Raw genomic sequence first — 144,179 nt, 5'->3', positions numbered from 1 at the left:
TCATTGGTTTCAGTGCAGCTAAGACATAAGAGTCTTGTAACAGTCAATTTCAGATTGGTGTAAGAAAAATGACTTGAAGAGTTATTTTTGTAATTGTTCAGAGCTACAGTATTGCTGAAGATCATTTCTTATATTTGTCATTATCTCTTCAATTAAAACAAGTAGATGACTTCATGAAAAGCATAACATTGGTAGAGATTGCTGCCTTTTTTGAAAGAGAAAAATTGCAGAATTAATGACAAAACTCAGACTTAGGAGTGAGCGTTTCCTAGTTGGTTAGCTAAGTCTCACACATCTCAGTTCTTCGGCATTTATATCAGTGAATGATATTTTTGCAGGTGACTTTGGGATGGATGATCGTGAGATGATGAGAGAAGGCAGTGCATTTGAGGATGACATGCTGGTGAGCACCAGTGCTTCCAATCTCCTGCTGGAACCTGAACAGAGCACGAGTCACCTTAATGAAAAAGCTAATCACCTGGAATATGAAGACCAATATAAAGATGATAATTTTGGAGAAGGAAATGATGGAGGAATATTAGGTATGTTTGAGAACTTAACATGTTTTTTCTCTGTTCTGCCTTCTGCCTCAGGTATTAGGAGTTGAGAGAAGAGAAATTGTTTCCTTTGCTGCTGAGGTCCCTCTCCAAGTTATGCCTTCTACCCTGAGATTCTAGTTTGAGAGGGCTACTGTAATGCCAATAATACTGATACTAACTGCTGCATATTTTAACATCCAGTATGAACTAAACTTTTTGGAGCTTTTCCATTCTATTTGTAATATTCTTTAAAGAGAAGTCAATGTACACCTCTTCCAGTTCTTAGTCTGCTTCCAAGTGTTTAATGAATACTTTGAGAATTGTATTGAGTGCTTCTCTCTGAAGTAATAAGGAACCTAGTAAGATGTGAATGTGACAAAGTATTCTAATAACGGTTATTTTTAAACTAAAGTTTGAACTATTTTGCACTTTGAAAAAAACACTCAACTGCTTTCATGTCAGCATTCATACAGCTGTATGTAATCTTTACACCGTCTTTATGGTTTTCATAAATTTTGTCTATACTTTCTATGAGACTTTCTGTATGCAGATCTGATTCTTTCTTATGATTGTTTCAGATGACAAACTTCTCAGCAATAATGATGGTGGTATTTTTGATGACCCACCAGCACTGTCAGAAGGTGGAGTAATGATGCCAGAGCAACCTCCTCATGATGATATGGACGATGATGATAACGTATCAAGTGAGCATGATCTAGCATTAAATCTGGAATTATTTGCTTTTATAGAATTAGTTTTCTAATTAGTTAAAAAGCATGTTTAGCTGAGAGCATGAAATGGTAGACTACTTTAAGGTGTGGGGGAGGGGAGAGGTAGCAGAATTTCTTTAGGTTTTGACATACAGTGCAAGATACTTGTTCTAATTGGCAGTGGGTGGACCAGACAGCCCAGACTCAGTAGATCCAGTAGAACCATTACCAACCATGACTGATCAAACAACGCTCGTTCCCAATGAAGAAGAAGCTTTTGCTCTGGAGCCTATTGACATAACTGGTGAGTAAGATATTTGGGAATATTTTACTTGGATCATCAGAGACTTTCTTAGCTCAGTGAATTGGAAACAGAAGTCTAGCCTTGTTTGTCTTTCACTTTGGAAGTAAATCAGCAGCAAACAGCTGAGTATCAAATTGCTTTTATTCTAGTTCTAGGCTTCCAGTGCTTTCCAGACAGGTACAGTGACAGTCTTGGAGAATACTACTTCTTAGCTTTTCCAGCAAGGATGGGTAGCAGCATGATCTGTAGCTTTTGATGAAAGTGTTAAAATGCAGGGTATTGTAATAGACCTTGTTACATCTTTAAGACAGTATCTGCAGTGCATCAGAATTCGCAGTATCCTGTGTTTGACAGCCAGGAGTGACTGTTTAGGCCAAGAACATTACCTCTAGAGTGAATGCTCATCTTCTAGTGATTCGTAGCTTTAATGAATTGCTGAACCCTGGAGATGTATCTTTGCATTTAAAATTCTACTTTTTATTTCATTCAATATTTTCTTTTATTTTAAATGATACTGTATGTGGCTCAACATAAACAGATCCCTGCTTTATTTAAGTTAAGATCTGGAAAAAAATATAGTTTGTTCTGTGTTTTCAGACTAAACTCCAGGCCCTGATTTACTGCTTGGCCAGTTAAAAAGCCTTAGCGCTGCCCTCTGGTGGCAAGCTAGCAACAGAGGTCCCAGCTGATCAGCTGGGACCAGCAAAGACAGCGTTTGCCAGAGCTTCAGGGTCTGCTGCAGGAAGGCCAGGCTGTAAGCTGTTTACACTAAATTCATTCTAGAGCAGGATGAGAGGTACAGGTAAGATAACCATCCACATTAACGCTACCAAAGTTCAGATAGAATTTAGGGGAAAGATTTGATGCAATATTTGGCTATTTGGTCACAGGGATCTTGCGTCTTGAGGGTTTGCTCATGAAGAACATCATCCTGACCAGCAAGCTAAGAGGGAGGGAGGCATGTGCACCTGAGGCCAGTGGTGAGGTTAAGGGACATTCAGTAGAGCTTTCAGTGTGCGTAGAAGATGTAGTTGACTGGGACGGTGTACGTAATGTTTAACTTTTTTTATAGTGCTTTTAGATTTTCATTCCTTCTCTTAAAGTTAATATTGCTTTAAATTCTTGAGGTTGCTTTATACACGGACAAATATGGCATATAGAGAGACTGCAAGATTTTTACTACAATGTGTGATACCTGGTTGAGCTAACCCTTGTTACTTTTTAAAAATTTCAATAGTCAAGGAAACCAAAGCAAAGAGGAAGAGAAAGCTGATTGTGGACAGTGTGAAAGAGCTGGATAGCAAGACTATTCGAGCCCAATTAAGTGACTACTCTGATATTGTTACTACTTTGGACTTAGCACCTCCCACCAAGAAACTGATGATGTGGAAAGAAACTGGTGGAGTTGAAAAGCTTTTCTCTCTGCCTGCCCAGCCTTTGTGGAATAATAGACTATTGAAGGTAATTATTTTAGAAAGATCATTTCTAAAGGAACTTTATTCAGAATTGTTTCATGTATATTAAATATTAGTACTTGAATAGCAACATACCAGTATTTATGAAGTTAAAAAAAAAATAAAAAACAAACAACTGAGATCAGCAACACTTAGTGTTTATCACTTACAGGAATGCATGAAAATTGGATTTTTTTAACATGTTACAGTGGAATAGGAGCTTAGAAATTGGAAAGGGAAGATGACTAACAATTGATCTGAAATGAAATAGGACGCTGAAAAACACAGTAGTGAATAATCGAACTCTTCTTCTGTAGCTCTTTACTCGTTGTCTTACACCGCTTGTACCAGAAGACCTAAGAAAGAGGAGGAAAGGTGGAGAAGCTGACAACCTCGATGAGTTCCTTAAAGACTTTGAAAACCCAGAGGTTCCTAGAGAGGAACAGCAACAACAGCAGCAACAGCAACAACGAGATGTCATTGGTTTGTGACTTGTTAAAGATTCTCTGCTTTCCTTCAGAGCTTATTTTTACCTTTATGCTTTATGTTAAGATAACAAAGATTATGAAGTGCCAGGGCTTTGTAATTGGTTACATAGCTTGATATACAGTCTCTGACTTAAAACAGCTTTTCTTTCTAGATGCAGAAGAGACTTCAGATATTCAGTTTGATCCAGTGAATTAACTGGGTATTGTAATGGGTTATGTGCACGCCTGCACTGATTATGTTTAGGTTGCTGCAGAAGCTTATGCAAGCTATTTAGCTGCTGAATTGCAAATTAATAACAAATTTGTCTTAGCAGTGTAGTTTTAAACTTTACTGAAGTATCTAAAACTGGTTTCATTATGAATAGATGAACCTATTTTAGAAGAACCAAGTCGTTTGCAAGAATCAATGATGGAAGGCAGCAGAACCAACTTGGAAGAATCTGTTATGCCACCACCACCACCTCAAACAGGTGTAAAACGCAAACTGCAGCAAGTAGAGCCGGAACCAGTGTTACCTGTGAGTAAGATTATGCTGGAGAATTTAGCTGATCTCTCTGAGCAGGAATTGACACAGAATTGAGCACCAGCTTTCTGCAATGTTCTGAGATATGTTGGAGTTGTATCATAATCTTTGTCCCTTGGTAGCTTTTATGGTATTCCTTAAATGTTTTAGTAAGATTTCCCCCTAAAACACATGTAAGATAGAGAAACAGCACTGGTTCACTCAGGAAAAAGTCTTGAAGGAGTAAAGTCTTGCTGAGAAAGCTATTAATTCATTCTGTTGTGGCAAGTGTGTACAAACTGGTTTCACTGACAAAATAATACTGCTAACTGCACAAATTATTTCTTTTTAAAGATAGTTAACGTGTTCTAAGGTTAAGGGTTCAAACAACAGTTCTGATCTTCATGAAATGTTTCCTGAGTGGGTCATGCATAGAGCTGGAAACTTGTTCCTTTCTACCTCTCCTGTTAAAGCTGTGGTGCTGTGAGAGAGGCAACCAACAGTTAGGGGGATGAGGAGAGGGGGAGGTCGTAGAGGAGTGCAAGATGAAAGGCATGCTTTATTTCTGGGTACTCACCTGATGAGAACAGTCCTGAATTATGCTGTCTTATCTCATATTGTGCAGTTGTCTTGTTCCACTTTTTTCATGTTTCCTAGCTAACAAGTTACTCACTGTTGAATGAGAGTGCAAAAATCTTATAAGAGGAATGGTTTCTGCTACTGCTTCTTTTGGCCATGTCCCTAAATGAAATTGGCGTTGACTGTACTTTGTGCTGAAGTCAGTGCTATTAATATGCGCTGGGAAATCTGGAAGCAAGTTAACTAGATCAGGTCTCCAGGAACACAGATGTAGAGATAGATAATGTATGACTTTCAAATGGAAGTTACTCTGAACTAGTTTGGGGTGGGTATTGAAATGCTGTCAGGTTCCAGAGTAACTTTACTGGCAAAAACTTAACCTTTTATAGACTTGGGAAGAATGCCAGATGTGAACTTTATCCTTAGAGTTGATAACATAAATCCTGATAAATTGCTTATCTGGGTTTTCCTGTTAAAAATCTCTTCTGAGAATGGTACTTGAGCACCAATCAGTCATGTGAGATTTTGGAAACTTTGTGGAGTATCTACATTTTAATTGCTTTCTACTTCTTTGTCAAAGAACAAAATTCTGATATTCTGAAGGTGCTTTGTTTTGTTCCAGTGAGCTAAAATAAGTTCATATGGCATTGCATCTGGTTATGTGGAGTTTTGAAGTTGTATGTGCTGATCTGAAATATGTAATCCTGTGAAATGAGATCAGTAATTTGGATGATAGACTAAATGAGGGTGTTGGAATATCGTTTTTTCTTGTACTGATATCTTAATTTCTGTTTTGAGTTGAATCTAGAGAATTAGAAATACATTTATGAAGACCAAAACAGAAAAAAACACTTTTAGTTTTCAAAACACTTGGAATGTGTAACAAATAGGCCTGGATTACATACAACAATTACTTTGTGAAACTGGTTTGTAGCATCAACTTTCAATTGTAAATAGCATCAGTTTCAGTACTTTAAACTGTTCTCTGTATTCTTAAAGCACCCACCATCTCAGCAGCTGGAAATACCACCTGTAGAAATGCCTCCAGAAGAGCCCCAAAACATCTGCCAGCTAATACCAGAGCTTGAACTTTTGCCAGAAAAAGAGAAGGAGAAGGAAAAGGAGAAAGAAGAGGAAGAAGAAGAAGAGGTAAGAACTGAGCTCCTGAAAAACAAGATATGTATAAAGGATTTCTGTGTTCCCTTCAGCACTGTTTGGCTTTGGATTCATTAAATAGCACAATAACAAACAAATCTTCACTCATTACTTGGGAAGTGAGAAGCTGTTAAAAGGTAGATTTTAAAATCTGAAATTTTCCCTTGACTATTTAAAAATTGCCTATGTATTCTACTTTGACTTAGAAGGTGCTTGTATTTTCATGCATGGTTTGATTAAGCCACTCTATGTATATTTATGATGTCTTATGCAAAAAGTTTTTTGAGTTACTTTTAAAATTTCATTGTAAATGTTTCATGCCACTTAATAAAAGAATTTTTTTGTAAGGAAATATTCCATATCCTAAAGTGCTGTAAGTGAAATTGTGTCTTAGCTGGAGTATTTAATAATTTGTGGATCTCGAACTTCATTGATTTTTTTTATAGAAAAAGGCAAAAAATTTATTTTTTTTAAATTACTGTTACAAAAACAATGTCCCTGGACCCATGCAGTTCTTTTGTGTGGTGAGTCGCACATAAAAAACATGAATTGCCTAAGTCAAGATTATTTGATCACATTGCTAGGAAGCAATGTAAAAAGTTGTTACTATGTGCAGAGAAATATTACCTTGTAGTAGTACAGTGAAAAGAAAGAAACGCATGCTAACTTAATACTGGGAAATAGAAACTTTGGACAAGCAGATTGGTTCTTGAGTTCGCTCGCCTTTATTTCTTTTCACTTAAGTGTGCATTGTTAAGATTTGAAACAAAGTAGATCTTGCTTGCAAAAGCTGAACGCTATCTTCCATAAACAAGCACTGTTAAAATAAAAGCACTGTTGATATCATGTTCAGTACTAACAATGCTCGATTAGATTGTGTCTTCTCATTCAGCAGTTGTAACTGAACTTTTGTTTTACTAAGTGTCAGCATGACATTTTGAGTCCAAACATTATGGTGAACAACTGTACTAAGCTACATGAACCTAAATGTTTGTCTTCCTCTGTACCATTTCCTCTCACTTCTGTCTGTATCCTGGGAATGAAATTGTCTTTCTTTTCTGGCTAAATCGTCTCTGACTTGATGAAGAACGAAAAGCTACAGTATCTAGAAATACTCTTTTCGTCTCATAACAATAGATCTTTTCATCCACTTAGGTGTTTTGTGAATGTGTAAATTTTTGCTGTTTGCAGGAAGAAGATGGCACAGGGGGTGATCAAGATCAAGAAGAGAGGAGATGGAATAAGAGGACTCAACAAATGCTTCATGGGCTTCAGGTACACATGATAATTTACTTGCTCTTAAAGTATGTTTTGAATGTGCCTATAGAGGCTTTTGCTGTGAGTTAAAGGGTTAAGTAAGAGCTTTATTTTCGGTAGATATTACAGACCTAAAATATCAATTCCGTGTTAGAATAAATATTTAAAGTATAGCTTGTAATTGATTAAATCATAACATAATTTTCATTTTTCCAGAGAATATTTGAAGCATTTTTTTTGCACTTTTTAGGTCATGTTAATGAATATTTTCCAACCTTAGCCACGTTTTGTATGCAAGTAGAACTTATAGAAATTCAAATTCTAAAATAATTGGTTTAGATTGTGCGTTTGTAATGAGACCTTAGCACTTCTGCCTTTATGCTCTGTAACTGGAGGCAAACCTCCTCATGGATCTAGGGATAAAACTATTACAGAATATTTACTCCTGGCTGAGTTAATCTGAGAACTTCTGTGCTGTGACGGCTGAATTCCCCCCAAATGTGGGACTCTGACCTTTCTTGAGGTGCGCATTTCAGCATTCAGCATCAGACTGCAACTGTCAATCTGCACTGACAGTTAGTCTTTGTAACATATTTTCTTGCTGGAACTAAGGGGTTTTATTCCTAGTAAGATATTTGAACAACCCTAGCACACACCTGAACTTCAGTGTAGACTGGTTGCCATTGGTGTATTGGTCTCTGGATGTACACTTCATATATATACGTGGACTACCTTTGCTTGTTAGTCTCGTTTTGGGTTTTCACCCCTTCCCCTTAATCATTCTGACAGCTCTTGAAATTCTGATGTCACTGAAGTGTTTGAGTCCCATTTCTCTAATCTAGTTTTGATTTCTAAAGTTTTGTTCATTATCTGTCAAATCGATATGGCTCTAGCTCTGTTGACAGAAACTCGATGTCACTAATGTAGCTCTGAATTTCAATTATAGTGGATTTTTTTTAAATTCCTTTTATTTAAGGATGCTGCTGAGTTTTCAGTAAACTAGTTTTGTGGTAATGTTTTTGGACTGAGTTCCTCAGAAATACGATACCAAGCTTTAGGTTTCTGGAAACGGTTGCTGGAGTTCCATTACAAGAGTTACACGCTTACCTCTCTAAACAATGAAATCTTAACTTAAAACTTCTTTAAGAGCATTATAGCACTTAAATATTCTTAAATTTAGTCTATATTACACTGAAAACTTAGCTGAATTAAGTCACGTGTCAGTTCTTCTGCATATCTGTAAGAGTTCTACCAGTTTAAGTAAAATTGTTTTTAAAATTATCACTTTAAATAATTGTTTGCAAGTATTTAGTTTGCAACTCTGCGTAATGTTTTCCTGTGAAGCATTTCATCAGATTTCTGAAAGGAAAATCAGTTTTTTTGGACCATGTCTAGCTTTTTGTTTGATACTGATTTCTGTATATTCAAAAAAGCATCATATTAAACTGAAGTCTTAAAGTCTCTAACGGGATTAGAAGTTAAGATTAGTTTAATATAAAGTAATTTGGTTTGGCCAACTTAGTATCTTTTCATCTAGCCAACAAAATATGCGTTTTCTTGACTTATTTTTTCTGGTCAATGCTTGTGGGGGGGGGGAACATAAGTGACTTTTGAATGCTCAGTGTTAGACAAAGGCTTTTACCTTCAGAAAATTATGCTCCTTTTAAAGAACCTTAGCACTTTTTTTAAAATGCTAGATTATGATTTTTATTGGAGTTATTTTTATTTTGAGAATTAAAACAGATTTTTTTTGATGTTATTATTAAGAAATATTTGCCCTGTAGTGAAAAGAGACTGGCTGGCTATTGGTACCCAAACAGACAACTTTCTGCTATATTACAGCATTTCTGGAATATGTGACTATAAGTACACAAACTCGAGATTGATTTTTCCCGCATCTCTAGAAAGTCTGCTTGCCTCTGTTTAAATGAGATCATGTAGAAATTTTTATGTACATACTGTGTAATGCCCCTATCCTGAGTCTAATCCTTCCAGATTCCTCAGAGTGTGTTGGGAGTGCCAATGAACAGAATCTTGGTGTTGGACATTCTTGTATGTAGATTTTAATTTATTTGTGGTATCAATGTCTGCTTTTTCAGAGAGCTCTTGCGAAGACTGGAGCAGAATCTATCAGTTTGCTTGAGCTGTGCAGAAATACAAATAGAAAACAAGCTGCTGCGAAATTCTACAGTTTCCTGGTACTTAAAAAACAGCAAGCTATAGAGCTGACACAGGAGGAGCCTTACAGTGATATCATTGCAACACCTGGTCCCAGATTTCATATTATTTGAATGGTTAGATAGGACAGAGCTAGTGTTTGTTTCACTAGTGCATACATGTATTGCCCCATCTGTAGGGCCCCCAAGACCATTGCAGAAAATTTAGATTTTATTGTCTGTACAAAGTCCTTGGTTCTTTTTTTTTTTTTTTTGTTGTTGTTGTTGTTTTTTGCATTTTAAATTTGCCACCGAAATTTTTAGTGAAACTGCTGTTGGGGGGTGGGGGTGGGGTGGCTTGAGTTCCAACTGCAGAATCCAGATAGCTCAAGGACCCAGATGAAGATTGTTTTAACAACTTGGAGCAGATGTGTGCAATATTGGTGCATGTAATGTTGAGTATCAATGAAAATGTCTTACTATAATTTGACTAGCTTGATTCAATAGTGATATTTTTAACCTATACAAGTAAAACTGAATGGCCAACCTATTGTCTGATTAAAAACTTTGCCAAACTTGTCTAAAATGTTCAGTCTGCTTCTCATAGTAGTGATTTTTTCCCTCTTCCCTAGATCTTTATGTGCATACCATGGGTGTCTCATACAGCTGCCAATATGAAAGGTAGTGCCTGATATGTCAGCTTGCTTTGTCACTGCATTTTTGCAGTCAGATTTTTGTAGCCCTTGATGCTAAGGGGAAACGGGTGTCTGTGGAAAGCACTTCCTCCAAGTGATACTATTACATACGTGAAAGGACAGAATATATGTTAAGCATTTTAGACAAAACATTCCTTTTCACTTAACACCTCATTATGGTCCACTACTGATAATGGCGAATTACTGTTAATAAGCATCAAATAAGAACTTTAGTCATTTCATTTAAATCTTTAAGGTATCAAAATGCTTTAGGTTTGTTAGAGCTGTATATAAACTACAGACTTTTTAAAAACAAAACTTCTAGTTTGTAAATTATCTGATTTTTATTAAGCAGGTGTATGAAAGTAAGATTAGGAGAAGTTGAGTAGATTGCCTTTGTAAAGATGCTAAATTCAGTTACCACCTGTACTGAAAGGGCAGCAAACTTGAATACGTAGTTGAAAACGGGCACACTTCCACTTAAATGCGTAGTGTATTAATGGCTTTTTGGATATATTTATGGTTTTATTATCAGTTTTCCAATAATGCACACTCCTGTGTTCAAAATATTTTATCGGTTTTGCAAAAAAGTCCCATTTGGTTTTACTATAAAGAATGAAGCTTTACTGTTAGACCAGATAGCACCAGAAATTATGTGAATATGTTGATTATGGAAACCTGTCTTAACTTTTTTTAGGGCAAAATTATTCACATTCAAAGTTCTGGTTTTAATGTTGGCACTTTTGTGAAATAATTTTGGGACTCTGAAATTTCAGTGTATACTCGAGTGTAAAATTATGTGAATGTTTAACAAATCTGAGACTACACGATGACCATGTTTTAATAATCTTGAAAAACTTAATTGTATAAAGTTACTGCAGCTTTATTTTCAACATGATGTGCCTGTAAAACCATGATTTTCCCCTTTGTAAAAAGAGACATTGTAGATAACTTGAATGTTTAATTATAGAAAGGTCATTAGTTTCTTGTTACACATTTTTAGTCTGTTTTTGTTGCTTTTCAAGGTTAATATTCTTGAAAATAGTTGATGCTGTTATGTATAACTTTTCTAATAAAAGTTGTGTTATAAGCTGTTATGTATTAGCTCTGTATATTGTTTGAACACCTTTTGTTTATGTAGTAGAGAACTTGTATTTACAGGTTGCTTATTTCGGTATTAGGAGTGGAAGTATAACAACTTAGCTCTTTGAGAGATTTTAGGCTTAAATAAGTAAATAGATTTCTTGCCATTAGGAAGGAATACTTTTTATTTTACTGGCTATACTGTGGTTTTGTTCAAGCATTCTATGCTAAGAATGTCTATGTGGAATATTAGGGGAGACTCTCTATAAAATGTGATCCATCTCCACAGCCAGTCCATTCTGAATGCCAAAACATATTCAGCTTGAATTCTTTTAGCTCTTCTGTTCACTTGCTTCTAGAGTTGCCTCTGCATGAGGATATATGTCTGTGCTTTTGATGATACAAGTACTACTTGCAGGTTTAGACATTTGGATCCGAGCCTGTAGAAGCAGTGGAGCTCCCATGGAGTCACTCAGGTTACCTGCCGAGCTTGTACAGAGCCCAAGGTAATTAATTCTGTTGGATGTCTGCTGTCTCTGGAAGTTAAAGAGCCAGCCTGGATGCAGTAAGATAACTTTATCTGGGCTCCACACAGAAGTGACTGCTTTCGTGTTCAAACTACCTGTGGAAGCAGTTTGGCCAATCTAGTTTGTGTTCAAGTCTTGTGGGATACAGACTGGCCTGCACTGAGCTAGCTTGAGTGTGCGTGTATGTGTGTGGCTTACCTCCAAACAGGAAAATGAGGAGTTGATTTTTCATTTCTTTGGTTAAAGCTCTGTAAGAGAGAGATGTAGCACTAAAGTATGGGAACTCAGGTACTGAGTCTAGAACGAAGGATAGCTTTTCGGCATTCTTTTATATAGATAGCTCTAGGACGTTGCTCATTGGTACAGCACTGTGATTAGCAGTTTTAACAACCTGATTTTACAAAAACATATTCCTGATGGCACTGAGTACGATCTGAGATAATGAATGCAAGCTCTGCTCTGTAACATAGAGATTTGTTACTAGTTTTTGAATGTGACCTACAAAGTGGTACCAACGAATTTATTTTGCTTAGAAAGTAGATTTCACAGGTATATAGCGATCAGTAGTTGAATAAAACAAAATAATGTTGGTAGACAAAGCTTTTGCACTCGCTTACAGTTACAAGGAATATATTTTCTTACTGCTTCTTACTGTGCAAAGGTGATCAGATGCAGAAAGGCTATCTGTTGAACAGCATTTATTCTGCTTTCCTTTTGTAAGATAACTGCTTTTTACAAAAATATTGAGGTGCTTTGAAAAAAAAACCCACAAGCAACTGCATTTTATTATAGCTATTCTTCAAATAAATATCTAAACAGTTCCCTCAAAATTAGCCATAAGCATTCAACTAGGTTTTTAGTAGATAAGAGGTCATATCCCTAACAATTTAGTAAGAAATGCTGTCTTCTCTTTTCAGAAACCAGTCTTCTTATAAGCCATTTAAATGGATTTCATTGATACCATTACTTTAAGAAGTATTCCTTGGTACTTCAGGCTGGAATGTCTATAGTTTGTTTGGTTGTGGCATTTTACTTTGCTGCTGTAAGTCTCCCTTGTGGCTCTGTCTTCACTGGCAGCAGGTTTTCTGTCAACAAATCTGAAATATTTTTATTGGTGACTACTATCAATGCCCTGCTTTCCAAATTACTCCTTTTTGATGGGTGAAAGGGGAAACAGTTCATAAATCTAAGGAAAGTTTTGCTGTGAGGGAAGTTGTGGTTGTGAAATGAATTCCCTCTCAGAGACCTGATCACCTTGAAGATGTTATGCTCAGCTTCTGCGAGAGGGCTCAGTTCCCATCCCAACTGGGGCGGAAGGCGGGATGTCGGGCAGGGGAGTGTCATTTGCATCTGTCCAGTTAAGCAACTTTTTACTTCTGGGAAGGATGTATGCAGAGGGCTCTCTAATTCACAGGACATTTTACAATACGAGTTCTGACTTATTTAAAAGTAGTTGGCCAAAAGTATTGCTGCATCTCATTCTTAGGTTGCTGACCGAGCCAGTTTTAAAATCCTATTCTGGCTGGCAGCAATGACATATGCAACCTCAGGAGAGGAGCTTTGCTGAACAGTTGAGCCTATGGATTTAAGGCCATTGAGCTGTGCTTGTCTTTTGGAGGCACTTACTAGAATGCTTTCCCTTCTTTGGTCCTTTCAACTTTGGTCCTTTTATTTTTGTGGATAAAGGAAGTCAAAACTTAGAGTTATTTTTACTCTTTACTGTCATCCCATTGCCCAGATTTGTCTATGTTGTGATATATGAAGTGAAAAAGTGGGGTTTTCTTGCTTTGCTTTTTGCTTCTTTGGACAGTTTTTCTGTTTCCAAAACTCAAGTGTCCACTGCTGGTAGAACGTATTTCTTCTTTATCACATTCTTGCTTGTGTTTTTTCACTTTCTTTTGTTACACATACAAGAATTGGCTAGGTTGTACTGTGAACTTCTGCAAAATGAGCAAGTGGAAAAGTTGAAGGATCAGGAAATAGATTGTCCCAACATGCATACAAAGAAGAAAGGGGAATTTTCTGCATTTCTTGCTAACCTCTGAATGCCTGATAAAGCCACTGGAGAGACAAGAACAATGGGAAGTAGAAAAAGGGAAGGTTTTCCCTTGCTATTCTCACAGGAGCTGTTTTACATTTGGTTTAGTTCAGAAGTTTTTGCATAGAGTTGCATCCAAAAACTCTGCTAGCAGAAAATATTCGTATTAGCCGAAGACTAACATTTATGTTGTGTTATAAGCAGAATAAAGTGCCAGAAACATCTTTCTAGGCGAACACACCCTCCAATATCATTTGGCCCCAGCTGTTTCTCTCCCAGCAGCCAGGAAGGATACAAGATGTAGTTTAGCCATCTTGAGCTAGGTCTCTACATGTTTCTTCCCCCTTTTTTTTTGTTTGCCCAACTTATGTTTTAAATAAAAATATTAAATATTGCAACACAGCCTGAAACTAACACTAAATAATTGAAGATTGTGTGGTTGACCTTTAATCGTGGATGTTTATAAATGTTATTTGACATTGATCAGGAGTGCATGCAATGAAAAACAATGAGATTTCTTCATGACATTTAACATCCATCCTGAGCAGATGGGGGGTTAAAACCACTAGCATTCTTAATTTGAAAGAGTGAGCCGTAAATTAAACAATTCTACTACCTTACTGGAACATTTTCTCCTGTTGTCGCTCATTCCCCTTGCTGCCTTGAAATGCCTGGGTAGGGTGGACAATTATTTGCACGGTTTGATTTCCTAGGTTTGAGGGATGGTGGGAACTGATTCAGGGTAAAATTCACCAAAAAATTATTCCCCCCCCCCCCAGCTAGATCAATTCCTCCATCCTTTTCACAGGGCAGCCATGTAAAAACTTGTGCCAGCATAACGCAAGGAGCACCAGGCAGAAGAATAGAGAGGGCGGGGTGGTGAGGACTGGTTTTTTGAATGGCTGTGCCAAATTTATGTCTGTGTTAAATTACAGTCTAAGAAAATTGTTCATGATAATGTTGTGTGAATTTAGTAGGAGTCCCAGCACTGGCTGAAACTGCTTCATTGCTAATAAAAGTGCCAATCTGGAGACCAGTATTAATATTCTACTTTTCTGAGGCAAAAGATGAATGCTTTCTCACAAATCAGATTTTTCTATGACAGAGATTAGATCCCTTTCCTATTTAGCTTTGCCATTCGTATCGCATGCTGGCAAAAGCAGCCAGATAGTTCATTTGTCGCAGTTCTGTCAAAGTGAAGAGTTAAAGGCTTCCCCCCTTCATGCTGAAGTTACAGTAGGATCTCTTTGCAGAAGGGGTGAGTACCTCCCGTCTGTCCTCACTTGTTCCGTGAGCGTTGTCTCGTGGTGGCTTTGTGGTGTGAGAGAATCATGCTGCTGCTTGTGTGCTGGTGGGAGGCAGGAGGAAGCCCGAGGGCCCTGCCTGGCCTTCGGATTCATCGGGATCCCTGAATCGTTAGAGCTGCTGAGAGGTGTGTGTAGTCACGCTGCCCAGTGCCTCTGGCCCGTGGAGTTGTTGGTGCAGAGGCACTCGGAGCACTTACCTGCGTTTCCCAGAACACTGGGTGTAACCTCAGGGTGGGGAGGAGATGCTGGGCCAGAGAGGGAGCAGGGTTTTGAGCTGTGCTAATAAGGGCAGGAATAAAGGTGAGGAAATGACTGGACAGCACAGAGGATAAAGGTGCCACTGACCGTTAAGAAACTTCAGTCCTGCAGCTATGCAAACGCTCAGGAGGACTGTGCTGAGAACTGCTGTTTCCAAAGCAGTGCCTGACCCTGACCTCAGAAAGGGTCATCACGCGGTTTTGAGTCCAAGTCACTAAAGCTGTTTGGGGGCTCACTTAGAAGGGTGGAGAGCAGGATCCTACAGAGATTAAACAATTTCATGGAGATTGAATCCAACCGGCGCAAGGGAATTTGCCTGCACTATCTTCATACTCATTTTGTAAAGTAAATACAGCCAGTCGTCACATTAATTCAAGGTAAGCCAAAATGACAGTCAAGCTGCACTTGCAGGTGTTGTGTAATACATACCACTATGGATCGCTAGCTCCAAAGCGGAGAGGCAGCGATACCCTAAACCATGCCACCACTGCTCATTTTTACAGAAAGCTCAGCTAACTTTGCTAGTGTATACATCAAAGTGCTTCTCATACCCCCGGACTACAAGACTAATCTCCAGAACAGAGGAAACATGTTCAAGGAATAAGAAACTATAGTCAATGTTCTAAGGAGAGAAATACAGGAAGACACAGCTTAGCATTTGGATTCAAAAGTCAAAGTTAATGCTTAATTTAGAAATGCTCCTGTGAGTGGTCAAAGAAAGATCCTGAAAAAGAACTAAGCGCAAGACTTAAGTTTTGTAATTATGTAAATGCAGACTTGTAACTAGTCTTGATGGAGCTGAAGGAGGCAGCAATGAGCCAGAAAAGGGATGAAAAGATTTGTTATGGTGGCAGCTACTTAGCAACATAAACTGCAGGTTTTCTTGACCATTTCTCAAGACAGAAATAAGTGTGGAAGACACTGGGTGCTTCCAGTGTTAAGTTTCATCTTCACATCTGTCAGAAGTGGTTCCAGTTTGTTAATTGTGGCAGTCTGCTCCCTGCGGCGTGAATTGGAGCTGAGATCTAGGTTGTCTTCACCACTGAGTCTTTGCTTCTGAAATTACACAGAGCCTGTCTGGAACTGAGGAGATAGCCATGATATTAAAAAGGGTTTAAAATCAAACCCAAGGACAGTGTACCCACATATAAGCAGGACATATAAGAAATTCTTAACCTATTCATTTCAGCATCAAAGCCATTAGAAATAGCCTATGCTGAGGCTACCGTTGTTCCACTATCTCATCGGTACTCTTTTAGTGGCAATGGTGACATGGTCGTCGCAGCGATGCTGATGTTGCGCAGTTTTTACTCATTACCAGTGAATTACTTTTGATGAGGCGCAACTGAGCGAGCAGCCCAATCTCTGGTGTGCAACTGCCGAGGCATTTTTTTAGATGCAGTTTAGACTCTGAGCCAGAATCACAGTACTGATTGCCAAGAGACGACGTTCCCTTGAGGGAGGATGTAAGTTGTTCCCGAACATGCAGTGCCCAGGGCAGAAGGAGGGTCAGCCTACCTCAGGTGAGAAGTTAGGTCTGGCTGGATAGGTATGCATATAACCTTATCTAAAATCACTTTGCATTTATGGCAGACTTTGTTCTTATGACTCATGAAAAGGCCCTTCAGGTTCAGTGTAATTTACAGCTCATTAACCCCTGCCAAGGGAAATATGGCAGGTGCCAAGTCTAGCCAGATGCGCTGGGAAGACGTCTAGTTGGGCCACAGGCCTCTGAAGCCCTGAGGCTGGACTTAAAGTGCGAGGACTGTGGGATTTTGTTGCAAAAGCGGTGGAGGCACAAGGTCTACCAGCTGCGGAGGGGAGTTCGACAGGGTCGGAGCCAGGGCCTGCGTCTGTAGCCGTGGCACCTGCTTGAGCGGCGCTTTCAGGAGCTGGGACAAGGGCATCACAAAGCTGCCTGCCTGTTTGAAAGATTCAGGGGCGCAAACAGGAACGTGCTGTTTCCTCAAAATCTTCTTCCATTGCCGTGGTTTCTGTGGCCCGGTTTTTCAGTCAGTGGTAACAGAGTTTCCTGCTTAATTTTAGGGCTGAGGCTTTCCCTCTTAAAGGACCAGATTTCGGGAACAGGCTATTTAACATATGTGCTCACTGCCAAGAAAATCATTTTGTATTGAAAAGCAAACCTTTCCTGTGCGCGCGAATCAGACGTCATCAGTGGAAAAACAAACCCAAAACATGCTGACCGTACCAGAAGGAGAGAACAGCCAACTCTTCGGGTTTTGGTAGTTACATGAGTCTATTCCCTAAGTGTTACACTTGTATTTTTTGCGTTAATAGGTTTGTTTTCAGTTATCATTTTTTAACCTCGTATTTTTTACTTCATGTTAAGAGGAGCTAGGTTGCAATATGGCCGGACACACAGCCATACAACATGTGTTATTTGCAACTTGTTATCAGTGAAGAAAAAGGGCACGTGGTACCGGTGCTTCTCGGAGGCCGAAGGAGAGGACGCTGCCCGAGAAGCGTATCGTCGCCCTTCGCCGGCGGCAACGTGGTGACCCGCTCGCGCATCCCGCCTCGGCGCGTAGGGCGAAAGCTCGGCGCGAGCGTTCGTTCTCCTCTCGGAAGACGAGAGGGGCGTCCCGGCGCTGCGGCTGACTTAACCGCCGGCGCCGGGGCGGCGAGGGCCTCGGCCGAGGGTGCCCAGGGGCGCTTGTACCTGCCGTGCTGCCCGCGCGGGGTCAGCCGCGAAGTACAGCCCGGCAGGGCAGGGCGACAGGAGGCGCCGGGGTCGGAGGCTCGCAGGGTGACGCCAAGTAATGCACCGGGTCTTAAAACCAAAGAGGTGAACACCAAGTGTTACAGTAAAGCTACGGCTGACACTTAGAGCAAAAATAGTATTTTGTGTTCATTGGACCAGCCTGCTGTAAAAAATTCTATGGTATTTGAAAACTTCAGCTTTTAAATAATGCTGTTCAAAATCATTCTGTTCTGAATAGGCAGTACAGACTTCCAGCCCCAGAGGTACAAGTAGCAATGAGGCTCTGTGTTTCTGAAGTCTGATCACACAGTTAACTGGCTCATAATCTGATATATCATTACTATAGTACATAGTCTGCACCAGTTTAAAACATCCTCCTGTAAGCAGCTTTCACATCCCAGCTAAATGTAATAAAAGTAGGTAACATTCAAAATAATCTCTTGCAAACTGTAATTTCTATATCTATTCCCCTCCAATCAGATAAATTGGATTATCTGCTCTAGGCTTACAGTTTAGAAACACAGCAAAGTCTGGTAGATATGTGTTCCTGATGAAAGCCATGTAATGATGGGCAAAAGGCCAAGAAATGAAGATTTAATTTCCTACGGATTGAAGGATGTGTGTGGGGTCACGTGCATTTATCTTCCATCGTGATTCCCTATTTCCTTTTGGAAGGGCATGGATACTTGTCTTTATGGCACTTCTGAGTGAGTATTTTAATTTTAGAAGACCTCAGAGTAAATGAAAGACCAAGTATCTAAGTGATCCAGGGGAGGACCTTAAACCTTTGAAATACTTAAAGTAGTATGAGCTGAAGACAGTGCACTGAAAAACGTCACCAGCTCTCTGCTACCAACCTAATAGTCTATATAACCAATGAAGACGCATCTAACCAGCACCTTCCATGCCTGGATCGATCTTACAGAACCAGAAAGCTTCCTTAAAAGTATTATTGCTCAGGAATCACATCTCTAAATATCCTTCTCATGATTCTGCAACTGTAGTTGCTTGACTCTCAGTTATTGTTTTCCCCAGCACTGGAAATTTGTTGTTTTTCTCAAATGCTCATCTGGCTCTGGTTTGCTTAATTGTGGTGTCTCCCAAAGGTCTGCACTAATGAGTTTCTGCATTTATACCATATGCTTTCTTTGCCATGGAGAAGTTTGCTGCATAGAAAACAGATTTTGAGTTTCTTTCTATTCTCTTCTTCTTTCCTCACATCTGAAAAGACTTCTGGGCAGCAATAGTTGTTTCTTGGGTCCAATGACCTTGCTAGTTAGACCTTGGCCTCAGGTCTAAGACCACATATTATACTAATACCATTTCTGAATATTTAGATATGTGACAAAGCTTTGAAAGGAGTTGTTTACTTCCTGCTCGGTTTGGATTTAGATTTAGACTGGATTTTGATTTAACTAGCATTTTTGGAAGATTCATTAGAAATCCCCAGGGCCAAGCTCATCCACACGTTCAAAAAGTGGTGGCAACTACTGATGATAGGAGCAACCAGCTTCCTATTGAAGGAGCTATATGTCTCAGGGTGGAGTTTACAGCCAGGTGGGATGGGGAAACTCCTGAGCAAGGGGAGTTTTCAGAAGGTCTTAGGAGGCTCTGGCTTGCTAGGAGATAAGCACTGGAGCATAAAACTCCTAGGAAAGGCCAAGCCTTGGAGATGATCACAGCTAGAAGAACGATCACACAAGCTGCTGAACAGATACAAAACAACCCTTTGAAGCTAGATATCCTGGACAGATAATATAAAAACTCATTAAACATTCTCCACTCAGGAAACAGCCCTGTGGGGAATGTCCTTTAGAAGAAAGTCCTCAGAGGACTATTTTCCCCAGCTTTTCTGGTAATTGCTCTCTCTCCACTACCTTGAATTCCCCTCCCAGGGCACTTCCGGCATACGTCTGCTATCAACAGCAATTCTTAAATAAGTGAAGCATCACAAATCCAGCTTCCTCCTGCATTTTCTTCATATAAATCACTTTGTTTCTCATTTTCTCTTGTTGATGCAATGGATGCAGAGTTCAAATGATCTTCCAATTTCTTTCAGCTCTCTTAGGTTGTCCATCAAGTTGAAAATGTACATTAATACTGTTTGTTAATCTAAGTAGGTGCAATACCTGTTTCCTACTGCAAAATGCTACCTATTGATTGGAGTGCAGGGACATAGGGAAGAACTTGATGCTTTTGGTCCTGAGAGAAACAGCAGGCAGGAGGACAGCTCACTCCAAGACAGCGGTGGTGGAAAATCTCTGGAGTAGGGAGCCATTCATGAAGCAGAAGAGTTGCACTGTAGATGCATGAAGTACAGGAAGATGTTGACTGTCTTGAAAGATGAAGACAGTGACAGTTGATGAAGGGGCTGGGGAATTGCGTGAAGGAGTTTTTATTGGTAGAGGCTGGCAGAACACAGCAGAACAGATTTGTTCAGAAGAATTCTGGTGAAGAAAAATTGGCCTCTTACATTCAGGAAGCTTTTTAGATTTTTTTTTCTTTTTTTTTTTTTTTTTTTTTTTTGAGGGAGGGGCCCATCAAACTTATAATAGCATCACTCCCTGATATCTTCCAGAAAAAAGATTGTTTTTTCTTTCTGGAAATTGTCATTTCTCAAACTGTTTGTTCCTGGAGGCTCAGGCAGGTTTGATGCACCTTTTCAGCGACTTTCGGTGTAATAATTAGAACCCTTTCTCTGAAGAGCCAGCCACACTCCTGTCTTTGTGACCCTTATATCCGATTGCCCTGCTGTGTTCTGCCAGAGGCCGGGCCAGAGCAGCACCTGCCGCTTCCTTGGCAGTAATGCCAGTTACAGCCCGTCGTGGGTCGTGCTGGACTCGTGCTCTGTGCGTTGCGTCCCTCTGCGGCGCTGAGAGGGACCTTTCAGACCTTCTTGGTAATCAGAGTTTTGTGTAAGCAAGAGACTCGCCGCAGCTGAAGTTCACTGGAGATGTCTTGCACTCTCTGCTTTGCAAGGCTACTGGCAAACAAGAAGAGTGTTAACACTGGTGTATGGTATTTTATTCTGAGACGTTAACTAACTAATTAACTAACATTCAGGCAGTGATACCAAGTCTTAGCCGCTTATCCACACTTTACCAGAAGAGCAGAAAATGAAACTGTGTTTATATATCCAAGACATCAGTCCCACTCCCTCTGCTGAAGTTACTGTTGCTCCATCTTCTTACAGCATTCCAGACTTTTGCCCAGGTGTTCGTCATATGTATTTTTTTCCAGTTACTCTGGATTTTCTAACCGGCTAGTTTTGGTTTCTTTTGTCTAGCTTTGTAGACGCATTCTAGTGTGCAGGATACTTTAGCACTATGCTTATCTGTAGGATGTTCCCCAATAATCTTGACTGTCAGTTACAAAAGCTCAGATTTTTCACAAGCTGACCAGACTTCCTAAAGTAGACCAAAGAATGCTTCATTAATGTATGGGAAGAGACTTAGTTTATATTTATATCCATTTCCAATAAAGCACAATCTTCTCCAAAAGATCTGCTTAAAACCTTTGTCTCCCAGCTTGAAATATATTTCTGAAAGTAATAAATTTTTCCATTACACCACCAAAGTAGATATTAAATTTTATTTCTGAAAGTATCAAAACTTCCTATCCCTTGAGGGGTATCTTCTGTGTATCTTTGCAAACTCGATAAGTGAAGTACAATGAATCCAACTGAAGTCCCACCTTCATAGCAGGGTTATTATAAAATGGTGAAAAAGGAATGTTAATATGGCAAAGAGAATCAGAAAAATATTCCATTGTGCTCTTAGGAAACTCCAAAAGTTCCAGCAAAAAACAGGAGGAGGCCTTTTACTCCTCCTGTGTGAATGTATAGCAAAGGCAGTTTGCCATGTATTTCACTCATTTAGAGACAACACCCTTGTGATGGATAATACAACTATGTGAAAAATAACAGGGCCTTTTGACAAATTCATTGTGCAGCTTTGGCCTATTATCTTTCTAACCCTCAGTCTCCTTGACCTTTATCATTTCAAATCTCCCTGCCTCCTCAGCTGTTGCTCTGCCTTTCTCTATTCCTTTTATTTTTTTTTTCTTTTCCTTTATTAAAATCCAACTATGGGACAAATATTTCTTTGTTTTCCTCCAGATATTAAAATCCCACCTGTTCTAGGTCAAAGGCAGGTGAAGCCTATCCATAGGTAGTGGAAGCTTGGCTACACAGAAAAATATCACCCTGGAAATGTAGGGTATCTTTTCACATGTAAACAAAAATTAGCTGAAATTCCAGCCCTATAGAATTGAGTGGAAATCTCACCATTGATTTTAAAGAAGTCATATTTCAGTCCTGGAATTTCAGACCATGGAGCTGGGCTATCTAAAGGGATGCACAAGGGCATCAGCCAGAAGCACCAGAGATCATATCCCAGAGGAGCCAGATGGGATCGGGAACCGGTTCTGTGTCACCGTGCTCTCTCGTGCGTCTCCTGTGCCGTAACAAATAGAAACTATTTTGCAGCAAGAGGGAGTTGTTCATCACCCAGCAGGAACAGACCCCGGCAGATCTGCCACGTGCTGATGAGTGCTGGGGCTGTCCCAGGACATGGCACTGGGCAAACACGCACTGCTCCCTCACTGTGGGTCTCAGCTCTCTTCTTACTTCTCTTTGTGCCAGAGAAGATTTAATAACTTAACCCCGTTACCTGCTACCAAGCAGGATCCAGCGCTCCCCTTCAAAGGATATTTATAAGCCTGACAGCTTAAAACAAGACTAATAGATAACACTACCAGAAACTGAAAAGCTGATTTATCGGGATTAAGGGAACCAGTGGATATTTCTTATGCTGATTACCATTCGAACACTGCGATCGTGAGGCCATTTTCCGATCTGCGCCGGTCACTTACGTGCTCCTCTTCGCTTACGGATGGCAAGATTGAGAGAGTCGGAACAGGGCCTCGTCTGTCTGAAACACAACCCGCAGCACGACTGCTACTGGAAACAGGAACCTGGAGAAGTATCGCCTTCCTCTGAAATACAAATCCACCAAACGCTACAAATGACTAGTGCAATTAAAAAGGCGATGCTGAGAAGGAAGCCCACTCCTTCTTCTTCTACAGACTGATGAAAGTAGATCAAAGTGATGGGATCTTTCAGGGGCAAACTGGCTGCCCATCTCAGGTATGGTACTAGCTCGCTCTCTGGATGACCAAAGGGAGCTGGACAGAGTTGGTTGCTGGATGAATATCACAGTTCATTACCTATTCCTGTGTATTATTTTGTTTCTCTCAGGGATTCTCTCCTGTTTTATTATACTGTTTTAGCTGCGGTCTGCTAGTTATTTCCATGTCCAGCTCCAGCTTTCCAGGTCATTCTCCTCTCAAGACATTTGATTTGGTGAATGAAGGCAAGAAGGGCATGTAATTGTCTTGTCTTGAATCCTTCAATCCAAATTTCTTTGAATCAATTTGTCCTGCTAAGCAGGTAGCTTGAAAAAACTCCTAGATGTAGCTGCCATGGTTTTTGTCTAAAAGCAGAAATTCAGATGGGATGTTTGATCCTTCCTTAAAATAACCTCAGCCCAAATTGCATCTGCCTTGGGCAATCGACCTCTACTCTCCTATCCAGACACACCAGCTAGCTAGCTATGGTGGGGCTGATTCTCCCTGAATGTACCTAATTTCCCTGCTCTGTCAGAAAAAAAAAAAAGAGACCACACTTTGCGATGGAATAATCCAACTTTATTTTCGTAGGGTGACCTGATCAAGACACTTGGTCTTTGTAGGTGGTCACTCTGGCAACTGGACACATTCCCGGCAGAAGAATCCAGAAATATGTATTAGAAACAAAGCCACCAGCCCCCTCAGGGAAGCGCTCCTGGTTGCTGCGTTTGGGATTGCATAGGGGGAAGAATCAGCACAGGCTTGTTCTACCTGAACCGGCGGGCACCCAGTGCCGGCTGTTGTTGGAAGCAGGGTACTGGGCCAGATGGTCCCTGTGGGTGGTCTCATGGCCTTCACAACCTCCTATCTTTTTGAAACCTGTTCTGCCCATGTCCTTCTGTCCCAGCTCCAAACCTGTACAAAAGCTCCTGCTCCCTAGTGCAAAGCCAGGGCTGGCACAGCATTCACATCCGATGGAAATGACGGTTGTTTCATTATTCCTCAAATGATTTGCTGATCTCAAAATAGTAGTGCCTGGCACAGAAAGATGCATAGCAAATACCACAGATCAATCCAAGAAATTTGGGATACCTCATACCTACCAAGGGGTATATCTTGACCAAAAAAGCCCCACCTCTCTCTAAAATGCCCTTCTTTGTGAGGGTATCAGGCATATTCAGACTGTATCGTGGTAGTAATTGAGAATGCTTTAAAATGCATTTGCAGGTCACATGCAGCAGGAAGGCAGGTTGTCATCAGCTCTGATTTTACCATTTCATTTCCACTCTCCCTCATTCATGTGGAAAGATCCTGGAGCGCCCTGGGCTGTGATCTGTTTAGTTCTATTTTTGACTGTCTCCTCGCTGACAGAAAGCGTTTTCTCACATGTTGTTGTTTTCCAATTATCACTTGTTGAGACATAACCCCTTGGCCATATTACAAAGAGAATCAGGTGACAAGAACATATTTACAAGCCTTTATTCTGTGGCACAGGAATGCCTTATTGATCTGAGCTTTGAACTGAAAACATATGGACTCTCCGGAATCACATTTTTTATGGCTGAGTTGATTCAGCCTCTTACTCTTCTATGGAAGATATAGAAAATTAAGTATCACTCAAGTTACTTGAATGTGCGAATAGATAGAAGAAGGTCCTTTACATGAGATTTAAAAAAATCCAAGTGTCTCCTGCAGTGTGCTATAAAGTTCGCATTGTACTTGATATTAAGCAGTTTTTTTTCCAGTTGCTGTCCACCTACCACGCACCAAGCTGTGACCCAGCTGCTTCCTTCATTGCAAAAAACAAGCTTTTTCCTTTCTTTTTGCTTTATAATATTAGTTTGTAAAGTGCTTTATCAGGAAAGCACAGTTTTATGCAGGGATGAGCTCATCTGGCAGTGCTGTGGCCTTTCTATTTGCTCTATTCCAGTTGCAAGATATATGGGATTATCTCTGAGCCCTCTTAGCAGTGTAAGTAAGTTTGAAAACTGGAAAAAGCGTGACGATAAATGAAATATTCCCATAAGCAGAGAGCAGATGGACTTGTTCTGCATGAAAAATTAGCTCAAATATTGACAATATTACAATAACACACCGAATACAGAAAAACAGAAGCCTTGGAGCCAGTGGCACTAGCTTCAGCAAACGACACTGAGGGCCAAGCAGAACTGCGCTCCTACCCATTGCCCGCTCTCAGCAGGCCCCAGCCCAGGTCCCACCAGCCTCCAGGTGTCCCCGCGGCCGCAGGACGGCCCTCAGGGTTGTGCTTTGCGCAGCCGTGTCAGCAGCAGTGGCTCCTTCTGCGTCAACCTGTAGCACCAGCACTGTCGAACCTTTGTCCACTGGTTTTCATCCCTTCTGCGAGCTCCCAGAAAGGGCAGAAGTCCCAGTGGGAGCCACAGAGAAGAGAGGATCTGTGCTATCTGCACTGTAGATGTTTCATGGCTCATAGCCTCTGATTTTTTTTGGCAGCTGCCCTTTCCTTTGCATCAGTGCGGTCAGCAGCTGTCTTTTCTCCTTGAACTTGAAAAAAAATTGACATTTTTCTGCAGTTTCAGTTACCTCAGTAAGCAATTTGTTGTTCAGGGTATGAGATCTCCAGTATTTGTACCAGCTGTTTTCCTTTTCTAGCTGTTTGCACACATCTGATGAGATGATTGTATTAGAGAAACTCAGGCTCGTTGTATTCGATGCCCCAGTTTCTCTTTCAATTCATTTAGATGCGGTTCATTTTCTTGCTTCTGGTTTCAGAGACTGAAATTGAGCTGCATCAACATTCTCGTAATTTCTGGTTGTTTCTTACACATCTTTTCATTTATAGACATTCTACTTTTTTGAGGCAAACAAAACAACCATTTTTCCCCTTCTTTCTACACATTGATTCAGAAAATCCAATTTGAGACCCAGCTCATAGAGCTTTTCATCTACAAACGCATGTATTCAGTGAGTTCTTTAGGCTCTGATTCCTATAAAAAAGACGTAAATAGATAAAACTTGCAAGGCCGGGGAACCTAAAAGAGAAAAACAGCATCTTTGATAGTGCCAAAAAGACAGAAACAAGGAAGTTTAGGAGCTCTCTGCTTAAGATGCAGGGACAGTAAGGAAAGATGTCCATGAACCTGGACTGCACAAGGCTTCCTTTATACCTGTGTTTTCAGTGTTGGAGCCTTTTATGAAAAACAGCTAACAGAATGCACACTGGGAAAGATATAAAAGGTATGGTCATGTTGCAAAAGGCATGGGCAATTTGTTGAAAAGTTCAGTAATAACACCAGATGGCTGGAATGGAAAATGCCCTAAAAATGTATGATTACTCCCTAAGCCAAACAGTTGAAATCTCAATACACTAAGAGGACCATTTCCTTATCAAACATGATAGTAGGCAAAGCTGGCTGCAAGGGAATGTGTAAATATGAACGAAGACCAGTTTTTAAAGCCATCCTACTGAACCACCTCAAAACCCATCTACCATTAAGAATAGTTATCTTGTCTATGTCTAAATCATGTATGTGAACCTTTTTTGTCTGTCAGTAGTTATTAGACATATTTGCAGTATGCAACGGTGCTTTTTTCCAGAAAAAATCAGAAGTATGAGAAAACAGGTCTTTTTTCCCTATTCAGCTTTGTGTTTTCCATGGCTCCCTTCTGAGCTGCTCTCACTCTCCAAGTTTATGAGGTATTTGTACTAATTTGAAAGAAGAATTAAGTGGCCTGGAAACATCTTATTTTAAATTACATGCACACTTGGGCTTCTGACCCGTGCTGCAATCTGATGGAATAATCTGTTATGGTACACTTACAGATTTTATTGATAAGGATAAGCAAGAGAGTTTACTCTCAGGGCAGCAAGAGTTAATCTACTACAATTTTGCTGGGTTAATTAAAAATGGAACAATGCAGTGATCACATCAGGGTTCCAATTAAGACTAAATTGATAAAACAAGGAGTTGAAACCACAGAATCATCAGATTAATGCAGCAGGTAATCAAACTGGAGTATGAGGCTGGAAATGTAGAGAGTTGCTTTGTGTTAGCCCAGTGCCAAGCTCTCCTGAGAGCAAGAGACAAAATTGAAGGAAAGGCCAGTTTCCGTTCTGCCCAAGGCTGTAGTGTAACCAGAACATGAAATTATTTAGCCAGTGAACAACCATTCTGGTCTCAGGCCCACAAGGATATCATAATCCTGTCCTCTTTCATTTTAAGGAGAAGCAATTTAGAGAGTTCTAGGTGATTCTGCTTTAGTGCCTTTAGTGCCTTCGCTGCTGTTACTTGTTACTTGGCTGCTGTTACTGGTTATGGGTTAACTGTTCTCTCTGAATACTACAAAAGCCAGAAACTCCTCAGAAATGAAAAAGGACTCCTTCCATGAAGTTCAAAAGAAGGGATATAAAAAGGAGCCCACTGCTCCCAGACCAGCTGTTCCTTCCCCTCCCCGGGTGCTTGGTTTCATCAGCAATGTGCGGGGCTGTCCTCTTCCACCTTGCCTCCTTCTGAGAATAGCCTGTTCCAGCACAAAAGCAAATACATGCTATAGTACTCCAATCTGGTAGCTTTGGAAGAAGAAAACTTACTCAAGAATGAAGTCAGTTTTCTTTTAAAAATATCCATAGTTCAGCAGAGTTGAACTACTCTGAATGTGTTATTCCAGCATAAAATGTCCACCAAATTGTTTATGGAGGTCAACTTGCTTCATACCAGAAAGCCCCTTGTGTGGACTTCATGGAGCATCCTCTCTCCAGATTTTGGGGACTACAAATTCTCCTGCAAGACTGCCATCTCTACCCACTGCTGCTAAGCAGCCAGCCAAAGGAAAAGTCCTCAGACTTTAGAACAGTTTTTGAAATAATAGTTTGGGGAGGATTTTTTGTTTTATTTAAATTTCCTTACAATTCAAGATGCTGTATGTCTCAGAAGAAGCCTCAGCTTCCTTGGTGCAGCTGTGACTTGGGTACTGCATGCCTTTATCCTGGCAGCTTCAGGGCTTTACCTTTTACCCTGTAAAACTAAATGTGATGCCATTTTCCATGCATTTTCTTTTCAAGACAGACTAGTGAAAAGGAAAAAAAGTGAGCTTTTATCTGTGAAGCTTCAGTTCAGGCTTCACTGGTAAAGTTTTAAGATGAAGATTTTTAAAGATACTTAAGTAATTGAAGATTCTGACAAATGACTTGTAGGATTTTCAGTACTGCCTTCAGGGCTATTTGTAATTTTTTTAGTTTCTAGCGCTCACTAAAATCAGTGTCTTTAGAAAGCTGGTATATTGCCCAATGAGTGGTGCTTAGACAGGCTGATCAGGTGAAGAACTACTCTATCTGTTTCCCAGTGTTTTAAAAAGTCCACTGTTAATTCCACTGTGCAAAGTGTTCAGCTAGGTATCAGACAGGTTATGATGTGTTGTTTCAGGTGAGGGTGACCATTAAAAAAACATGCTCAATTAGTCTATTGTGATAAACACAAGAAGAGGAAGCCAAAATGCTGCATTTCTTTTTTCTCTTATGTATAAGTTGGGAAAGTTATTTCTGCCTCTGTTGCTTTAAACATTATATATGTTTATATGATATATGGTATAGGTAGGGAATTGTGGTCCCTCCTTCACCATGGTCTGTCATCACAGGCACATGGTATAATGTTGGGGCGAGAGTCAAAGCTCTCTCTCAGTCAAGGTGGCTCCACATCTGATTTAGTACAGTCATCCCCAGCAATGGATGATGGTGAAAACTTGGGAACAGCATTCCTGCAGTGGCCATTCATTAAAATAGCTGCAAATTCAGGGGAAAAAATTGGCTGCGGTGGACAAATAGAGGTGCAGTAAGCCTGCCTTGGCTTCATGAGTGGTCAGTGATAATCAATGTGTTCCCTGTCTTAATGCTAGGAAGCTCTGTGAGGTCCCCTTACCACAGAGAACCAAAAGAACGGCCAAATGATTTATTGCAACTGAAATCACTTTTTTATTGTTTAATTGCTGGGACATAAGCCTGCTGAGGAAAAATACATCATATCTGGCAGTGCAGTGCCACAACTGGCTAACTCTAGAGAGCTGGATAGACAACATACCTCCTGCCATGAAGTTCTGTGGGATAAGTGAAATATATTCAGACAGACTATCATGCCATATTGGGTTTGACTAATAGTCAAAAAAAAATCATGGTAAATTCATTAAGACATTTCCATGGGGGCACTAACCTGAGCTATAGCTGTGATTTAAAGGTCCTGAGACAAGATGTAGAAGTTTTCTCTTTGGATGAGGCCCAGAGAATGCACTGGCAAGACAAATGCACCTTCTCCCATCCTCGTCTTCTTTAGGACTCTGCAAAACATTTAGCTTTAGCTCTCCCATGGAGATACATTGGCACAGTTTCACTCATCATGGCTGAGCTACAGTAATTTAGAAAGGCTCTATGCATTGTAAATCATGTCAGTTATGACCAAGACAGAGAGAGTACTCCAGACCACTGCCCCCTCTGAATTATCACATCTCCTCCATCTCCCAGTCCCTGCATAATTGTACTCCTCAGCCTTGATTTAAAACCAGACTTGTCATACACCTTTTCATCCACCAGCACACCAGTTCCGTCTTCGACCTGCTATAAAATCCATGGAAATATGAAACTGTTCTTCTGATGAAGCCTTCCAGGAGTTAAAAACATGATGGCACTTGGTGCCCCAGCACTGAGGTCCTAGACACCCTCACATCCAAACCTTCAAATGTGTCCCAACCACTGAATTAAAGAATCAGTCTCCTTCGGTCAGAAAATTGTTAGTGAACCCCAGACAAGCAGCTCATGGAGCCCATGCGAAGGGACTTTTTAGCTCAATGATGAGAATTCACCTGGGATGGGATGAATAAGTTCTGTTGCTGCAAACTAAATTTTAAGGCTTTTGACACCGTCTCCCATAACATCCTCCCAGGGAAGCTCAGGAAGTGGGGGGTAGATGAGCAGACAATAAGGTGGACTGGGAACTGGCTGAAAGGCAGAGCTCAGAGGGTTGTCATCAGTGGCACAGAGCCTAGTTGGAGGCCTGTAGCTAGCAGTGTCCCCCAGGGCTCAGTACTGGGTCCCATCCTGTTCAACTTCTTCATCAATGACCTGGATGAGGGGACAGAGTGCCTCCTCAGCAAGTTTGCTGGGAGGAGTGGCTGACACACCTGGGGGCTGTACTGCCATTCAGAGAGACCTGGACAGGCTGGAGAACTGGGCAGAGAGGAACCTCCTGAGGTTCAACAAGGGCAAGTGCGGAGTCCTGCACCTAGGGAGGAATAACCCCAGGCACCAGGACAGGCTGGAGGCTGAGCTGCTGGAGAGCAGCTCTGCAGAGAAGTGCTGGCTGCATTAGGAAGAACAGAGGAGATGGGAGGAGAGGAGAGAGGCGAGGAGAGGAGAGGGTTTTATTAAAGTTTCTATTTTAACAGTGCTCTGAAGTAATTAATACAGAGCACTGTATCTGGTTCTGTAGGGCCCATTAATCACTTTTGCTGAGACAGAGCAACTGTTTGTACAGAGTTTTCAGAGACTATCGCCTTGGCTCCATGATTTGTCACATTGCATTACAAATGGTATTTTAGTGAGCTCCTCTGTTCCCAGTGGGCCACAACCTGTCTAAGGCAAAGTCAAATATTGTTGTGCAGGAGAGGTTTCCCAAGAAAGGGCTTATCTGTTCCAGATTGCTTCATTATATAAATACGACTTAGATATGGAATAAAAATGCAATTAATTCTTTAAGGGTTACATATGATAATGGCATAGAAATTAATCTTTAGTGGCGCAAATAATACTGTGACCATTTCATAGAGGGTTTTTTTTAAGTAAAGACCTGTGGAGATACCCACTATCCCACTAAAAGTATTCGCTTATTTTCTCTTTTAAAAGATTGTATTTTATTATATTATTATTCTTTTAACTCACTAAGATTGGAAACTGGTATTTCTTATTTGGAAATGTTTTAACAGGGATTATTTCATTAGTAACTCAAAGAAAGGGCACAGTAGTCACAAACTAGCCTAGCTACAAGCATTTTACTGTACTGAGCAGGAAACTGAGCCAGAATTTCTGGCTGAAGCTTTTACTTAGATAAAATAAACTTAGTAACTTAGATGACAAACTTATTTAAACTTACTTAAACTTAGTAATCTACATAGTTATCAGTTCATTTTATTTTAGGCCAAACTTTTTTTTCTGGTCTCCTTCTACCTGTATATGTAGATACATTCCGTGCCCTCCCCCAGTGCTGATTCTCCATGGATCCCAGTTCTCCTCAGTTCATGGTCCATACACCTCGTCTGCCCTGCAGAAGCCCTGTGCACCTCCAGCTCAAACTGAACATCGCAAGCTTTCCTGTGGCTTTCCAAGAGGAAAGACCACGTCAGGGAAGGAGGAGTGAGCGGAAAGGAAAGGACAGGCAAAGGCCAGTCGGACCTGGCTTTGGTGCAGAGCTTCCTCAGGGGTGCTGAGACACATTGTATTCGTCCAACTAACTGTGAAAATGCTGAGAAATCCTTCAACAAAAAGCAACATGAAAGTAGAACACTGCTGGTAGCAGCTTTGTTTGTGATGGAGGCAAGTTTGTGCCTAACCAGAGAGTAGCTGAGAAAGCTTTAATTAAGTGATGAATGGAGTTTAGAAAGGCATACATGAAAGAAAATTTTTTATTATTAAAAAGTTTAGTGATTATGTATTTTGAGCAATCTTACCACCTGCAGCTTGAGTCAGCTAGCTATTTCAGAGGTTTGTGGAAGGTACAAGTGAACAGATGGTGTATTTTGACACCATCAGATAGTGGGCAGTGAATATTAGTAAACTGGCAAGTATCCACTAAAAATGATTCCAAAGCAGATAATTAAATAAGTTATAAATAAAACACAAAAAAAATCTGAATAGTTGAAAAGGAAGGATTGGTGAGGGGAAGATATTTTTCAGATGAATTATACATTCTCATTTCTTACTTTTTCCTAGCCTGTTAAATGCAGAGACCAATTAGAAGTCTAATAAATTAAACATCCTTCAAATATTCCCTATAACTGAAGCTAATAATCTGCCATTTCAGTGTGGTCAAGTGTATGTAATAACACTATTTTAGCTCACATTATCATTAAGATATAAATACAGAAAGACACTTTAAATCAAGTTCCCCAGCTGTCACAAAGAGTCGGGTAGAAAGAAATCCACTGATTGACACAAAGCAGTGAATTGTACGAACAGCATATCCCCCTTTTAATTATACTACCTTAAGCTCAGAAGCCTGGCCAGACTTGTCTGGTTTCCCAGAGCCTCTTGGCCACTGATTACAGTTTGGATTTTTTGTGCAAATTTCTCTCTAGTTCAAGCTCGACACCGGTGCTATTGTTCCTGTTTAGGAAAATTTATCTGGCTTCTTTTCTATGCAAAAGAAAACACTGCAATTCTGTGAGCATTCTAGTGATGGTACACAAGGCTTATATCATCACCTGGGTTAATTAAAAAAAAAGACACTCTTAAACAAGCAACTCCTGTTCTGAAAACTCATTGTGGAAAAAGATACTGAGAGGTGAGGGCTAAAAGTATGATGGAAATATCTTCACAAGATTTGAGGGAAGATTTTATTCAAATTATCATTTCTATCTTAATTCGGGGGTACAGGGCAAGTCTTGTGTGCTGCCATGTTTTAGTTAAGATTTATTGTTTACTGGGCCAAGTCTGGGCTCTTGTAATGGAATGAGTGCCCTAGTAGATTGACTCATGTGTGATCATAATCTCTCTGAGCTTGGGAGTGTCAGGAAATTTTTACGTCATTATCCCACAGATGAGAAACCAAGATGTGTCCAAATGCAATGACACACCACATAGATACCTGGGAAGGCAGTGGTAAACCAAGCACCGAATGCAGAGGTCTTGTCCTTGAGCCTCTTCTCACAAGACTCTTCTTGTCCACGCTCCGCCTTGGTGAACGTTCAGCCGAAAGCAGACACCCTGGCCCTCTGAGGTGCGCCTGAGTAAGCTGAAATCTGCTATTTTGCGAGGTGTTACTGTTTAGGATGCAGAAAACACTTCAACCTGAAAATATCATAGAAATCTTTTTACAGTCCTGAGTAACATGCGAAGGACTTTTCATTGTTTCTTCCATTACAAGGACCAGCTGGCAGGTAGCACATTCAAAACAAACAAGAGGAGGTGTTTTTCACAGAACATATTCAAGCTGTGCAACTCTTTACCCCAGAAAATTATAGCTGCTAAAAGTTTACATGGTCTCAAGGAGAGGCTGGACAAATTAGTTAATCACTGAGTATTATTAAATATAAAACATTGTTTCTGGGTCAGGAATTCCCAAGCAAATTGTCAGAAGCTTAGCAAGTAATCTAGGGAAACACCAAAAATATTTTATTTTCATCCCATTCCTAAGAAACAGCTTTTGGTCACTGTTGGAAGTACGATGCTTGACTGCGCAGATTTTTGGACTGGCCCAGCACAATCATTCTTGTATTCTTAGGAGCTGGCAGAGAGGTTAGAGGTAGAAAGAAGGAGCTATGAATTTGGTGAAACTTCATTTTCTTCTGACAACTTGGCCATCTAAAGAGGTGCCAGTTCATAGGTGAAAGATTTCCTGGGTGTTTCTCCAAGATAGTCTGAAAGAGAAACCACCCTGAGGAGTCAAATCAGTAATATCTTTGGTCCTAATGGAATGAACATAGCAAAAAGATAGTTCTGCATCAACTAGAAGTCAAAACTGCAACAAAAAGCTTTCAAGTCCACTACTGAGTTCCTAGGAGGAGATCAGGCTTAGAAAACATACCATGCATTGGGTCATGATTTCCACAGCCAGAAGAGCCTAAGTCTATCTCAGGCTATTGCTGCAAGGATCCTCAGGAGCAACTAAGTACATGGATTCACCCTATCAATAATGGCATGAATAAAATTGCTCCTGGATGTTGTTCATATCTGCACACCAGGCAGCGAGCCACATGCAGCGTCAGGCTAGTTCGATGGAAGGATTTGGCTGCAAAGCTGCCAGTGGTGCGAAGTGCGCAGTAATGAAAAACCATAAAAATGAGGAATGTTTTGGCATAATAAAACTTACACTCTGTGAGAACTCTGAGACTATAAACATATTATCGGTGACGGGGTTTTGCTGTGCATTAGTCAACCCAGGTCCCTGTTTTAAAGGTGTAGACCTTGAGTCAGGAAGCGCAACAAAATGTTCTTAAGGGCATGAGAAAGATTTTTCTATTTGTTTATGGTTTATTACTCCATTCCCTACTCTCCTTGATAGCTAAGTCATTTCTGCTTCACCTTTCACTGCTGGCCAGTCCTTTCCTTGAGTTAACACCCAGAGATGCTCTTTCTTTCTTTACTTCTCTCTCTCTCCCTCCCTCTTTCTTCCTTGGTTTCTTTTAAATCCCAGTGACTAATCTGCTGTCTTTTCTCCTTTCCAGCTCTTGGCTCTGGGTTGTTTTTGACTGGATCCTTGTTAACAGCTCCGTTGTTTTCCTGTATCCATACACAGAGTGCAGCTGTGTACTCGCAGGCCGACCAGCACAAGAAATCAGAAGATAAAGTCCCCCCGAGAGAGCCCAGCCTGTCTCGTCTATAACAAGCTGAAGCAGCGTTTTCAAAATGACTCTGTGGGCAGAGAGCCGAGTTCGCCGAGATGAATTTTGGGCTCAGAGCACACAGACATAATCATTACCAAAATGCATCGCGAGCCCTTCTGCACGGCGTTACTGCGGCTCGCCCTACGTCGCGAGGCGCGCTCTCTCTCAGCCCCGGCTCTCCGGGTACTAAAGCTGCTTGCTGCCGTTCTCTCTCGGTACGATGCCGTGTTTTTCCCCGCGGATGTGAGTAACAGCTGCTGGGGCTGTTATTTGCACATGCCCGTATCTCTGGTTGCTCCCTAGGTGAGATATTATGCCCACATAAAGGTATGAAATACACAGTAGTTTGTTGTGAAACTTTTTTATGAAAGATGTAATATAACAACATATAATGGTATCGTTCTTATGTTCTTCCGCTCGTGTCTGACAGGACACATTCAAGAAACTTCAGGAACACAGTAGGGCTGATCGAGAAGTCACTCACACCGCAGCAGTGCAGAAGAAGACAAATGAGCAGGCCTTCTCCGGACACCCTGCTTGCCTTTCACCACCAGCGTGCATTTATTCCTCAAGTCATACCATACTCGTATTTACTTCAATGATTTATAAACATCCCATGTTCCAGAAGCTTCTAATTAACCCATTTATTTACCGTTGTTAACAGATGTTCAGAGAGTGATTTATCGTACAATACCGGATCACACCAACGTATAAATCTAGCCAATCGAACTGGCAGACTCTCTTGGTAAACATCTGCTGCTGCTAGTAGATGAGACTTCTCATCCTAAATCGGGTATTAATGCCCTGCAGACTGTGGCTGAGGCATTATTATTTTCTTCTCCTATTATCTGCACATGTAGCTTACATTCTTATCTACAGCACTGTTATTTCCCTCATTAAAAAAAAAAAATAGTAGTGAGATACTGCCTTGGATTTGGGGTATATATTTATCCTGTCTGAGAAAAGAGGAAATCAATAGCCCCAAAGAACTTCTCACACAAGCCCCTTTTAATTTACCTCTGGTTTTCTATAGTTTTGAAAGCAGCACCAGTCCCTCAGACATGCTGCAACAAAATGATCTTAAACTTTATTAGAAAAGTCACACTGGGGACCTTGTCTATCTTAGAGACATGGCCAAATTGCTACACCATAAATAAGCGAATGAGACTCGGCATCGCCGCTTTGGGCAAAACACTGAATTGAAACCTCGCAACAGCAGAGTTAGATCCAAGAAGCACTACAGGTATCCCTACAGCAAGGTTTTAAACACCACTTAGAAACATTCCCAGTAATGTGCACTCCTAAATTCCTGGAAGGGACCCTGGCATCACTTCTAGCCCAGGTCAGCTGAACCCATACCAATTTACTGCTAGGTGCAGACAGTCAGCACGGGCCAGAGACCATCCACATGGGCAGTTCACACGCAGCCTCGCTGTTCAGGAGGCTGCTAAAGCCCAGCATGGACACAGGCCAGTCCCTGCCACCTGGGCTCAGTGTCACAGACTAGGTTTAGCATTACTAATTTTATAATATAATTACAGCCTTTCAGTTTATGCTTGTTGCTTGATTTAATTTGCATGGACAAAAATACTAAGGACACATGGATAAATACAGTTTTAAAAGGCTTTAAATTCTTAAGGTGAGAGTCATTTGGGGACTGTTAAATTGTTCTTTCTGCTGTAGTTATGTTCACTTTATGTCTGTCTGAAAAAAAAAACAGTATTTTAGTTTTGTGTTGCACCTGCAATGAAAGTGATGAAAGTGGCTGTTGTAAATATGGCCTGTATTCTGCTCAAACATTAAAAACAGTAATAATAATAAAAAAAATCAATTCTTAAGTTATTGCTTTACTATACTCTTTACTCAGAACAACATTTTGAAGATGAACCATCCGTGAAAAAAAGTGTGCTCCAAACTCCCTATATAGCAGCATTTTCCAGACCTTAGGTCAGTTTGAGGAGGAAAAGAAATATGAATAACACTTATGGGAATGGGAAGCAAAACCGCACCAACATTACGTTATTTCCAAATAAATGAGAAAAGGAATAGGATAGCTCGAGAAAGGTGATATGCGTTAAACAATCAGGTCGTATTAAGGAAATTCTAGGAGTTAATAAGATTTCCCTTCAGGACTCACTGTGTATTAGCAATCAAGAGAGAAACAAGAGAGATGTGCATGACTGCTTTTGATTTTTAATTAACGCTTTCATCTGGAGTATAGCATCCTTCTTTGCTGTTCCAGTCTCTAGTGGTCACTTCCCAGGCTGTAGTTTCTCATACAGAAAACTAAAAGGTACTGCGCACTCTTAACAGCTCTGTTGTTAGATCTGGGTCTACAATACACAGCAGCGTACTGGGTATACTGATACACTTCTCTTCCACTGGCTTGAGGGAAACCTCTACAGATTCAAGGGGAGGACTTTGCAATTTCCCCGTAAGACTGATTAACTCTCATTACTCAAGCTGGTTTCTCAAACTCTGTGAAACAACTGCCCTTACAACTTGAAATAAAAAGAATAGAAAAGCATCATATGTTATAGTTGCATGTGCTCCTAGCATGCACATATTGTAAATACTTAAGGATTAGTGCAGATAAGGCACATGCAAGAAACATTTTGCGAAATAAATGATGCATACATTTAAGGATTGCTTAAAAAACATGGCTTAACCTCATGTAGGTGAAGAAAAAAGTGTCCTTTTCAGGAACTACATCTTGTTCGAGCAGAAATGCATTAAGTCAAAATTGGAAAGATATGACTGGGAGCAATGCAACAGCATATCTATGCCATGATATTTATGTATTATATTGCATACCCCTGTTATTATGTCAGCTCAGTTACTCACTTCTGTCTCCTAATGTTATCAAGCATGCAAGGTACACGAAATATCAACTAAAGAAAATCAGATACTTGAAATATTTTTTGCAGCTCCTTCTTCCAACACAATTCCATTTTTTTATATACAGTGAAAGAAGCGCAACAAAATGTCGTTCCCATTACCTTACCCTATTTGAAAAGTCCCCCACAGCTGTGCTGTACTATGACAGCATTAGAGTTTAGACAGTTCTTTGATTCTGCACATTTTCCCCTATTTAAATACTAGTGCACTAGCGTCTGAGTACTGAGATTGTAAATGAGTTACACTTAACAAGCTATTTCCTATCTATTGAGCCAAACAGCAACACACGTATCTTTGGAGAATTAAAGGAAACCTTCTTTGTCAAGATGCTAGTTAGGAGATACAGGCACAACAGGCACAGAGATCTGGGGTGGCAGTCTACATACTCCCTGAAGCTTTCCATAGACAGGATGAAAAATAAGCTCTGGCAAAATCATTAAGCTACCCCGATTAACTCCAAGTTGGCTGAATTTGACTGAGTAACTGCTTTTCTAATATTTTAAGATCCTATTTGCCAGGCTGGACACTAACTTACGTAAATGAAGAAAGTGAGGTAAGGCAAGCCATTGAGTTTAAGAGGGATGTCATAAATAATATGTTTCAGGAGTATCAAAACAATCACACACCCTACTGCTTCTCCTTACTAAATGAAGGGCAAGAACAAACAATATATTGGTTCACATAGAACTTGTGAAATAATATAGGCTAGAAGGGACTTTCAGAGATTATCCAGTCGCTCCGTGAGAGAAATCAGCTTTGTAAGAGCATATACAAACAACACAGATATAAGTAAAGTGCTCTTCTAGATCAATTCTAGATTCTGTAAAACAGCTGTCAAAACTAGCTTTAGTAAGAATAGCAATCTAAATTAGAAAGAAGATGGATATCCTACCAAAAATTCATGTGAATCCCAAGAAGCATTTTCTAAAAATTGCTGATGACCATGTGAACTCCCTAACTTGAGTCAAGATGCTGGAGAGAATAATGAACCATGAAAATTCCTAAGTATTTTGCCACAAACTCAGTTACTGAATAACAGATGAAGTATCAGGGCAACAACCTGCAAACATTGAGGATGTAATAATAAACAGTATCACCTCATAAAAATAAGTTTTAATATTAACAACTTAATTTCACATTATTGCATATTAACCTTTCTTTTTCCAAAGTTCAAGAAATATTTTTCAAGTCCTATATTAATTACAAAGATAAATTTATTCTTCTTCTTTCTTCTGCACTGACGGCAGGGCTTTTGTTTTAACCCTATTTCGCTTTCTTTTTCTTTTTTTCTTTTCAGTAGAGGGCTCTTGGCTCCCCTGTGTTTTCTTTTTCTTCTTCAGACAGCTGAGAGGATTGGGGCCACCTGCCCTTTTACGTTTTCTTCTTTTTTCACCTTCTTGCTTTGCTAGTCCTTCTTTTTCTTTAAGTTCCACAATACTTTGTTTTTGGTGCTCTGGGACAAGTTGATTTGTCTGCAACATCTGAACAAATGCCAGAGATTTAGGAGAAGGTTTGTCGAGCACCATAGTGTTCTGAATAATAAAGAGAAGAGGAACGCCAGCCTTCTTTTTCACTTTGTTTGCTAAATCCTGGTCCTGTAAAATTAAATACTTCAGTCAATATTTTGGAATTAAACAGTATTTGCATCAAATGCTAGATTAAGTGTCTTATCTTTTTTATAATAAAATTTATCTCCAGCAGCATCTTTCAGAGCCATTTAAATTTCAACCTCTATCCTTCTGATTAGCTGTACTCCTGACAGAAAATTAATAAAGTGTTTCCCTTCCCCTTGTATGTGCATATGTATATTTTTTGAGGAAAAGTCCCAGCCCATGCCCTTTACTATAGGACTTTACAAGAAGTAACATAATTTCTTCCATAATAAGTAATTTTAAACTCCTTGTACCTTATGTAAGTATACAGAATGCTACTGTAAACCATTTTATTTACTGTATATATTTTATACAGTCACAACAGTAGACCTAAGAAAAGACATGGTGTCTTACTTGCACACAAGTTTACCTTGATTTTTCAGTAATAAAAATAAATAAAAATAAATTCATAATTTTCAAAATCTGCAACTGAATACTGGTTTAACACAACGCAATTTCACTTTACAGATTAACGTGCACAACAGAGTTTGGTGGGGGAAGGTGTGCACATGCAAACACAAAATGTTTTTGTTCCTACTCAATATACACGTTAACACTCATCAGTTGCTTTCTTATATGTCAACAGCTATTCTGTATGTTGTTTACACTTTCTGCTAAACTGTAATTAATAAGCTTCTTGAGGAAAACAAGCTAGTGGCACAAGTAAAACCAAAATATTCCCCGTTTCATAGTCTGTAAGTATATTTAAAGGCAAGTGAGACTTAAAGATCTGTTTCCACAAGTATTTAAAATCTCATAATCAAGGTTTCTGCAGCTTTTCTTATCCTTAGGTACAAAAGACCACTTTAAAATGAAATAGAGTTACATCTGCTATGAGCATTTACCTGTGTAGCAATAAAGAAGTGATGAGGATTGCCTTCCTCAATCATGGAAAGTAAACAGGCTGAACCACTCACGGGATTCTTGACGTGAGAACAGTTTCGAACTTGAAATCTTTGGGCAATTAATTTTGCTCCATACAGCGCTTTCCCCAAAGATTCCAGTTCTTTTAGAACACATCTGAAAAGCAAAGGTAACATTGATTTCTAAACAAAAAAATAACTACAGAATTTTTACAAGAGCAGAAGATTGTCATTATGAATTCTGATCCGTAAGAAAGAATGAACAATGCCCACCTGTTCAGGCTGTATGATTTGTAAATGGCACACAGTCATCTCAAAGGGACTAATCTGAAAATCTCAGCAGGATTTCCCTGATGCCAAACAAGGCTGATCAGTAGTAAGTCATGTTAGATGGATTTTAAAATATTTTATATTGGTGAAAACTAATTCCTTACAATTCTGCTTGGATATCACCTCACAAATGAAATAATATTGTAACAGACAAAACAAAAATACTTAAAACTAGCACAAATTGATTAATCACTGCATGCAAGTTAAATTCTACATTAATGTTTGATCTTGCTTCAAATTTGCTATCAGATTCTGACTCATGCAAAAGAAGAATGACATTATTCTTGCAATTTAAAACCTGAATATTGATGACAACAATATTCCTGTAAGACAATAAAATGCAATTCTAAAATGTTCCTCTTAGCCAGCTTGGATTCTAAATGCAAGAAACTCAGAAGTGATCAGGAGCTAAAAATCTAACTCACTTAGCCCACTGAGCCTTCCCATTAAATGTGCAATACAGCCCTGCAATACAGCTTCAAGGATACAGAAGCACGGCATTCATCAAAAGAAGTAGGCATTCCAAAAACCTCTTTAGAACTATTAGATACTAGCATCTCCATAACTGAAAGATACTAAACAAAATAATATTCTTCCCAGAGAAGAAAGTTTAGCCTTTGAGGACAGTCTTTGTGGGGACTTTATCCTGTACTTTTTTTTTTTTTACTCTCAGAGTAATCCCAACACGTTTATTTGGAAAATCTCTGATCACATTACAGAGGTGCTTTCTGACCAACCTGGCATTCTGACAGAGTGGGTGGGATCAGTTCAACTGCTAAAGTCCAAAATGGGTCAAAACAACTAGCAGATATTGCTGAAGGAAGCAAGAAGTACTTTTGCTAAAACATGATTAGAACACAGTTTGGATCAAAATGATTCATCAAAACTTTTAAAGTTATGATCAGATTATAATTTGATACTTTCTACTGTTTAGAAGAATGTGTCAGTTCTATATACCTTTCAAGACAGATCACCAATTAACTTTTGATGCCAAAGATTTTCACCTTCCTGATATTTTCAATAACTGTATCTGCTTCAGTGACAGCTGGCTGGCTATTCTGTTACTGCAAAAATCCAAGCTATTGAGCTTTTATCATTACATCATAATTAAGGTCAAGCAAAATAATAATATTCCAAGGCAACTTAGATTCCTGGCCTTCATATTTTACTTGCTCATCATCATTGTTTAGCACATCTTTCTTTTCCCTTGAAAACAGCTGCTTAGGTTCAACAAGGGCAAGCGCAAAGTCCTGCACCTAGGGAAAAATAACCCTAGGCACCAGGACAAGCTGGGGGCTGACCTTCTGCAGAGCAGCTCTGCAGAGAAGGACCTGAGAGTGCTGGTGGATGACAAGTTGACCATGAGCCAGCAAGGTGCCCTTGTGGCCAAGAAGGCCAATGGTCTCCTGGGCTGCATTAGGAAGAGTGTGGCCAGCAGGTGGAGGGAGGTGATCCTGCCCCTCTCCTCAGCCCTGGGGAGGCCTCATCTCAAGTACTGGGTCCAGTTCTGGGCTCCCGACTACAAGAGAGGCATGGAACTACTGGAGAGAGTCCAACGCATGGCTACAAAGATGATCAGGGGGCTGGAGCACCTGCCCTACGAGGAACGGCTGCGAGAGCTGGGCCTCTTCAGCCTGGGGAAGAGAAGACTGAGGGGGGATCTTATCAATGTGTACAAGTACCTGAAGGGAGGGTGTCAAGGGGACGGGGACAAACTCTTTTCAGTTGTCCCGTGTGACAGGACAAGAGGCAATGGGCAGAAACTGAAGCACAGGAAGTTCTGCCTGAGCGTGAGGGGGAATTTCTTCCCTGTGAGAGTGACGGAGCCCTGGCACAGGTTGCCCAGAGAGGTTGTGGAGTCTCCTTCTCTGGAGATCTTCAAGGCCTGTTGGATGCAACCCTGTCTACCATGCCCTAGGTGACCCTGCTGAGCAGGGAGGTTGGTCTAGATGATCTCCAGAGGTCCCTTCCAACCTTACCGATTCTATGCTGGGCTGAAATTGCGGACAAGTCCAGCTCCACCCCGCCAGAGCCGGCTGGGAGCAGGCAAGCCCACCCAGACCTCCCCCTCGTGCCACCTCGGCCCTTTCTGCCCTCTCCGGAAAGGCATTCGATACTGAGGGGTGCGCGTATCCTCCTGCCAGCTAATTAAAGCCCACAGGGCTGAAACCTACTCAACAACCCCCCACCAAAGAGACAAGACCGGCCTCCACGGCCCCACTTCCACCGCACCCGCCCTCCGAGCCGCGCTCAGGGCGACGCGGCCGCCGCCCACCCCAGCCGGCACATGCGCACGGCGCCTCCCTAGCGCCAGACACGACCCCCCGCGCATGCGCACTGCGGCTCACCGCCACCGCACCCCGACCCGCGCATGCGCACTGCGGCTGGCCGGCTCCAGCGCTCCCGCCCGGGCGCGCGCACTGCGGCCGGTGGCGCCGTGCGGCGCTCGGCGCGGACGTACCGGGTGGTGCAGAGCTGCGTGGCGCCATCGAGGTAGCCGGGCAGCTGCTCCCGGATCTGGATCTTGTTGCGGAGCGCGGCCTGGCAGAAGGTGCCATCGAGCAGCACCTGGAAGGGCTCGCGGAAGTGGAAGTTGTGCTTGTAGAAGCCCATGTTCTTCTTGGCGTGCTTCTGCCGCGTGATCTTCATCGTGCCGCCGGCGCCGCGCCGGAACCGGGCCGCCGGCTCACCCGGAAGCTGTTCCCGCCGCGGCCCGCGCGGCGGCGGGGGCGGGGCCGCCAACGGCCGCGCGCGCGCGCGCACCGCCGCCCCCTCCCCCCGCCGCGCGCCGCTGGGGGTAAACGCGGCCCGTGGCCTGCCCCCGGCGAGGCCTGGCGGCCCTCTCCCGCTCCCTGGGGATCCCAGGCCGCGGCGGCGGGCGCGGCGGCGGCGCCTTGCGGCCCTCGGCCGCGGGCAGGCGCGTGGGGCGAGCGAGGGGCTTGCTCGTCCCGTGCCCGCTGCCTGCCAGCCGCCTTGTTACTGTGTGTGGGTGTGTAGTGCCCGGCTAGCTCCAGCCGCTGTCGGGACCAGAGAAAACGCCAGGCGTTTTTGCCTAATTTACTGTAATCGCTAACTTGCTGTCCATGAGACTTGAACGTGGTTTAACCGTGCGTCAGCACACCTTCTTTAGGAAAGCATGTCCAGTACGTGCTTACACTGCTTGGCCGTATTTGGTACACCAACTCCTTAGCTTCTGTGTGCAGGAAATTCATCTATAGTGAAAAAACACATATTTTACATTTTAATATTCACCTTTTTTTCCATGACAAATAATTAGTCAAATGGAAAATTTCACTGTAATGTGAGGAAACAGCTGTCACTCAGAAGGTTAGATTGCACATAGGGAGCCCCTGCAGCTCGCCAGGAAACCTCAACACACCATGCATTTGGCAGTTAAGAAACTGAACTGAACGTGTATGTATTAGGCAGGCAAAGGGAAGTGACGTCTTATTACCATCTAAATGATAATTAAGGACATCTGTTTCTCTGTGGAGGGATGATGGAAGACATCTTTTTGCCAGGGACAATTGTAATGCAAGCAAAAAATCGGAGGTACCTGACAGCTCAATTGTAATCAGTCAGACTGCTCCAAGGTCATTTAAGTAAGTGTCCACCTGTCATACTGCTTTTTTTGTTAGCAAATGGACATGGGGAACATCTGCTCCAAAGCAGGTCAGTTAATGTAACAGAAACTCAGTTTACTGAAAAAAAGTAAACCCAATTATTATTCCAGGAATTCAGATCAACTTTAAATGAAAAATATTTTAAACTGCTTACAGATAAAAAGTGTGAGGAAGAGTATGTGATTGAAAGTATTTTCCATGGGATACAACTGTGCTGTTGACAGTCTGTAAATCCTTCTTTCCCACTTCTCCCCAGCTGGGGACAGATCCATTTGTTTGTAAATGGACATGCATGACTTATTCTATAGCTGAGTTATATGCTGAATTCATCATTCTTTATTAAACTTGTGCCATGTAACTTACCTATTCTCATACTGGCATGGTATCCCAGTTCCTCTGTCTAACTTCATAAAGGAATCATTTAAAAAAAAAAAAAAAAAAAAAAAAAAAGCTGACACAGTCAACAAGAATCCAAAAAACCTTACTGTATTAATTCTGTTTTTTATTTCTCCAAAGACTTTTTCCAGCAAATTAACTACCCACAGATAGGCAGTATTTGCTGTTAAGATCACTTTGCCAACACATCCCACCCTGGAACTGTCAGCTAGAATGCAGAATCTGTAACAACTGCAGCTGCTATTACAGAATTGAGAGAAAAAGAGAAAAGCAAGTGAATGAGAGCTTGAACTAGTCATAATTTTGAACTAAATACAAAGTCAGATATAATCCAGGGCAGAGCATTAAATGCCACTGTGATGAGATATTATTTCCCCTGCTTATTCTGCTCAGTTGGTAAATAGCATCATCATAGGCAAGCTGTGATGAGATAAAATTACTTGCCATTATATTTTAAATTGAGAAGTTTCAAAAATTATCCATTAAAAGGCTTTGAGGATTAGATTTTGCTTTTAAAGTAAGCATTTCATTGAAGAACTAACAAACCAACTGCTAAAGAACTACCAGTAGATTGCTGACCATGGGTATCATTGTGGAAGTGAACCTGAAGAGGAGGGCTGAAGGTGCTGAAGCACTGGCTTTCCTAACTGACTTGTTTGTTCATTGACAAGAAACAGAATTTGAAATGCAAAATTTCTTTTCCTTAAAACATGGACCCCTAGCCACTGCCAGACAGGATACTGGTCTAAATTACAGTTCGGATCTAAGAAACCAGTTCTTATGACTTTACCAAGAACATTAACACGCTGTGGGTAAATGTGTAATATTTATGAAAATAAGTTGTCATGCAGAAGGAGGAGGCTGTCTATATACTCAAAGTGTGAGAAGAATTTTGTAGTGAACTTGTCAAATATGAGCAATGATGAGCCATGCATTATAGGAAACCAGGATTCACCAGCTGCATTGCTCATGAAATTACTTGTTTCGGTAGAATTTTAGCTCTTACAGAAGAGACCATCTCCTAGCACTCATGAATTCAGCTCTTGTTTTGAGATGCTAGGTATTGCAGAAGTAGAATTAAACAAGGTAAATTTGCTGTGACATGTGGATTACTTGAAGCTATAGTACTGTTCTTTAGTTGTTCTATATCTGTTTTTTTATCAAAAAAAGCTTTGATGTAGGCCTAATAACAAAGATTTTTCGTAATAGCTGGCACTTAGCAAATGCGTGTAGCTTGGTGAGAAAAAGATCTAAACTCTTTATTCTCCCAAACTGGTCTTTTGTCAGACCTTTTTAATCTAAATGTGTTGCTTTTGGGCAAATGTACTCTGTGGTTATCTATGATAATTTTTTAACATCAGACAAGCTTAAATATGAAACATGGCCTTATTTGCAAAAAAAGAGTAAGGTTTTCAATTACAACATTTGGAAATAAAACTATAGTAAAACACAGGAGAATAAAACATGGTGTTGCAATATGTCTGAAAATACTTTCCTAGATGTAATTTAGAATTTTTCTGAGGTATATTTTGGACACAGAATTTAATATGAAAAATGATATTTGTCAGAATGCTTATTATTTATGGCTGGCCTCTCCTTCCATTTCCTTGAGGCTGCTTTCATAGACTCATAGAATCAGTAAGGTTGGAAGGGACCTCTGGAGATCATCTAGTCCAACCTCCCTGCTCAGCAGGGTCACCTAGAGCATGGTAGACAGGGTTGCATCCAGGCGGGCCTTGAAGATCTCCAGAGAAGGAGACTCCACAACCTCTCTGGGCAACCTGTGCCAGGGCTCCGTCACTCTCACAGGGAAGAAATTCCCCCTCACGGTCAGGCAGAACTTCCTGTGCTTCAGTTTCTGCCCATTGCCTCTTGTCCTGTCACACGGGACAACTGAAAAGAGTTTGTCCCCGTCCCCTTGACACCCTCCCTTCAGGTACTTGTACACATTGATAAGATCCCCCCTCAGTCTTCTCTTCCCCAGGCTGAAGAGGCCCAGCTCTCGCAGCCGTTCCTCGTAGGGCAGGTGCTCCAGCCCCCTGATCATCTTTGTAGCCATGCGTTGGACTCTCTCCAGTAGTTCCATGCCTCTCTTGTAGTCGGGAGCCCAGAACTGGACCCAGTACTTGAGATGAGGCCTCCCCAGGGCTGAGGAGAGGGGCAGGATCACCTCCCTCCACCTGCTGGCCACACTCTTCCTAATGCAGCCCAGGAGACCATTGGCCTTCTTGGCCACAAGGGCACCTTGCTGGCTCATGGTCAACTTGTCATCCACCAGCACTCTCAGGTCCTTCTCTGCAGAGCTGCTCTGCAGAAGGTCAGCCCCCAGCTTGTCCTGGTGCCTAGGGTTATTTTTTCCTAGGTGCAGGACTTTGCGCTTGCCCTTGTTGAACCTCAGGAGGTTCCTCTCCGCCCAGCTCTCCAGCCTGTCCAGGTCTCTCTGAATGGCAGCACAGCCCTCGGGTGTATCAGCCACTCCTCCCGGCTTGGTATCATCAGCAAACTTGCTGAGGAGGCACTCTGTCCCCTCATCCAGGTCATTGATGAAGAAGTTGAACAGGATGGGACCCAGGACTGAGCCCTGGGGGATGCCAATAGCCACAGGCCTCCAACTAGACTTCATGCCACTGATGACGACCCTCTCAGCTCTGCCTTTCAGCCAGTTCTCAATCTACCTCACTGTCCACTCATCTAACCCACACTTCCTGAGCTTGCCTAGGAGGATGTTATGGGAGACAGTGTCAAAAGCCTTGCTGAAGTCAAGGTACAACATCCACTGCTCTGCCCTCATCTACCCAGCCAGCCATTCGATCATAGAAGGCTATCAGACTGGTTAAGCAGGACTTCCCCTTGGTGAATCCATGCTGGCTACTCCTGATCACCTTCTTATCCTCCGTATGTCTGGAGATGACATCCAGAATGAGCTGTTCCATCACCTTTCCAGGGATGGAGGTGAGGCTGACTGGCCTAGAGTTGCCTGGGTCCTCCTTCTTGCCCTTCTTGAAGACTGGAGTGACACTGGCTTTCTTCCAGTCCTCAGGCACCTCTCCAGTTCTCCAGGACCTTTCAAAGATGATGGAGAGCGGCTTGCCAACAACATCCACCAGCTCCCTCAGTACCTGTGGGTGCATCCCATCTGGACCCATGGATTTGTGGATGTCTAGTCTGCCCAGAAGGTCTCTAATCCTATCCTCCTCAACCAAAGGAAAGTCTTCCCTTCTCTAGACTTTCTCCCTCACATCTAGGCTGCAGGATTCCTGGGGGCTGCCCTCAGCAGTGAAGACTGAAGCCAAGAAGGCATTCAGTAATTCTGCCTTCCCTGTATCTCTTGTCACCAGGGCCCCCACCCCATTCAGTAGCGCGCTCTCTCTGAGCACAAATCATGGCCTTCATTATGTAGTTTAGCTTTTACAATACTTAGTTTTCTATTACCTCATGGGAATGCAGCATCTAGACTTGAAATAAATGTGACTGTGACAACCCCTGTTGTTATTTTATGAACTGGATGTGAACTCAGCAGATGAGAATTTTATCTGTAATGAGAAACTCTCAGCACCTTTCTGGCTCTACTGTTACCTTACCCCTTAATTAGAAAATTACTTCTGCCTTAAATACCCTGACTATCACAGTATGTTCCACATTAACACTTACCACAGTTTGTAAATTGTGTATCACAAGAAGTATATATTTAACAAGCAAATGTTAGCACATTTAGGTTCTTAACTACTTGTGGCTTCTATAAGTAGGAAAAAGAATACATTGAATGCATAGACTTACAAATAATTACTTATAGTAGAGAGTTCTGTGGGAATGCTCTGGAGAACAAAGATCTCACAGACAACTTTTTATTACTAGAGCTCAAAGAAAATGTAGGGCTGAAAATAATCAATAGGATTCTTGACAGTATTTTGCATTTTATGCCAGCTTTTTTTTTTCTGTTTTTTTAACTTTGAGCTAAATTTATGCAAATGCTGAACAAAACCAGACCTCACTTAAATAAATGTGACAAATTTCTATTTCTGAATGGATACACTGAGTACACATCACTTAGTTTATGTAGCTTTTTCAGTTGATGCTGTTCTTTAAGATGTACATGTTAAATGTTTTGATGCTGCTGTGGAGATGCTGTAGAGAGCAGCCATTCCTCCCTGCCTTGTTCACTAAGATCTGCATTAGTGCCACTGCGCCCTACACATGACGTGTTGCAGTAGTGCCACCTCTGCTTGCAAAGCTCTTAACTTGAGCTAAGAGTCAAGTAGAAGTGTCATCATATAAAAAAACATGCACTCAACTCACAGGATGCCTTTGTAGAGGACCTAGGACTATCACTTAACTTCAAATTGGGGAGCAAAAAGAAAGCAGATGATAGGAAGGTATCCTGCGAGACACTAATTATGTGATAGCTGATGTGACAGGTAGATAGTGGGGAAGAAAGGACTGATGCTTTACATGTTGTCTGCTATTATGCTTATGAAAGTATCCATTCTTCCATTTTGTGCATAACATTCCTATCCTTCTTTTTACGGTAGAAAGCAAATTTATGATGCCAGTTTAGTTATTTTGTACAACTACACTGATGTCTTACTTTGGAGATAAAATATCTTGTATTTTTGGAAAGCTTACTCATTTGTTTCCTCATCTCTTGCTCTCCTGAGAGAAGACTGTTGTCTTAGAGATGTGATAGCATATGTATCATGAAGATTCAAAAGGTGCATTAGTTGATCCTGAAAATCAGAAGGTGCATTAGTTGATTGTGAAGATAAGGCTGAACAAATTGAGAACAAAAGTGAAATTACCTAGGAAGCATATCTCAGATAAGAAATTAACTTTATGGCCAAAATTCTGTTTTGTTGAACAGAATTCAGTTCTGTTGCATGAGATATATATGTCTTTTTACCCACTCACTGATTTCAGGGAGAAATCTCTCAATTAATTGGGAACAGAAAAGCAGAAACTGTATATTGTAGTGATAAATCATCTATTTTCTCTATGCTTGTATAATTCTCTAACTTCATAGTATAGCAAGAGCTCTGCTTAGGAGCTTACAGTGAGTTTGTGCAAATAACTGTTTTCTTTCTTGTATAGGCCAAAATTAACTGGCCTCAGTCTTTTCCATCAACTACATTTTCAGTTAGGTAATTTTATTGCTAATTCCTCTGTCCTTTTTTCATTCCTGTTATTTGTATGTTGCAGGTTTTGAGCTGCTATAGTAAATGATCCATTAACAGTGAAAATTAGTTATAAACACCAGGAATTTCGAAGAGTAGATAAGAAAAGAAGGTAACTGAAAACAATTATTGTAAAAAGCAGTTAAAATATTGAGCAGTGAAAAAGATTCTCCCTAAGGAAGAGGTCATATTACTAAAGTATTTCCTTCAAGTGCAGATATATCTTATTATGTCACTGTTCAGGTTAGCTGCTCTATTTTTTTTTTTACTGTGATGCTTTTATATTTAGTCAAACAAATGCAAAAAGGTTGCCTTTTTAAAAGCATGGCTGAAACAAAGATTGGCCTCTGAAACCTCCATCCTTGCAAAAAAAAATAGTATTTTCAAAACTCATATTCTCTTCCTGTAGTTCCTTTATTACATTTGATGTTTGTCTCCAGGGCTTTCTTAGGCTGCTGCAGCTCCCACCTTCGTTCTATCACTGACGTACCTTATTATTTTTCATTTCTTATTTCAGATAAAAAAATCTAGTAAAACCAATTTCTTTACTTTGATTCTTTTGACGAAAATTCAAAAAAAAAATGTGGAATGGGCCTCAGTATAGGCACCAATAACTTCTAAAACCACAGTTAGCCTCATGACATATACTACTGCTTAAAAATTCTTTGGCACAAAGTGCCAATGCAAATATATATAACCTGATCTTAAATTTTCACGTTAAGCTAATATGTAGAAACTGCTAAAGAAGCACTGGATGAATATCTGACATCTTAGAGGATTATTATTTATCAGTGAAACAGAATGGGGTAGATCCTGTAGAGGTAAGTATACAAAGGACCTGATTCTTCAGTGACTTGTCTCTGGTGAAGTGATTTATATCTGAACAAAGTAGGTGTACAGTGCTACCTTATTTATCAGTGAGAACCTCGATCAGCACAGTCTTAATATGCGAAGGGATATTTTATTTCCTTTAGAAAAGAAATTATACGGAGCTTATACACAACTCCGCTTCCTGAAGCTGTAGTAGCTATTTGAAATTATCTGCACATGGCAGTAGTTAACTACATAGATGTAGTTAATGGAAGGATTAATGAATGCACTTGGCAAAACTGTCACTACTATAGAGACCTAAAGGTTCCTGTTGCATCTTCCCTCTGACCTCTTTTGTTTGTAAACAAAGGAAAGAAGGGAATGGTTTAAGATACCTTGTCTGCCCTCCTTCAGTCATGGCTTCTGAAACTGGTGCTACTGTTGACACAGAGGGAGCTTCTTGTAAGGATTTTCAGTCTCCCTACGGGATATGAGAATGGTATATAAGTGAGAGGTTCATACACATTCTGTGAGTAAGAAAGGGATTTCAGAAAGAGCAAAGAGATTGTGTCATTTAGTATGTGTAGAATTATGTGGAATAAGTTTTGTATTTGAATGTAGGGGTTAACAATAGCTTTATATTCACTACAGCGCTCTCAGATACAGATCTTACTGTAAGATAAGATGTGCGATTTTTACTTTATTTTTTTGAGTAATGTACCCACCTGCTAAGGCAGAGTAGGTATGTTACATGTAATGGCAGATTGAAGAAGGTCAGAATTACCCTCATAAACAGATGTGCCAAGTATTTATATATCTTGGGCCTGACTACCTCATCTCTTCCAGAAAACTGAGGTTTTCTGAACTTGAAACTTCTATGAAGGATATTACAAGGCAATTTTAACTCTGCTTTAACTCTCTAGGAAAATCTGTTGCCAGTGAGTTTTGGAGGTTGTTTTAATGAAGCTAATTTCTCTTTGTAAATAATGAATGTTGTTTCAGGCAATTGCAGTTATTAATGTATTTTGTATTTGGGGTGCTGTTGTGTCTCAATACAAGTACAGACTGCTATATGTGTTTCGTAAGTGAATTTTCCCTCTCCTGTATATTTTGTGATAATGAAATGAAGGTAGTCATTGTGCTTAGAAATATTTGGAATTGTTGAGAGGGCAGGGAGAAAAATCATGTAATTCAGACACAACCTATTTACCAAGTGGTAACAAGTCATTGCAGGTTAGCTGATCTCTGGTAACTATTCATGTACGTGCTTTTAGCCCGCAGCAGATACAGAAGTAATTCAAGTTAGTTTAGCCCTTAAGGTAAAGTCAGTCTGACAATTTGGAAAGGATTACATCTTTGAACCCTTAATCAGATAATTTCCATTTAGCAACATTAGTTCTGTTCATAGCACTAATATGGTGCAGCAATGCTGTAGAGGGAAATGATGCATATCTGAGTTATACCCAAAGTCTTTATTTAAGTAGGAGTGGGAAAGACGGCAGTTTTGTTTTGTCCTTCTGTCTTTTGAGTATCATTTAAAAACGATTAATAGAGTTTGTGCACTACTTGAATTTTGTAAACTGTGGTGGGATGGAAATCTTATGTTCTGTGGTCTTCCTCAGTAGCTTGGGCAATGTGACTGTTTTTCAGTTTGATATCCTTTTTGTATTCTTCTCTTCAAGAATTCAGTATTTTTAGTGCTAAAATTTTCTACTCTGGTCTCTTGACTTCCAGTGATCTGATGAGTCATATATAGTAGAAAGTTGATGTTTGCGTTTCATTTTTCATGTTAATCGTAATTAACCAAAATAACTGAATTATTTTGGCAGTACATTAACTAAAGTGAGTGTTATGCCAGTCCCTGTAATAGGGCTATTTTGGGTGCCCACAGCAACCTCTGAATATGCTGATGTTCTGTGCTGCACTATTTTTTTTTTAATTACAGTTTCTGTTGAAGAACTGATAGGCAGGGATAATGAATCACAGCTGAGTTATCCCAGGGGTTTCAACCCTCTTCAAATTTCAGCTATCTAAGAATTTGCCAGTGGTGAAGCACCGTGCATTTACTAACAAAACACGTTTTTCCTTTTTAAGTACCTTTCACCAACATCTTTGAAGTAGCCCACAATTCTCCAGGAGTCTATGGACTGGAGTTGAAAACCACTGTATTACTATAATACTGTTTCCTAGCCTTAGTTTTCTTTAATTAAAGCTATTTGATTATATCTGTAAATTAAATCTGGGTATGCATGTGCATTTGTACTGTGAAGTACAAACATTGAATCAAGAAAGTTTGCTCTCTAGAGAAACTTCCAAAGGCAGTACCAGTAGGAGCGCAACATTAGGTCATGGAGGCCTGCTAAGGGCCTCAAATTTACAACATTTTACAACATTTTACAACAAATTTACAACAAAACTCAAATTTACAACACCTGCGTGATGGTTGAGCTCATTGGCCACAGCATACCACCTTGAAACTCTTTGCTGTTATTGCATCAGCCTCCCTACAAATCATACTCTTACGAACGACGCCCTATTGCTGCAGCACAGGCACACTTCATTCTCCTCGGGGCACATTTGACCTCAAGGATACTGCAATTCCAACTTTCACCTCAGTCTCCACTTCACAGGCTTTTTTTCCCCAATTGGAAATTTAAGTGGGATTCATCTTACTTAGCTTTAGATACCCACCACGAGGTGTTTATTGCTAAGTGAGGTATCCAGGTTTCTTGCTGTAACTGATGCAGGCATACTCAGTGGAGTCAGTGGCGTTCACGATACGATTCGCCTGATGGCCACAGCCAGCGTGCTGGATTCTTTGCTTGAATTTCTTCCAGCCCTCAATTCGGGATGTCCTACAGGAACAGAAAACGCTGGGTCTTGTGTCTGCTGGGAGGATGCGGACACATCTTAGTATTGGCGTTGGTACATGTCTCCCTCCTCCAGTTAAAAATTAGCATCAACTGCACTGTTGGAAAGGTTTGTGCCACAGAGTCGGCAGAACTTTGGCGTGTTTGATGCATTTACCTTTCAAAACTAATTTCATTTTTCAACAGACTATGTAGGAATTGGAACACTATTTTTTTTTAAGCAAAGCAAAACCAGCAGTTGGTTCTTCCATACAGCGCGTTAAACCCTCTCCTCAGCACAGCCCGAGGCCTGTGTTTCTGCTGGATCGTTAGGGGCTGCCCCGGCTCCAGGCCCTCGCTCACGGTGCCTCAAACGCCCTTGCTTTCGCTAGCTGCACTCCTGAGCCTTCCCAGCTGCCTTGCTGGGAAGTTCTCCTCCCCGTCCTTCGGGCTGGTTCACTAGCTGTAACGCCTCCGTCGCGGCGGCAGGAGCCCGGGCCGCCACCGGTGCCGCGCGGGCCGCCGCCGCCCGCTCCCCGCCGGGCCGCCGCGCATGCGCATGCGCATGCGCTGCCGCCGCCGCCGCCGCCGCGGCCCGCGCGTTTCCGCCCGGACGCGTTTCCCCGCGCGCCGCTGGGGCCTCGCGCCCGCTTCCGGTGTTTCGTTTTTCTCTTTCCGGCCGGTGCAGGGGGGAAGATGGCGTCTCGCAAGGAGGGCTCTGGCGCGGCCGGCGGCGGCTTCGGCGCCTCCAAGGGCAAAGGCAAGGCCGTCGCCACGGGGGACTCGGCCGTCAAGCAAGTGCAGATCGACGGGCTGGTGAGCGGTGGGGCCGGGGCCGCTGCTGGTGGAGGGGCGGCCGGGGCGAGGCTGGCGGCCGGGGCCGCGTGGGGCCGCCGGCGGCGCTGACGGCGGGGCCGTGCCGAGCGGGGTCGGTGGCGGCGGTCTGGGGCCAGGCCCAGGCCCGACCCGGGGCCGCCTGAGCGGCAGGAGCGGTTTCGTCCCTCTCTCGGGCCCCCTGACGCCTGGTCAGCCTCCCCTTCTGCTCAGCCCTGCGGAGTGCAGTGTCTCTCTCCCTTCTGTAGGCGAAGGCGGGGAGGATATTAATTGTTCTTAAGTAACTTTTTCCTTCTATTCTTTTGCCATAATGTGCTGATTTTCTGTTCCACCTTTTACACCTCAGACTATTGAAAGCTGCATAATTGTAAGATATGGGAAGCAGACTGGATTTTTCTCTCATCAGTTGTTCTTTTTGCCTGCTTTGTTAGGGCTGTCTGCATCTACAGACATAACTTTTTCTGTAAGAGATAAAACAACAGCATAAAAGGGCTTAGCAGACAATAATTAAATGGGTTTAGCAGACAATAAAGTTGTCATAGTGGAGGCTGTCTGCTTAGACCTTGAATGGAAGAGTATTTGTACGGTAGTTATATAGCATACTAAGTGTTTGGGTAGGGGAAGAATAACTTACTTGTGTATACAAGTGCTTATGATTGGAAATAGACTACTTAATTAGTGAGAGTATTCCATCAGGATTCTGTTTGATTGTCCACGTATTTGTGCTTTAGTTGCATGTAGCTTTTTCAAGGAGGAGTGAAAACTGGCAGGTCATAAGATGTGGTCCTAAAAAGATAGCAACTGGTAAGAAATTGCTGCTGTTGCAAGCAGGCTGTAGCCAAATGGGTAAGGGTGTGTGGCTCTCTCTTTTTTAAACAAGTTTGAGGGAAGCTTGAGAAAAGAAGTGATTGAGTGCAGGACATGGGTAGGTACCTTAGTCTCATTTCTGTGGTTTTATAAATGCTCCTCCTCCCCCCCGCCCCCCATGAATTCTGGATGAATTCTGGACAGCCACCTGTTGAATTCTTTTTCTTTTCTTCCTGTATTTTGACACAGAAAACACAGATTTAGAACTTCTGTTCTCTTTGTCAGATGCATAATCTGCTTTGTGAAGTACAGTTTGTTCAAGTTTGCTGTCTATAGCTGCAACAGTCTATTTCTGAAGGTCCAACAAATGCCTGTGAGCTTTTCTTTGTGCATTTTTTTCCCATATCCCTGCATATTATTCTGGTACTGCATGATGATGTCTCTTGCATAGAGTCTGTGGAGGGGAAGGTGGCTCACTGTTTTAGTTTTATGTCACCTGCTGAAGACTTTTGTTGGTGGATCTTGCAGTGAGCTCTAACTGCATGGTTTGTGGACTTCCATGGTGCCTGTAGGGAAGAGAAGTCTCAGGATCAGTTACAAAGCAAATAAAATTAAGTGGCTCCCATTGCAATCCTCAGAATGTCTTACTGAAATTCTACTTAAACTTTTCCGATATCTTTCTGTTTTTAACATCTCATCTGCACTCTCACAAAATGATGAATCTTTGTCAGCCTTGTCTTGCTGACCAGAGTAACTACTTGTGAAAACTTGAAGAGAATTTTGGGAGTCAGTGGTCTGTTACATTCCACTGGTGCCTCATCTGTTGGCAGTACCCTTCTGCCTCTCCCACTCCTTTTTTTTTTTTTTTTTTTGGCATGAAGAATGGCACTTGAACTCTTCTTCTGTCTCAAATTTTTATTCTTAGAGCTGTACGTGTCTGTCCCTCTTCTTCCACCAGCTGCAAGCAGTCCAATAACGCAGACAGCATCTACCTCTCTCAAATGGATAAACTGACTCATCGTGATGATTTTATTTACATTTGCATAGCTAAACAGTGATACAACTAGAAATGAGACTGTTTGACTGCTAGACCTGAGTTATAACTTCTTTTTTCTTCAGAAGAGTGGATGAATGCTGTTAACTAGCATCATTGTGGTTTAATTGATGTTAGTTTAGTGATAGTTAAATGAATAGTAATCTCTAACTACATACACCTATATATACCTATATACACATATTAGTATTTTTTTTTCAGCATATTCCACAAAATTACAGCACCAAAATGTCAGAAAGTTTGGGGAAAAATTGTCTTGAATTGTAGACATCTAGTAATTTTGATGAAGTACCTGAATGCTTGTTTATAAAATGCCTTTGAGATTAAATGTGGACATAGTCTTCCCACCTTTGCAATTTGAAAAATATTTTGTAGACACAGAAAGGAGAGGAAAAATCAATGTGCCTGTTCCATCCGCTTTCTGTCAGCAAGGTCAAAATCTCAGTTGTCAAATGATGTTTACATTTGACTAGATAATGTGTGTGCATGATAATGAGCTTTAAAGTATTTTACTCCATGCTGTTATCTTGAACACTTAAAATGGATCTGTCGAAAATGAGTCAGAAAACTTTTCCTCTGTTATAGTTTTTTGTTTACCTGTGTGTATAGTTACAGTGAGAGTTTAGAATTAGGAATGTTCTCCTTAAGGGATGGTGGGCAGTGGTGTTCTTCATCCAGGTCAGAAACACTAGGAACAACTACAGTATCAAAGAACAATTGACTATATCCAGTTGCTTTTACAACATGGCAAGAGACACTGGTCACATGAACTTAGCACCATTGATATTGAAGAAGCTTGTTAGATATGGTGTTTGTGAGCTGCTCTTCTTTTTTGGAACTGAAGTTTTTCTGTCTTATTGAACTGATTGTATGATGAACAGAAATACAAGAATTCTGTCGCTGCTCGTGAGACTGTTGTCATCTGCATTGAGTTTATTTAGCAATACAGATTAGTAGTGGCAAACTGTGCTTGCTCTGCAGATCACTGTGCTTAACTTATCCCTAGTGCTTTATGTATAGTTTATATAAGAATTTGTGCAACTGTAGGGAAAAGATAAGTTTAGTTGTATATTGTGTAAAGTCTTAGTATGTCACTGGTTTATGCTATTCTGAAGCACACGTTAGCTTGTTTTGGTTATGTGCAGCTTATATTGATTCAGCAAACTGTCTTATGTGTTGAGCTCTTGCTGATACATCAGTGTGTCAGAAAAAAAAAGCCTGATGAATATAACTGTAGTGAGAAACTTCTAATGTAGATGGCTTAGCCTTGTTCTTTGTAACAAATGTGAGAAGTCCCAAGAAGAAAAAACTGCAGAAACCCACAATTACGGTGTGATTCTGCTAGCCCCCCTCTCCCCAGAGGAAAGAACTTCTAAGTTCCTGTGTGTTCTTTTTGACCATTCTAAGGCAAAAGACAGCAAGATCAATGCGTTAGATACCATTCTGTTGTGTTCGCTTTTTGAAGCAGAAACTTCAACAAAGTAATTTGATTAAAGTTTCCATTGTGTTTCCTCTACTCAAATAGCCCAAGGAAAACTTGTGATCACAGTAGTGATGGTCACATGGATTGGGATATTTCTGCCTTTTTTGCAGGCTTTCTGTATGGCTATAGGTAAGTTACCTTTTAATTTTTCATTTTTGAAGAATTAGCACTTTTCTGATCACTCAGGTTTTTAGTGATTATGACTACATTATGACTAAGAAGTTTTTGAAGAACCTTCACTACCTTCTGGAGTTCTTAGAAACAGCATTTGTGAATTTTATCCCAAGTGCCTGTTTGCAGTAACAGTAGAAGAACAAAAGATGCTTGTAATGCACAAATCCAGCCTTTTTTTATATATATACATATATATATATATCTATAGTTCCTACTACTTGCTTTTACAGTAGATGTCTTGTGGCATAATTAAAGCTCACACCTTGTTAAAGCTCTTTCTCCATTTGGAATACTGTCATTTTTTTTTCTTTTGTGTGGAGTGCTTTCTAAAGGCATTTTTAGAAGGTGAGTGAGCTTACTCTTCCTACAGTCTCTCTTTGCCGAGCTGATTGTTTGCATGAATTCCATAAGAACTTTCTCCAAGAGAGCTGTCCCTTTTAAGTTTACTGAAATCACCAGCAACTTTGAAAGTATGAGTGGAAGAACTTGCATTGTAATTATGCTCATACAAAAGTTTTGCTTCCGTAAGGAAATAGGCTTATGATTCCACTGGCTTAATACCTTGCATTTTTGGAGCATGTGTATTTGATTGATATGATCACTTCAAGATGTATTGTAGTAGTTTTAAAAGACAAAAAGGATTAAGATTGCCCTATGGTCTCTTCTGCCATTTGAGAACATAGAGTTAAATAAAATTCAAACATCTGAAGACCAAAAACTACTTTGGTTTGTTAGTAGCCCTGGAACTTTTCAATATTCTCCCTTGCCTGATCATAGCTGAAGCCAGCTGCATTCACAGTTGAAGATATCTAATGGCAAGGATGTTAATTAGAGACTGGAAGAGATGTGTTTGTGACCAGACACTTGGGAGATCTTACCTCTTGTAGTAGATAATTAAATTCTGTTTCTGCTCACTTTTGTTTCTAGTGAAAGATGTGTTGTATGTTTTTTCTATGCTTCACATGGGTGTTGTCATAAGTTACTCTCTTGAAGGTTAATTCATACAGAGAGTTTGTTAAATCATGTGAACAATTTATTTAATTAAGTAAGTAGCCACAAGCAAAACAGCGCTGGGCGGCCGGGGAGTCTCAGCTCCGCCAACGGCGCGCACCTCCTTCACATACAGTCCCCTTTTTATAATCTGCGTTGTAATCTCCTGGTGCGTTTTGCGCATGTGTGAGTTGCTGGGGGGTCGTCTGAAGCTCTCTGGTGGTCGTGGAGAGGAAGGCCATGGTCGTCTTCTGTCTCTTTATTTTGGTTTGTCTCCTTGTGAGTGATCACAGGGGTTTGCTTATCTGTTGTGTTGACTCCCTTTTGGGATGCTGTTCTGTGAGAAAATTACAGGCGCCTGCTTATCTTTTCTTTATCCTTTTACCTTCAAAACCTCTGAGCAGCTTGTTGCTTACTTCAGCTCTTCATAGTCCTGCAAGATAGCTAGGGCCCCGACACTGGTTCCACAAGGGGTCATATAAGCTTTTGTGATTACCATAATTTATTTGTCTGACACCATGTCTCAACCCTGATTGTTGTAAAACCTCCTCCTCCCCCTCCATCGGCTTATTCCTCCTTCTAAACAATGAACAAATAGTTACAATTTATTACAGGTGTGAGAGAGGGTAGCACAGATCCTAGGGGTGTGTGTGTGTGTGTGTGTGTCTGCATCAGAGGAAGAATATAGGCATTCTTTCCAGTTTCTTACGTCCAAAAGATTGTCCCATCCCTTTGTGCTACTACTTCTCCATTCAGTCAGCAGGAGGATGCAGCAAATGTTTTTGTGTGTAGTTTACTACCTTTGTTAGAGGCTCTTCTGGATTTGTCTAGATTAATAGAGTCTATATCCTTGAGTACTATACTACACCTGTATAGCTTGATCATTTACTTATTTTTTTGACAGAATTCATGAGTGTAGTTTGCATTGGGTTGTATGTGACCTTGTGAGCCATTTCTCACATGTTCATAAGCGTGCTGATTTTTCAGTTCTACAGGTGTATGACTCTTTGTAGCAGAAAACTCAAATGTCGCTCACCGTTTTATCCAAAAGGAATAATAATTATTACGCACTATATGAAAAGAAGCAGTGCCATAATTTGCTTATTTTCCTTTTTCTTTCCACAAAGAAACTGGTAGACTTTGGATAGTTATCTTTTAAGGAATTCTTTGGTGTGGTTCTGAAAGGAAACAGCACGCAGTTTCTCCAGTTTTTACACTTTCTGCTATTGAAAGTACAAGGAAACACTGTGGTCCCATTATCAGATTTCTATTTTGCCTCAAAATTTGGAGATTTTTATATATATGTGTGTGTGTGTGCGCGTGTGTTTAGTGCAACTTGTAGCCCTTTGTATGTTCAGCTGTCTAAAGTTGTCTCCTTCAAGGCTCTTCTTTGCATTATCCTACAGTTCTCACAATTTCAGTAGTGATGTCAACCATTTTAAGATGGATTACTGTAAAAGCAGAAGTAAACTGGCATATCACTCAAATATAAGATCAGGTAGGATGAGTAACATTTTTACTAAATGAACATGAAAGTTGATGTGATGCAGAAGTTAAACTTATATTCAAAACCATATTTGCTCCATGTGGTGAACTGTGGGTCGTGTCTGACTGCTAATATGTAGATAATAGGTATACGGAAAGTTTTTTTCTAGGAAAATAACAACTGTGTGTTTGGAGATGGGGATTTTCAAGTCAAGCATGATGATTGGTAGACCAACTGAGTATTTTTCATTAATTGGGTTTGCCTTTTAAGTAGTCACAGGGAAGTATTTTGTTATTGGGAACACTGTTTCATTCTCTGCAAGTCCTTTGCGTAAGGATATTTTCAGGGGGATAGTAAAAGTAAGATGAATAACAGCAGAGGTCTTCTGCAGAAAGACGATTTCTCATTCAACTAAGTTCTCAAATGCCAGCATGCAACTTTGTTTTTAAAAGTCCTCACCTATTGAATTTATATACACATTCAAAAAAAATGTAATGTTTTGGAGAACACAATGTTGACTAACAGTATAGCTTTCCTTTATGTTGCGATGCAAGATCAGTGTAAATGAAGCCGTAACAACATGATAAAGCATTAATCTTACTTCTAACATTTCATTAATGGGAACAATGTGTCCTTTTATTATTAAGCCATTGTATATGTATTCATTTTACACTTATGCCCATGCACACCAATTTCATATTAGAAAGTAGCAGAAGGTATTCCAGGTATCTCAAAACCATTATAAGTTTCTTTACCTTCATATCTGTTAATATGGAAAGCCTTATATAAGTAACAAATTATCATTCTGTAATTAATGGAAATTATTAATCTCTTCAACAGAAGCCTTTATGGATAGGACAGGCAAGGCATACATGAATCTTTAAGTCATCAAACTTTAAGATTAGGAATAGGGACAATATTAAAACTCAATATGATCTTCTAATGTCAGGTTATATTTATTCCATCTTCTTAATTCTGTGGATCTTTAAATATATATTTAGACATTTTTTTAAAATTATGTGCAGCTTAGAATAAGGCTTAGGGTGTCCTTTTCTGTTTATTTAAATTAAATACAAATATACATTGGCCAGGACTTAATTGCATGTCAAGAATAGTTTGAGGACTTGTAGGTCTTATCTGCATTTGTATTTATTTGCACCAGTGTAACTAGTGTAGATGCTTCTCTTATGTAAGGTATGACTGACGTACTCCATGATTGTTACTGTAAGCTTCATTACTTTGTCCTGCTTCTGTGATGATGTAGTGTGCCTAATGTTTGTATCCTCACCTAATGATATGCAAAGTTGTTTTTTTACCTAGATGAAAGTTTGAGTCTAAGTTTATAAAAGCTTTAAATTCATCAGACTTTATGTTGTAGAATTATTGTAGAACTTATTAAATGAAAAAAAAAGCCCCCTCCCACTGCCCCCCCTACATGGTTGCTCATACTTTGTTTTCCTGCTGCTAGCCATTTTTGTCCTGAAAGCATATGACAGGGTCCTATCTATGACTGTTTATAGGAAAGGCCTAATTAGCTTCTCAGCTGAAGAGATCTTTAAGAGAATTTGCTTCATTGTTTTACTGCAATGAAACATCATGTTTGTTGAAAATCAGTTTTTGAGACTTATCTTGTAAATCTTTTAAGCACTCCTTTTTTAGTGATAGATTTTGATACAGTCAGAAGGAAAGCGGTTCATTTGCATAGTGTTTGAGTATCTCTCATTTAAAATCAGTAATGATGATGAAGCCTATAGTGAAATGGTTAAAAAAAACCCCATTTGAGACACTGTTAAATTGTGAAGATTCTACTCTTCCTGCTTTCTCTTGTAGATTTTTTTTCCCTCCTCCTTTCCCTTCATGAAGAATTTGCAAATGTGTCAAGAGATGAGTCTGTATCGTGGCTGTGTTATGGCTGCTGCAATCAACATTTCTTGATGGTGTCCAGCTGTAGAATGAGCTCTTGGGGTAAAATATGCTTCAGGCTGTATTTTGTTTTGTGTATCCTCCCATGGAGTCTGAGTGGAATTTTAAATAGATGCTTAGTCACGGTGACTTTTCCTTGACCTGCTTCTCTTAAAAAATGTAGATCAGAGATCATGCTGGCACTGATAGTGTGTGAATTTGAGTACTAGCTTGTCCTGTTTGCAGATACTTGAACCGTGGTGAAGATGCAAGCATTTTGTACTAGTTGGATGGTATGTATAGACTTTATATTAATCTTCAGAAAGAACAAATTGCATGAATACAGCCTGGCAATGAGCTCTTGACTAGCAATCTATCTTCATACTCAGAAGAGAAAGGACCAAAGTGTACTGATAAGTCAAAGGAGAAAGAACCTCCTTGAAGAAGAGTAATTTCCATTTTTCAGGCATAGTGAAGTACCAGAGGATTTGTGAGACTTCCCATTGCTTTGACTCTTCCCATTGCTCCCTTTCTCCACCTCTCTCTTTTTCCCTCACTTCCTTCTCCAGCTGGCTGTATTAATCTGTAATACTTTAGTAGGACCAAAGACATGTTGTAATATCCAACTCTTTTGGGTTCACAAGTTGGCTTAGTACATTATCAGAGTAACTCATACAAATCAAAGTGGTAAAGAGTTGGATATAGTGACTGAAGTATATTGTTTCTCATTCCTACTTAAAACAGAAAAAAATATAGGAGGTGTGTGATTCTCTTTTCCTTTTTTATTATTTCTTCCCTAACTCAGGATTCCTTCAGCTCTTGGGCAACTGGCAGTTTCTTCTAACAAGGAAGGGAGTTTCCTTTCTGTATTTGTTATTACTCTTTAATTCTAAGCTATGTTCTTGATATTGATTTCACTCTGAAACACAGACATATCCCCTTTGTGATTTCAATTTAAAACAGGTAAAGTATCTACAATCATGGTGGTCTGAAGATTAAAATTTCAGCATTTCTTGTCAATGGAAAGCAGGTATACTTGCTAGCAGAGCACAAACTTTAAATGATTTGAAAGACTGCATTAGTGTGTTCAGCAACTAATAAGTGTCATGGTAAGTATACTCTGGTGAGGCATTTAAAACTAAAACATCTGGTATTACTTGGTACTGTGAAGTTAGTGTGCTGACAAAAGGAGTTAATGTAAATGTGGAGTTGGTTTAAAAGTGTTGAACAGTGTTACGCTTCAAGACTTGAAGGAGAAAATATTTCAAACAGCCTTTCTTTTGTTTGTAGGAACTGATGTGTTACGCTTTGCTACTGTCACTAACAGTTAGACTTCTAATTATTTTGTATTCTTGTGTGTATGTCAGACTTGTCTCTTGCATTGAATGTATGTATATATAGCTGTTGAAGAGAGTAAATCATGCTCTTTGGTACATATATGGCTGCTGTGATACTAAGGAATAGAATTTTTGCCCCAAATACCTTTTGATGATTAAAAAGTAGTAAAATTTTCAAAGTATTACATTGAAAACAACCTAGACAATACTTAAATACAAATATTACTTTAATTTCTTCTTTTAGATGATCAATTTGACTCATGGAGAGGTAACAATTGCTAGGTTTGAAACTGAGACAATGCATTATGTCCTCTTGCTCACTGAAATGTTAAACATACTCCTTTGGTCTTCCTGTTACTGCAGTAAAATTAGATTTTTGCAGTTGATATGCAGTATGTTATAGCTCAGGGAAGCATGCAAGGCATAGCAGACCTCTTTCAGAAAAATAGCAGATACAGAAACATTGGAAATCTTGCTACCTATGGAAAGGTATAGTACATACATAGTACATATAACATGAACAGCTTTTATACCCCAGTAATCCACAGGACTGTTTTTTCTTTTCTCCACCCTTTAAATACATCATACAGAGAGGCCTTGAAAGAACATTTTTTTTTCTTTCTAATCTGTAGATTAGAAAATTACTAACTTTCTTATTGTTGCCATAGCCTTTTCTATTAATCTTTCTTTACCACAGACACTTTTGGGATATAATTTTTACATGTTACTTTTCCATGTTTACATGCAAACCCAAAATATTTTCAGTGATGTGACAGTTTTAGTATGTTCTTCTCTGCCCTTGCCTCCCAGTCTTCAGGTAGTTAAGATTGCAGTAATGTGGTATCTCTTTTAACAAGTAGTTAGATTACATTACCGTGTGTTAAATAGTATCGTCATAATAGTATGTAAATACATTAATACATATACCATGTGTTAAATAGTATTGCCATAATAGTATGTAAATACATTAATACGTAAAGTGTTCTGGAAACTTTTGTGCTTGTATGCCTGTATACTAAGTGTTCTCGTTAGTATTTTGTAAGATTATTCAGTAATCTAAAAACAAGAATCCAAAATAAGGAAAGCATAAGTTATCGTATTTCACTTTGATAATTTCTTTTGTAACATGCATGCACAAGCTTACTTAAGAATAAGCATGGAAATATTCTTGAATGACTTACATGTGGATGCTTATACCAGATAAGTGTGGTGTTAATCTTTTTTATTTAACCTTAATTTCCAAGTTAGTAAGAAGGGGGTTATTTATTCACTTGTTTAACATGAAGTTTGGAAATGCACCTGGGTTTTGCTGCAAATATGTATGCAAGAACATGCTAATTCTCTGTTACAACTATTTGATCTTTTACTGGAAAAGGAAGATTGAGATGTTGCATTCAGTGTATAAGGCCTGCCAATCCCTATCTTCATTCTACTAAAATATTTTATGCCAGTTTGTAGTCCTTTTACCGTGCGTTCTTCCCATTCTATGGAGCTCTGTATCTGTTCAAACGATAATGTATGCCTGTGCATGTTTAGCAAGCACCTATTGTACCTGCATGGTGTTCAGGATATTAGTTGGAAGTATAACTCGCTTTTTATCATTGTGCTTTAATCTTTATGTAGACTTTAGGAAAACATTTTGTTAGCACAGGGTTGAGTTTGGAGTACTTAATCATGTAATGGTTAAAAAAAAAAAGTTTCATCTCTGCCAAAAATCAATCATTTCAAACTTTTTTAAAACTTGCATTAAGATAACATGTAGAGTATTTACTCTAGCTGTCATATCACTGTTAAGGAATAATGTGAAAATCATGCTACTTAATCTGTTGCTGCTATCAGTGATGAAATTAAAGTGATTGCTTTTAATTTTACTGTGTCAGAGTAGCTTTATCAGAATTAGAACTCTTATGGGGTTGCGTTTTCACGTGTACATCTTCAGATGGTGATACAAAGGCAAGTTTTATCTCTATTTTAAGGATGTGGAAGTTGAAGTTACTAGGAGTAACTAGAAGTTACTAGGAGTAACTTCAACTTATTTTTCCTCTGTTTAATACTTTAAGTCATCTGGAAAACAGAGAATCAATCCATTCCTTGTCCTCTAGACTGCACTGCCTGTTACTAGGAGGATCTTTTTCCTTCTCAGCTCTTTGTCGCATAACCAATCATTTGCCAGTAAGGATGAGTGCCTCAGCATGAAAAATCTGTTACATAAAAGGTTGAAAGTGGTTAAAATGGTAATCATGTCCAGTAAGAATTTTACTGGCTACTTGTAAGCATGTATTGAATGCGTGTGGAAATCATGATTTTAACACACACACACACACACACACACACACACACACACACACACACATTTTTACTCTAGTGGTGGGAATTCTGCTGTTGAAGTTGGTAGGTTATGATCTTCAAAGAAGATCAGTAGTCTCTGAGCAACGAGGCACTCCTTTCTTCCACTTTACTCCTAAATGGGCAAAGTAAGCGTGTCCTCACTCCTCTATCTAACTGGCCCTATTTTATTAAATTTTGAAGGCCAAATAAGTATGGGTAACTGCCTTTGCAGCTGCTCTTCAGCTTCAAAATGACAGCTGTTCTGCACAATCTGAAAAAATAGGCTGTTTGATAAAATTTACTATTACTGCTTTTGTCTGTCACCTTTAAATACTTTTATATGAAACTAGAAGCGGATGCATAAAGAGTAAACCTTTCACTTGCAGATGCACTTCTACTGCAGTTGAATTGCAAATATTTGAATGCTGATAGTTTACTAATACATACAACATATTTTGGCATATGGCTAATACTTATAGGGCTCTTGTATACTGAGTGAAAAAATGAAACTGTCCCTGCCTTTAGTATTTCAGTATAATTTCCATATGCTGGTAAAGGAGTATGTTCATGAGCCTTCATTTTTTGAAGTGTTTTGTTTTTTTTGACGTTTATTAAAAATAATAAATGTAACTTTATATAAAAAATTGTCTAAATGCTTGCAAAATATTTGCATTTTGTGAGATTTTTGAAACAGGAGAAGTAATCCACTAAGAAGTACTGGTGAAATGCTCTGTCCCACTTGTATCTCTCAGGATTTTGGATCTTAATCTTATTACAGCCCTAGTGCTGCTTCCTGACAGTGTGATAATAACATCTAATGCCCGGCTGCTTGCACAATTGGATCCTGGGGCTGTGTTATGAAATGTTCCTACAAGGAAGTCATTCTGCAGTGCCTGTGGTCTTGATGGTTTCCATGGAAATGAACATGAATCTCTGTACTGTGAAATTTGTTATGAAACTTTGTATTGCAGAGAAATACATTATACCAGTGTGTGAATAAGGCAATGGGGAATTTAAATACACAAATGTAATGGTGCATTTTTAACTTATATTGCGGTAATATTTAAAGCATACTGATGACTTGCAGACAGAGGGGAGATAGTCATTAACCTGAACAGCTGTGCAGTCTAAAAAGAAAATGAGGTGGGGCAAAAATCAAGAAGAAATTGTTCTACTAAAATTTGACTTTTCTTTTAAATAAGCATTGCTTTTCTCCACTGTTTAATAACCTTTCCATTCGGTGCATTGCAGTTTGCATTTAACTTCTTCCCATTGCAAGACCAAGCATCTCACTTAAACATAAATAAATAGATGACTAAATATGTTTCAGAGTACCTACAAAATATCAACTGATTAGTGTAAGTTCTTGACAGTGTTAAGGAAGACCTCAGCCTATGAAAGACTAATAGATCTGTAACTAAAAACCAGGAGTCTCAATTTCTAATGTTGCATTCCTACAGAAACAGGCTTATTGTTTGTACAATTTCAGGTTTTTCAAGCCAAATTCCACCCAGCTATTTATCAGTAGCAAAATCTTTTTCATTTTATAGAACTTTTAGATAAGTATATTTACCAGCTTTGAGTCTAGATATTAAATAATGGCTTATTTCATGTTATATGGCCATGTCTGCTTTTATATAAACCCATTATTTGATAAATTGGAGTGGCTTGCTTCCCCCCTGCCCACCATAAATTTGATGTTTTAAGTCCCTACAGTTCTTGAAGTATCCCAAAAAAAGAATGAGAGGGAAGCAAACCCAGTAGCAGGCATCTGTGTGCCTCTAGTAAATGGGGTATGTTTGTGTGAATCAGCTGGCGGTGTCCATGGTGGGCCTGGACTTGCAATATGTAAATAGCGATATTTATTGAAAAGCTTTGGTTGTTTGTAGTTGTGGGTAGGCTATATTTGTTGCAAAAGAAGGCCCTGTTTTTGTTAGCGTATGGTTTCTCCCCTGCTTGAAGGGAAATTACAAAGCTTTTGAATTACAGCATCTGGGAAGTATTTCCTACTTAAAGTGCATATAGGTTTCTCTCATACTCAAAGCTCTGTCATCTTGACAGATGACCAGTAGATACAAAGCATCCTTAGATAATTTTTTTGAAAAACATGCCCTTTAGAAAGTCCAAATAACGTACCTTGTATGTATATTTGATAGGTTACTTGTTTCTGACTTGCTAAATTAAAGAATAAAGAAAAAGAACTGAAGCAGTATTGTCAGGAATGTATCAATATTTTATGAAAATGTTAAGTTTCACAACAGCCTAGCTTTACAAATACAGCATCAAACTTCATTATCATGCCCTGAGAAACTGCTTAACAGAAACATATTATTTGTATCTGTAAACAGCTAATAAAATGCAAGTAAATGCTTGGCTCTAGGAACCCAATGGTCTTCTACTTTTCTACAGTTAGCAGGAATCTTAATGTAGTTAACATCTGTCAATGTAATCTCTTCTATAGCTTCTCTGTGGAAGTAGTCTTTACAAATAGTTAAAAATGTGTATTCTAGCCTAAAGATCTGTAGGTTCTGTTAAAAATCACAGGAAAGTATGGAATTAAATGGCTATAAGCTCTGTGAACCAGGAAGTCATACAGAAAACTCTGTAGATTCCTCAGTGCCCTATAATTGCAGGCTGGAGTGGTTCTTAATAGAAATGATAGAAGATTCTGATGTTGAATGAGTAATCCATTACAATTTAAGTAGTTTTATTCAGCTTAAGGTACATATTAAAAAAGTGCAACTTGAGAATAGAAGTTACTGATGATACTTCTGTTGTTAAATCAGATGAAATTTTGGAGTTTAAAAACTAAGTAGGTGACGTGGTACCAATTAGTGTTGTAGGTCACCCAGGGAACAAAAAGCTTAGGCTACTTTTTATACCCTTCATAATAATTACAAATATTTAAATGCTACAGGCACTTTAATATTTTCCCTCAAAAGCTTGATTCAAGATGGAGTCATTCACTTTAACACGTATTTCCAAACTGATGACTGAGGACCTATATGAGACGAGACTAAGAAGATTCTACAATTCATAATTTCCATGTGAAAATATATGCAGTATCTGCTGCTTGAGGTGGATTTCAGATATAGGTGGACCTTCTCAGATCAATATGTGTTGTCCGTAATAGTTGTAGTCACGCTCAGCTCCAGGAAATTACTAGTCTGTTGTCAAAAGAGGAATTGTTGATACTTGCATCTAATTGAGATGGCATGAAATGGCAACCATTGTTCCGTTGTGCCTCTTGCAGAAGTATTGGTTTTAAGCACCAAATTTCTGTCAAGCTCAGAAACAAGGTTTTTTAGATCTGGTGTTTATTAGCTGTTGAATGATATGAAGTGTAAGCTTACACATTCCAAAAATGGTTTTTTCAAGGCTTTGTAAATGTGGTGTTAAGGCTCCAGCAAGTCAAGATAAGGGTATTTTTTTCTCTTTTCTTTCCTCAGTCATCTTTTGGATAGCATGGTAGAGTTCTTTTGTTGTACAGAAATATATATATTTACATACACATATTTCTTTATATAAATATATATACATTTAAGTGTATATATTTACATATACATTATGTGTGTGTGTATATATATAAAAATATACATATCCATTTTTTAAAGCTGCCTTAATTGTCAGGTCTGCTTAGTAGTGTCTTTCTGTCTTTAAATCGTGTACTGTATATTTAGATCAAGGATTTTTTCTAATTCCTTGTCAGGGAACTTAATTTAAAGTCTTTGCTATAAACACTGTTAGGGCTGAAGATGTTTGTGAAAACAGTTACTTTAAGACAATGAAGACTGTGATAGAAAACAATATTTATTTTTTTTTTTCTGAGATTAACATTGTTCTAACACAGAATCAATAAGGTTGGAAGGGTCTTCTGGAGATCATCTAGTCCAACCTCCTAAAGATTTCCTGGTGCTGATTCCACTGCGGCTTGAATCCAGGACCTTCAGCATGTAAAACAGATGTGATAACCACTACACTATCCCTCTATCCAATAACAGTACTCTTCCCTCTACTGAATAGCAATTACAATTATTGTAGTTTTTAATTCCATAATTAGCTATGGTTAAGGTGCATCTGAGAAGAAAAGAGTAAATTTTTAAACATTTTTCATGTTAGAAATGGTCAAACAATTAACACTGCAGCTTCTGTAAGAGAATTGAGAGAAATTATTTTAGACTACCCGTAGAGATTTTTTTATACATTTAAGTGATTTGAGGCTTTAATTGTCAATAGATTGTCACTTTTCTAAAGATTATTATAATGTAGAAAATTCTGTTTCATCTGCAGCCTTGAGTTACCTCGTGGTACTACTTTGTGGTGGTATGGCAGTCTTGTGTTACGAAGGTTCATGTATGAAATCTAAAAGATTTGGTTATCGACCTGTCAATTACAGGCTTTTGACATGGTATGTGTCAGATACTGCCTTTTAGAAAAAAGTTTCTATGGACTATAATGATTAAATTACAAATTTTTGTCTCCTTAATTATCCAGAAGATATAGGTATGTGTAGTAGACACTTTTTTGGAAAAAAAAAAAAAATCTTAATCATTGCAATGGTGCTTTAAATTGACTTCAGAATTCCTGTTCTCCTGGCAGTAAAGTTGATAGACTTTGTTACTGTGTTTTCAAGAGGTGCTGTAGCCAGGAGACAAATGAGCTCAAGGCAAGTTTTTGCTTGGTGAGCTTCCAGACTTGTCTTTTGTGAGTAGGGATAAGCACTTATCTATGGCCTGTAAAAACATCATCTGGAACTATTCAAAAATGTTAACGTTGCCCAGGTTTCCCTGTGTCCTGTTCTAATTTTCTCTCTTTTTTCAAGTCTTTTTTGAGAACAACGCCATTTCCCACTTATCCAAGGATTTCAGAACTGTTGCGTTTAATTTAATGTCTTGAGTTGCTCTGCAGTAGCTTATTAGTTAGGTTTCTCCCTATGCACCGCATCAAAAGCAATGCTGCAGCCTGTGTTGTGCTGAAACTCATTCGCCTTGTCTCAGGCAGGTCCAGAAAACTAGAGGTGTTTAAATCTGGGTACGTATTCATTTGGAAATTAAACAGATTGCATAATTCTGTTTTCTGAAGGTGCCATATATGTATTTTTTATATTTTAGATAGATTCTTAATTTTAGGCATCTTTGAGTTTAGCATCACTCAACTGTACATAGTAGTTGTTAGTTGTGGTATTTCAGACCTTTCCGTTCGCAAAAATACAGTAATAGCTTCTGCTCTCATCTGAACTTCTGCTATGGTAGGAGTGTGAGTTCATTCATGCTGTCATGTTTAAATGTAAAAATCTGCCATTCGAAGTGTAATAATTCACATGGAGAAGGCTCCAGAATTGTGATAGCATGCATTCAAAATGTCAGATACTATTAACTGTAATAGTTTCCAAGGACTTTTCCTGCCAAGATAAGCATTGATCAGTGTTTCACCAGCATTAAAAATATTGAGGGCATGTGGATCTCTTGGCACCTCCTGTGTTTGTTGCCCTTGTCGTTTATGGTTGATCTACAAATGGCTGTATAATGAAGTATTACTTACACCCGCCGCCTGTCCCCCCCCTCTCCAGATGCTGGCGACTTGGGTCTAGTGGTTGTGCTGATTAAGCTTTCTTGGGTAGGGAAAACTGTTGGCATTTAAAACATTTAAATACTAATGTAAGGAAATAAATCTGCTTGTTGCATCATGTAAGAAGTGTGCTCCCTTAATGGATGTTGCCTCGCTAAGACAAAATACAGCACAGGTGCTACAAATCTGGTTTTGTTGTGGCAGTAATTTTCAGCTCACTGCAACATAATTACACGTGAAGCACTAAAGGGCTTTGGTAGGGTGTCACTTCTTTTCAGAGAAATATGAGAAGATACATCTTGGCATATTCGTGAGGTTACAGCTGAATCTTCCTAGGATCGCTAAAAAGGCCTATGGTATTTCAGCTGCCAGTTATAGATGTTTCTATAATAAGATATGAACTTCTTAAATTAATAATCATGCTATCAGAACATAACCAAAGTTTCAAATTTGGCATTATACCTTACGACTAAAGTATCTTTGATCACTTTAATAGTTTTGGAATGGTTCTCTTTTGTAGGCTGACTTCATTTTTAATGTTTGAATGGTGCTTTGAAGATTAGAAGCACTGCTGAACTACAAGCATTTTTTGTTAATTGAGGATTAATGGCATTTAAATTTGGCAAGTGGCTACTCCAAGTGATTGAGTTGCTTTGGTATTTTGAAGACTGCATTTACAAGACTGAGGGAGTCTTGAGTTTTGTTTAGTAATTATTTGTATATCCTTTTCTGAACAGTCCTTGTATACTTAAATATTTCTTATGCCCCAGTAGTATTTACTAAGTCTTGCTGCAGGCAAATGTTAGGCTGCTTCCACACATATGAAGTAGTATAAACAGAAAAGTGTTTCTATATATATATAAAAAAATATATCTATATTCATGTCATTCACATATCCATAATATCCTTATGAGTATTAGCAGCAGGGTTTACCTGTGTTGTGTTGCTTAAATTATTTTGACACTTCATAATTTTATTAGTCTGAAAGCAATTGTATTCTGATTCTGTTCTGATACTTTACAAACCTAATATCTTTTGGGGAAATGTGTAGATTAGTGTGTTTTTGTGATTTACTCAATATAAAACATATGTTTATACAATAAAATTGAGAAATGTTGTAGCATTGTCATTTGTATAGTGATGAAGTTTTCCCGTTACTAAACTAGCAAACAAATGGAATGAAACTGGTTTCCTTGTTATCACTAAAGAAGTAGTTCCACTTTACATTTGAAGGTTTGTTTTTAGTACCAAGATACAAAATACCGATGCATATTTCCTTATTGGTCACATATTTGTATTTTGATAGCAGGTGTTTCAGTCCAAGATTAATATCCTACTATACTGGCTTGTTCTACAGAGTTTTGTTCATGTGATAACACACAAAGTGAGAACAAGAATGAGGTGGTGTTGAGTGCATTTCTTAGATTTCTTCCTCTATTTTCTAATAAAGGATTTCAGTAGCTTACATATTTTACAGTGCAGCCTTAACTTCTGCAACTTGTAGTTCATGAGATATTTTTAAAGTAGTCTGAGGAAGGTAACAAAAAACCAAACCTTATCAGCAGACCTAAACTCTTTTTTTTTTGTTACTATTTTTTACTATTTTGGTATTTTGTTAGCATTTTAAGAATTTGAAACATATGAGAGTGGTATTGTGAGTGAGTAAGGATTCAGTGAGTGTTAGCCCTCTAATGTTTATATCCAACTCAAAAAGGAATTTCTTTTTCACTTTTTTTACCCTTATTTTCCAAAGTAGGCTGTCCATAAGGTTCTTTTCCCAGTTTGCTGCAAGAAGGAATAACGTTTATACGGATTTTTTTTAACCTGTATTGTGACATTCTAGGAAAATAAGGCAATCAGGAGTGGCCAGCATGGATTCACCAAAGGGAAATCATTCTTAACCAGTCTGATAGCCTTCTGTGATGGAATGACTGGCTGGGTAGATGAGGGCAGAGCAGTGGACATTGTGTCCCTTGACTTCAGCAAGGCTTTTGACACTGTCTCCCATAACATCCCCCTAGGCAAGCTCAGGAAGTGTGGGTTAGATGAGTGGACAGTGAGGTGGATTGAGAACTGGCTGAATGGCAGAGCTGAGAGGGTTGTCATCAGTGGCGTGAAGTCTAGTTGGAGGCCTGTAGCTAGCAGTGGCCCCTGTGGCTCAGTCCTGCGTCCAGTCTTGTTCAACTTTTTCATCAATGACCTGGATGAAGGCACAGAGTGCCTCCTCAGCAAGTTTGCTGATGATCCCAAGCTGGGAGGAGTGGCTGATACATCCGAGGGCTCTGCTGCCATTCAGAGAGACCTGGACAGGCTGGAGAGCTGGGCGGAGAGGAACCTCCTGAGGTTCAACAAGGGCAAGTGCAGGGTCCTGTACATAGGGAAAAATAACCCTTGGCACCAGGACAAGCTGGGGGCTGACCTGCTGGGGAGCAGCTCTGCAGAGAAGGACCTGGGAGTGCTGGTGGATGACAAGTTGACCATTAGCCAGCAGTGTGCCCTTGTGGCCAAGAAAGCCAATGGTCTCCTGGGCTGCATTAGGAAGAGTGTGGCCAGCAGGTGGAGGGAGGTGATCCTGCCCCTCTCCTCAGCCCTGGGGAGCCTCATCTCGAGTCCTGTGTCCAGTTCTGGGCTCCCGACTACAAGAGAGCCATGGAGCTACTGGAAAGAGTCCAGTATAGGGCTATGAGGATGATCAGGGGGCTGAAGCACCCGCCTTACGAGGAACGGCTGTGAGAGCTGGGCCTGTTCAGCCTGGGGAAGAGAAGACTGAGGGGGGATCTGATCAATGTGTACAAGTACCTGAAGGGAGGGTGTCAAGGGGACGGGGACAAACTCTTTTCAGTTGTCCCGTGTGACAGGACAAGAGGCAATGGGCAGAAATTTAAGCACAGGAAGTTCTGCCTGAGCGTGAGGGGGAATTTCTTCCCTGTGAGAGAGCCGGAGCCCTGGCACAGGTTGCCCAGAGAGGTTGTGGAGTGTCCTTCTCTGGAGATGATGAAAATCCACCTAGATGCGATGCTGTCTAACGTGCTCTAGGTGACTGTGCTTAAGCAAGGGGGTTGGACTAGATGATCTCCAGAGGTCCTTTCCAACCTCAACCCTTCTGTCATTCTGTGACTGTAATTCATTATTTCTATTGATAAATACTTCTAATTAATTTAAAATTTTGAAATGAACTTAGAATAACCACCAAGGAAAAAAATAGGGAAAAATATATGTTCCTGATGTGTAACTGTGAATATAAAATTCCTTCCATATAATAAATTCACGGAATTCCACTATTTATACAAAATCTGTTCTCAGAGTGGTTGAGCTGAACTCCGTTATGTGAGTGGATTTGCATATGGACATAAAAGTAGTATTGCTTCATTAATGTTGTAGTTACCAACATTTCTAGTGTGGTTTGCTTAGGACTAGAATTTAGTGAAGTAAGACTCGCTTATCTTGGACCTAGTGTAATTTTTCTCAGGTCCATGTGCATGTGGTTTGCGTTTCTGATCCTTTTTTTTTCTTTTTGAAAAGTGTACAATTTTACTTAAATGTAAAGCATTTCTAGTGATTAGTTGACTTTATTTTTGAGTGGTTGTGTTCCCCCTCATACTATTTCTGAACAGTATCATCTCATGAGAATAATTCATCATAGAATTCAGATTTAAGATCTGAAGTGAATTATTTTGTTTAAGATGTGATAAGAAAATTTTGCTTCCTGTTTGTGTTCCTTCTTTGGTCATTGTTTCATTATTCTTTAATATCCTTTGAAAAAAATTCAGTTTACAACATAAAAATAACTTTGCCATCTGATGTAAAACTGCACTAAGATGTAATCCTGAAAGTTAATGAAGCATAAATTAGATAGATCTTTTATGCTTTAAAAATTTCCTACAAGTTTCTGCATAGTTAGTTTTAAGGTGTTTTGATAATGTTTCCTGTGTCATGTCTCACTCAGGAGGGAGCTCATTGCTCTTGTCAGATAGCTTTTAACAGTTATTGCCACAAAGTAAAGAAAAAAGATCAATATTTCATTTTAGAAGGATGTTTCAGAAAATTGGTTTAGAACTGTGTTTTGACCATTTGTTTAATCGTCTCTTTTATTATTATGTTGGAGATTTAAAAAAAAAAAAAAAGAAAAAAGTTGCTTAATACAATTTTCTTGTTTGTTTTTTAGGTTGTATTAAAGATCATTAAACATTATCAAGAAGAAGGACAGGGGAATGAAGTGGTCCAGGGAGTGCTGCTGGGACTTGTGGTGGATGACAGACTTGAAATCACAAATTGTTTTCCTTTCCCTCAACATACAGAAGATGATGCAGATTTTGATGAAGGTAATGTTTAGTTCTGCAAAACTTGAGAATACAAAGTCATCATATATGCAAAAAAATCCATCTGTATTTCCCTGCCAAATAACTGGAAATCTACATGTCATCAGAGAGTCTCTTATTTGACTTGAGGTATAAATGCGTTCTTTGAAATGCCATTCTGCATATCCAGCTTGAATCTTGCTTACATTAGGAAATTGACAGGGATAAATATTACCCAGTATGGACATACTTATTTTAGAGTAAGATTGTCCACACAAGAAGTTATATTAGCTTCTAACCTGTAATTTATGTAGACTTTGAAAAGCTTTTTTAATTAGAGCTTCAAATTTTCCTGTGGAAAATGACCTAATTGTTTCAGTGTAGCTGATAGAGGAGCAAGGAGTGAAATGAATTCCTTCATTTCCACAAAGGATTTTGCATAGTAGCCTTCATGTGGTTTGCTGACTCTGTAAACCTGTGATCTTTTATGTAAGTTTCAGCTCCAGCTAAACATAGAGAAGAGTTGTTCCTGCTTAGGAGTAACTTCCTTTCAAGAAAGTGTCTATTGTTACAAATCTTCTGTTTTACCTTCTCAGCAAATAAACAGTGATCCTGGCATAAGGCGCAAAAGGCAATGCCTGTGGTCCTTTCCTCACCTGGATACCTTAGCTTGTCAGCCGTCTGCTCTGGTGCTACAGACATATATATGAAAAAGCAAGAAACTCTAGTCAAAGTAAAAAGTGAATCCATCACGGTTACCCTGGTGTTGATCAGCACTTCTGTGAGCATTGGGAAATTTGCAGGCAAGTCAGCCACTTCTGCTTGTGCTGAACTATAGAAGGCTACTAAGAGATTTTCTGCCTTCTCAGTAAAATATATTAAAATAGAATTAACTGTTCAAAAACCCGTAATTGCTCAGTCTACATTCCCTTAACTGAATGCCTCTTCAGCCCTTGGACACATGTGGCAGAAGCTAGGGAAGATTAAAACTAAAACAAAATGGCTCTGCAGATATGCAGATGAGCCTTTTTAACCTCTATGTAGAATTGCCCTCTGTGTTGGCAATGTGAAAATCAACCACACTTTATAAATACTCCATTTATTCTCTCTGAACTTATGTTTCCCTAGGCAAGTATCTTGCCAGCTTTTCAAAAGATTCTTTTCTTTCTTTTAGATACAGATATTCCAGAAGGGAAATACCATGTTATCTGCAAGAGCCTTAAAATTCAGAATGCTAAAAACCAGATGAAACAAGGCACTTCCTCTCTCCTAGGTCTTGTACATTCATAGGTCTGTACAGGTTCAGGCCCAAAGATCTGGAGGGAAAGAAGAAGCATATCTGCATGTTGGTGCGTCCTCTACTGAGAAGATTCACTCTTTCCTCTATTTGGTCAGAATAATGTTGTCTCATCTTTTCGTCTTGTGAATTTACTCCTCTGTGACAAGTATAGCTTTGTATTTTTTTTTCCTCCTTTCCCCTTGCATAAGATTTTGGGATAGGGACAATCCTATGGCAGTGTAAACTTCTGGGCTTGCAAGGAGTATTTCTTGAAGGACTTGAGTCATACTTGATCTTGGGTTAATGTGGGGACTTCTGCACAAATTGAAGGAGCATGTTATCCCAGCTGCTCTCTTCCTGAAAGGAGGAAATTTGGGAGTAACCACTTTTGGATTATCTGTTGGGAAACTCCTAATCTGCTATAAAAAAATGAATGAATACACTAAAAAGAAAATTCCTTCTGTATCATTTTGCAAGAGTGCTAGGAACAAGGCACCCAAAAGATGTTCACTGCCTTTTGGTCTTGAGTTGATGAAGGTAGTTTGGATCATTAGTTTTCAGGTTTATGAAGACCAAGAAGCTCATATTAATTGTAAACTTGAGGAGTTTTAATTCTGCAGTATTCAGTTGTCTGATAACAAAATGTGATGTCAGAGAAGTGGAATCATCATTGTTAGGAGAGAGAAGCTGACCTCCAGGAAGGCAAAATTTGAGCAACGAATTGTTGAGTAATCATCAAGAGATACTTAACCTAATGATTTCTTTTCTTATAGGAAATCTTCTAATATAAAACACATTTTTGAGGGATGGTAAGAAGATACCATTAGTTTAAATCTTTAAGTAGCTATTTAAATAGTATGACATTTAAGAATCAGTTGGATAAAGATGGATTTGTAAATGTTGTTTGCAATAACCATTTCTTCAGATATGCTTCTGTTACGGTGATATTTTTGTCTCTTACTCCTAATGCGAGAGCTAATGTAAATTTTAACTATTTGTCTCAACGGAGTTCCATGAAAAATGATTTTTTTTTTTTGGTTTGGTTTTAAAAAATACTTGTCCCTTTGTAAAAAGAAGAGATCAGTTTGGATTAGACTATTTCTAGAAACTACATAAACATGAAAGATTTTTTAGCTTCCAATGATTAATTTATAAATCTAGGAGGATTATCTTAACTTTTGTGAACTCACAGGTGTTTTTCTGCTTTTTAGGAAGTTTCTCTTAGAATGTCATCTTCCTACGTGTGTTTTTTTGGAAGTTTTTGTTTGTTTGTTTGTTAATGAAGTGTAACTTTTTTGGCAAGATTTTCCTCTTGGGGAAGTCTTGTGCACTTATGGTCTGCATATTACTGTATTATTTTCTGAGGAGAATTTCATTCAGCCTAGTACTCTGTGGTGGAAAGCTTTAGGTGAAGGTTAGTTGATGACATGTGAGCTAGTGGAGGAAAACTGCTTAACTGGAATATAATTTTGAGTGTCTGGCACAAGCTGCTTAACTGGAGTGTAATTTTGAGTGTCTGGCACAGATACTTCAAAAGGAAAATTGGAAAATGTTGGGGCTGCACTCCAGACTCATGTTCAGGCATTTACTTTGAAATAACTTTGTTTCCTTGTTAATGTAGCTGTAAAGGTAAAAGCTCTGAGAATTTACTTTTCAAAACACATCTTTTAAGACATTTTTGGATTACTATATTTTTTATTTTTTTCCCTGATGGATTCACCTCTTCTTCAGGGAGAATCAGATTTCTACTGTAACAATTTTTGGTTAAAGCATTTCTGTGAAGTGATGCAGTACCCAAGCTAGTCTTTGTAAGGTTAGATTTCTGAGGATTACTTAGGATGCTTCAAAGTTTTTTGTCTGGCCTTTTTTTTTTTTTTTTTTTTTTTTTTTGCTTGGAGATTGCACATAAGATGCATCTTCTTCCTGATAAATAACTAACTATTCTTGAATATAAGTAGTGTCTCTGAGGCAGATGTTAAGTTCAGTTCTTTGCTCTTCGTTGTTCTTCTGTTCTGCTATTCATTCAGTAGCTTCTCTTCCTGTTTAAAGGAAGTGTGTATTCTTTTCATGGAGAGCAACAGTTAACAATGTAGTATACATTTTATGATTCACTATGGGTGTTGTGTGAGGTCTAATTTTGATAAGGCATTTTGAACCAGATTGAAATCAAACTTATTATGTTTTAGTTCCTTATTTTTAAATAAGTGGGGATAAAAAATTGTTACGGTAATTATGCCTATAGAAACACCAAGACAGTTGTATAATTATATATCAAAAAAACGTTCTAGATGATTGTAACTTTTTCTCCTTTTATATAACTATGCTGAGATTTTATTAGATTCCCTACAAAATACTACAAATAAAAAGATGATACCTTTTCTCTCCCCTTTTGCCTCTCTAGTGATTTTTGCTTCCTTATATATTACAGTTTGTATTTGATTGTATTATCAGTCAATAACAACTAAAAATAACACAATGAGTATTTTCTGTGGAAATATTGCACTATTTCCTTCATTGAGGCTAAATAGGAATCAGATTCATGGAAAAATAGCACCTTGTAGCTTTTGTACAGTACTTTCTCAGGGCTTCTAATCAAACAACAGTGGCAGCAGTTTTACAGTACAGTCTTTTGTGCAGTATTACCAGTACAGTGATTGGTAATATGTGATCCTTGTAGAAGCAGAAGGCTTTCAAGGAATTTGCTTGGAAAAGTTAAGATAAAGCATTGGCGTGCATGTCTGCCTTTGAATCGCTGTGCACTGCAGCGAGATTGAAGGACATGTTCTGTGCTCGGACCCTTCCTGTTTTACTGCCGGAGTTGCCCGTGAGGTGAGGTTCCTTGAGGGTAAACCTGTGGTCTGCAGTGCTGTTGTGTGACATTACGGTGGCTTCAGGACCAAGTAGCAAGAGGAGTTCTTACGCCTTGAGCATGCTGTGCCGGAATGCCAAGCCGCTGTGGTGATTGCTGGCTATTTCAGCTTAAAAAAAGAAAAGGGGGGGGGGGGCTACCAAAAAGGCTACCGTTATCTAAAGATTTATTTATTATTTTGCTCACTTAATAGTGCAAGCTCTGCAGTTAGTGAGCACTGTTGCAGAGGTAGTATGCTGTGGCACAGGAGAGAGAATTTCTTAAGCTTGCTGTAAAATTCTTATGCTGCTTAAAACCTCTTAAAGGTGAAACCAGACTCTCCTGAGAGGAGTGCACGTAGCTATGGGCACTATGTGAAGGATGAAAATATTTTAGGGTAGTATTGCTGTAACAGTCTTGGTGTCATCAAATCACAGCCCCTGACCTGCGTTGAATCATCTGCTTTCTGTAAAAGCTGACTTTTCTACTAGTTGTTAGCTACTCTAACAACCAGAATGATTTCTGCTGTTTCTCTTGGAAATACTAAGTTTTCTGTTTTTCTTCCTCCTATTATTCTCATTTTAAAACTAGTTGTAGTAATACCCAAAGGATTATCACTGCAGACACGTTTCTCTTGCATGGTTACAGGAAAGAGTCTGGAGATGCTGTAAGCATGTTCTGGATGGGCAGAAGGACCTTTTAGCTGACCAAATTTCCTCACTTAGATGTAAGAGTTGGTCAAAACAGAAAGGGACAAATGTCTGTGTTGCCCTTTATTCAATGAAAAGGAAATGTTTGAGATAACAGAAATCCAGTCATATGGAATTAAAGTTTTATTTTGCTAGGGATGGGAATGAATGACCCCAGTGCTCCTAAATCAGAACCTTGTTTCTGGCCCTAGTTGTGATGCGTTCATCTGAATCTCTCAACCATGTATTTTTTTTTTTAAAGTTCCTGTGCTATTTAGGAAGAGGTTATATTCTGGTAATACTGACTTCTCAGCTTCCAAGTGCTGGCAAAATTTTGCATGTCAGGTTTTTGTGTGCGTTTGTGAAGTTTCAGACTGTGCTGCTGGTACAAAGAATTTTGAATTGTAAGTTTGATTTTCTTTATCGTTGGGGTGGAAGGAATTTGTGAACTAGTTCATAAACCTAGTAAGGATTAATTTATATAGGGGTTTCTGATCATGACAGAAGGCAGAAGGCTGCTTCTTAAAAAGTAAATATAGAATCTTTTGCAGTCTTGCATGTTTTTGATATTTATAAATACAATATATATAAAAATAATATGTATTTTTGGTGGATTATCAGAAATAATTTTGGAATATACTCAAATTGACAGAAGTTGGTAATTAGGTATGTTTAATTGTCATGTAATAAGATGTAGCGTGTATGCTCAAGGTTCTTTACTAAAGCTGCTAATCACACCTGGGTTATTTGGTACTTCATCTGTGGTTGGTGTGAATTCTTGATTTTTTTCTTAAAAGGAAGCTAATATGGACACTTTGCATAATTGTAACTATTCCATTAAGTATCAGGCATATAGCATATTAAATGTTTCTGTGTAAGTTTTCATACTATGTAGACTTAGCTATACTGGATGTTCTTTTTTGAGTAAATTTAATTTTTCTCTAGAAGAAATTCATATAAAACACTTCAAGGTGAACTCTAAAGTTTGTGTGGATGTGTAGGCTCATCTGTATTATATATATATGTACCCCTCAATTCTTTCTTTTTGTCATAAAAAAATCCTAAGAAAAAATATTAATTATTTTAAATGCAATAAAGAAATTCAACGAGTATGCAGCCTTATCTTAATTTTATAGGTCTTTTGAATCAAGCTATTGGGCTGAAAGTAATGTGATAAAAAAGACATTGCTTGGCAAAGCAGTCTCATTAAAATCCCCGTTAGGGGGCACTGTTGCCAAGCTTACAGAAGCCAAAGACTAATTTGTTTTCTTAGCCAGGAAACCTGGGACTTGCAGACAGAAGAGGGATAAAAATCATTTTCATCTGATAAGGTTCATATAATGTTTTCTAAAAGTGAATTCCTAAAATGTGTTATAAAGTGCACTGAATTAAATACAACTATAGTGACTCACTCGTGATTTTTTGTTTCTTAAATCAGTCTAAATATACAACATGTTCTAAGGGTCTGTAATTTGCTTTGGAGATTTTGTATGTGTGTCCTAAGCAGAACAGTAGTTTTCTTGTTTTGCAGGTTCTCCCCTTTATCTTCCAGTTTCAACATTGCTAACTAAGAAAGGGGAGACGACACTTGTGATCATCTTAGATGGCTTTGTCCTACGTGATTGTACAGATTTAAAAATTACAGACAAACTATTCCTTTTCTTGAGAGTATTAAATGAAATGCCTGAAATGTTTGTTGCATAGCTGGATTTTTTTATTTTTTATTTTTTTAGCTGTAGATTCAGTGCTTTAAAGTGGTATATAAATCTTTTTGTTCAAATTGATTTTGAATCAAAACCAAGATTATTTTACTCTTTATAGCACTAGACATATTGAAGTTTTATTTGAATGCAAATTCCATTAAGATTTTTCCGTGAAAGGACTTAGTGTAATTTTCTTTCAAGCAGAGAAATGTTGCACCATCTTTTATCCTTTTTAAAGAAAACATGCTCAAGGAAAAATGTCATGAAATAATTTTAAACATGAAAACTTTGCCTGTGTGGATTCTAACAAATACCACCATAGCTTTCATTTGGTTTTATAACCCATGTATACATGGCTATTTAAACTTTTTACTTGTTTTAATCATGCTGAACTTTACTGAAAATTATGCTCATTTTGTAAAACTTAAATAGAAGTTACGGAAGAACCTATTTTAAGTGAATAATGTGATAGCTAGTTTACTGTAGGTAAATACTTCTTGGCAGCACTGGAATGAGCTAGAAGACTGTATCCAGCTAAATTCTGCGTTAAACGTCTTCACTATACGCAAGTTTTGAACTTGAAGCTAGCAGACTTTTATTTTGTAGATTTATGTTCTGTATTAACTGTGTTCTGTGTAATAAAGATGTAGGAGTGTTTAGTTTCCTATATGGATATTTTTGTATAGTTTTATAACTCTTGCAGAAACTCATTAATTTTTATGTAATCAGCAATATTAAAACCCAATTTCTTTTTTCATTTTCTGCAATTCAGGTAAAACACTACAAATGAGTTATCCTGAATATGATTTTTCTTGCTAATACAATCAGCTGAACTCTGTCTAAAGAAAATGGAATGTACAGAACAGGATAACCAGTTAAATAATAAAAGTATATTCATGTATTTCAGGCGTTAGTTTTCTGGTTTTATGCCTATGTTGTAATTCATGATAGTGATTTGAAAGTAGTAAACATTGTGCTTACTGTTTTAGAATAGAAAAAAGGTACAGACTATTTACCCTGAGCATTCAAAAGTTTTTCCAGTCATTTATGATACGTTACAAAGAATCTGAAGATTATCTGATTTTTGTAAATTCATTTAATGTATTATTTGTTCAGTTTTGGGCAAGTGTGAGAACTTAATATAAAAACATTTTATGTTTCTGTACAGTTTAAATTAGGCAGACACAAATGACCTCATGTTTACATTTTATTGTTAAGTTGTGGAAATCTTAACAATATCTCATATGTTAATTCACATTAAAAGTAGAAACTGTCAGATAAAACTCTTTTAGCTCTTCTATTATTGATTGGTTTATGAAGTGATGTTATGCAAACATATGACAAAGGTGAAACTTGCTGCCCCCCCTTTTTTTTCCAGACTACTCTATATTTTTTACTGAGCATTTGAATTTTACTTTACTTCAGTAAAGAATTCTGGCTATAACCATTTTTATTTTAAGGTAATACTGTTTTTCTTTTCTTCAGGTAATTGCTATAAGATGTGCTAGATGTACCAGTAGATAGATAGCCTGCTCTCATGTTGAGAAGGGTTGTCGGTAGTGGTGAACCTTTCTACTTTCTCCATCTTTGATTATCAATTGTCAGTCTTGATAATGTGTTACAGGAATGGAAATTTCTATTCCATTTAACAGCATGGATCACTTTCTTAAGTTTATGCCATGTCCGTTCTTAAGAGCCTAATTGCCTGTGGTCTCTGTGTTCCCCTGTAGCTTTGGCCAGTTGTTTTGACTCTTGGTCCATTTGTTCTTTTGTTCTTTTGGTAACACTTCTCCCAGTGTTACTTGACCGAGAGAAGGAGAATGCTCTTTTAACACCTTATTATCCCTTTCCATTCCCTCTCTTTTCCTTTTCTGCTTATACAAGTATTTAGCTATATCCTTCCCTGAAAAATGCTGAAATAAATTTGAGGGAACTGAAGAAAAGCACAGCAAAATCAACAAACACCAGATACTAATATCTTACTCTGGGAGGCAAAGTGAAGTAAATACATATCATTTGGTTAAGCAATAATTCAGATTGATAGATCTGAGTATAAAACAATGAGAAATAATTGTAATCTCAGTAAGTAGAAATAAATTGGATTTTTGTTATTGTTATTTTATATTGGCTTCCCTTATCAGGTGCATTTTCTATCCTAGGAGAAAAAGCAAGTTTTTTTCTTCCCCCGTTATCAGCTAAAATCCCATTTCTACTTTTTAATGAATGTAACAGCGTTGTTAATTATTCTAAAAAATTAGGTAAGTATATATTAAACCATAAATTTCATGAAAAAGTTGCAGGTAGGTTATGAAATGCAGAACTTTCGTTGTTTCTTGTGGTTTAAAGACAGGGGATTATTCTGTGTGCCAAATTGGTGCTGAAAGTTTTCTAAATGATAAGGCCAGAGAGAATATTGAGCTGTGTGAATAAAAACTGTGTGAAACTCCAGTTTAGGGAAAATAAGTTTTCAGATTGATTAATCAAGTGCCAATCAAAATGTTACAGGCCTCATCCTAAAACTGGAGTTAATACATCATTTATAAGAATAAAAAAGAAAGATTTGGTAACTACATTAAATAATGCATTAAACAACTAAGTATTATTGATTTCCTCCCTTTTCCCCTAGATTCTGATTTTACAGACAGTTTCAGAATCTCCGAGCTAAGTATTGCAAGGAGTCAGGTTTTAACAATGCAGTGCTGTATTTTATCTCAGGAAACTAAAGTTTGCAAAACGTATTAGGACTGAGGAAAAACTGATCCGTTTTTAAAATCATGAAACTTTTACAGTTGTACCAAGGCGAATTAATTTAAAAATATTCAGTTGACTCTAGTTTTTTTTTTTTTTTTTTTTTTTTTTTAGCTGACTTATACTTCTTGAAGCTATTTTTTAGTATTTGAGATCCAAAGATTTATTCTGAATCTCTTTTGAGGCTGTTAAAATAATAGCTTTTTGTATGAGCTTTGTTATTCCGTAATGTTTTTTTTTTTTCAGAAATAAGCTTTTTTCTTAAAATAAATTGTAGTTATCAGATTTTTTTGTAAGAAGACAGACTGGGATGTTTTAGTGAGCAAGAAAATTTGTCCTTATTTCTTACTTAACAATATTTTAGAAATTATACTGAATTTTCCACAACTGCATAATCTAGAAAAATAAAGTAGCATTATTCTTGTCTAGAAGAAAGCTGTGAGTAGTCAAGATGTAGGACTAATTAAAAGCAAATCACACTTTTTTATGAATAGTGTTTACATTTATTTTACTAATAGGAAGACTGAGATGTGTTACTGGCTCAAGTTTCAATACTGGCTATTGAGCTGAATAGTCAAAGAACAGACTTGAAATCCTTTTTGCTAACAGGAAATATTCTGCAGCAATAAAGTTGAAAGGATATGAATCTGATTCACAGGATTACTAAACTTAAATGCTTTTCTAGGAAAATACCTTACAGAAAGGAGAAATCTTCTTAGTATAGTTTAGATCTATATTTTATCATTATTTATTTTTGATCTATGTAAGCTGTTAAATCCAATGGTGCAGTCAAAAATACGTGGAGACACTGAAAAAGCTTGCACTGAGCAAATCTTGCATTTTGCTGTATTTGCTAAGCCACTGCATGGAAGCTCAAAAATGGCACATTTAAGGAAATGAAAACTTTTCTAAAGCTTTGTTGAAAATGACTAGGATGTGCCTGCATGTACCTGTAATAGTTGGTTAAATTTATATAATTTATTGTTAGCTGTATTTACAAAATATATTTATTGCAGGTAAGGTAGTTCTCACCCATCTAACTTTAGGACATTTACTTTATTTTGGTTTGTGGTGTGTTAGTTGGGAAGTTCCTATAGTATGCAGTTTGTCCTTTGTTTCACTGTTTGCTAAATGTATAATTTTTCTTTTATTGTATTATGTGCTTGAGTTCAACATAAATTCATGCAGTAGAAAAATACACATTTAAATAGTGCTTGCTTTTCAGTAAAATACTCTTATATTTTTGTAGCTTTAATGTGATAAATTATTGATGCATATTTTTGTTGTAGCTAACATACAGTGTTGTGGAGTTTTATTCAATACTAGAAATGGAAAGATTTCTTAAAACTTTTTTAGAAAATAAGACAGGCATGTTCTTTGTGTGATATATTTAGGTCATAAGGGACATCTGCTAAGGATAATTTTTTAACACTAACTAACAATCTTTATATAATATGGCCTATTCATCAATCATATTGTTCCTGACTTGGCTAGTGTAGATTTTAGTGATTCCCGATGTGCATTCAGACTCTCTTAATTGCTAGTTTCTTGCTGTTCTATGGTATTGTCTTGTAGGACAATGCATAAATGGGCACAGAATAATCAAAATGGTTTCGCTGCCTATACGAGGCACCTAGCAGAGATCTATTTGCTGTGCAATATGTACATGTTTTTATAAGTGGAAGTCTCACTGGAACAAAATAAATGTTAAAATAATGGGCAAGTAATGCAAAAAGAAGACTTGAATGTGCTGTCCAACATATCCGTTGCAAACTGATCCATGTGATACATCTTGGAGCTTTTATAGCATATATTTGTGCAATGGAGAAATTAGAGAAGTAAGTTTGCGACATAGTACAGACTTCAGGGCTTTGGAGATCTCAAACTGTTGTATTTTTCTATTTTTGTACCCTGATTTAAAATTAAAAACTCATTCAGAAATGTTTGCAAATTACCTGTGATTTAATCTTTTACATTCTCATGAATTCGTAATTTTACTTAGCTGTAAGGTGTTTAACTTCTTCAGAAGTGCATGTAATACTCCTCCAACCTGTGCGAGTAAGATTGCATAGTAACATGGGCAACACTAAGTTGGACTGTTTGTAGGGAGAGAGGGTATGGCACATTTGTGTATTTTTGGTTCTGGTATTAGCGAGACAGGCAAACTGACCGGGCAAAGTCTGGCAAAATTACTGAAAGAGGTACTTGCAATTTATACTGGAGATACTTCCACATGTAGAAGGAAATAGAGTTTTTCCAGCATTTCTTTGTGCAAAAATCATGATATTTAGCAGTTCTTATTGCCCCCTGCTGTGGTCTTACGTACTGATAATTTGTTTAATGCTTTTGTACAATCATTTTAATCATTGAGTGTTTTATCTTAATCTGGTTTGTGCAGCTCTGAGCTGTTTGTGGTAATGAAGGAAAAAATGTAGAAATTGAAGCTTTTGCTGTGGGTTGAGGGAAGCTTTGCTTATAGCTTACTCCAGGTGTTGAATCTCTCTTAAATGGAAGTCTTATCCCTCTGATCAATTTTGGGATGAAACAAAAAGACTTTATCTGCTAGATTTGTAACTGTTATTTTTAGTGGATTTTCTCAGCCAAGCGCAAATAGATGATTTTTAAAATCCCAGGTAGCAGAACATCAGTATTTCTTTTTCTTTTTTTGGAATACTAGTTCTTTAGGTGATTTTAGCTTTGTTTTCACAAGCATTTAATAAAATTGGTTTGGGTTATTCCAGCAATCAGAAGTAAATCTTGATCAGAAATAAATCAGTATGTGTTTGTTGTCAGTTGTTGAACACAGTTGAAAGACCATAGTCAACGCAAATATTGATTTCATTCAGAGTTTAAAGCAATTGTTAATTAAAGAATTTTATCAGATGGTGGTAGCTGTTCTCCATACTAAATAGTTGAAAATTTGATTTATTGATGATAAAACATTGTTGATAAAAGCAGTTTGGCAGAAGCTTCCTGTGAACTGCCTCACTTAAAGTACAATTTACGCTTAAACCACGTGTTTCACGGTGCTATTGATTTTCTGTGGCTGCAGTGTGGGAGCAAGGAATGAGGGAAGACAGTGTGGAAAGGAAACTGGAGGAGCAGTTGTAAGAATTCAGTTTGGACACTGGGTGCCACTCCTGGTACGCACTGAGGCTCCAAAGGCTGTTTCTCGTACGCTCACAGAAGCACTCTCAAAAATGGAGGTCTTTGTTGCTTGTAAAATGCTGAAGATCTTCATCCTCTGAGCTGAGTGGGTCATTGAGTTAAACATTTGTGGCTCCTACAAGCAGCACTCCCTGGCCAGATCTTTTAGAAATTCTTCTGTTCTCCCTTCTATGGATGATTTTCTAGATTGGATATGTTGCTACCTGGTTATGTAGCTGCTCTCACATGCACGAAAGACAAAGTCACTGCACTGAGGTTACAAAAAGTAGACCAAACATGGCAATTCACTTTGGGAATGGGAGGAATTTATTTGAAAACAAAGAAACTGGAAGGAAATGCCTCCCTCGAAGTATACCAGCTGTTTGCCATGTGCTTGTTACTCGTTAGAATATGTTCTTAATGGAGTCTGGTGTCAACACCAAGGCAGAAGTCGTTAGGTGGTGTGTTACTGATGGAAGGCTAGGCGAAAGAAGGCGGCTGAGGACTGGTTTGAGGTTGAACTCACAGATGTTAGACTGGAGGAACAACAGCAGGTTAAAGTAGGCACAAGGTTCGGAGGATGAGAAGAGAAATACTGATGGTATACAGTGAGGAGGGAGGAAGAGAGGAGAAGCGTTGAGAGGTAAATTGGACCAAGGTAAATGTTCCCATCCTTAAAGCTCTGTGGCTCTCAAACTAGGAAGCAGAACATGATTTATGCTTTACTGTAATCATGCCCAAAGGCCTCAGCTGGCTCTGAGTGCTCGAAACATTGTACTAACACATGCTTGCTAAAACATTTTAGAAATGACAGAGGGGTTTAGGTGTCCAGGTCTTAATGGCTTTCAGTGGAATAATGGCACCTCTGTACCAGAGTAACTTTGAAATTGAAAATTTCAGTGAGGTAAATGGAGATTTGGAAGGCTAAATACCATAGCATTTTAAAAATGTTAGCCTTGTAAACCTGATTTCCATCTTGCATTTTTATCTGCTGTTTTGTTTGAAAAGGACTTGTAGTATGGGTCAGAAATTAAGGGAATTAATTTCCCCCTTGAAGGGGCAAAAGCAAGACACTACTTGACATAGTGAGTTGCAGGATAGTGTGCTAGACTGAGAGAGTTCTTCTGTAAAATTTGACTTTGATACAGTTGCGTAGAAACAAAGCTTCTCTATCTCCAAAGTAGAAATTTTAATTTTTGCATTTTACTTTTAAAATAACATTTGATAACAGATTACTTTTACTCATAATGCTACGCTCTGTGATGTTTGACTGAATCCTCTGAACCTCTTTTTGCTTTTACCCACTTGCTATCAAAACTTACACTCCTTTTAAAACTAAAATCTTTGAAATGCAGTTAAGAGTATTGACTAATTGGAACTTGCAGGTTAAGACATGTAACAAAGTTGCCATTACGCTTTTTAGACTTTTTAGGACAAACAGGTTGGCCCTCGCAAAGCTATGGCAAACATGAGTCATCTGGTACCTTCTTTGTAATTAGCTTAGCTGTGTGTGGATTGTGAATAATACAAAGCTGCATTGGTTTCTGGGGTTTTGCCAGCTGTGGCAAAAAGCTTAACTTTTAAAATATATATATATTTAAATTAAGCCTTCTTATCAAAAGGCACTGGGCACATAAATGGAGCAATAAATGCAGGAATTAGCAACAAACCTTCTTTTCTTGACAACAAGTAATCTATTAGATTGTCCAAGTGGGGAAAAATGAGTTCTGTATATGATAAGCTAGAGCCACTTGCGTTTTATTGGGTCACGCGATGCTTAGATTCCGACTTTATTGGAAGAGTTGTCAGTTCAAATTGCCAACGTTCCTCATCATCTCTGTCATTTAAGTTTACGTTTGGTGGAATTCAAATAAGGCTTATAAAACCCAAGGCCTTACTCCGTCAGAGGCTGGTGCGGGAGAGATGCTCCGTGTCTCGCAGGCGCCTGCACAGGGCTCTCCGCGGTGCCGCAGCTCTCCCAAGTTCGGCTCCCGCTTCGGGCTCTCTGTCCCACAGCCGGTGGCCTCGGTGGGACTTTCCTGCGCTTTCCCTTTGGTGGCAAGTGGCACCGGGACACAGAAAAGAGAGCGCTTATATCCTTCAGAGGCTCCTGCTTGGTAACAACTTAATAACTGATCCAGTTTAGCAACCTGAATGTGGGAAATAGCTATTTTCATTGATTCTCTTAAGAAAATTTTGAGGCAGGTTTATGGAGATAAATTAAAATCTTCACTATATACAAAATGGCCAGACTGCTGTTGAGCCTTTTGCTGGTTGGCAGGTCTGTGGAGCTACCTTGCTTGATAGCATCTGTGTATTTGGTAGGAGACATTAAAGTTTATTATTCAGACTCTAACAGTGCTACTTTTCTTGCTGGGCTTGTCAGATACTTAGCACTGTGCTGCTGAAAATCACCTGTGTGTGTGTGCATGTGTGTGTGTGTATGTATCAGAATAATAGATAATATTTAATGATAGAGGTAGCAGTAGTTCTCATTTGGGAATTGCTTTGTTTCTGTCATGTGTTTTGCAGTTCTTTAGAGTGGAGAGAGTGAAGGGTCATTTGATAAGTCTTCAGGAAGTAAAATGTTTCTGCGGAAGAAGAGAACATTTTCTGTATTCAAGGTGTCTAGAAGAAGAAACAGTGGATTTAATTTTTCATCGGGGAGATTTAGGTGAGTCCCTAGGGGAGACACTGAAGGATGTTGATACACTAGGATAGGTTGAGGGGAAGTTGTGGAGGTCTCTAAGGATATATCAGCCAAGTGCTTACTGGAAGCAGTGTAGACAGTTAGCTGTGTTGAAGAAGGAGGAGATATGATATAGTATCTTTTAACTGTCTCTATGAATTTGCTATCCTATAAATTGCCCAAATTATTCTTTTCAACATCTGTAATATGATTAACTCGTGTGATAATCTTTTCCATTTTTTCCTCCTCTTCCATATGTGGAACTCTTCATGCAGCAATTGATGTGAAGGTAGTTTGATTTCACTGGAAATAATTGTAGTGATAAAATAAAAAAAAAAATCAGGTGTATGTAAGTTTATCAAACATAGTTTCAGTGTCTTAAGCTATTATAAATGAGAAATATTGTTTTATTGTTTTGACATTTTACTTAATTATATATAATATAGTTTTCCTTTTTGACACAGAAGAAGGTGGTTGATGTGAACAAGGTAAATCAAGTATAATGGCCTAATACCAAGGAGACAGAGTAAATATATAAGCTAATAAGAGGTCTGGGGGTGTGTGGCGGAGTATTTTAGCGGAGGCAAAATAGAGCAAATCTTTCCCCTCTTTTAAAAAAGTTAGATTTTGTTTTTGTTTTCTGCTTTTGATTAATTTGTACACAAAAGTTAGTCAGATATTTTTCCTATAAAATCTAATTTTTCTTCATCATTTTAAAAGTGAATGTTCATGAAATATGTGCAGGTTCATTAAATATTCATTAAATATATGCAGATAACTCATCTACAGTTTTTTCAGAACAAATTATTTTAATTAATAAGGCAATTTTTAAATTATTTTTATATTGTGATTCTTCAGATTCAAAATGGTGCTAAACATGGTTGAAATAGCAGTAGGCTTATATTTGCAAATCTTGTATGCATGTAGTGTGTTTGTCATTTTTGTTTATTTTAGATATCTCCTTTCTTTGAAAATTCTCATCACTGAGTGTCGTCTTTGTGCCGCTGTTCTTTAATTTGCTTCCTAGCTCAAGCAGATCTCTCTAAGTTTGTATCCACAGAAGGCATAGTACTGACGTGTATGGACCCAAATCCTTTAACTCCTGCCAGTTGTACTTCCATGATGAGTAAGGTCTCCGGTTTGGTTGTAATTAGTGATGTTTGATAGGCCCGAGCAGGAAGTCCTACTAGTGCAGTTAACTTGAGACTTGCTCCTGAGAGGTCTGTAGCAATGTCCAGAACTGTGTAGACTTCAACTCTACAATGTCGTATAAACAGGAATAGATCTGTGATTGATTACAGTTATCTAGACCTAGCCCATGTACTTAAGAGATCTGCAGGTATCTTAAACAATGCCTGTGTTTTTCTCTGGATCAGTTTTCAGATGTGATGCTAGGTTTACTGTTAAAAAATTACTAACCAAATAAAGGAAAGAGTAGTGACAGTTTCTATATTCAAGTACCAAAGCAGGATACTAATACATACACCCCTACCCTGGTAACTGTTCTGTGCGTTTTAAATGAGATGGAATATCGTGGAAGTTTGTATCCCTGTTTTCCTATTTTAAGTCTTTCCACCAGATGTGCTTGTTTAGGTTAGGTTAGGAATTCATTAAATGATTTGTTTATTGTCAACCTGGATAAAAATAGTAGTGGTTGTTACTTTACCAGCAAACTTTGTATAAGCTATTATTAGGAAACTTGCTGCTAAACTTTGAGCCTTCAGCTCAGATAGACTATTTTGTTTATTTTCCTTTTCTAGTAAGGTCTTGCAGGTATTTGGCTCAGATGAGGGCCATTCACATTTTTCAAAATTACAAGAAACCGTTACAAGAATAAAGCACCTCCACTCTTATGAAAGATCATCAAAACCAGAAAGATTTTACCAGGGAACGACTAAGGTAGTTAAGGATTAATGGTATTCCTTTGAAAACACTTGCCATCCTAAACTCAAAAAAAGAAATATCAAGATGGTTGCAAACATGGTTGAATAACTCAAGTTCTCACTACATGTATTTCCTAATACTAAATGTATTTTGTATATAAACCTATTCAAAGTCTTCAAAGACTAAAAAAAGAAAAATATTTTATATATATATATATATATATATATATATATATATATATATATATATACACATACACACACACATATATGTACATATATATATATATATATATATAGGAATAGAACTAATCTTGACATGAGGAATGTAGTAGATCTGGTGTTTTTGAATACTCCAACAGTCTTTTAATTAAAAGTATTAAATACTCAAAAGTGCAGTTGGTAGTTTTCTTCTCAGAATACTTTTTCCTCCAATGAGGACTTCTGTAAATATATAAGGTATTTCTTTTTGTCTGTGTGTAGCACAAAGGTGTATAGCTCACTGAACATCTATAAAATGCTATTGCTGTTGGCTCAGTGAAAAGGGAAAATATTCAGAAGCGACTTGGAAGAAAAGAATGGAAATGGACCACAGTTTCAAGCCCAGGGAACTGCAAAGCACTTCTGAACTGCTGGAAGAAAATAAAGTGGCCTTGTTTATAGAAGTATGTCATGACTAGAAGCTAGAGTGGATGCAAAACTTAAGTATTTAGACAGTGTTGTGTAACTTTGATCATCATTATGGTTTGTTTTGCATTTCCTTCTTAGTGTCCCATCAGGCTGTCTTTGAATGGGCTTTGTTGTCATCGTGTCGTCCACACATACAGACTCTGAAATTGCTGTTCTTCCGCTGTATCTGAAGCCTTGTAGAATACTGTATTTCCTTTAATTTCTTGAAGTATTTTGCTTTTTCTTCTGACTTGTATGCAGCATCACTTTCTAGTTACTTCATTTTTACTACCCCTTTTTCTAATGTTTCTCCCATCTCCCATCCAAAATGCTATATTAGGGTAATAGTTGATTTACGACTGTTCTCTTCTCACCGCTTGACCTTTCTTTTTCCTTCCCCCTCTTAACGTAGAGCAGATCTGCCCTTGTTTGCACTGCTGCTCTTATTCCCTGCACTTCCTGCTTAAAAACCTTTTCTTTACTTGGTACTCTGACCTATAGTCTGAGTTGATAAAAGTAAAATATACTAGCTCTGTCTCTTTACTGCACTCTCCCTTTTGCCAGTTCTGATGGATCCATGTCATTACTGAATCATGACTGATTTTCCAATGTTTGTGCTCTTGGCTGCTACAAACTTGGGATGCTTATTAATTTAGAGGGAAATCTTTCTGTAATACATTTATTTAAATAGTGTTTTGAAAAATGAGGAATAAGTGTTAAAATTGGTTGTAGACCCAATGTAAGCCTTGAAAAGTATGCTGTTAAAAGTTACATTTGCAAAGATAGCTAATCATCTTTTTGCTTCTTTTTCCACACATTAGAGCTTTTATGCAAGTTAGATAATATCTGGCAGGATACATGTTGCGTGCAGCTGACAAATTTCATGAACCTCATAGTACTGCAGTCAAAAACTTGATGTCTATATGCAGCTTACGGGCTGTTTGGCATTCTCTTGAAGCTGCAGATGTTTTGAAGCAAGTGCCCTGTTTTATGCACCTCTGCATAGGTAGGTAGCTGAACCACAAAAGTGCACTGTCTAAGATGTCTGCTGCAGGGAACCTTGCCAGTGTGTGTAGCAGAGAGTTTAAATGGTTGTAAAGCTGCCAACACTAGGTGTAAGGTGGGATAAGAGAATGATTTGTACCTAGAGTGTGAGATTAATACCCTGCACTTGCATAGCACCTTTCATTTGAGGATCTTGGCACACTTTATGATCAGTTAATTGCCTCATAACCTCTCTGTGAGGTAAACTGTCACTAGCTTACAGTTAAAGAAACTGAGGCATAGAAGAGTTTAAGTGACTTCTTTGGGATGCCTGTGTAGTTGTGGGAGAAATATGTGAAGTTTTGCACTCTTGCTAATTTTGAAATGTCTAACATCACAACATTTAATTGTGCTGCACAAAAGGCAATAACTTGTTGTCATTCTTCCTTGCTCCTCCTGCTCTTCAATTCTGAGAGTTATTTTTCTGCCCCCCGCCCCTTCCCTGGTCCTTTGAATTATGGTCTTACAGGTGGCAACTGTGGGGAAGGGGAACTAAGTGCTCTTTTAACTATGAATTCTAAACATTGTAACTCGTTGGGCTTCTTTAGATGCTAAAGGACAGAGTTCTGCTATGAAAAGATTTTACACGTCATTAGACTTTCTTCCTATTCTCTTCAACACACAGCTGTCTTAAAGCCTCCCCATATGCTCCTTGTTATTCTTGCCTCTTTGAGAAATTATCAAATAGTAATACTGTAGTGCCTGATGTACCATACTCGATCACCAAGTGTGTGTGTTGCTGGTGATCCAGCAATGCTAAGTGTGTGCTCACTAGTTATAGTCATGTTAAGGTATGTCTTTGGTCTCTGTTAGCTATTACATAAAATCGCTAAGTTAGCGTATGAACTCACCTTTTTGTGGTGTAAAAGGAAACTTTTACTGTTGGTTTATTTCTAATTGGTCTTTTTCACATCAGGAATAAAACAATCAAAAACATGTTTAATTACTTTAACCATCTCTGTTTACAATTCCTCGTCTGCACTGGTTGCAAAGTCAGCTGTAAGTGCAAGTTAGTATGTACCAAAATAAAGATATATTGCATATTCAACTAAAGAGATGTTGGAATATGAAAATTAAATTTATCTTTTAGAGAAACTGTGCTATAGACTGCATCCTTTGTAGTATATATAAAAAGGTATCTTTAGAAAGGTGACTGACAGTAATAATTTATAAGGTAGAAAAGTGCTTCAAAAATGTTTGGAAATATAACAATTTAGTTTTGGACTGTGTGGTCTAGATAAAAATGGGCTCTGAACTCTTTCCCCCTCTCCCTGCTCAATTCATGAAATGTGATTTATTATTATTACATGTACTAGTCCTTGTTAGTCATGACTTTCTTCTATTGATGTGAGCGATGTGATCGAACAATAAGCAAAACACATTTTTGACCTTTACTTTTTTTGTTTGTTTGTTTGTTTCCTTTTCCAAAGCCATATGGGACTTTCCCTTAAGATACTGTGGACTTGACAAGACTGATAATTGGTTTTAATCTTTCATTTCAGTTGCTGATGCCTCATGAGAAATTTTTCTGTTCTGCTTCTTAATAGGCAATAACACAGCTCACACTGCAAAGCAAAATCTGATTCAGGATACACCAATTTTTTGTGACTTGTGTATACTTTTATCCCAAACCTAATGTTTAATTGTGCTACTTTCCTGATCTACATAACATTTAGCAAGCAGTTATACAACATTTCCTCCTTAAAATAGGAGCAACTAGAGCCTAACATTTAAATAATTTAAGAGAAATTAAAAAATTTACAAAGTTTGTCATTGTTAATGGAGAAAATTTTAGAAACTTTTTAGCTCGAACAATGACGACTATTACTATTTGAAAGGTAATATGGCATTTCCAGAGGAAATGTACCAGTTTTAAGTTCAGAAAAAATAACAAGTTGAGTGTTTTTGAGCTAGATGCATTACTGATGCTATTTTTAAAAAGGTTCTTTTACACCTGTAACATATTGTATACCTGCAATATTTACCAGCTCATTCTAGTTGATCGTCCAGCTCAATAGGTTAGGGTTATCCTAGGTATGTCATAGTTTCACAGGTTTATACTGGTAAGGGTTCAAATTTGCATGAGGTATAACTGAGAAGAATTAATCTGTTGTTTTGTAAATGTGCCTGCAGACCTTTTGACCATAGCTGTTTTTTTCTAGCGTTTAATAATACTTAGTCTGCATTCAGGATGTAAGTAAAGAGCAGGCATTATTGGGATGTCTGTTGCTTTAGCCTCAGTAAAGTTGTCACTTTGTTCATTTAAAGAAAAACAAATACTTTTTTTATTGCCCTCTCTGTGGTAAAAAATGTGTCGTGTTAAGGGGGTTTTATTCATTTATGTTGCTTCTGCTTGGGGTTTGCCTCCCAGTTGACTCGCGTGCATTTTTCATTGTTGAAATGGTACTCACGCGTTGCCCATTTTCAGTGCTCAGTTAATTTGTCACACAGAAGATAACTGACTCTACTGGCCATAAAATTTGTTTTATTGCCAATACATTTAAACACTTCTGATTAACTTTTATTGGGGTCATTTTATTAAATTTGATGCCTGAGAGTATCATGCTGAGTTAAAGATTGCTACTTCAGATGCTACAAATCTATTAATTTCTTATCTAGGAGCATAGTGATTCTTTGTTCCTGGCCTGGACATCAAGTTCATTTGGAACTTGGCAGAAGAATATGTTGTTTTCTTCTTTTAAATGAGCATCATGCTAGATTGTAAGGCCTGGGTTTATAGCTCCCACGTGCTTTTTTCTACATGTTTTAAAAATAATTTATGAAACCAAAAATTGCAAAAACAGTTTTTTAATAACTTTAATAACTTAGCTCCTTTGAAGGACAGATCTATTTGCTATGTTGTTCTATTTGGAGGGAGTACAAAATAATAGTGCCCCCCAAAACGTACCTTTTGGTAGGTAATTTTACTGTCTTTACAAAAAAACAATCCAACTGACCCATTTGGAACAAATATTTGCTGTTTCCCTCACAGTGGGCTGGAAATGAAGTTTTCAGTGTTTAATGATTCAGCCCAGGAGGAGTTGTACACATTTTACTGAATTGGCTACTTTCAGTGCAAGTTAATTAGTTTTTACTCCCAAGAAGAGTAAGACAGTGGTAGGCTTACTGTGGCTCAATGTTGATGTGAAGATTAAATTTTATTAATTTATACTTCAAATATATTTTAGTTTGTTAAGAAGCAACACTGTTAAAAGTAGATGTTCTTATTTATATTGGTAATACTTCATTTTTATGTTATGAATGCAAGAAAGTTTTTGAAAACTTGAAAATAAGTGGTAATTATTTGATATCAGAACAGTCAAATAGTATTACTGCAAGTCTGTCCTGCTGAATAACAGAGATGTGGCAAACAGGTATGTACTGGGTGAACGGACCAACTAAGGTATTAATTTCAAGTGTAAAATAGGGATACTAAGTAATGTTTACCTGTAGTTCATCTTGGGAAAGAATGTCTTTAGTAGACTTCTTGAGAAAATTTTAGAAGTATTAGTCCAGGTGCCCAGCAATAAATAGAAAGACCAAGCAGGATTGACAAAACATACTGAAGAACAATGCTTAAGAGAAACGCAGAACCTGGTATTTCACTACTTTTATATTTGCCAAGTGAGAATTACATTAACGTACGCTTGGAAAGCAGAGAGGCAAAGCAGGAACAATGGAAGGAAATACAGGGGTTTAATTGGCAGAGATTTGAACAATAATATGTGAAAAGAGAAGAAGAGAATTTATATGTGCAGAAATACTGTGGTGTGAGTTGTAATTTGGGCTTGCTGGGAGAGAAAAGATGATGGGAAGTGGAGGCTTTAAGGCAAAATGTTGATCCTTCTCTTTGAGCATGGTCTCTGTTTTCATACAGATGAAGGCTAAAATGGGGAAGTTTATTTTTTAGCTTACAAAAATTGAAGTATTTGATTTAATACCTCAAATTTCTCAAATGCGTTTTTATGAACTACATGCTGAATAGTTATTTTACATCCAATGGAGATCCTGTGGACCTGCAAGTTTTTGATGCTGAGGAAAGAGCGCAGTTCTTTCAAATAGCTCCTGCTGCTAACCTACGTAAAGAGAGAACTTTCACGTAGAAACTTAATAGATGTTAAGCCATCCCAAACTTAATAGATGTTAAGCCATCCCCAAAAACACAGGTATGATGTTTCATGTAGGCTTTTCTGTGGCCTCTAACAACACAACTGCTGAATATCTGAGAACAAGGAATACATTTAATTTAATTTAATATGTAAATTAATAATCTGTGCTTGTCAGAGAAGAGGATAGTAATCTTCTGGCTTGTGCCATCTAATCTGATTTTCAATTCTTCAGTTATGTAAACACTAAAAACATGGGCATCTGCTCTAGAACGTCTGATGATTTCTTTTTTTAATAGTCATTGCCATTTTCAGTTTGTATCTTCCATTAAAAAAGATGATTTTTTGGGTACTTTCATTGACTAATCCTGTTGCTTCATACTAAACCATTCATTTCTTTTAATACTTTTCTAAAAATGAAGTAAATACTGTGATTTTTTTTCATCTTGGGCATTAGGTATACCTGTGAATACCTAAGTATACCCCCCCACACACACCCAGTTCCCAGAATCCTTTAAAGGAATGTGCATTGTATGCTTTTAAAAATGATTAAAAATACTTAATCATTATGTGCTCCATCACAATACAATGTATTTCATGATTAGCACATCTAATGCTAATGCTATGCATTAAAAACATAGTGGACTCTGTAGATGATACTGAGGATGATCTGTTCAGGTACCAAACAAGAGAGCTGTTTACACAAAATATTGTTACTTTAGGATACATATGAGTTTAATGACTAGATGAGTCTGCCTGGCGTGCCATCAGATGGTAGTGTGTGATTTTGGCATACAATACTTAGTATTCTGATCTTTCAGGCCAGATTTTATTTTAAACAGAAATTTATCTGAAAACCAGACATGTAAATAGTGTCCCTCAACACAAACACTGTTAATTTTGTCCAGGATGTTTAACTATGCCATCGTGAAACCAACTGGAGAAAGATTCTCAGTATTTGAGGGTTTGATTTTTTTTTCTGCATTTTTGTTTGATTTGATGTAAAAGCTACAAGTAAGAAAGTAAGTTACAGTAAATTACTAGAGCTGAATGGCTGAAGCTGAAGGTGAAAAAGAAAGAAAAATAGCAGAACTGTTCATAGATTGTATAACTTTTTTACTGAAAAAAGTGATACTTCATGGCCATTAGAAGACAGTGGACAATGTTATAACCAGCTAGAGGTTCTAAGTCATTCCAAAGTAAACCAAATTTGTAGTTCGTTCTTTGACATTGAAGGAGGGGGAAGTAAATTCTTTAGAAATATTTTAGCATGCTGTTTTTGTAGAAATAACTAATTAATGACTCTTAAATTTTTTCCATGTAATGCATAAGCCAACTATGACTAATATATATAAATATAAAAAAACAGGTTTTCAATTATTTTATGTAATTGAATGCTCAACATTTACTCTATAGACTGAAGGTACTGTATATAATATAGGCTCCTTTTCTGGGCCTTCTTAAATTAGACTGAAGTGAGTGGAGGTTTTTTCAGTAGTTTTAGTCTTTGGGGGTCTGTGGCAGCTTTAGCTGCCACAGGAGTGATAAGCAGTGGCAGACAAAGGGAATGTTTAGAGAGGAGAAGAAAAGGATGGAGTAGCTATTTGTGGATGTACTTTGGCAGTATCTCTGAGGCCAGATTTATTCTATTGAGACCGATCTCCCTGGGCTCGTTCTTCGTTCATGAGGGAGAGAAGCTTAATCACCATAGGTAATTTGGTGTCAGGGAAGCTCTCGACTGAAATGATGTCCCAGAGTGAGAAAGTGAGTACCTATGATCTGATGATCATAATAAAAGCTTATCACTGAATGGAATTAAGCTACAAATGTTAAATAAATAAAAGGAAATATTTATGACAGTGTATAACTAACCTGTGAAATGTTCAGAGTATTACTGAAAGACATAATTGTTTCTTCAAAGTTTAGAAGGCATAAATATGATGTTACATGCTTTCAGAAACATGCAGATGAGGAGAAGGTAAGGTAAGATTTTAATAGTTGCAGGAACTATTTCTTGATGTATAACAAAACCTTCTGTATAACACTGTATTTTCAAGTAAGAGTCTGCCCATTAATCAAGTTTTTTCTGTGCTTTACCTGATACAGTTTGATTTTTGATAAAACTCTCTGGGTGTTTTATCTAAGCACATCTTAAACAATAATTGCATTAAATGTTCTGATGAGGTGGTGAAGATTTGATGTGTGGGCAGTTTTGTTTTGTTTTTAAAAACTATATGCAGAAACAGTTTTAAAAAATACTCTACCCTTTCTTTCCTTGTCAGCCTTACTAGTATCCAGTGTAATGAGCTCTGCTGAAGCACAAGAATGTTTTCTTTAAGAGAATATTGGCCTTGGAGATACTGTCAAAGGACATTCTCAGATGGGAGCATCAAAGCTAAGGAGACTAATAAGGGAGCAAATGAGTAGACCTTAAAAGTCAGGAGATAGGATGAGACTGCTAGGGCAGGCTGACTTGTTGAAGGAGTAGACGAGTGACTGATCGATTGGGAAAGGACGGTAGGACTGCTACTGAGAGGAAGGCAGACTGGAAAGAAGAGTAAGATATACTTATTTTTGTCAGTGATTCTATTTAGAGAGGAAACTGAGAGGTTTTGAGAAATGGGGGAAAGGTGATTTGGTTTGTTGGAATAAAGCGTGAGTGAGCAAAGTAGTGTTTGTTCAGTAGGAAGATGCTTGAAGATATCACTGCTCTAGAAAGGAGCAGAGGTGTTAGCTGGTGCTCTGGGAAAACTCATGCTGGTATGATCTAATTTGAAGCTATCAAACTCAGTCTGGGAACTTGCTCCTGCCTTTGCTGCAGAATTACACATGTGCTCCAGTCCTCTTAATTGTTTAGCTATTTTACCAGTCTCCTAAGAATAGAAATCCTCAATAACATATGAAATGTAATTCACCATTGGAATCTGAATTGCAGCCTTTGATTCTTCTTGTCTGTATAGGATTCTACAGAGAGGAAGAAATTTTCTTTGGTGGTTTCTGTGTTGATTTATTTCATGCAGTTTTTAATTGATTGTAGGGTGAAATACTATGTGTATCATTATTTTTCTCTGTTTAGTTTGATCCTACTTGACCTGCCAATAGCACCACAAAACTAGGGAAAAAAACAAAACAAACTCTTTGAATCCACTTGAGGGTAGAGGGGAGGTTGCAGAATGACTTTAAGCAAAATATGTCAACATTTTGAAGTCCTATAATTTTACTTGGCTGTATTACTTTTCAGAGGAACTCTTTCCTATTTATAACTTTATTAAAAATATTCAAATCAGTGATTGTAACTCTGAGAAGCTAGTGGATTATTAGTTTTTCTATTTCAAACTTTATTGGTATATATTGGAATATATTGGCATTACAGTGCATTCTGTATACAGGCTATCCCCAAAATATGTTTCCAGTGACAAAGAAAATGCTTACTCTTAATATAGCTGAAAACATTTTTAAAAGATTTATTCTCTCAAAATTCTGAAGCTCTTTTTTAATCATTCACTGCATAAATCCTGTACCCTTATGTAGGGCAGCCTGAATAGAGATTTGCCCTCCTTCACGTTCTCAACTGTAATGAATTACAGTTTCTAGTTAATGTCACAGGGCTTTTGCAATCTTTTTCAGTTCCTGGTGTGTGAAAAACAAAGTAAGGATGTATTCATTCATTCATTCATTCATATATATATATATATATATATGTGTGTGTGTGTGTATGAATTTTTTTGTTTGTTTGTTTAAATTCTATGACTTCTTGTTAGAGTGCAAATTACTAGAAGAACAGACTGTTTCATAGCACTGCTATTTTTGAAGCAAATGACCGTTGTTACAGGGAGACCTTTGTAAGTAGAATTTAATTTAAATATGTTCTTACAGCAGTCTCTTGGCTGTTTTGTAATTCAAGCACCTGTCATTCAGAGCTCACTGCCTGGCAAAGCAAATCTTAGGTAACAGTCATTTATATTGTGGCCTGGAAGCAGTAGCATATTGATTAAGTTGGATATTTTCAAGAATGGTAAATTAACCGTAACGTGTAATTTATCCCTTCTTTGTTATTTTAGTAGAACAGGTTCTTTGAGTGATGTATAACAAAAAAAATTGATTGAGTGTTTCTAGTTATGATGTTGTTTATTCTAGAAGGAATGATTTGTTGTCTGCAGGTGAACTTAATAATAATACATGTAATCTAATCTAGTAGGCAAGGGATGGGAGGGGTCCCTCCTGGTCCTCTCTGCACTTGACTGCCTGTTCCTGCTTCCTCCATTGCTTAGGATCTGGTGATTGCATTTGCGTGACCGCAGAGCAAGTCAGATGAGTTTGTTGATCCGCTGGAAAACAAATCTGCAGCTCACATAGCTGGAGGAAGAGGTAGGATGAGCAGGGACCACCCATTTCAGCAGTAATTTGTGGTGTATTGAGTGTAACATGAAACAATACCCTTTTTGTTCTTGGTTTATTTACGGCTTGTCTGTTAACACAAATGAGAGTTTATTTTTATCAGGAACTAGTTGAGAGCTGTAAATATTATTGGATTGGCTTGTTTCTCTCTTAGCTAAATGTCTAGATAATGCTACAATAAATGAGAAATAAGCTTGAGCAAAATATTATCTGTACCAAATCTTAGACTCGTTTCTCAAATCATGCAGAAAGGCTGAGCAGCTGTTGTGTTTCTCATTAACGGGAGAACTAAATTTGAGCTCACTATGAGAGTTTAGTTGAGTATCTTTAAATACTGTTGCTTGAGATTTCTACAGGCTGCCATTCATGGACAAGGATGTTGATTTACAGACGCTAGCATTTAAGTCTCATAGGGATGCCCTTCTCAGGATAATATTTGATAGTGGATTTTTTTTCCTTCTTCTTCTGCAGGTGATCTGAGTTACAGAAAGCTTTTGCATTCTGCTTTTCTTCAAAATGGTTTCAAAGTTAGGTTACAAGGTAGATTATTTGCAAAAAGCTTTTGCATTCTGCTTGTCTTCAAAATGGTTTCAAAGTTAGGTTACAAGGTAGATTTATTTGCAAAAATTATTTGGAATAGAAGCTGAACCTTGCTTGCTTTCTTTAAAAAAATCCCAAATCAACCCCCCACCCTCCCCACATACAGCTGGTTTTCAAACTGTGTTAAGGGCGATCCCTTTCTTTATTCACTCCTCTGGAATGCCTCAGCACATTTCTGCAGGGCGTCTGGGAGCAGGGCAGAAGTATGGTTTCACCACCAAATAATCTTGGTATCGTGTATGTTTTTTGTATCATGGCACTACTGGGTTATTCACAAGTCTTCCACGGCCAGTTCTTAAACTGTTTTCCCAAGTTGGTCCCATAACATTTATCCGTGCCTTGCTTTTGTCACCTGTCCTGCAGGAAGTACAAGCAGAACCTTCCAGTGATTGTAACGAGGGCGACTAGGCAAAGGGAAGTTGGAGAGGACGGGCGCCCTGTACTGAGTTCTCTGCAACGCGCTTTGTGCTACGTGTGGTCTTCTCGGTGGAAAAGTTTCAGTGTTCCTCTGATGACATTAAACATTTTAATCGCTTTCAATTATACTATGAAGTTTTTATCCAGGAAAAATAAGTTTGGGTCTGGATATCATTGCTTGATTTTCTAAGTTTGGCTAACTAAATGCCCACTAGAGTACTATTCTTCAGATTTTTGTCCCAGGTTTGTTAGAATTGTTTAGCGACCATGCTCTGTTTCTGCTGTCAGTAATGTTCCTACCATTTATAACACTGTGTAAAATCCAGTCTCTCTTTCATCAGTACTAATGGAAGTGAATGATAGTATGAGGTGATGGAAACATTTTATTTCCTAAACACTTCTCAGTTTGCTGTTGATTTCAGTTACTCTGGAGGACTGATCTTTCACAGCTGTTGCAAAATGTAAGTGGGTTTTTTCCCTGCTGTGCAGATATCTGCCTCTTTCTAAACTCTCTGTGGCACAAAAGGGTCTATTTAAAACGTCACAAATATAAAGCAATTTATGTTGGCATTAAATATAAACATTTTACTGTGATTGTTTATGGAAGAAATTGAAAGTTTAGGAGTGAATGAGTAAAAAAAAAAAAGATAAATATTGAGCGATCTTCTTATAGAAACAGGAATGTGAGTTACATATAGTTAATTGCCCAGCAAATCTCTTATGATCAGTTTTATCAGTTAGTGTTTGAAAGTACTCGTGGCTTCAGTTTTATGTAATTACATTAATAATGCTTTTTATTGTCCACTTTTGCTTTTTACAAATACGTTTTTGTTACATGTGGTAGTGTTTGGATGAATTAATTGTTGAAACTTTGCTTCCAGTCTAAGACTTTTGAAAACTATATATATATGCCATGTCTATATATAGATGTCTGTATATGCATAAGGACTGCCCAACTCCTGTATAATATCAAATAATCATATTTTAATCGAGATAACTTTACTTTTGGGCATTCTTTTCCACTAAGGGCTAGCACTGGAGATTAATGCATACATATGGAAGCACAATGTTGATTCAGATGGAAGAGGAAATATCAATTTAGATTGAGGAATGTGTTCCTTATAATCCTCCCTGTTCTCAGTTATTCTTATAGAGCTTTGCATAGAGCTTGTAGCTTTGGTGCGGGAGTACTAACTTCAGTAGCAGATGTGAGCCTTAAGCTTATTACATGTTTTACCAGATGTTTCATTTATCTTTAGGGCAACCTTCTGGTTTGTTTTTTATTTCAAACACTATGAGAAATCAAAATTCAGAATGTATTTTAAACATATTAGAGTATTTGGAGATAAAGGAACCCTTTTATAACCTGAAGAAGAATTCTAATCTCTTTTATTAAATACCTTTTCCTCTTAAACTATATTTCAGTCATAATTTCATGTGTTAAGAATTGATTCAATTTTCTGTACACTAAGTTTATAAAGGAAAAAATGTAACATAGTAAACTGAGCAGGCATTGTTTATATAAGCTCATTGTCTCCTTTTATATCACTTTATTAATAGTTCATTCATTCTAATTTCTTACGTTTGTTTTAATAAACAAAATTCAACATTTTTAAAACATACATATTTAAAATTTGTTTACAATTTGTTTACAATTTTATATAAGCTTTTTGTTAAAGAATCTTCAGCATTTTTAGGAACTGCTCTAGATATTTTAAAGAGGAGTGATTCAGTTGGTCATTGTGGAAGGAATTTGATCTCTGGGACATTTCCCTTGGCTTTGGACAATGACCATTGCTTCTGTGTGGGACGGCAGGTCAGAGATTCAGCTCCTGGGTGCCTGCAGCTGCTCAGGTGCTTAAAAACATGTGCTGTCTTTGTCATGATTGAGTTACAAGGTTATCCTAAGGCTGGTGTATGTTTGGCTGCTGTTAATGAAACAGTTTGTGCTCCTGAATCAGGGTTGAGGAATGTAACAAAACTAAATTTTGGAATGTTTTACCAGTGAAAATTAGTAGGGGAGAGCAAGTGAAATGGCTATAAAATCCATTTAGTGATTTCATTCATCATGCACTTTCTCTGACTTCTGTCTTTACTTTCATCATTGTATTGGATCCCTGTTAAGGAAGTAAGCTGTTTCTAAACTTACCAAAAAGTTAGTCTGAAGTATTAGTCAATTTTACCTAGAAAGTAAGTGGGAACAAAAAAAATGCTTAAATCTAACTCTGTTCTGCAGATCTGAATGTTATGCTTGAGTTGTCTGGAGGAAAAATGGCAATAAAAAATTGACAAGCTTTGCAAAAATTGAGTATAATGTTTCTGTTCGAAATACAACATTGGAAAATGACAATTCCTTACTGCTCTTGTCCTTGAAATGAGAAGTATTAGAGATAAGCCACTTTAAAAGCATTTTGGATCAAGAGTTTCTGAACTTTTGTGTAACATGAGGCACATCTTAATAGAGACTCTTCTGGGTCTTTAATCTTCCATTTGTGAATCTCTCATTTGTGGCTGTGCAAGTGTCTCCCCTTTGGGACTTCATTACATAACCTTCTTGTAACAACTACAATCGCTTACATGGAAAAGGAGTATCAGGAGAGTATTTAATGCGTTTATAGCTATCTTTTAAAACAGCTTAACAGCTGGCAACCAGAGCCAGCGTGATGTGATCAGCAATTGCTATCCAAAACAGAGTTTGAGTCTATTTTAAAAGCTAATTGGCATATCTTTAAATCTAGGGTTGTATTTCTGTCCCTCCTCGGGGTTCCAAACTAATCTCTAAGGAAGCAAGCCTTGAGGATAACTTTTAGTGCCGTAAGAACTTATGAGGGTTGAAGAGTACAGAATAAGGAGCAGATGAGGTTTCACTTTGCCTTTAAAAGATCTCAAGAGACTGGACAAATGCTTAGCTGTGTTATAATGATCATAGAGCTGGTTTATCCAGGTACCTAAAAAATCTCACTGAAGACCTGTCTTCTGTGTCCCTGCATAAATGATATTTATCATGGATGTGGCTACACTGAGTCAACAGAAATCTGGATTTGTGAAATCATTATGAATTCAGCTCATACACTGAGTGTGTGATATATTTCTGCAGTCACCAATGTCCCCAGTTTTTATAACTGTTAGGACTGTGGTGAGGAGGGTTTTTTTGTTTCGGGTTTTGTTTGTTTGTTTTATAGAATCTCTTCTTCCACCTGCTTGTGGAACTGAACACACAATTTTCACGTTCCAAGTGTGAAAGTTTAGAAAGCTCGCTTGTAGAAAATGTCGTTTGGACTCTTGCATCAATCAGCAATTGAAATGGTATGCTATCTGGAAAAAAAATCTTTTGCATTTGATATTGACCATTGCAGTCTAGTCAGTGTTTTATGGTTAAGGTTGTGCAAAAGAGGACTCGCTGAGTGTGTGCACACATCACAAGCCATCTGTCTGTTTAGACAGATAAGCAGAGCTGTGGTTCACTTTCTTCCTACAGAGAGGAGGACTTTTTCTTCTTTGTGTGTATTCTTGTAATAAATATGGAGGAGATGTTTAGAAACACATTGCAGTTTTTAAATAGGCTTTTGAGACTGTGAGAAGTGTATAAACATCTAGTTCTTCTGCATTGGAAAGAACTGTCAAAAGTTTGTATATTTTCTTCAAACTTTTCAAAGTCAGCAGCTGATACAGTGATTGTGGTACATAAAAATAAACTAATTTGGGATCTTTAATAGTTACTTCAGCTAGGCAGAAATTGAACTTGTTCTTAATTATCACCTTTCCAAGTCCCTCAAAGTTACCACTGTCCAGCCCATAAAACTTTTTTATTCTAAGCAGCTTTTTTATTCTATGAGTGTCTATAATATCTGTAAATTTTTATTTCTTAGCAAAGTGTTGGAAAAAATAGCTTTCATTGTAGTTACTTGTAGAGAAATTATCTTGAACAGTTTATCTGGATTTTATTCTGACTGAACTATTAACACTGAAGAGAATATATGGACTTTGCTGTTGATGACTGCAACAGTTTTCCTCAATTTTCATGATTTAAACACAGTGTTAAGTAAAAGAGGTCATAGTTAATGTACTGAGATGCTTTTTAATTTGTTATACTTTTATTTCTTTCTGCTGTGTTTCCCATCAGCAGAACAAAAGGAATTCTCTAGGCCTTTCTCGAACAAGTCATTTTTGCATTGCAGTTCAGTGTTGTACAGTTTTGTTTCTTTACTCTCCTTTGGCAGTTCTATATTTTCATGTTTGCCTGCCATATTGGAGAGAAGTTGTTAAAGTTTGTGAAACAAAATATTTTCAGACTGACTTGCCCATTTTAACTTTTGAAATCATTTCTATTGCATTTTTGACATTTACTGTTAATGGATAAACTAAATATATTCTGTGGCTGTTAACCAAAGATTTTGTACCTACTGTGACCAATGTCATTTGCATTTGAAAAAAATATTTTTACTGAATCCTTTGAGAATTATATAATGCTCTGCATAGTTACTTGTAACAGTTTCAGTAACTAACAAAAAGATAAATGCAGAATGAAAATAACTGCTTTTGCAACAGCAAAAATCGCCTTTAAAATTTCATAGTGTTTTTAAAAGCCTGCATTTTACTCAAAACTAAACTTGGATTACTCAGATCACCATAATTATTCTTTAGCACTTAACAGAACCTTTATGATCTTGGCCCTTTTTTAAAATCTCAGACCATGAGATTTTATGTCTTGAATTGATGCTTTAACAGTAGCCTGGCCTATTTGGCCATCTTTTCCAGTCATTGAATCATTATATAGATGAGGCTGGAAGAAGGCGCCTCTTGAGGTCTCTATCCAATCTCCTGGCTGAAAGCAGCATGAGCTACAATAGGTTGCTCAAGGTTTTTTCCACATGGGTTTTGAGTTCCTCTCCGAGGATGAAGACTGCACAACCTCTTTGGGTCATCTGTTCCAGAGTTCATTCACTCTCACAGTAAGTTTTTTTTTTTTTTTTTTTTTTTTTTTTAATTATTTTGTATGTTTAAGTTGAATTTCCTGTATTTCAATTTTTGCCCATTGCCTCTTGTCATGTCATTGAGTTCCACCGAGGAGTCTGACTCTGTTGTCTTTACTGCCCCCTTCGGGTACTTACACGCACTGATAAGATCCACTTGGAGCCGTCTCTTCTCCAAGCTTAAAAGTCCCAGCTCTGTCAGCCTTTCCTTGTACGAGAGATGCTCCAGTCCCTTAATCACCATCATGGCCCTTTGCTGGATTTGCTGCAGTATCTCCATGTCTGTCTTGTACTGGGGAACCCGGCACTGGATCCAGTGCTCTAGATGTGTCTTGCAAGGGCTGAATGGGGGTGGAAGGATCACCTCCCTTGACGTGCTGGTGGGGCTGTGCCCAATACAGCCCAGGATACTGTTGGCCTTTTGTGTTGCAAGGGCACATTGCTGGCTCATGTTCAAGTTGTATGCCAGGACTGCCAAGGCCCTTTCTGCTGAGCTGCTTTCCAGCTAGTCAGCCCCTAGTCTGTACTGGTGTATCTGGTTATTCCTCCCCAGCTGCAGGACTTGGCATTTCTCTGTGTTGAACTTCATAAGGTTCCTGTTGGCCCGTTACTCTAGCCTGTCAAAGTCTCTCTAAATGGCAGCACACTATCTGGTGTATCAGCCCATACCTTCCAGCTTTTGTTGCAGGCACACTCTCTTCCATCTTCCAGGTCCTTAATGAATGTTAATCAGAATTGACCCCAGTGTAGACCCCTGGGGCACACCACTAGTGTGACTGGCCTCCAGCTGGACTTTGTGCTGCTGTACAACCCTGTAGGCCTCATCATCACTGTGCCTTTTATCTAAAGTCTGTTTGGATAGGATTAATCTTGATGAACTCCAGCTATATTTATCCAGCTATAATGTATGTATGTATGTTTATATATAGTTAATGCTTTGTTGGCTGTCAGTGAAGATATAGGTATCACCAAGTGATTGATCTTTTTCTCAGATGAGCTGTTTTGCTGTGAAGTTGCGGGGTCATAGGAAACGGTGGTTGGTGTCCCAAGAGAAGAGTGGAAAGAATTGACTTGTCCGGTGCCCATCAGCGGGTCCTTCAGCTGAGCAAGTAGTATGACTCCAGTCTCCTGACTCCAGCTCCTGTATTTTAGATGTTACACCATGCTCTCTATCTTATTCATCAGAGAATTGGTTATAATGGGTTTGTCCTCTGCTTCCCAAATTCAGTTTCCCATGTACAAACCTACTTTAACTTTATAACTTCCTCCTTGGCACAGACTACTTTCTGCCTGTTTAAACAGGGTGTGAGTTTCATTCTTGGCTACTTAGAAAGAACAAGCCACACTTAGATATAAAAGTTGCAAGTGTTATGTGGCTGAAGTATTAGCTTTGGCTTACAGAATTCTACCATATGATGTTACAAACCCTTGAAAGGGGAGAAATTCACCCTAATACTGTCTCATGTAGCTTGATCTAAAAGTCATGAGCTTTACTTTCTAAATTTAATACTCTTGAACTGTTGAGGATTTTAGTTTTAACTAATTTGGTATCTTGCATTTGATTATAATGTATGATCTCAAGTTGTTAGGTGCCACAGACTGCTTATGAAAAGACATGACTATCTTTCCCCTCAAATATCTAACCACTCTTATTTATTTATTTATTTATTTATTTTTATTTTTATTGTTCATCTTGCTGTGCTGTGGAAAAGACTTACTGAAGCTTGTCTGTGTAGTCTACAACATTCTGAATTCATTGTTTCTTTGAGGACATACTAAAGAATTTATTGTAACAGTAGCACCTTACTGATGTTAGCCTTGCCTTCAGAACCTCCACTGAGGAACACCAGTGTTAACGTCCTTCAGTAGATGCATTGCAGCGTTATAGCTTCTAAACACGACAAAATTTGACGGTTGGGAATTTCAGACCAAGGCAGCTAAATGTTACGGAAATCTCTGTTTAACTACATGTTAATTATCTAGGCAGTAGTGTGAAATCATAAGCTTGATTTGGTTAGAGATGAACCTTGTAATACTGCAAATGAATATATGCTCTCAGGCTTCAATGTCTTGTTTGTTAGTGGGAAATTGACTTTTCATTACTTACTGTTGAATTTTAGCTTAGTAGTGGTAGACACATTTTTAGAGTTTGTTTCAAGACATAAGGTGTTTATAGAATTACTTGTTTTACAACACTCTTTTTCCAAGTTAATAAAAATATGTCCATGAGTGTTAGTATTTGGTGTGGTATTCACTTTGGTTTTTAGTTAAGTGAATGTTTAAATATAGCTTTATTGTTGCTGATATATGATATACATTGTTACGATATACATGTACATGTGCATATACGCAAGTGCTTTAAGATGAAAACAAGGTAGCAGTAAGGTGATGAGAAATCTAATATAATCTTGGAGATAAAATGGGACTTGTAATAGTTAACTGTGCTTGGATTGTCCTAGACAAAAGTTGGAAGTCTGATCTAAAAATAGTTTGGGGATTTTGAGAATGTTGAAGCATTGACACAATTGGGCAATGTCTCTTTTGGACATTTGAAATGTCATTTAGTTATACCAGGTTTTCCTTTGTCTGCGTCCGTGCAGAAAGCCTCTGAAGGCTAAACAATGCTTATTTAAATACTTCAGTGGATTTTTGTGGAGTAGTTTTTCCTTTTTCCTTTTTTCTCTTTTTCACTATGGCATGATATTTTTTCTTTTCTTTCCCAAATTAAGAAGTGGCAGTGAGAGAGATAGAAAGGGAGCTAGGAAAATACTGGTTTTCATGGTTCCTGTCTCAAAATGGCAAAGTTCACTGCTGCTAGTGAGCTTTTCAGAAGTCTACCTGCTAGCTTTCTTGGAACCTGTGTTGCAAATTGCTTAGAAATCTCTACTGCCTGAGAATTTATACTTTTAAAATGTAAAGTACCTTAATACTCAGTGTTTCAACTAATTGTTGCACATGCTTAGTAGCTATCATGGCAGCAGCAATGTAGCAAAGATATTCTCCTTGAACATCTCTGAGTTAGAATGGCATAACAGCAAAGTTTTGCCTAATAAAGCGTAAGATGCTTCTTCAATTGATTAGCTCCGAAATTCTTATGATCTCTTTATTCTTCTAACATTCATAGCGGATGAGATGTGCTAAAGGTTCTGTCAGTTCTGCCTGACAGTTTTCTGATTGGAACGTTACCTTTCTCATCACTGCAGCCTCTTCATACCTGCTTGCTTCTCTGGCCACTAAATGGCTCCTGTTCTGCATCTCTAGTTCACTGCTAATGTTTTCACCCAACATGTCAACACTTGCATTACATTACTTACCTTCAGGAATCAAAGAAAGGGGGCTCGTTTTCACAAGGCAGAAAGCACTGCATCTATCTGGATTTGATTCCACCTGCTGTTTTCATAGTGCAGGCAGCAGCTCCCCAAATGATTGTGCCATGGCCATTTGGCAGCAATGACTTGATGACATGGCATAGCTTTTCCTGAGATAGGAAGCAGTCTTGTCATATAATTGCAATAATTTAGAAGTTCTTCAGACAAATTCTTGCACAGTTTTTGAACCACTCATTTTTTTTTTTGTCAGGCTTCAGAACTTCCTTTCAGACTCCCTAATACATGTTAATTGGGGTGTTGCACTCTTTGTCTATCTAAGGTCACGGTTTCCCTTGTGTTATTTCTCAAACCCAAAAATCTACTCTGACCTCTCTATTGAGAATAGCTCTTGGTAACCACCATAATACAATAAAATACCACTGTAACGTGTATTCCCTCATGGATATTTTGCTGCACAAAACGTAATTTCAGTGATTGTCTCAGATTCTCTACTCTGGCTCTCGCTAGGCATTAGCCAAGTACGAATCCACAGCCTCCAGATGTACAACACAGGCCTTTCACGTCATCTATAGAAATCATTAACTGGAGAGGTGTTGAGTTATCCTTTTGGAAACTCATATGTTAAGTTTGGTGTTGCTGTTACTGTTTGGTTCTTTTTCTTTTTTTCTTTTTCTTTTTTTTTTTTTTTTTTTTTTTTTTTGCCAGTGCTATAGTAGCAGAAGTCAAGATCTCCCTCTGTTTTAAAGAGCAGCTAAGCAATAATAGATGGCATAGTTGAGTGTATTTTTCTTGTGTATAGTAGCTGAATCTGTAGCTTTAGAGTTTAAACCAGCAGAGAAATGATCTCTCTCAAGTCTTCCTGGGTGCAAGCCGAAGAAGGGTAAAGATTTCTATAGTAGCAGGGATTGCAAGCAAGATGACTGGATTCATTTTAGCTGAAAGGCAGTGCAGAGTGAATGACTGACCCTGTATCTCACAGTAGAGAGATGTTTTTTCATCTTGTCAGATTTGACAGGACTTTGACTTTGTACTTCTGGCTTATGTGACTTGCTCACAGCTTGAAGACTTGGTTGATAAAGACTGGGAGTGCACGTAGACAGTAGCAGAGTTGAGACCCAAACCTAGGAACTCTTCGCTGGCACTTTTGTCTGGTTTTCTTAATCATATAAGATAGCAGAAGGGTTGTGTCCCTATTTCTGTGTGCCGTGGACAATTAAATTGTTGCATTTATGCAAAGGTGTCAGGAGTGCTTTTGAGAATGTTACAAGGCATACTGAAATGTCCTTAGCATACTGTGTTCATCTAGGTATTATACAAAATCGCTTAGTTACTGTTTTAGATGAGGGGTGAGAGTTAGCTGCTCCCCTCGCTAAGAAGAAATTAATATGACATTTTACTACAGTTTAATCAGTGACTAACAGCTCCCGGGCTATATAAAACCAGCAGGCTTTGTAAAAGCTAATGTGAATTATGGGGGTTGTGTGGCATCCCTCCTTTCTGCCTTAAAAGAGCAATACCCACTAACTGTTTCTAGCCTACCTGGCACGTAGCAAGATCCCACGCCATGTGAATAGTCCTCTGATGCAAGCCTGCAAGCCTGAGGCTGAAGACGTGCTTGTCGTCTTTTTTTCCAAGTGCACTTAACACATTTGAAAGCTAGATACTTGTGTAATTTTGATTCAAAAGACATGTGTTTCAGGGGATAGCTACCACATTTTTGTTCTGTCTTGCCAAAAATTAAAACTTCTTTTTCGACTGACTGCCTTTTGCAAATGTTTAATAGTGTTATCTATATGTGATGGGGCTGATGGAGGTCGCTGAAAACAAATAACTTGGGTGGCTTTTACCTGAAGAAACAGTCTGTAGCCATGATTTTTCTTTTAATGAAGCTGAACTTGCTACAAAGATAATTCTTGAAAATTGTTGGGTGGAGAGGGGGAATGGAGGACTTCAGCGCAGGGAGCATGTTTTCTGAGTTTGTAACTTGAACGGGGTGAGAGATTCTCCAAAACACGCGTGTGGATATTTAATACCAAGCCATCAGAGCACTATTTGTTCCATTGTATCTGGTAAGGCCAGGCAAGGTTTCGGCTTCACCAAAGCCACTGAAGATTGGATGGTTTTAATGATTTCTTTTCTTTTCCTTTTTTTTTTTTTTTGGGGGGGGGGAGATGCTGGGGGATGGAGAAGGGGTAAAGGGTAAAAAGTCTCAAATTGTTTTCTGTGACATTGTTTGCTTTTTTTTTCACTTACAGCAAAATTATTAGGAAGAGGCTAATTCTTTCATGATAGATCCTGCATAACACTACTGATTTTTAAAATACACCAGGTTGCTAGGTTGTTTCCATTTCAGAGTCTGTCCTGACTCTGCTTTGAAATCGTTAAATGTGAAAATCCGCATTAAATTAAAAAAGTAAAAATGACTATGTAGTACATAAATCTTTAAACATTTCTGAAATTGTTTCCAGATAATTTAATAAGCTCACTGAACACTTTTGTATTACAAAGTTTTCTAAAAATACATTGAATCATATCCAGTCATCTGATTGACATTTGTGTGGAAAAGGAGTTGCAGACTTTTACCACACATTTTCATTTTATCTTATGCTTGTTTTGCAACTTTTAGCACTGAGGTAGATACATTTACAATATTTTGTAAAGACATAGCTCTTAAATGTTAAATTAGCCTGATGTGAGCGAACAAACAAAGATCAATGGCCAGTAAAGCAACAAGAAAATTGTTTAGGAATTTGTCCCTAATCTTTTTTTTTTTTTTTAAATTATTTTTAAAGGAGATGTTCCATCAAATATGAGATTACTATAGCAAACTAACCTGATATTTGGTTGGTTCTTGACTGCACTGATTCATCGTCATGCCTTCAATTTTGTTTAGTATTTTAGTGGCTGGAATCATACGCATTAGACAAATTATATAATCTTACATCAAATCCATCTTCAGCCAATGTAAAAATAGTAGTGCAGTCAGCCACATGGATGCTTAGATATGGAAAATGTTTAGCTGCCTTATAGGAGAAGATTGAATGTAAATAGGTGAGTGTTTGCAAGATATTGTGAAGATGTAGCTTTCAATATAAATGCCAATAAAACAACTCTAAATACATGGCAGAAGACCTTTAAAATGCATCTCATCTGTCTGTTGATTACTTCTTAAAGAATGTTGTCAATGAAACAATTAAACTTCGTTGCGTGATTTCAACTTTAATTTTAAAATGTTACTTCAAAATGGATTTCTGGATTCAGAAAAGAAAGTGGTTTTTTTTGTTGTTTTTTGTTTTTTTTGTTAAGACTCAATTGTTTTAATATTCTAGGAAGTTAGTATTATGAGACTTTTATCCTTTGGAATACTATTGCGTACTTTAAAAGATGACTTTGAAAGTCATGTTGGTGGTCCTACCCATCTCTCTCTGACTTTTTCTGAGACACTGGTATATGTCTGGTATATTAAAAACAGTACAAGCTTCCACTGCCTTGAGTTGTATAGAGAATTGTGTGGTCAGTGAGATTTATTTAGGTTTTCCAAGGCTTATCTGAGCATTTGCTCATGTATTAATAAAATTATGTGATAGTTTGATTGCCTTCTGATTCTGTGGTTTTATGCTTAAACCAGAGCCCTAAGTTCAGCTGTCGGCAATGCTGGGCGAGCGCCAGCACATGTGCAGGAAGTGGTGTGCTCCCATTTGCTCTTTCCCTTTCTCCTATCACGCACATCCTGCTTTCGCCATCCTCCTGCTTTACTCGGAGAACTCGTCCTCGTCCTCCTTCGTTTGCACCACCAGCAGAGCTGTCCTTTCCAACTCCCTCCTCCCTACGTTGTCCCGCTTTGGCATGTGCAGTGCATGGAGCAATCTTTGGAAAGCAACAACTTGGTGATGGGGCAGTAGCTGCTGGTGTTGGTGTGGCATCCCAAACTGCAGGACAGCTGCGCCTGCCCGTGCAGTGACTGCCAGTCCTCTGGTCAGCAGCTCCGGGGGAGAGAGCGTGTGAGCAGCTGCTCTCTGAAGTGCTAGTAAATGCACGTCTGCAGATACAGGTTTACATCTTGGCTAAGTGCCTCCAGACAGAAGCACTCCAAGCATGCTGTTTTTATTTTTGTTACGTTCCTGTTACTTTTCAGCGTTCACTTACTGATTGCGATACCTCCTCTAGGTTCTGTGTACTTTCCTTGCCGAGCGCTCTTTTTAACGTTGCTCAGTGCTGTAGTAAAGCTAATGTTCAGTGGTGATCAGCATTAACAACGAATAAGCTTGCTGAGCACACGCAATTAATAACTTTGTAGTTTTTCCTTCTCTTCTGTAATTTCTTAGAGTGAAAGGGTGGATTTTTTGTTTTTTGTTTTTGACTTGAGAAAGCATTAGACACTAATAAAGCTTCAGCTGGTGTAAAGATCATCTTGTTGGTTAGACTCCCTCTTACTAGAGCAATAGCATCAATTAGCATAGAGAGCAGTGCATCCTGTGGAGGGGATTGCGACCGGTTTGGGTTTTCACTTTATCCTGTAGTCTCTGTAGAGGAAATGCAGATTTGTAAAGCTTGCTTTTGAGGTGGCATGCAGTTTAACCGTATGAATTGCCAACATATTAAAATGTAACAGTTCTTTAAAAAAAAGCTCAATCCACTTCAGACAAAATTTATTTTGCTCATTTTTTCTCATCCTTGAATATAGAAATTAAAATGGAATTGATTTAAATCTTTTTGACTCAGTTTTTTTTTCTGTGATCTTGACTATGACTCTTGGACTTTTGCCTGTTTTCAGGTGATTTTTCCCATCTAGCTATTTGCAGGCCCTGTCTGCTTAGCTTCCAAGTTTAGAGCAGATCAGGTGCTTTCAGCTCAGTCTAGCAAAAACGCATAAAATAGAGTACTGTTTTGTAACCTTGACTTGATATTTCAGAGGAGGAAATGAATATTATTGAGGAAGGCAATATTTACTTTTAATTTTTTTCTCCTGAATAGGTGAATTGTTGAGTTACTATGCTTTTGCATTTGTCTTGGGAGAAGTGAGGGGCTGGATATAGATAAAAATCTGCAAGTATGTGCATGTGTGTGTGTGTTACATACCACTGAAATATATTTCAGTGGTATCTAAAGGTTCTTTCAGACGAAGTATCACCTTTACTGGAATTAATTGTATTTTCTTGTTTTCCTTTGTCCATCTTTTTTTTTTTTTAACCATAATAAGTTGGATTTGTTAGTAATTATGTTTGTATCTTCACAATTTGAGTTACTATCAATAAACTCTATCTTTGTGATTCATAGTTTTTTAGACAATTAATGGAGATTGGTTGTGTGGAAGGAAACAGATTAATCTGTTGTCTCCATAATTCTCTGTGCTTAATTAAATTAAACAAATCAATTTCCATTCTTTTCAAATGCATATGCTAGTTCCTTGAACTAGCATCTGTTAACTTGTTTTAGTCATTGAAGATACTGTCCGAAGCGTATATGTGGTCTGGCAAAGCTGAATGTGTGTAGAGAAAACAGAGAATTTTGTGCTGCTAAAAAAATATACTATGTAGTGTAGAGCACTTGTTAGTACATTCACTACCACATGGTAGCACTTCAAAAGAGACAAATTACTGCCTTAAAAATACCGCTTATGTTAGTAGTGGTACTATAAAAAGAATGTTGTCATTGTTTTTCAATACAATTTGACCAGCATAACCAAAATTGGCCATGTTCAAGTTATTGGATAAATTCAGAGAAATATTAATGGAGAAGCTGAATACTTTATCTTCCAATACAGACTTGAGCATCTCTTGGAAAGCATACTTGGTGTGGTGTAAGTTTTAGTTAGTGACAACCCTGAGTTTTAGTATATCTTTCTTTTAAATTATCTATTTGCAAGAGTCTCTGAGAAAATACTGTCCATCCTCAGATAATCCGCAGGATCTTTTTGAGGAGGCCCTTGTGGGTGTTGGTACACTGAAGGTCTTCAAACTGCTTTTGAAATTTGGTAAACTGCCCTCATGAAGACATGTAACTTTTGCTGTTAAAGTTCAGAGGTGAAGGACAAATTTGTTCAATATAAGCCAAGACACTTAATTGTGAAATCCAGACTAAAGGTTATGCAAACATAAGTGGTTTCTAGTGCAGAATTGTTAATTTATTTGGTAGTGCAGCATTTGTTTAAGGGACACGTCAGTGAATTGGATGAGCAGGAGTGTAAAAGCAGTCAGCAGTACTTTCAAAAGGGACTTGGACTTGGGTACTACGTTCTTTCACTCCAGAGGAGTTTGGGTTTTTAGGAGACGTTTCAGTTGTCACTCTGAATCACATTTCTTAAGATGTAGCAACTTAAAATTTGTTTTGGAAATTCAGGCTTTGAGCATCTAAGGTGCCATCAAATGTATTGTGTCCAGACCATCTTTGATCACGGTTTCACATATCATAATATTTACCAGCAATAAATATTATGACAAGTGAAATATAATTAACTATAATTCAGGCCAAATATGGCCTGACTGAAATACATCTCGTGTGATAGAGTAACTACTGAAGATCTAAATTTTTGTGGTACATACATCAATATGTGAATTCCTGATTCCTGGATTTTAATGAATTGTTTATAGACAGATAAAAATCCTGCAATTTTAGAGTGTTAAATAAACTTGCATCATGTATCAGGTTACTACAGTAACATTTGTTTCAGAACAGCTTTAGAAATAAGCTGTTATTTCCTGAGGGATGTAAATTTACCAATTGTTTGCAAACTCTAGTGTTTTAGATTTGTTTGCTTTTTAAAATCGTCACTTAGACTGAGGCTTCAATGACTCAGTTGATTGGACTGATTCTTAAATTAGGTTTTGGAATATGAAATTATTGATAGAGGCTATTTTAAGATATTTAGAGAACATGACTGCATTGTCTCAGTAAAAGACAGGTCATCACATTTGTGTTCAATTCCTGGATTTGTATCTGATTTATTTTATCATTTTAGATGTATTACTTTCTGTTTTTGTAAAGTGGAAGATACGCCTCATATACATTAAAGTTCAGATAATGTTGCTGATGATGACAGTGCATTTTGAAAAGGGAAAAAATGTTGACTTTTTTAGTATTTTCTTAGCATTTTACAACTAAATTGATGAAACTTAATTTAATTTGGGGAGGAAGGGGGACCTACTTTAATAGCCTTTCTGCAGTTCAAGTTGTCATATATCTTGTGTCAAGGAATTTCATCAGTCCTGCCAGAAGTACCTGTCAAGTTCGAGCAAAACATCCATTCTGTATTGTTTTGCACTTTCTTTTCTGTTCTAGACAAATTATAGTAACACTTACTAACTGCATTAATTCTTCTTGCTCTCACTTTGCAAACTTAGGAAAAATTGCAGTTTTAGAGGAGGTAGTTTCTTCAAAACTAAAAAGAGAAGCTATTATGTTCAAAGTAATTTCTCCTCTGAAAGCAGTTCATGAGATGCATGATGTCCCTGGAGACAGAGGCCATGCATTCGTAATGCAAGTAGTACGCTGTGATGCGCAAATGTTTACCTCGTTATAAGGAAGCTTCTGAACAAATAACTTGCTTTAAAAACACAGAGACAGTGCTAAATGAAAAAGCTGTTCTAATCTGACTGTCAGCTTGTTCTCTTGCGCTTTTCCTCACTTGCTTTAGCCTTGAGTGGTCTCAGAGCCCGTGGCACTGCTAGTGGCACCTTTGGAGGTGGCTTGGGAAAGAGGAGGGCACTCATGTTCCCAAATGCTGCGACTTGAGCCAGTGAACTCCTTGTTCTTATAGCTGTGTGACTTTCCCAGGCCCAAGCAGTTTGAGGACTGGGTGGAAGGAGAGAGCCCTTGCCAAGTCTGTGCTTAGCTTCTAGGTAGGTAGAAGATATTTTGTAGGTTGGGCCAAAGATGGAAAGAAATAGTGGTAATGATATCAACAAATGCAACTTTGGGACTGTTATCCATTTGTGCAATTTGACAGCTTCTTGGAGCTATCTAGCTACTAATACATGTTATATAATATATATGTTCGGTTAAAAGAGTTTCCATTTCTCTCTGGTGGGGACTGCATCATGTTTTAATTTGTGCAGTTGTTTTCCCAAGGCAGAGATGCTAGCTATTGATGCGTTATTGGTTCTTTGAGATTTTTCTGCTATTGCCTTCATTATCATTTAACTGCTAACAGTCATGAGGGAAGGAATTGCTGACAAGAAATCTGGATGGTTTTCAGCGAGTCTTTTTTCTTCTCTTGTATATCACTTACACTTATGTTCAATTATACATTGCTGGTTATATTGTGTTTAACAAAAGAAAATGTCCTGGAACTTAACTATCTGAAGAAAGCAATGTTTATCAGTTACTTCTCAGACGAACACTTTCAAGAGCATGGTGTGTGTTTATGCAGGATCATAAAAGATCTGGATTTTTTTTTTTTAGTGTATTCCCTCTCCTTAAGAATAGCCCTCTTAAAGGAGAGATTCGCTGACTAGGCCAACCACATGAGTCCTTATAAATTTATATGCGAGTATATATATGTATTTTCCTATCATTGCATGGCCACCTCTACTTTGACAGTGTCCTCAGTTACAATGGACTCACTCATGCAAGGAAAAATAGAGCTCAGCTATCTGAAGACCCATATTTAATCTCATTCTCAAAACCCGTTTTTTCTCTTTCATCTACTTTAGAAAATCACTTTCCATTTTTTTTTCCTGTTCGTGATTACTTTATTTGGTTAGGAAGGGAACTAACCATAATTTCATGCGAGTCTTGTTCACTTTCCGCACAGATCTATCTTTGAAAACCTTCTTTTAACCAAAATAGACTATTCTATCTATATCCTGTACTTTTTATATTCAAATGATGCCCGCACAAATAGTCTTGTAGTTTGTTCTGGGAAAGGTGTGTGATCTTTATTTTATTTGTAGAATTTAGAGACTTACCATCTTCAGAGAGATGAAGTTTAAGGGCTAAGATTCTCTTGCTAGCTACCTTGGCTTTGGTTTTATGGGAAATATGGAAAATGTCTTCAGATACTACCTGTTAGCAGGGACTGCTGTGTAAGGGGTGTTCTTGAAACTGGCTTGTGTTACTGGAAGTTGTGCAATGAAAGAGGGATTAAAATAAGTTACTTAATTTTGATCTGGCAAAGGGAAAGGTTTTCATACTGGCTATAAAATAGCTGTTTGATCCGTTCTGCTTAACTGTTTCTCCTGAAGAGTGTAGTGGCATCTTTATATTTGTCTGTTTAGAGTCAGCCAAATGGTGCAGGCCTTTTGGTCTGCATGCAATTTATGGGATTTCAGACTGCAGCCTGGATATTTTTGCTATACTGGTTTCAGGGTGCCATATTAACTGATGTCCTGGCTGACACGCACATTGCAAATCATTTATATCAAGATATTGTGTCATAGAATGCAACTACCAGTGTGTGTTCTGGAAAAACTCTGCAAGTGCTTACATAAGTATTTGTAGACTATTTAAAAAGATACAATTAGTAAGATGGGGCAGTTTAATGAAAATAGCCAGCACAGACTGCAGAATTCATTTTGTACTTTATGAATGAAGTTGGGAAAAGTATCTGTCCATTTTTGAGGAGTGTCTTGTAGTATCTTTAGAGAATATATTTGGAATTTTTCTCTCTAAAAAGGCATAGCAAGTGGGATCTGATTAGCACATCCTATTCTCTGAAATCTATTACCTTAAGTTCAGCCGGCAGGTATAGTCTCTATCTGTTTAAAATGTCTGATAAGTAATAAGGTATTGATCTATTTGATTGGAGCACATAAAACATTGCCTCTGTAGAACAAAATTGTATAAAGGAATCTGCCTCAGTGAAGCATTCAGTAGACACAGAACAGCACAGTGATACATGACAGCTACTGGTGTAAAAATCCTGACAAAAAGTTTTTCCTCTACTGTCTAAGGTAACTTACCACATATAAAAAGTAACAGTATTGAAAAACTGAGGATAAATGCAATCAAAACTATCTGACTGCTATAGTTGGTCCCCCAAACAGTATTACTGAAAACATAATTTTACACAGTGAAGGAGAGATAAAGGACTTCTCCCTCCTATGTCAATTCTACAATTTTTCCTCTGGTTGTAAACATTATTTAAATCCTGACAGTATTAGAATTTAAATCACTCTTTGTTCGCTACTATAAATGGTAAATTGTTACTACTTTGTGAAACGCAGCATCAGAATTTTTATGAATGAGTAAGGTAGTACACCCTGTGAACCATATGTAGCAGTTTGATCACTTTTGCAATTAACTGCAGCTGGGGAAAAAAAAAAAAAACAGCCTGCTAACTCAGAGGCTAGTCTTATTCTCTGAGGAAGCTCTGGATTTTAATGAAGATAGCCCTGTAGTGAATAAACAAACTTCTCTGTGCAGTTGCAAAACTGGAAATAAAAAAAAAATTACTCATTTACTATTAAACTGTCTAGAAATAGTAGAGATTGTGTAAATTTACTTTTTTAAAGTGTTTCTACTTTTAAAATTTTTGTGCTTCTTTTTTAATCTAGTTCAATACCAGATGGAAATGATGCGAAGCCTTCGCCACGTAAACATTGATCATCTTCACGTTGGCTGGTACCAGTCCACGTACTATGGCTCTTTTGTCACTCGTGCCCTCCTGGACTCCCAGTTCAGTTACCAGCACGCAATTGAGGAGTCTGTAGTTCTCATTTACGGTCAGTATGAGGTTTCCTTTATTATTCTTTTCCCCTCTTAATATTATTACTACTATTTTTGTATTCTGTCTTTTGCCTGTAAGAGTAGCCTGGCAAGCCTTTTCAAGTAAATACCAACCCTGTGTCTACGGCAGCCTCAGCAGCAGCTAAGTCTAGACAGGGTTTCCTTCTTTCTGTTTATTTTTCTTGCTATCAGAGCCCTGATGTGTACGTTTTGGAATGCTGGAGTAGCTGCTTCATTTTTATTCCTCCATCTCCCCTCCCTCGCTGAAGGGGCTGGTGGAACTAGACCAGATGTCTAACAAACCCCGATTGCTAGAGTGTCTGGCTCTGTACGTGACTGACCAATCATAACACGAATTGCCAAGTTTTTTTATACCTCTGACAGAAGCATACAAAACCTGGACTGTTTCTTAGCACAAAGATTTTTTTCTTTTCTGCCTATTTAATGGTGTTTCCTCAAGCTCTCCAGACCAGATGTTCTGTGCTGTATCAGAACCGTAGGCAATTTAACAGCTTTATAGCCTCCCCCTCCCCAAACACTCACAGTTTGCCATATCTGGCAGACTTGCATATAGTTTCCAGCTGAGAAGTAAATGTAACGTCCTGAGTATCTGTCAGAAAAAATACTAATGAATACGATCAATCTTATGAGCTGCCCCAAAATTGTTTCAGTATGTTAACAATTGGATTACAGTAAAGAACAAGTTTTTAAAGTATACTTATATTGGCTGGAAACATTGCATCATCAGACCTTGATGAATTTTCCACTTGTTTCAGTCTATTTTGGTTTTCATTTTATCACCGATTGCTAAAAGTTTTACTGTGTTAAGTTTCAGACAACATGAATGTTAACACAGCTTTATTCTAATGTTGGTATGCTTCAGCCGTTATCATGCTGCAAGTGTTAAGCTTTCTTGTCCTAGGAATGTAACAGTTTATTTAGAAACTTTTCCCTTAAATTCAGTGTGGTATGTCAAGGCAAAATTATTTTTTTTATATACTAGTTACGTTATTATGCATGAAGCAGCAGGGCAACTTGATCTGAATTAATTTGCTGCTACCCCTAAATGCTATTTTTTTGTATAAAATCTAGTTTAATGAATATTTTAATTTACTACATAATGACTAGAGGGGAAAATATTTGTTTAAATGAGGTAGCTCTTATGCCCGAGTTCTGTGGATAGTTCATACGAAGGAAAAGAAAGCATGAATTAGAACTTTAGTGGGGAAATAATGTTGTGAGCAGAATGAGCCTAGATCCCCCTGTGTTCTTCAATAAGTTTATTAATCAGCTTCGTTCGTAGTTCAACTGTATTTTATGTTTCAGTACAACATGTTTACTTCCGCTGTAGTCGTCTTTGTGCCTTTATTTTTTTTTTTAATAGGATAATTCAGTGTTTTTTCCCCTCATGTTTAAATTAAGATATTCAAATGAAAGAATTAGTGTTTGTAATAGTAGCCTATCTCCATTTTGATTATAGACCCCATTAAGACTGCCCAAGGGTCTTTGTCACTAAAGGCATACAGATTGACTCCCAAACTGATGGAGGTCTGCAAAGAGAAAGACTTCTCTCCAGAAGCGTAAGTAACTTAACTTAAAACAATATTTTCTCATAGATTTGCTGGGTTATTTGATAGGCAGAAGGGCAGATGGGATGATGAAATACTCTATTTAAAATAGTGTCTGCTGGGGAAACTGGATATGTAGGAGTAGTGATAAATGGACTCTGAAGCAATGGGCTAAGAAGGAATGAAAGTCTGTCTTTGGGTATCTGAAAAGGGCTTAAGGAGTGCAACTTTAACTCGTTTTGGAGATGGTCAGCAGGCTGGCTGTGAGGGACATGGTGAAGATAGCTGTATGTTTTTGAACAGTCAAAAAAAAATATGTATATAAAAAGAAACGTAGAAGGGGAAATAGCTAGTCTATCTGTAAGCTCTTTTTTCCAGAAGGAAAATTGAACAGGTATTCTGGAATAGCTGGGGTTTTTTTATTTATTCAAAATTAACTCCGCCATGTGGACATATTCTTCTGCAGTAAAAGTAGAATAATTACTCTATTTCAAAAGATTAGCCACTTGCAATAGGTATAGGCCTCAGATGATGTTTTTTTTCTAAACAACTTGCTGTTCAACAGCAAAAACACAAAGACTTGTTAAACTTTCTTCATTCAGAAAAAGTGAATCATTTCATTGCTCAGTGTCTAAAGATAACATTTCCATAATGAACAAATGAGTCTGCTGCTTAGTCAAAAAAAAAAAAGTGAAAGGGAATGTTTTTGCCCCAGATTCAACACGCATACAAAGAAATTAGGGTTATATTTTTTATATATCATGCCTTTATTTCCAGATTTTGTGAAAGATATAATGTCTGTTTTAAAGCAATAACCATAGCTTTTGTATATATACTATAAAATATATGTTAAAATGTATATTCTGATACCTGCTATAAAATTTACTTACTATTATTTAATTATTAATGGACTACTAAAAGAGACTATTTTGTCGATCTATTTTTTTGGTTTGTAACAATTATAATTACTATGATAAAAACAATTTCTCTATAGCTGTTATGATTTTAAAACTATTTCAATATCATATATAGTAACTAACTATCCACTTCTATTTAAGAAAACATAATGGCAGGGAAGACAGTAAAATATTTTGGAAGGGGCAGAGTTAATCCTGCCAGTGCTGTCTTTTGCTGGAGGCTTTTTCATGCAAGTAATGTATTAGCGAGCAAAGCGGCTGCTTGACTTCTGAGAGTTTTTTTCTTGAGCAGCTTTTACTAGTCTTTGAAAACATGATGTTTCACCATGCAAATGTTCTCTTCCCCAAAAGACTTGGTTTCTGCTTGATTGTGGAACTCTGGAAATTTGGAGTTTTACAAAATTACATCTTTAATGTAGCTGGAGCAACAGTTCAGCAAACTGAGAGAACTACTGCTTATATTAATAAATATTTTTAATTTGTTTCACAGATTGAAAAAAGCAACCATTACTTATGAAAACATGTTTGAAGAAGTGCCCATTGTAATTAAGAATTCATACCTGATCAATGTGATGTTGTGGGAACTGGAAAAGAAATCTGCGGTAGCCGATAGGCATGAATTGCTCAGTCTGGCTAGCAGGTAAGTACTTGTTACAATAATGGATGTATTTTTATTCATTTTCCCAAACCACAGTTTAACACCTTGGGTGAAATCCCAGTCTCATTACAGTCTGTGGAAGCTTTACCTTGGCTTTAATGGGGTTAAGACTTTATTCTTCATGTTCCTTTGCTGAAGGAAAAGCTACGTGGTAAGACTAGAATGAAATTCAGGGACTAAATTCAGTCTGTAATCTGTATATATCTCTAGTTCTTGCTCTAGACATTCTTTTTAGTATATTTGTTCACTTCAAGAAAATATTGATGTTCAGATGATTAAACAAATCGATCTGGAGATGAAAATTGCGTTTAAGTATTCCTTCAGTAATTATGTAAATAATTTTAATAAAAGGTAAATCACATTTGTCTTACTTTGGTAGTAGAATGCGTTTGAGGAAAAAAAGAAAAGCCTCTGAGAAACTAGCAAAAATGCTCAGACTAGTTTTAATGACAGGTGACATTCATGTCAGATTTGTTAAAATGTGTCATAACCTCACAATTTGAGGTGCTAGAGCAAGGTGCAATGTGGAATTCTTAAATTTTCAGAATTGTTTAAGAATTTTTAGAATGACCTTCTCATAACTTTGACTAAGAATAACTTTCTGTTTTTGTGGCACTTTGCCACAGAAGTATATTTGTGGTAACAAAGTAGTCATGGTCTATAGTAGTACAATCAGAAATTTTGGTAATATTTAAATCTTACATGACATAGTAAAGTTAATTTTGATTATTGCTGGACTGATCAAAATAATCTGATGCACAGAATGATGAATTATCTTGTTACATAAAAACTGGGATATATATTTTCTAAAAGATTTTCAGTGTAAAGCTTTTTTCCCCTCCTTCCCTTCCCCTGCAATGGTGTTACCTGCCAAGATTGGGATCCCCTCTATTGACTCTGCTCTACCAAATTAGCTGAATACTAGTGACCCTTTCTTTTTCCCTTTGTGTAATGCTGTTGTTAATGGGTCCATATCGTTAGTGGTCTATATATTGTCTGAGTTAACAGAAATATTCCACTGTGTTTTCTTGACTGTTAGCTCCCAGCAGGAGGAAGGATTCTGTTTTTCATGATGCTTGTTCTTTCAACCTTGAGGTTGCCATGAAGACAATCAGTCTTTTACAGCATGCTGTGAATAGTCAGGCTTTCAGCATACTCATTGGATAAGTTTCTGAATCTGAGTAGAGATGAGGGTAAAGATAATGGTCTGTTTAGAGTCCTAGGATGTGGAGCTTGTGTGGATGTATCAAGGCCCTGATACTTTCAGAGAAATTAGCCAAAAGAGAACGTGTATAGGGTTGAACTCTGTCCAGCTGTTGACAAATGTCACAAGAGACTTTTAGTCAATTATGTGTCTTTGCACCTCGTATTTGATCAGTCGGTGAAGAATTTTTGCCAAGGTGGTCAGTCTGGCTGACTTTTCAGACTTTCTATCAGACTCTTTCTTTGGTCAAAGATGAGAAGAGAGCGCTGGATGTAGAAGATGAGTGATTCCTCATGAACCCTACCCCTTTTCTGTGGAAAGGGCTGTGCTGGTTATGCAGCTGGTTCCCGAGTAACCTGACGGTGTTGTCCTCAATTGCTTCAATGGGTATATTTATTTTTTTGTGTTGTTTTGTTTTTGTTTTAAATAATGCAGCAGCCTGAATCTCAACACAGGCTGAGATTAAGTGATACCTTCTGGAAGAGGAAATGAGTTTGATCTGATGAACTGATCGCAAACCACAGATGAAGTTCTTCATCTTTTTTTAGCTTGCCCAGGAACTGTAGCATGCTAGTGCCCTGACTCAAGATAAAAGACAGAAACTGTACAAATGACTTTTCTTTTGGGAATGATACTTTAGAAATTCTGGCAAGGCAGAACTCTGGTGCAAGGCAGGCTTTTGTGTTGGTCCTTGCATCAGAGAACTGCAAGATAAAAACATGAGCATAAAAGAAAAGGAAATTCTCTATCATCTGTGCTTAGGAATCCTTCACAATAGAAAAAAGGGAAAATGTTTTTTCGTAGTGAATCAAAGTTTCATTTCAATGGATGTTTTTGGAGGAGTGCAGCACCATTCTTAACAATGACACAGGCTGAACTGCGTTCTTGATAAACCTGGCTAAAAGTGCCTTTTCGGATAAGTGTGTTTCTTTGAACTTGCACAGATAGTATCTTATATCAGCAGCAATTTTTTGAGCTTACTGAAGTAATTATTGAAGTCTAGAATTTCCCAGTAATAGGGAAATAATTCAACAGATTCATCAGTTTTCAGGGAGATTTCTGAGTTATGTCTCCTAAGCTGCCTTTTCAGGCAGAATGTTTGGCTCATCAGCTCTGTTTGAGGAGTTTAAGGTTTAAGTTAGGTTGATCTGAAGTCGACTAAAGCTATTGAAAATGACCCCAGTGATTTGGGGATGTTTTAGGGGTTTTGTTTTGTTTTGCTTTTAAATTTGATAGCCATTTTTAGTTACTATGCAGTTCAGGTACAGTGACATTTCACATTGGTATAACTCAACTGCAAACTGGAAACACTTCAGTGCTCATTTATTCAAGGTAGATTGGCTTATGCTGCCTTTCTAAATATTTATTCTATTTCAGTTGACTTCAATTACCAAGATTTCTGTGTCAAAGAATATGTTACCTTAAGTAGGGGAATTTAAACCTCTACTATTCTGGAATGTTATTTTCATTTTGAATTTGCTTATTTTTGTCTTTGAATGGTTGTGGCTAAAAGCATCCCAGGTATCATCATCTTTTCATTTTCGATGCATGTCAACGATACTGTCACTGAAGCATTAATTGGCAAGAACTTTAAGGCTACATGTTTTGGGGTGTTTTTAGGGGGTGGGATGTCTTTTGGGAACATCATCGAACCTTTTTTAATCCTCTGAAGCAATGGTTTTGGCAATGAAATTACTTACCCATCATTCTTCTCTGGAGAGTTTGTTTCATCAAGATTCTCACATGTTCAGCCACCCACCTCGTTTGAGTCTGGAGCTATTTGAGGTACTTTGTCTGCACCTTAATGTCTTTCTCCTTTTTAAGTACATTTGTGATAATTGTATACAGTAGTTTATTTTTTGGGGCATAAATGTATGTTTCTTTTGTAAAATCTGAAATGTCTAGAATATTCTAGGGAAAGAAGTTAAAGGCAGAATAGCACACAGCTAGCAAGTAATAGCAAGTAAAGGCCTCTTGCTCAAACTGTTATCCTCCTGCTACCCTTAAGGACCAAAACGTCTTGAAGACCTTGGAGTACTGCCAGTCTTTTGATAGAGACTCAAGAATTAAAATCCTGTCAGATAATGTTCCAGATTTTCAGAGCAATAATTACAACCAACTTTCCCATTCTCATCCATCTCTTCCCTATTCTATTGATGATCTAGTTTAAATTAAAAAAAGCTTTTTTGTGGTCTAGCTTCATAATAGGGTTGTTCTATAATATCTCAATTTGTCTCAAGCAATTTTTCTAATAGTGTGCGTCAGTAGAAGCAAACATGTGCTGAACATTTACTGCAGTAACATCTACTTGGCAGATATATTTTTTCAAACATCAGATGCAACGTTTTTGCAAAAGTGACATAAGGAGGGTTACTTGGCTTTCAGAAACAATGTTAACCTTTATACATTGTACTGCTTATTCAGAAATCTCAATGTGCTTAACGGATTATTAAGATAATTATGAAAATCTCTAATTTGCAGATGGGGGAAGCTGACACAGAGAGGGTAAATGCGTTGCCCAAAGGCACACATCAAAGTCAGAGTAGAAAAGGGAATGGAGATCAAGACTCCTGACTTACATATCTCATTCAAACAAAATCCTCTTAAAAAGAGCACAGGTTGAACGTGGGCTGAAATGCTGAGATGTAAACAAATTCTTCTGCTAAGTGGTGAGAACGTTCCTTAGAAATATTTAATCAAAATGATGTACTTTGCCCAGGAGTACCTCTCTAATCCACACAAAGCTGTTCCTCCCAGGAGAAGAAACACTGCGCAGGGTGGCACCTTTCCCATAAAAATGCGACCCTGACAGAGGGGCCTCAATACAGGTAACGAAAAGCAGAAAAACAGAACAGCACATACACTGTTCTCTTATACACGCCACTGTTGCTCCCGTTTCTCATCCTCTTGATCCAGACTGCAAGCAAAATAAAAATAATAAGGGAGGAGATACCTTTATGGAGATTATAGGCAAATTCAGGGGACCATCTTTTTTTGGGTAGCCCCAGCTTCAGAACTGTAGTGCCCGATAATTAGGTGGCTGAATACAAAGCAGAGGCTTCTGCTCCCGCTCAGGCTGATGCAAATAGGTGGGCATCTGTAAACGTATGAACTGTGAGTCCCACAATCTGTGCCTAGAGACAGTTAAAACTAATGAATAGGACAAGCAAAGCCAAGAACTGTGTGAATGGTTGCCTCTCTTTGAAGCTTTGGTGTCAGATTTGAGGCTGCATTTTGGATGTTTCAGACCTTCAGCAAGTGTGTCTGAAGTCCTTTCCTGATGAAAGATGCTGAAGTAAATGTGGGTTTCGTGTGTAGTTCACTGTTGCAGATCTCACAGAAGCAGAGCCAGTTTGAGGTTCCAGCCCCCAGCTGCTTGCATCATTCCTCCCCACCGCCCCCACTTCATCTCTGCAGCCTTCCCGCCCTCAAAGAATTTTATTTTCTCATCTGTTTCAGAGCACAGCTATACAAATAGCTTTGTGGAACAACCTATTGAACAAGGCAGGCTCCCATTCTTCCTCCCTTTATCCTCCCTAAAAAAATATATAAAAAAAAGGAAAAGGAAAATCCAACACAAGATGTTTTTGCATTTGCAGTATACTATTTCACTGAATGAGTTTAAAGTGTTTAAAGTGCACCCATGTGAACAGCTTAATCCATAGAGCTGAGAGCACTGTAACCCCTGGACTAAGGGGTGAGGGAAAGGCAGGAATTTGCTGGTGTGGGAACCTTTGCTCTCCTTAAAATATACCCGTGAAGAGGAGCTTGGCCAGTGCAAGCAGCCTCGTAGGAAGAGGGAGACTGCTGTTCTAGTCACTCTTAGTCATGTCTGCATCCTTATAGAATGCTCTCATTGGGCAAATGATACATAAGAATAGTTGATTTTTGATTGATGTGTTCTTCTGTAGAAGCTAGGCTGTAGCATAGCCAAACACAAGGCTCGTCAGCCAGAAGAACAAGGTGATAAGGACCAGTTAGGATGCTCAGCTCACAGGTTCCCACTTGTCACCTATAGGATAGTTTGCGAACTCTGTATTTGATAATTGTTTAACAAGAAATCAGAAGTAATCCATGTGTCATAGAATTGATTTCATGTTTGCCCTTCTTGGAGAAGGATATTAACCTGCATAGTATTAGGCTGTTACTGAAAAGGTGCACAACACCAGAAATGATTTTGCAGGCTATGTTTTTCTAGCCTTCCCCCCCTACCCCGGGAAAGCAAGACTTCTCTTTTGATTGTATGAGTTTGTCCTTGTTCTATACCTTTTGGTGATATCATCCAAGCTACACAGGTAAGTCTTTCTGATAAATTTCTGGAAATTTTGTAAGTGACTAGATACAAGTGAATGATTCTAACACGATTTTAGTGATAAACTGCTCTCACATTGGATTATTTTTTTATTAGATTTGTGAGAATCCACAAGACAGATGAGGGTCTTAATTGTAGGAGAAGCTGCAGCCTATGTGGATTTTTTTGTTTGTTTGTTTGGAGGTTTTTCTAGCCTCCTATGTGGACTTGGTGATGCTTACTCTAACAGCAGTTCTGCAGCTAGAGCATTCATAATATCTTCCTCCTGTAGGAATTCACTGATGCCTCAGGTGGTGATCTCCTGGTGCTAGTTTAAGGTAGATCTGTGTCTTTTAATTCAGTTTAAGAGCACATCTCCTGATCATCCCCACTTAGATTGATCTCAGGTGTAGGTTCCTATCATTTGAAAGGAAACTCAAATATAGGCTTTAGGAGGACCCTTAATGAGCTTCAGCCACTAATGGGCATTTAGATCACTGGACAAGCCAGAATTAGTCAGAAGAAACCTCCCTAAAATGCACTTAGTGAGGTGTTCCTAGAACAACTTGTCAAATGCAAGTGCTGTTGTCTTCTGTTTGCCTGTCACAGAACATTGTGAGGAAGCAGGTCTTTATGTGGATGTAAATGCACTTACTTTTACACTTGCACTTTTCTATGGTTTGCACTGAGACTAGGGGCTATTTAGGTGTTTAGCAGTGGGATCTTTTTGAAATTTGAAATCTTTTGTAGGAATCCTTAAGGTAAGGAGATGCCTAAAAGAGCTTTCAGGCAAAGAAAGTGCATGGTGATATTACAGAGCAATGAGGATTTAAGCTTTAAAGTCTCATCAGAATAAATTTCTGATGAATAAAACTTTAACATTGTATATATACTTTCTTTTTCTTCTTCTTTTTTTTTTTTTTTTGTTTACATACTCTCTTTTGCTCTTATTTTTTTAAGAGATGGAGCAAAAAAGGATACCAAGCACTGAGATAACCGAGGAAAAACTAATCCTGTATTCAGAGCATACTTATCACTTCATGTCTCAGTTCACATCTGTTTAAGTTATCTGTTTTTAGCTTTTTGTTTCCGTGGTAATGAGAGCAAACACTATATTACTGCAGCTCCTAACAATAACTCCCTGTTTCCCTCTTCTGCAGCACTGCTCTGGTCCCACAGAGATTCACATAAAATCATTCTTTGTAACCAGCTGTATTATGTATGGACACTATCTGTAAAATAATTATGTATTTGTGATGTACACATGCCCTGCAAAGCTATTAGTGTGTACATACAGAGGCACTTCTGATAATATCCAGTTCTAACACTAACTCTGTATAATATAAACTCTATAAAAAACTGAAAATATGCATACCCATGGTCATGGCAATATTCCACAGTTCTAAATATCATAGGCTTGAAATGTTCAACCAAAAAGAAAAAAAAAAAAAACAAGAAGTTTAAAAATAATAATTATAGTGGCGCCTTTCTTGCTGCTCTGTAGCTGAAGTCTTCCTCACCTTCTGCGCCTGTACGCAACTGAGATTTAAAACTTTGACTTGTAAATAAATTGTGCCCTGAAACTACTGATACAGTCTTTTGTTCAGGGAGCAGACAGCTCAGCTAGTGAAATAGCTGTTCTCATACTCAGAGGTAATGGTAAGTGTTAGCTTACTTAGCTACCTTCTCAGTTTGTATCTGATAGCGCCTTTGTGCGTTACCAGCTTTTGTCTGCAACTATGAATTCTATGGATTTAGGGAATAATTCATACTTGAAAAGGGACATGTGTAGTATTATGTATATAGTTCCTTTTTAACATTATACTACTACTCCCCACTGGTATCTGCCAGTTAGAATTTGCATAGTAAATAGCCTGTAGGATGGTGGGAACGTACTGTAGGAGACGGTAGGAATCTGAGACAATGTGGAGAAGTAGTGACGGAAGGATACGATTCTGATGTAGAAGTCCATCAAACTGTTTTGTCTAGAGGAGACTTCATGAGCAGTAGTGACTTTCAGTTAAGGAAAAGAATTAAGTTTAGCCATCTGACTGGTTGGTCTTCAGCTAAGTAGGACTGAACAAGGTTTAGTTTGGAGCCAGCGAATTAGCAGCTCCTGATCAAAAGGGATCAGTACAGAACAGTAAGTATCCTTCTCTTATGGCCTACCGTAACACACAGTGTGGGATGAATACTGTCTCCATGGGCACAACCTAAAAACTTCCAAAACTTTAACTTGGAAGCTATACTTTAAGTTAAATATTCCTGCAAAATACTGAATCAATTGCTAAAAATGGTTGTAATAAAAATTGTTTAACAGACTACATTTTTCTGGCCAAGGCTGTAGATCGCATAACTGGAACTGAACGCGCCCAGCCTAGCTGCTTCCGTGTTGCCTGTGGTGTGGAATGTGGAATTGGCTGGACTGGAAGCAACACTCCCTCTCAAAAGCTAGGAGTGAGTGCTATCCGCTGAACTTCCAAGTGTTGTTTGATATCTGGCTAATGAGATGGAGTCTTGAATATTTAACTGTCCCATCAGTGGTTCAGAAAGATTTTAAAAAGCTAGTAGTAGTTTGAAAAAAAATACTTCTTGAACACATCTTCTGGAACGTTGTTCAGGGTGGCATGTCACAGAAGCATTAAACATTTTCCATCCTTTCCCCCACCACAAACTTTTTTTTTTTTTTTTTTTTTTTTTTTTTTTTTTTGTACATTTGCCCTGGATAGCAGTGAATTCACTTAAGGCAGTGGTTTTTCATAACTCAGGGGTTCCATGCAAAGGCCAAAACACTTAAATGTGGTAATTGCAATGTAGCAAAGACACTAAAAGGGGATGATACCAGATAAACATATGAATGAAGGCAACTGGGAACTTGAAATTTTACAAATTTTACGATTAGTGCAGAAAGGCTGATCAAGTTATTTTTAATGAATTTTAAATTTTGCTTTTTTTTCCAGGAATGTTTGTTATAATATTTCAGGAATGTTTGAATCTTGTATTACAGTAATCATCTAGGGAAGAGTCTGCAGCTGCTGATGGACAGAGTGGATGAGATGAGCCAAGACATTGTTAAATACAATACCTACCTGAGGAATGTAAGCAAACAGCAGCAGCAGAAGCACCAGGTTGGTAACAGAGAAAAAGTAGAGGACTTTTTGCACAAAATATAGTTATAGATGGGGCTATATCTAAGACAAATAAATGTATTTGGATTTGTATTGAAGCAAGATACGATTTCTGTAGAAATATATCCATTAAACAGATTTCTGAAACATTACAGTAACTGGTGAATCATCAAGTGAATGTATTTCTGCTGACGTGTTGTGTGAATTGGTATTTCTGTCTTTACTGTTTTACAAGTTTGTTGGTGATTTATGGTAAAACACAAACTCTTTGATAATTTGCTGTGGACCAAAGGACTAGAGGATAGGCAAATGAGCTGAAAAAGCAGGAACTGCAGGTGGACTGTTGGAAAGCAAACTCTGTGTCCTAATACCATCACATGTAAAGTCATGTGTCTAGGAATAAAGAAATACAGTCTATATTTAAAATAGGGTGGACTATCCTCTGATCAGAAATACCAGTTTAGTCCTGTTTTGTATCAGGATCAGATGATATTGGCACTTAATGCCAAAGGAGCTGTTTAAAATCCCAGATAGCCTATTTGGAGTGTGGAGACTGTATTACTTTTTATTTGTTATTGCTGCATTTGATGCCGTACTGTGTCTAATTATAGAAGAATGCTGATAAAATGGAAAAAAGCTCCATGAGAATGATTTAAAAGCCTGAAACCAGAGCACAATTGACTTCCTGTGATAAATGAAGTTAGGGAGTGACCTCTAGAAATACCTGCATGAAAAATAATTTTGGCCTTGTTAGTGTAGCAGATTGAGCTGTGATAAGATCCAATATCTGAAAATGGACCAGTCTAGGTTACAGATAGCTTTTGCTTTGCAGATATTGTTACACAAAGTAACTAATTATTAAAAAGAACATCTGTGATTCATGTAAAATGCTTTATCTCTATTCTAAAACTTTTTTTGTCAATTAAGGAAAGTTGTAGTTTGATTGGAAGATACTTTAGGGAAGCAGTATATGTCTGAATCAGTGTATATATGAAGCAATATAGTGGTCTCTCCTGAGTTCCTAATTCTTAAGGACATAGAAATTTGCTGCATGTTATCTTTTGAAGAAAACTTACTTTTTTATAGTTGGCTAATTCTAATAAAAAGATGGTAACTAATGGTACTCACTTCAAGATTTATATGTTTAACAAGGGGATCTATTTACTTGGAAGAGCAGAGCAAAGTAGGTTCCATGGTGTCTTACTTATTTCTTTACTAACTATAACTGCTTTGGTAGTGGCTCATTGCAACATAGTTAGTGGTCTTAGCTTTATTTTTAAAATGGAGCAATTGTGATTAAGAGCAAGCTGTTTCAAGAGAGAATAATAGGCAGACTGCTGAGAAGTGAATGGGGTAATGCAAAGAAAGAAGAAAGTACATAAAATTCACATATAAATATGGGCATTTAAAATTTTAATTCTAACATTGTCCAAAAACTGCATTTATCACTACTACTGGGAAAAAAAATATTCAATTTCAGTATGCCACCAATTATGAACTGTTTTCAAATGCTTATGCACAGATAGATTTAAGTAAGTGAGAGAAAACACTCTCTATAATTTGGCCTGTTTATTTTTTTGTGTTGAATAGAAGGTCTTAGAGAGATGAAGCTTACAAATTTACATTTATTAAATATCCAATCCCAGCATTAATTCACAAACATGACATATATTACAAAATCTCATATACAGGTTTTTGAATGTAAGCAGTCCTGCAGGAACAAATATTTATCCAATAGCTGAAAAAAATTACCTCTTTTAACCTTTATGAAGTTTGAGTCATGTGCATGGAAAAGGGAACCACTCTAAACGAATATTTATTTTTTATAGTAAATTAGTTCGTACAAATGGCTACGCTAGTTTATTCTCTGGTAACCCATGGAGAAATGATAGCAAACTGGCAGAATAGCTAAATAACCTGAATACAGAAATGAATCATTTTGCTTTTGAGAAGCATTTTTGTTTCAACCACCAGCTTGTTATCAGTTTAGAATTAAGATTTTTTTTAACTTAAAACACCTTGATTAATAAAGCTTTCTTCCCCTTTTACATTACTCAGTAGTAATGTTTTGATTTTTAACTTGCATAAAGTCAAGTATCTTTCATATAGCTATTTGAGACACTGGCTTCTCAAAGGTACATATTCTAACTTTGTTTTTCTAATATGTTTGGGGAAAATGGAGCTGTATATCATACTGTATTCTTTCTAGCAGATGCATTATTTATCTCCCCCCCCCAAAAAAAAAATTAAAAACAACTCCCACCACCTCAGTGCAACATCATTTTTTTGTGCATCACTTCTCTTAGGTGTCAACTCGAAAAAGAAAACAAAATGCTTACTCTCTGGTGAACTGAAGCAAATTGAATTGCATTTGAGGTTATCGTGCGAAGCTTGAGTTACTTTTATGCTTGGTTATTTGGTTTTTTGGATAAGGGGTGGTGTTTGTTTGAGGTTGGCTTGGTTACTCATCCCATGTGGGTAAATATAATTTTTAAAACATACTTGCTGGTTAGGTGAAGAGCATTGGAAGAGAAAAACTTGTTACTGTTTTAAAAGTCATGTTGCATTCTGTTTCTGTTGCTTTTTTCTAGTACCAGCAAAGACGTCAGCAAGAAAATATACAGCGTCAAAGCCGAGGAGAAGCCCCTCTTCCTGAAGAGGACATCAACAAACTTTTTAAACCACCACAGCCCCCTCCAAGAATGGAGTCACTGCTTATTGCAGGTAAAGTTCTAGAAATCTCTTTCAACTCATAGTTCATCTTTTCACATATTAATGTTACCTTGGGAAATGGTATGGTTGTTACCTTTGAAAGCATCTTGATTTTCCTCCCTCCCTGCCATTGCATTTCACATTACCACATGTTAATTTGGCACTGGTAGTATTCCAAATGGTGTCCTTCATTTGGTCGAAGACAGTGATTTCAACTTGAGATCTTAAACTTGAGTTCTTGGTATCTTAATTATCCAAAAAAAGATCATTAATAAAAACAATTCAATTGCTAATAGTCAGTCTATGGCTCTGTTAGAAAATAAGCTTCTACAAATCAAAATTTTAAACCACTGGTCTCGGGAAGTAACTGAGGCTTGGTACAAGATGCTGTTAGGAATGTGTGTATTTTTTAAAAGTAAGCGCATCTATTCAACCAGAACAGCTGTATAAAGCTTTAAATTTGATATAAGAATATGGAGATTATCTTCCTTTATTTCTTATTCTATGATCAGAATAAGACCCCTGACTGACCATTCTTATTCTATGATCAGAATAAGACCCCTGACTGACTCACCTTTCCTATGCTTTTTGTCTTGAAGGACAAACGTTTAGGACCTTATAATGGCAACAGAGAACAGAAATCCCAGATACCCTGTTCACTAATCTGAGTTTGGAAAATGTAATGAGAAAGCAAATTGCCTAGCTATAGCAGGCTGCTTAGACCAATTAGCTATCATCATTGATTATGCCAGTGGTTTAAAAAATGGATGTTAGAATGCTGATACAACGAGGTTCTTAGATTAAGAATTAAACTAAGTCCTAGTAGTTTAGGGTAAAGAAAAGATTGAGTGATTTGACATCAAAAAGTGAATTTAACCTGTTACTTTTCAGTTTTGGAGTGATCAAATTTTAGCAAGTGATTTTTTTACAGTGTTACTTTTAGAAGAAATAATGCTCTTGATTGAAGGACTCCAGAAGGAATAATAATAACTAAAAAGCATTTTTTGATATACGTTTTACCAGTTAATGAATTCTAGCAGCATTATAGTACTTAAATTCAGCATTAGCATATTTTAAAAATACAAAAAGGAAATGTGTGCATGTGTGTACACGCATATATGTTTTCTGATCGTGATAGTTTAGGATGAATCATGTCTTATAAGAGGAGAAATTGAATACTATTATACTTAAAGGAAAAAACAACTTTCAGCCAAAACACTTTTTTTCATTTTTTCTTTTATCATAATCGGGAAGGAATTGAAAGCATCCACTTCAATTCAGATGAAGTAAAGTTTGTGGATAAATAATAAAACTTAGCTCTTTTGTCTCTGAGGCATTTAAAAACTTCAGATAGATAGAGCATTAAATTGGGAATTTATTGGCCTTCTAAACAGTCTTAATTTTGATTAAACTGGCTTCATGTTTTGCCATTCCTAGCTAATAAGGGAAATAACTTGTAGCAGTACTTGTATAAATATGTTTTGATGGATATATTTGATTTGTAAAACACTGACAGGTCTTCATACACTGATAATTTTTGAAATGGCTAATAAAATAAAATATTAGGTGAAAAAGGCTACCAAAATGTCAAATGAGAGAACTACAATTTTCAATCCAATCGTGGAATATATTTACTGCAAATACTTTAACAGGGACAGCAAAATTCAGCGTTGTATTTTTAGAGCAGCTAAATATGAACAATTAAGTAATGTGATTAATCTTTATATAGCATCAAGACATAGCATTAAGAATTGTTTATTCTTTTTATTGTCCCGTTTTTTTGCTGGACAGTATGCTTTTCAGAAGTTGCATATAGTTGAATTATCGGAAAATTAGTTTTCAAACATATGAGTTTACCTATTCTGCTGATTTAATTTATTATTCTTTTGGGGAATATTGAAAATGTGAAGATTCAAATGCATAGAGTAGTCAGTCTGTTTTGGTTTCACTACATAAATGCTATGTGATTCATGCATTTTAGTTTTTTTAAAATCTTGTTGTAGGAATTTGGTGAAAGGGTAGTTTTACAACTGACAAGAACTTATTCTTCTTTCCTATTGACAGGTCAAATTAATACATACTGCCAGAATATTAAGGAGTTCAATGCACAGAACCTGGGCAAACTTTTCATGGCCCAGGCTCTCCAAGATTACAACAATTGAAGAAACTTTGCTATAATCTTCATCAGAAAAAAGTTATTTACAGTTTTATACTGTTCATGATCCTCTTGAAAATTTGGAATTATGGGAAAAGAATCTTGTTAAACAGAGTCACCTTGGTCTGTGTAGAACTCTCCTCTAAGAAAAAATAAAGACAAATTTTAATGATATTTTAGTATTTCTTTATTTGTTAGCTATATTGGACTGGAATTTTCTGTCGTCACTCAGGTTTTCTAAATGCTTGGCAGTTATTTGTGTTTAGTCATAGCAAATAATAAAGGTTTTATTTAACTTGGAATCTGAAATAAAAACAAATTATTACAAATGTTCAAGACAGCTGACTTCAGAAGAAATCTTACAATTTCTCAGTTGTGGTTGAGAAATTACAACCAAAATATCCTCATCATTTGGAACAGTTTGGTTTTTGTTTTTTTAATCAATTTGGACAGCCTAGTAAAATGAAACTTCCTTGTTACAAATATTTCTTAAGCTTCACAGTTGAAACACATAAAATTACTGCAATATTATATGGAGACTGATATCAATCATATCATCTTAAGCTCTTTTCCTGTCTTGCATTGCCACCACTGGCTGAATTTAAGTCCACTCTTTTTACTGAAGTTATCACAAAAGAAACTGTAGAAGTAGTTTAATCTGGAGTAGCTAGTGTAATACAAATGGACACCATATTTACTCCATATTGACTTTGCCATCGGGACATGCCTTTATTCCTGAACTTGGGAGACTACTTTTTAGCAATAGCATTGTAGTGACAACTTATGCATTATAGAGTTACCAATTTTTAGTTCGTCTTTCTTGTGTGTCACAGTGTAGATGAGTCCTGAAAGCCTAAAATGATGGAGGGAAAGTGGAAGAACAGCATTTGCTAAATACGAACCTAGTGTGGAAAATTTCAGCCTCCAAGGTGAATGTTTTGGAAGGTCAGAAGTGGGGGTTTAGACTAGAAACTTATTTTCTCAATTTTAACTGTAGCAATTGCAGTACTTAATATAAATATATATATATATATATTTATATATGTGTGTGTGTGTGTGTGTGTGTGTATACACGTACATACCTACATAAAAATTTTGTTAAGCCCTCAAGTCTACCAGTCTAATCTTTTGTCTTGGAAACTTTGGGCACCCTTGTTTTACCTTTTGTACAGTGAACTTACCTGAAATCAAAGATCTGCTAGGTATCCTGCTATTGTGCTATATGATTGAGTTTCACTTCCTGTAGAAATAAAATCCAGTGACAGTGTTAGTTTTCTAGTTTTCTGAAGGACCAAAGAAACTAAGGGACAAAAGTAGGGGAAGATAATTAGACATAAGATGAGGCATTTAAGGTAGAAAAATTTATCTTCTAAATAACTGGGAATAGAAGACTGACTCTGTAGTGACTATGTGTAGAAGGAGGCAGAAGTTCCATTATACATCTTAGAAGGTTTGCAAAGAATGTCTTAGCAAAATAAATACTTGGAAAAGGTTAAAACGAGTTGTGTGTTTTGAATCAGAACTCTTTAAAAATGTGGGATGTAAATGTGAGAAGGAGGGCAGTAATAGTCTGCTGTGTTGGAGTTTAACAAGATCAGTGAACTTCATGTAACTAAATGAGATGGGCTAAATGTCAATGAGAGTCCGTGAAGGAATATGGAAGACGTAAGTAGGGATTTGTGGCTTCTACAGGTAGTATGAATTTGAGGCAGACAAGGAAAGGAGATAGAGTAGATGAAGCTGGAGTAGATTTTGGAGATGAATTGACTGTTCTGTTCTGAATCACACTTTGGTCTTCTGAGGTTGTCACAGAGGAGAAAAAAAAAAAAAAAAAAAAAAAAAAAAAAAAAACAGATGAAACCTGTTTGAGCTAGGGAGCTAGAGCCTGTCATCTATAAATGAGAATCAATGGGTTAGGAAATAAAAGGGATGGGAGGGCTGGGTCTGTGTCTCCATGCTGGGTTTGGTAACAGATGTCCCAGCTAGCGCTGCATCCCTGCAGCTTGGCTGTTTCTTGTTCTCACCCTAATGTGAGCTGGCTGGGGCAGCCCATTCGCCATAAGACACATGCTTTCCACTTCTAATCGTCCTAGGGCTATCTTTTATCCCACTTCCATTCTTGTTTGTGAAAAGCTTTTCTGTAAACTAATAAATATACAGTGACTTTACAGTCTTTAAAAAAAACCCTCTAGAGGCGTTACAACTTTTGTTGATCAGTCATACAGAATTAAGGCTTCAAGAGAGACCCTGTATTTTTTAGAGGACCTGCTTTGATCTGTCAGTGTTCCATATGTCTCCATTTTAATAATGCAAAGATGATGGATTCTGATACCAGTAGTGAGCTGCAATAAAAAATATTTTCCTTTCTCAATAATGTAGCTTAGTGTTCCTAAGCCTGTATGCTTTCCATAAAGATCAGCCCTAATGAGAGGAACTGCATGGGAGAACATGACTTCCACACATTGCATGCAGTCGTTCCAGGGAGATACCGAGAGAATCTTTTTCTGTTTATTGACATTGGCCAATCTTTTCAGTCAGTGATTGCTCTGGCAAGCAAGTCCTCTGCACTGTGCTCCTGTCTTCATCATGTGTCCAGAGCTGATGCATGTGCGCCTGAAATGAAATGTGCATGCACACTGTGGGCAGAGGGAAGTGCTTCTCTATTCTTTAGGAGTCAGGCAGCAGGAAGACTGCAGTCCTGTGAATTATTCATGTAGTCCACATCTAGCAATCCTCTTTCCCGTGACAGGCCTGACTGTTCAGATCTGAGTTTAGATAACTGCTGTTTGGTAATTGCTTTTTATTTGTGCAGAACAATAATCACCTTAAGAGAAGATGCTGCTTTGGAATCCAGCTCTAATTAGCGCTTGTCTTACAGCAAGTCTTTTAAGCTAAATATTGTAAAAGCCTTTCAAAGGTGAGGTTTGAAGTAGAGAAAAGAGATGTTTGAGTCTATTTGGGAAGCCCTCTCCCTGAACTGTAGCCCTAGATCATATTACCATGACTACCTACATATGGGAGAGTGTGGTCCTCTACCCCAACTCTTTTTTCACATGTAGACAAAACATAGAGTTTTACGCTTGTAGGGTAGGGAAAATGAAGCACTTATAGATGGTTAGAAAGTTATTGTTCCTACAGTTAGAGCAAAGCACACTTTCTGAGGAGTCACAGCAGTGGACCTTACATGCTTCTAAGCAAAGTGGAATAGGTTCATCTCTCAGTCTTTTGAAGCATCTGAAATGTGTCCAGTTATACTAACTTCCTTGTGGTTATCTTCAGGACAGGCAATAAGAAAAGGACACTAATCTTTGGACCATCTACTTGGGTGCACTGGGAGAATATCCGTAATTCTTTAGATATGGTTAACTGTGACAATTGTTACAGACTCTAATCCTTAACATCAGTATTTAATGAAAATGAAACCAAATGGGAAAGAGCTTTTTATGAAATCTAAATGTACTTGATATGCCTGTATCTCTGCATCAAGATAAAAAGCAGTATTTCATTCTCCTTTTGGCATTTTTGAAGTTGGACCAAATTCCATCTAGAGTGTAAGTATTCTGCAGGTGAATGGCTTCATAGGAACTGGAGGAAAGCTGGGTTATATTACCCAGTTATTCTATATATTTTCCTGTCCTTTTTCTCAGTTCCACACAATATTCCCCCCAAATCATCAAATGTTTAGAACTCAAATCTCTACTCTTCTGCATCTTGTCAGTTTGGACTTCTGTGCAAAATTGAACAGAATAGGATTACCGAATAAAACTGGCAGTGTTTGTGCAGATGTAAACAACCATACCGAGTGCACAGTGGAGAAGACTTGGATGATGATGCAGATGTCCTATTCTGGATTAATGCAGACATCAGATGGGAATGGCAGTGGCAACCAATGCACTTCTAAAGAACACACGAATTCTTTGTGTTTACGGTCTTTATGCTTTGAAAATTCCTGAGCATTGAGCCATTCATTAATCTTCCTTTTGGTTGATCTTGCCTGATTATTTTTTTTTCTCTTCTGAGGAATCTCTGATATGACAGATTACTGATGATGACCTGAAACATCTCTAAGAAGCAAGGTCTACTTAATGGTTGTCACTTGATGGTGAATGGACTGCAGGAACTCTCGGTACTCTGTTAAAAAGCTTTAAGGAGCTGATGAGTCAAAAAATGTTACCAATCCAAGTATATGCAATATGTGCAGTAAGAGAAATTGAATTGCTCTCTATAGAACTGATTCTTATCCAGGTTGCCAGCTGTGTGGTGAAAGATGTGTGTCTCATGATTTTTCATACCTGTGCATTTTCTTCTGCACTTTTTTTTACTACTTTTGCACTTTTTTAACTTAATTTCAGATTTTAACCATAGAGTGTTAATTTTCAAGCAAGAGGAAAATGCCACTCTAAATCAAAGGGTGTCTGTGTATTAGATGCTTTGCTTTTCCTTGAATTCTTCTGGAAAGCCTTGTCTGCAGTTGAGGATGTATTTTAGATTTTGTGAGCAGAACACCAAATTCACGATGGAGGTTTTGGTGGAGCGGTGGTCAGTGGTTGTCAGGTGTGGATTTAAGCTTCTGCATGCCTTTAATCTTCTGTTGTAGGGGACTGAATGCCCTGGCACTGCTCAGGAAGTAATGGTGTTGGTGTACTTGTTGCTAGTCCAGTGTGAATGGTTCAGAAAGATTTTGTACCAGCTTTACAACTGGAAGGAGGTTTATACAAACTTGGGCCTGTGTTTTATTTTTTGATCTTTTAATTGACAGAACAGATTGCTGTTGACACAACTCATCATATGCTGAGCAGTAGCAAATTGTACAGAGCTGTAGAGTATGGCATAAAAACCAACAGCTTTAGCCAAAGGCTCCGTAGCGAAAGAAAAATTAATGCCTTATTTCAATTAAAGCAAATATTTATATATGGAAAAATAGCCAGATCAGTTTTACAGTGATATTAAAAGGCATCAGAGTGTCAGTAAAATAAACATGGAAGGGTAGCAATGTTATTTATCCAGCAGAAACTCAGCTAAAGATTTCAAAAACTTAAAAGATGA

The 144,179-nt window shown here is 38.0% G+C and overlaps 3 protein-coding genes and 1 long non-coding RNA gene across 8 annotated transcripts in view; 2 read left to right on the top strand and 2 right to left on the bottom strand.

The window, feature by feature from the left end:
• RAD21 (RAD21 cohesin complex component) overlaps positions 1 to 10,886 on the top strand; it is a 24,887-nt gene extending 14,001 nt beyond the window's left edge. For all 3 annotated transcript variants that reach the window (XM_062570562.1, XM_062570564.1, XM_062570563.1), the window contains 9 exons: positions 339 to 542; positions 1,118 to 1,243; positions 1,431 to 1,553; positions 2,791 to 3,014; positions 3,325 to 3,490; positions 3,861 to 4,012; positions 5,576 to 5,725; positions 6,923 to 7,006; positions 9,088 to 10,886. In XM_062570562.1, coding sequence (XP_062426546.1) covers positions 339 to 542; positions 1,118 to 1,243; positions 1,431 to 1,553; positions 2,791 to 3,014; positions 3,325 to 3,490; positions 3,861 to 4,012; positions 5,576 to 5,725; positions 6,923 to 7,006; positions 9,088 to 9,279 — 1,421 coding nt within the window. In that variant the 3' untranslated portion in view covers positions 9,280 to 10,886. The remainder of the gene's footprint in view (positions 1 to 338; positions 543 to 1,117; positions 1,244 to 1,430; positions 1,554 to 2,790; positions 3,015 to 3,324; positions 3,491 to 3,860; positions 4,013 to 5,575; positions 5,726 to 6,922; positions 7,007 to 9,087) is intronic.
• A 27,570-nt stretch (positions 10,887 to 38,456) lies between these two features.
• On the bottom strand, positions 38,457 to 42,918 carry UTP23 (UTP23 small subunit processome component). The gene is made up of 3 exons (XM_062568392.1): positions 42,668 to 42,918; positions 39,859 to 40,033; positions 38,457 to 38,956 (listed from the first exon to the last, which is right to left on the bottom strand). The coding sequence occupies exons 1-3, from the start codon at positions 42,853 to 42,855 to the stop codon at positions 38,576 to 38,578; spliced, it is 744 nt and encodes a 247-aa protein (XP_062424376.1). The 5' UTR covers positions 42,856 to 42,918; the 3' UTR covers positions 38,457 to 38,575.
• A 333-nt stretch (positions 42,919 to 43,251) lies between these two features.
• Positions 43,252 to 53,587, bottom strand: LOC134137511 (uncharacterized). 3 transcript variants are annotated; one of them, XR_009957712.1, is made up of 4 exons: positions 52,895 to 53,587; positions 50,599 to 50,684; positions 48,849 to 48,949; positions 43,252 to 43,418 (listed from the first exon to the last, which is right to left on the bottom strand). It is a non-coding gene; the product is annotated as an uncharacterized LOC134137511 (long non-coding RNA). The 3 variants fall into 3 exon arrangements; XR_009957713.1 differs by lacking the exon at positions 48,849 to 48,949; XR_009957711.1 differs by lacking the exon at positions 43,252 to 43,418 and having other exon boundaries at positions 47,798 to 48,949.
• A 148-nt stretch (positions 53,588 to 53,735) lies between these two features.
• Positions 53,736 to 139,307, top strand: EIF3H (eukaryotic translation initiation factor 3 subunit H). The gene is made up of 8 exons (XM_062568391.1): positions 53,736 to 53,868; positions 75,181 to 75,337; positions 122,329 to 122,496; positions 123,981 to 124,080; positions 125,476 to 125,625; positions 134,146 to 134,266; positions 136,858 to 136,990; positions 139,043 to 139,307. Exons 1-8 carry the CDS (start codon positions 53,749 to 53,751, stop codon positions 139,138 to 139,140), a joined length of 1,047 nt encoding a protein of 348 aa, XP_062424375.1. The 5' UTR covers positions 53,736 to 53,748; the 3' UTR covers positions 139,141 to 139,307.
• Positions 139,308 to 144,179: the final 4,872 nt, after the last annotated feature.

The sequence above is a fragment of the Rhea pennata genome, chromosome 2 (genome assembly GCF_028389875.1).
Source record: "Rhea pennata isolate bPtePen1 chromosome 2, bPtePen1.pri, whole genome shotgun sequence".
Lineage (NCBI taxonomy): Eukaryota > Metazoa > Chordata > Aves > Rheiformes > Rheidae > Rhea > Rhea pennata.
The sequence above is the reverse complement of the archived record's forward strand: the minus strand, read 5'-3'. Positions and strand labels throughout refer to the sequence as shown.

What these genes read in the sequence shown, in the direction of transcription:
- UTP23 (XM_062568392.1), bottom strand. Translation starts at nt 42,855, where the DNA reads ATGAAGATCACGCGGCAGAAGCACGCCAAGAAGAACATGGGCTTCTAC. An exon ending in ACGCAGCTCTGCACCACCCG is followed by an intron (nt 40,034 to 42,667) that starts GTACGTCCGCGC and finishes TTTGCTTTTCAG; the next exon opens with ATGTGTTCTAAAAGAACTGG. An exon ending in ACTTCTTTATTGCTACACAG is followed by an intron (nt 38,957 to 39,858) that starts GTAAATGCTCAT and finishes TTAATTTTACAG; the next exon opens with GACCAGGATTTAGCAAACAA.
- EIF3H (XM_062568391.1), top strand. Translation starts at nt 53,749, where the DNA reads ATGGCGTCTCGCAAGGAGGGCTCTGGCGCGGCCGGCGGCGGCTTCGGC. An exon ending in TGATGCAGATTTTGATGAAG is followed by an intron (nt 75,338 to 122,328) that starts GTAATGTTTAGT and finishes TTTTTAATCTAG; the next exon opens with TTCAATACCAGATGGAAATG. An exon ending in AGCAGCAGCAGAAGCACCAG is followed by an intron (nt 134,267 to 136,857) that starts GTTGGTAACAGA and finishes GCTTTTTTCTAG; the next exon opens with TACCAGCAAAGACGTCAGCA.